This window comes from Pipistrellus kuhlii, unplaced genomic scaffold (genome assembly GCF_014108245.1).
Source record: "Pipistrellus kuhlii isolate mPipKuh1 unplaced genomic scaffold, mPipKuh1.p scaffold_m20_p_93, whole genome shotgun sequence".
Lineage (NCBI taxonomy): Eukaryota > Metazoa > Chordata > Mammalia > Chiroptera > Vespertilionidae > Pipistrellus > Pipistrellus kuhlii.
Genome location: NW_023425599.1, coordinates 383,423 through 526,647, shown reverse-complemented (window position 1 = coordinate 526,647; position 143,225 = coordinate 383,423). Strand labels below are relative to the sequence as shown.

At 44.7% G+C, this 143,225-nt stretch overlaps 3 protein-coding genes across 5 annotated transcripts in view; 1 reads left to right on the top strand and 2 right to left on the bottom strand.

The window, feature by feature from the left end:
- Positions 1 to 23,822, bottom strand: part of GXYLT2 (glucoside xylosyltransferase 2) — a 173,541-nt gene extending 149,719 nt beyond the window's left edge. Inside the window, exons 1-2 of one of the 2 annotated variants that reach the window (XM_036428845.2) lie at positions 23,319 to 23,822; positions 5,245 to 5,437 (exon numbers count right to left, since the gene is read on the bottom strand). In XM_036428845.2, coding sequence (XP_036284738.1) covers positions 5,245 to 5,437; positions 23,319 to 23,587 — 462 coding nt within the window. In that variant the 5' untranslated portion in view covers positions 23,588 to 23,822. The remainder of the gene's footprint in view (positions 1 to 5,244; positions 5,438 to 23,318) is intronic. The other variant, XM_045578262.1, reaches the window with a different exon arrangement.
- A 12,209-nt stretch (positions 23,823 to 36,031) lies between these two features.
- On the top strand, positions 36,032 to 121,302 carry SHQ1 (SHQ1, H/ACA ribonucleoprotein assembly factor). Of its 2 annotated transcripts, XM_036428843.2 has the most exons (11): positions 39,308 to 39,699; positions 52,736 to 52,800; positions 54,293 to 54,415; positions 55,354 to 55,505; positions 72,953 to 73,065; positions 78,371 to 78,498; positions 92,218 to 92,372; positions 96,863 to 96,916; positions 100,218 to 100,341; positions 108,867 to 108,987; positions 120,355 to 121,302. In XM_036428843.2, exons 1-11 carry the CDS (start codon positions 39,557 to 39,559, stop codon positions 120,914 to 120,916), a joined length of 1,740 nt encoding a protein of 579 aa, XP_036284736.2. In that variant the 5' UTR covers positions 39,308 to 39,556; the 3' UTR covers positions 120,917 to 121,302. The 2 variants fall into 2 exon arrangements, with proteins under 2 accessions (XP_045434219.1, XP_036284736.2); XM_045578263.1 differs by lacking the exons at positions 39,308 to 39,699; positions 52,736 to 52,800 and adding an exon at positions 36,032 to 36,064 and having other exon boundaries at positions 54,275 to 54,415.
- Positions 121,303 to 135,732: 14,430 nt separating this feature from the next.
- Positions 135,733 to 136,785, bottom strand: LOC118714003 (LYR motif-containing protein 9-like). The gene is made up of 2 exons (XM_036428842.2): positions 136,730 to 136,785; positions 135,733 to 136,425 (listed from the first exon to the last, which is right to left on the bottom strand). Exons 1-2 carry the CDS (start codon positions 136,783 to 136,785, stop codon positions 136,140 to 136,142), a joined length of 342 nt encoding a protein of 113 aa, XP_036284735.1. The 3' UTR covers positions 135,733 to 136,139.
- Positions 136,786 to 143,225: the final 6,440 nt, after the last annotated feature.

Sequence of the window (143,225 nt, the reverse complement as noted above, 5' to 3'; positions counted from 1 at the left end):
CTACTTAAATAAAGCTCACCCACAATGCAACTTCCAAAGGAATAATGATGGCGAGTAGTTTTTTTTTGTTGTTGTTGTTGTTTTTTACCCTGAGGTATGTGATTTTGCACTTCCCAGGAAGTTACTACAAGAGACTTTGGGTATTCGCACAATGCTGCTGTGTTGGCACTTACAGCTCTGAGCAGTGGCATAACCTGCCCTCCCCTTCCCTGTGGCTAAGGAAAACCGCTGCTGACCCTCGGCTAACACACTGCCCACGTCGGAGATGTTCCCAGAATCTTTGTGGAATGAGAGAATATATAGATGACCGGATCCACTTCACACTTCACTCTGCAATAAGCAGAGCACGCATCATGTGTCCCTTTGTATACCCATCTGCCATGGGTTTGGTTAACTCTTTGATACAAAGACATTGGAACTGAAAATTCAGTGACTTGTGTAAAAGCCAAGATTTTAAATCAAAACTGGCACTACAGTCCGAGTATGAAAAAAAACGGGATGACACCATTGGTCCTGCCCAACTTTTAACATTTAAGTATAATTTCCTTCATTAGTTGTGCTTCCCTGGTCTAACAAAGCCCTGAGGAAATGAACCATCAAATGGGTAAAGGCATCAGAAAATTCTAAATGTGGCACAACTTCACATGTGTGCAATGATTTCACCCATGTAAATTGCTGCTAATTCCCCCCAAACTTAGTAATTTTGTATCAATATTTATTATGCTCATGGGTCCCCTGGTCCAGGAGTGTGGACAAGGCCCAGAAGGGGCAGCTAGACCCTGATCCACAATATCTGGGCCCCTACTGGAGCCTGGAAGGAGGAGCTGGGATCACCCGGAGGCTCGCTTGCCCACATGTCTGTGGGAGAGAGGAGTTATTGGCTGGGACTTGGTCCCTCTGCATGGACCTCTGTGTGTCGTCTCTCATGCAGGCTAGCTGGGCTTCCTCACAGTGCAGTGCTAGGCTCTGTTGAGGCATCCCGAGAAGAACCAAGCAGAAGCCATCTCCTTTCTATGGCCAAGGCTCCAATGTCACATAGCATTACATGTCTCATACCCTATTTTATATGAACATACATATTACGTATATAGACGTGTATGTATTAGCTATTGCCTTATAATAGCCTAGCAGCTCAGCACCAAAAGCATGGATCTCAGAGGGTTCCTTAGGGCAGGAACCTGTGAGCTTCACTGTGCTGGCTCAAGGCTTCTTGTGAGGCTGCAGCCAGTGGCTGAGCTGCAGTCATCCTGACCCGCGTAGTCAGCTGGTTGTTAATAACAGGAAGGAGCAGAGCGAAGGCCAGACACCACAGGCCTATCACTGGGAGCTTCACCGGGAAGCTGCAGTTTCACTCTCCCTGGTGGCCAGCCAATGGGAGGCAGATGCATGCCCAGTGAAGTTGGGGGAACGAGGGAAGGTGCTGACAGCAGCTGGCTCCCCCAGAGAAAAGGATCAGGAGAGAAAGAGAATTCGTACAAGTTGGAAGGGGTCATACCTTTTCAACCTAGTTCTGAAGTGGAGTAGCATCGCTTCTTCCCTCTGCCACTGGCCACACAGGCCAGGCTGGCTCGGTGCAGGAGGGAAAACAGAGGGAAGGAGGAACAGAAGGTGGGACACGGGGGCCTCTGAGAAATATAACCTGCCCACATACGTGGTCACACAGCAACACCTTACTCCTCCTGACCTTGTGTGAAGTGGAAGCTTATATTTTGTTTGGCTCTGTCCTCTCCCTCAGCTTCCTGCATGAGGAGGGATCAGGAAGCACTTGTCCAGCAGGTGCTGTACAAGGCGTAACAAATGTTTGCTCCTGGCCTGTGTGCTCCTCCTGCATGTGGAGTACTTCTCAGCCCCCTCGCAACACTTCTAGACAAATGAATGGCGCAGAGAAGACTGCTGCTGTCAGGCAGAGGGACTAAAAAGCAGTCCTGATGCACCCTTCTCCAGAGTGAGACGGGCTTGGAGGCACAGGCTCCACAGGTGCACCAGAGCATAGCTGGTCTGCACGAGAGACAGCAGCCACGGGATTCTCCAGAGCGGCCACTGCAGCCTGGCCTGGCTGGTTCCGTCGCAGATCTGTCATCTCGGCCATCAGTCCCGCTGGCCCCAAGTTGCAGATGAGAAAACTGAAGCTCAGAAAGGCCATGAGATTTTGTCACTCAGTTTGTAAAATAGGAACATGATTGTTACCTTTACAAAGTGTTGTTATGAGGATTACGTAACAGTCAAACATAAACCCTTGACAAATGCTTATTATGACTTCCATCATTTCCAGACCACAGCTTCAGACCAGATACGAATGTTTCCATGATTCTTCTCCCTTCCCCTGACTCAGTTTTCAAAACATTTTGCAAACACATTCAAATCCCTAAGAATATCTGTTCCCCTGGCTTCTCTTGGAGAAGATGTCACAGGTTTCTGCTTGGGCGTGTCTCACCTCCTGGCAGGCGGCAGCACTGCTGGCTCAGGAAGCAAGTCCCTCACATCCTGAACTCATAGACTTTCAGGGAAAACAAAGCTCGCTCTGCAGGAGCACCGGGCAGGACAGTGGAGGGACGTTGCCCATGCGCTCCCACGTGCTGGCTAAAGAACCACTATTTGTTCCTCAGCACAGAAACAGTCACATAAATGATGGCTCACATCAACAAATCAACAAACGACAAGTGTTGGCGAGGTTGCTGAGAAAAAGGAACCCTGGTGCACTGCTGGTGGGAATGCAGACTGGTACAACCACTGTGGAGAACAGTGTGGAGTTTCCTCAAAAAACTGAAAATGGAACTCCCATTTGACCCAGTAATCCCACTTCTAGGAATATATCCCGAGAAACTAGAAACACCAATCAGAAAGGATATTTGCACCCCTATGTTCATAGCAGCACAATCTACAATAGCCAGAATTTGGAAACAGCCTAGGTGCCCGTCAGCAGATGATTGGATCCAAAAACGATGGTACATCTACACAATGGAATACTATGCTGCCATAAAAAAGAAGGAATTCTCATCATTTGCAGCAACCTGGATGGAATTGGAGAACATCATGCTGAGTGAAATAAGCCAATCAATGAAGGAGAAACACCACATGACCTCACTCATTGGTGGATGATAAAGATCATTATAAACTGATGAATCAAGAGACAGATATAGAGAAAGTAAAGCAACAGGCAGACTGTCAAATAACAGTGGGGAGGGGAGGAAGATCTGGAGGAGATAATAGATCAACCGAAGGACTTGTATACATGCATATAAGTACAACCAATGGACACAAAACTGTGGGGAGGGAGGGGATGTGTGGGAGGGAGGGAGGGGGGCAAAAAAATTAATAAAATATGTAAAAATAAACAAACAAACAAACAAATAAATAAATAATAATGAATTGTGTCCCCCCCCAAAAAAAATAAATAAATAAATGATGGCTCAGCCACATAGTTAACTACTAGGCAGTCACTGAAAAGGCTGATGCAGAAATGTAGGGATCCTGACCCGGAGAGGAAAAGCAAGTTCCAGGAGAACTCTGAGAGATAATCTGATTTTGTAAAATAAATATATGTTAAGTTAGGTACATAACTGTGCATGCATTATTATGTGCCTATATACTAGGCCAGTGGTCAGCAAACTCATTAGTCAACAAAGCCAAATATCAACAGCACAACGATTGAAATTTCGGTTGAAAGCCAAATTTTTTAAGCTTAAACAACTTCTTCTAATGCCACTTCTTCAAAATAGACTCGCCCAGGCTGTGGTATTTTGTGGAAGAGCCACACTCAAGGGACCAAAGAGCCACATGTGGCACACAAGCCGCAGTTTGCCGACCACAGTACTAGTACATGTATGTATACAGTATATACATATACACACTCACATGGATAAACACACATATACACACACCTGTATATGGAAAAACACATATAGAAGAATCACTCTAAATTGCTAATTCTAATACTTTCTTGGGTAGGACTCAAAGGTTGCAAAGATGCACATTTAGTTTATAACCCCTATACTGTTTGAATTTGCTTTAATTAACATATATTATTTATTTATAACACACTACAGAGTACATCAATGAACATAAACTATCCGTCTCCCAAGTGAGAACGATGTTCATAAATCCAAGAGGGATCAAGCTCTGGGACAAATGCTTTAAGTGCATCATCTCAATTAATCCTCACAATGCTTCTCTCTGCAGGTGTAATCACCCCTGTGTGGGAACCATGCCAATGAGAGCACAGAGGCCTTCTTATTCAAATACCAGGATGTTCAAAGCTCTTCCAGGATAAGTCTAATCGGGGTGCTCAAGGCCAAGATACCACGAGCGGGTGCAAGGACATACTGTGCCTTTCTGTAACCCAAATAATTGATGTCACTGTTGGCAGCTAGCCTGCTTTTTCTCTGCATTAATACACAGGCTTCTGACCAGTTAGCCTGCAAAAGAGCAGCTGGGCAGAGCAGAGGCGAGAGAGCTCAGAGGAGAGGCGGTAGCACAGAGGATGTACGGTACTAGCAGCTCCTATGTGTGCAGGAGAGAGGAGCGTTCGGACGGAGCTGAGAGCTGGTACTGCTATGAAGGAAGGCTAGGAGCTCCCAGAGAGCTCAGATACAGCTGCCATGTTACCCCACCAGTGTTCTGGGCAGGGAGGCAGGAGAAGCTGCTGAGCCAGAGAAGCCATGAGGCTGCAGCTCGAAGGGACAGCGCAGGTGCTATTGCTGTGTAAAGCTTTAGGTTTAGAGGCAGCGTGCGGCTGCTCAGATAACAGCTATGGGTACAGAGACTAATGCTGCTTTATGGGAAATACAAGTATTTACCAGCTGGTGTGCAGCTGCCTGCCTGTATGGGCTTTGCTGCAAAGAACTGTCTTGTCTGGTAGTTCTGTGGCCACTGGCTCCTGCAATAAAGACTCATCCTTATAAACCCGAACCACTCGTGGCTTCTCCACTGCCCCGCCTCAGAGAAAGAATTGACCTGCTGTCTAGTGAGCAGAGGATAAAGGGGGACTTGGCTTAAGTTCCCAACAGTGAGTGTAGTGGGCAGGGTTCGAGAAGGAACCAGCCCTGGCATAATCGAAGCAGTGCTGAGCCGAGTCCCTGTTGGCTGACACCCTGTGTTACAGATAATGACAGTGCAGCTCAGAGTCAAGGGTGCAGGGTCACACAATTGAATGTGCAGCAAAATATATCTGTGAACAAGATATGCTTTTCCCAAAATGCGCCCACTGACTCCGCACGTATTATGCTGTGCTTTATGCAAATTCACCTGCTTATCAAACTTGGGCTTCAGAGATTCTTCTGTGAAAATGTGGAAGTGCATCTTCCCGTGGCTGAAGAGCACGGCTGACTTCAGCATGACCAGCGTCTCCTCCAGCCGGTTGCCGCAGGCCACCACAGCCAGGTGCATCCAGAGCCTCGGGGGCAGCGCGGCATGGAAACTCCTGGGCTCTCCGGGTCTCCTGGAAGGGATACACGTTAAAGCTATTCCTCAACTTATAAAAACAGCCAGTAAGTGGTTGGAACATTTCAAAACATGTGCCTGCTCATTTACAAAGTGATAAGCAGACAACTCTTACTGTTCAGAGAACAAGACCATGTATCCAGCATTGACCCTGGCAGTGGCAGGATGTCACAGTTAGGGCTGTGGGAGGGGTCTGAGACTTCCATGCTAACACGCAGCTGTCTGGTGCCTGCCGGCACCACTGGCTCGCTGGGAAATAGCATCGTAACCTTGACAGCTGTAACAGGGGCTGGGAAGCTCCCCTCACAGAGGCCATGGAAATTAGATTTGAATGCAACTTGAGTAAGAGGGTGGGACATGGCTTTTCTCATGTGAAATGAGCAACTTGTGATCCCATCATCGGGGTGGTGTTAGGAGGTGGGGGTGCGTGACCACGGATCCAAAGGGAAAGCACCATGTCCGGGAGGGGAGCACAGGAGCCCACACAGTGCTCCGACACCTGCTGGAAGAGGCACGAAGAAACGGCGTAAATCTAGCCATCCACTCACGGTGGCAGAGGGTATGTGTGAAATTCAGCTTTCAGTATGAAACTGATATTAGTGAGAAACAGGCAGGAGAGGGGGCAAGTTAAACTGAAAATTACCAAGAAATCAAATACCCAGTTAACAGCTGAGCGGGACTAGGATCCAAGAGTCCTGCTATTTCATCATAACAAAGGATTTGTTCCAGAAGAGGGGGTGATGCCCGCACAAACACAGCACTGAGAAATAGTCCCGGCTAGAGGGGAAAGGGGCCGGAGCGGTCCTGAGACAAAGGGAACTAACGTACTCGAGCAAAAGATGCAGACAGGGAAGCCTGGACGTCGGAGACCCCTGCCTTCTGAGCCTTGAGCACAGCGAGAAGCGCAGCAAACTGCCCATGAGAGGAGGGCAATTTGCTCCTATTCCTTTCCCCAGAAGGAAAGTTAAAGACGGGGTGGAGCTTGCTGGGCAGCTTCCTAATTCGATCACTCCTGAGCATGCTCCGCGAGCCAGGATGCAGAAAGTCCCTCCGAGCCCACTAGTTTTGGTGAACACCGGAAAAGACAGCAGCGAGGTCCCAAGTCTCTCCCTAGATTATCCACTTCTGTTCACTCTCCCGGTGAAGACCACCGTCTTCCCTCCCCTTGATATCTGGGGCAGTTCCCCTGTGAGTGCAAAAGTGACTGCAGCGCAATAAGGTATTTTGAGAAAAAGACAGACTGAACTTTTATTACAGTACTAGAGGCTGGTGCATGAATGTGTGCACGGTGGGGTCGGTGCCCTCCCCAATCCCGGTGATCAGGGCAGGCCAGATGGGGGGATGGCCAGCCAGCCCCCTGGTCAAACTCCCAGTGGAGGGGACAATTTGCATATTAGCCTTTTATTATATAGGATATCTTTATAATTATTCTATTTGCTGTTAGTCTCTCACTGGGCTGAATTAATTTATTCATTTATTTATTTATTTTTAAATATATTTTATTGATTTATTCACAGAGAGGAAGAGAGAGGGATAGAGAGTTAGAAACATCGATGAGAGAGAATCATCCTTCAGCTGCCTCTTGCACACTCCCCACTGGGGATGTGCCCGCAACCAAGGTACATTGGGCTGAATTTATTAATTAAACTTTATCATGGGCTTGTATGTACAGGAAAGAACATGTATAAGTAGCCCCTCTCTGGGGCAGATATGCTCTGAGACCCCCGTGGATGCTGAAAACCATGAGGAGAATTGAACCCCATCCATATGTTCTAAGCACTTCACAACACCTCTTTGGCAGATCCAGATTGTCAGCATCACTACTCCTGCATTTGGAGGCATTATCATGTACAAGACTAATAATGTGGCAATCAGCTGCTAACATATCTGCTGCTAGTATTAATGGAGAGAAATGGTGCCCCTACATGAAACGGGCATAAGGAAAATGAATGCAACATGATTATAATAATCAGTCATTAGCAAATGTTGTTCATTATTAATAATCCTAATATATGAAAACCCAGGGTCCGTAATGACTGACGGAAGGCTTGACTGAACACCAGAAGTCAGTCTGCAGTCTGCGACCCAGTTCTGACTGCCGAGGGGGCTGGGGATCATGCTGGGAGAGAGCCCCAAAGAGAGAGGCAGGGTCTGATCCGCAGCCTCCATGGCAGCTGTTGACCAGCCATTGCCTCTTTCTTTCTCTCCAGGCTTCCCAGGTGCCACGTCTCTATTTCTCTCGGGGCCTCCAGGGCTGTTGCTGATCAGCCCCGCCTCTCCAATCAGGCCCAGAGATAGGGCTGGAGATGCTGACTTGCATAGAAAGCGAACAATCAGAACCAAATTGGCCACCAGGGGAGGGCCGTGGGGGGCGAGATCAGGCTGGCATTTTGTATTGATAAAAGAGAAAAAGAGAAAGTGATGCAGGTGGGCATCAACACATCACCTTCTAATGGACCTAAGTCACTCTTACTGGAACCAAATCATAGATCTCAAATAAGATATCAAGTTTAAGAAACTCCTCTTCCAGGGGCAGTTTTCAGAGTTTCATAATTTAAATAAATCAAGTACTGAGGATAATTTGGAGATGACTGTAAAATGAATTAAATCTTCAACAAAAGTCTTCTATTTTCTATTTAAAAACATTTAAATAATGGTAAAATATGTTACATAAAATTTTGTCTTATTTTTCCCCTATTTTTAATTTCTTCTATTACAGTTCAATAGTATTTTATATTAGTTTCAAGTGTTCAGCATATTGGTTAGACATTTACATAATTTACAGAGATCTGCACCATACATAATTATCACAATATTACTGATTATATTCCCTAGGCCAGTGGTCGGCAAACTCATTAGTCAACAGAGCCAAATAATAACGTTGAAATTTCTTTTGAGAGCCACATTTTTCTTAAACTTAAACTTCTTCTAACGCCACTTCTTCAAAATAGACTCGCCAAGGCCGTGGTATTTTGTGAAAGAGCCACACTCAAGGGTTCAAAGAGCCGCATGTGGCTCTCGAGCCACAGTTTGAAGACCACAGCCTTAGGCTGTACTTCACATCCAACTACCAATACAAACTTCCTAATCTTGTCTCCATTTTCACCTCGCCCTTCAATTCCCCTCCCATCTGGCAACTATCAGTTTGTTCTTTGTATCTAGGAGTCTGTTCCTGTTTGTTATTTATTTTGTTCTCTAGCTTCCACATTTAAGTGAAATCATATGGTATTTGCCTTTCTCTGTGTGCTCATTCCACTTAGTGTAATGCCCTCTGGGTCCATCATCTTATCACAAATGGTAAAATTTTCTTTTTATGGCTGAATAACACTCCATTGAAGTCTTTTGTTTGCATATGAACTTTTGGATTATTCTATTTCTGTAAAAAAAAAAAAAAAAATGCCGTTGGCATAGGGACTGCATTTAACACATAGAATGCTTTGGGTAGTATGGACTTTTTAATGATGTTAATTCTTCCTATTATGAACATACTAGTATAGTAGCAACCATACTCAGGTAAAAACTGCTGTTTGAATTTTAACCCCTCTAATCTGGCTCCTGCACCTGATTAAACACAGGATATTTACCTCTGTTCCAGGTGGAGACCTGGAGACTAAGGCAATTTTCCCTTGCCTGGGACCAGGACCACAGGAGATTGATTCCCACTGACTGAGTAAACTTCAGAGATAGAAACTGTAGATAACCTTCAGAGATAGAAATTGTAGATAACCTCTGAGCTCTGCTTCTGTGTTATTGGCCATTGCAAGATAGGGCCACATTCCAATGTTCCCAGCCTTTAGAATTTAGAACAAAGGAAAATTCCTTTGTTTTGAACCTTTAAAAGGGACTGCCTAGCCTTGAAATGGTGAGGTCGTGTGGAGTCCACCTGCGTGTGGTGCTCTTGAGGCCGTCCTGGCCAGTTTTTCAATAAATCCTTGCCTGCTTTTTTAAATCAATCATCAGCCTCTGGTGGTCTTATTTTGAACCCAGGGTTTAACCCCACAACACTAGTATACTTCCATTTAAGTTTATCTTCATCTTTCTTCAAGATTTTACAATTTTCTAAGTATAGGTATTTTATCTAAGTGGTTAAATTTATTCCTAGGTATTTCATTTTATTTTTTAAGTAGTTGTAATGGGGTTGTTTCCTTAGTTTTCCTTTCTGAAAATTCATTACTGGTATATAAAAATATAGCTGATTTCTGAATATTAATTTTGTGTCCTGCTACTGTATGGATTCTATGCTGTAGTGTATAGCCCTGTGACTGTTTTGTAACTACCAATTTGTACTTCTTAATCTTGTCCCATTTTCACCCCATCCTTCAACTCCCCTCCCATCTGGCAACTATCAGTTTGTTCTCTGTAAAGTTTATCAATTCTAGTCGTGTTTTGGTGGATCTTTTAGTGTTCTCTATAGACACTATTATGTAATCTGCAAATATTGACAGTTTTACTTCTTCCTCACCAATTAGGGTGCCTTTTATTTCTTCTTGTCTAGTTGTGGTAACTAGGACTTCCAGAACTATTGAATAAGAGTAGTGAAAGCAGATATCTCTGTCTTATTCCAGATCTTAAGGGAAATGCTTTTAGTTTTTCCCTGTTGAGTCTGATGTTGACTGTGGATTTGTTATATGTGTCCTTTAATTAGATTGAGGTATATTCCCTCCATTCCCACTTTGCTGAGAGTTTTTATCATAAATTGGGGCAGGATTTTGTCAAGTGCTTTTCCTACATCTATTAAAATGATCATATGATTTTTATTCTTCATTTTATTTATGTGGTATATCAATCATGTTAATTGATTTGTGGATATTGTACCAAACCTGCATCCCTTGAATAAATCCCACTTGGACATTTTTTTAATGTATTGCTGGGTCCCATTTGCTAATGTTTACCTCCTCCCCCACAGGAAAACAAATGCACTTTATTTATTTTCAGTAAGTTTAAATCCTACATTTCTTGTAGCACCACTTTGAATATTTTGAGGGGGACAGAGGTACACGGATTCTGTGTCCAACGGCCTTGGCAGGAAGGTTGCTTCGGAATTTAGCATGAACTGTTCCTTCCACTGTTGTTTGGGGACGAGTTACCTTTCCCCAGACGACTCGGTTTTGTTTGGTTCACCACCAGGAGTCGCTGTGTTGTTGTTTGCTTTGTGCACACAGCACATCTCTTGCTTAGAGGGAATTGTTTCATCTGGAGCATAAACACCTAAAATTTTAAGAAGAGCTGTCTGCTCCCTCTAGTTCCGGAGACGCTGCTTATACCAGCAAAAATGGCCTTGGGCCACAGCCTTCAGACATATTTGTCCTTACAGAAGTCCTGTTCCCAGCAGGCCTGGGAGCCTTTGTGCCCCAGCAGTGCCTCTTGGAGAGATGTGGTGGAACTCCACCCGTTATTTTTCTCAATTTGCTAATGTTTTGTTGAGAATTTTTACGCCTATGTTCATCGGAAATATCATCCAATAATTTTCTTTCTTTGTAATGCCTTTATCTGGTTTTGGAATTAGGATACGCTAACCTCATAAAATGAGCTTGGGAGTCTTTTCTTCTCTTTAATTTTTTGGAATAGTGAGAATGTTTGGTAAAATTAACATGCGAAGCCCTCCAGTCCAGGACTTTTTTTGCTGGGAGTTTTGTTTGTTTTATTACCATTTCTATTTTGTTATTCCAATCTGTTCAGATTTTCTGTTTCTTCTATATTCAGTTTTGGAAGATTGAATGTTTATAGGTATTCATTTCGTACAGATTATCTAATTTTTGACATATAGTTCATATTTTAAATTTTTTGTATTTTTATAGTCTCTTTTATTTCTGATTTTATTTATTTGTGTCCTCTGGTTATTTGAGTCTGGTTAAAGGTTTATCTTTTTGAGAAACCTGTTTCTAGTTTATTGATCTTTTATATTGTTTTGTTAGACTATTTTGGTTATTTCTGCTCTGGTCTTTATTATTTCTTTCCATTTGCTCACTTTGGTCTTTGTTGTTCTTTCCTAGCTCTTTTAGATGCAAAGTTAAGTTGTTTAGTGAAGGTTTTTCTTGCTTCTGGAGGTTAGCCTGGATGCTGTGAATTTCCTCTCAGGACTGCTTTCACTGTGTCCCCTGATCTGAGTTGTTGTGTGCTCATTTTCATTTGTCTCAGGTAATTTTTCATTTCTTTCTTGATCTCACCAGAAACCCATTCATTGTTAAGTAGCATGTTATTTGGCCTCATGTATTTGTTGTTATGTTTTAGTTTCTTTCTTGCTATTGATTTCTAGTTTCATTCCATTATGGGTGGAGAAAATGCATGACATAATTTCAATCTTCTTAAATTTACTGAGAATTGTTTTGTGTCCTAACATGTAGTCTATCCTAGAAAATGTTCTATGTGTACTTGGGGGGAAAAAAAGGTATATTTTGCTGCTTTGGGGTGAAATGCTCAGAAAATATCAATTCAACACATTTGAGTGTAGTGTAAGGCCACTGTTTCCTTGTTGATTTTCTGTCTGAAAGATCTATTCAGTGATGTCAATGGGGTATTCTATGACAGTATTGCTATCAATCCCTTCCTTTACGCCCATCAATATTTGTTTTATATATGTAGGTGGTCTTATGTGGGATGCATAAATGTTTGCAAGGGTTATATCCTCTTATTTAACAGATCCCTTTTTCATAATCTAATGTCCTTGTCTATTATTATAGCCTTTACTTCAAAACCTTTTTGTCTGATACAAGTATTGCCACCCAAGCTTTTGTCTCCATTTGCATGAAATCTCTTTCCATCCATTTACTGTATGTCTTTCTTTCTTTTTAACATATTTTATTGATTTTTTACAGAGAGGAAGGGAGAGGGATAGAAAGCCAGAAACATTGATGAGAGAGAAATATCAACCAGCTGCCTCCTGCACAGCCCCCACTGGGGATGTGCCCGCAACCAAAGTACATGCCCTTGACCGGAATCGAACCTGGGACCTACCAGTCCGCAGGCTGAAGCTCTATCCACTGAGCCAAACAGGTTCTGGCAGTCTTTGTGTCTTTCAATATGTTGTGTGTCCCTTGTAGACAGCATATACATGGCTCTTGTTACCCTATTCATTCAGCCACCCTGTATGTGTTTTTATTGGAGCATTTAATCCATCTACATTTAAAGTAAATATTGAGAGATACATAGCTATTGCCATTTTATTATTCATATCTATGTTTTCTCTTTTCCTTATTCTTCTTAAAGAAGTCCCTTTAACATTTCTTGTAATACCAGTTTGTTGGCAATAAACTCCTTTGGCTTTTTCTTGTCTGGGTGCTCTTTAATTCTTCAATATTAAATAATAGCATTGCTAGGTAGAATAGTATTGGTTTTAGGTCCTTGTATTTCATCACTTTGAATATTTTTTTCTAATCACTTTGGGCCTAAAAAATTCCTGTTGAGAAATCAGCTGACAGTTCCTTTGTACACAACTAACTGATATTCTATAGGTGCTTTTAAGATTCTCTCTTGGTCTTTGATTTTTGCCATTTTAATTAAGTCTTGGTTTGAACTTGTTTGGGATTCCACATTTCCTGAACTTATATTTCTATTTCATTTCCTAGGTTAGAAAAGTTTTCTCTAATTATTCTATCAAGATCCCTTGATTTTTCTCTTCTCCTCCTGGTATCACTATGATGCAAATGTTGTTATGCTTGATATTGTCCCAGAGGTCCCTAAAACTATTCTCATTTTTAAGTTTCTTTTTGCCATTTTAATTGGGTATTTTCTGCTATCTTGTCTTCCAAATTGCTCGTTTGTTCCTCTGCTTCATTTTATCTGCTGTTGATTCCTTCTAGTGTATTCTTCATTTCAGTCCTTTTCATTTCTGATTCTTCTTTATTGTATCTATGTCCTTTTTTATGCTTACTTTTTAGGGTTCTCACTAAATTCTTTGAGCATTCTTATAACCAGTGTTTTGAATTCTGCATCTGTCAGAATTGCCTCCATTTCATTTAGCTCTTTTTCTGAAATTTTCTCCTGGTCTTTCATTTGAGACCTGTTTCTTTGTCTCATTTTGGCTATCTCTCTGTGTTTGTTTCTATGTATTAAACATATATGCTATGTCCCCTAATCCTTACAGGATGGGCTTATTGTATAGGTGTGCTGTGGGGCCCAGTGGCACAGTCTCCCTGGCCACCTAAGCCAGGTACTCCAGAAGTGTGCTTTGTATGGGTTGTGTGTGCCCTCCTATTGTAGTTGAGCCTTGATTGCCATTGGCATGTCAGTAGGTGTGATTGACCTTAAGGCCTACTAGCTGTAAGAACTGGCCCCAACCATGGCATACAAGCTACTGTGCAGGGCCTGACCCAAAGGAGCAGGATTAACTGGCACCTGAGGCAGGAGCATCCTATGGGCTCTGCTACTGGCCAAGACTACCTCTTGGGTGTGCTTCTCGTGGAACTAAGTGGATGGTTTTCTTTTTGGGGTTGAAATCAGCCATTAGGTATATTTGTTCTGGAGACACTTGGTAGTGGCTCCACTATAGATGGAGGTCAGTCATTGTCTGTGACCAGCCCTGGGCCACTTTATAGTGGCTACAATGTAACGTAGAGTTGGTAGCTGCATTGTTGAACATGGAGGCAAGTCACAGAGGCCACACTGCAAATGACAGCCGGCTGCACCAGGCCTGGCTCCACTTAGTAAAAGGTGCAGGGCCCCGAGACCTGCCACTGCATACCAACTGCTGTAAGGCTCAGCCATTGAAAGAGTCTCAGGTGATTCTCAAGTTGTGTGAGGAGGGGTCTCAAGGAGTCCTCAAAGTGGGATGTGTGGTGTTAACTAGGCTAAGGCAGATTCAGATTGATCCCACTGCAGAGAGGGAACACCACAGGAAAGATGGCACCTGTCTGGCAGCTAGGTGGAAGAAGGGTTCAACACAACACAATGGTGGCTGTTCATCCAGCCCTTGCCTTGAAGCTACACAACTTGTTTCTCCCTGTATGTCTCTGGTGACTCCCAAGCCACTGTCCCTCTTCTGGAGACCAGAGTAAGTGCCCGTGAGAGAGTGAGTCTGTGCATAAGCCCTTCAAGAGGCAGCTTCCTATTTCACCCACTGATTTTCACAGCCACATGTTATGGGGTTCCTCTCTCCAGCTCTGGTGTTTCATGTGATGGCACCCAGTGTGAAACTGAGATGCCTCGCTCCTTGGGGGATCCCTGCAGCTGAGATATCCCTACAGATGCTCAACTGCCACGTGTGGGTGTGGGGCCAGCCCATTTCATATCCCCACCCCTCCAGCCAGTCTTGATGTGGCTTTCTTATGTCCTCAATTATACGATCTCATTCATCTAGCCTTCCAATGGATCCCCAGCTTGACTGTTCTCTAATTTAGTTGTGATTTTGATGTGCCAGCACAGCATTTACTTATTTTCCCATCTTGATGGGAGTCTTTCTTATTTTCTTACAGTGAATTATAAACAAATCTGTTTTTAAATTTTCTTCCAAAGAATCTCACCTGTGAGTTTGTATGTGGATAAGAGTCAGTAAGGCTACTATTTATTGAACTTAATAAAGGTGCTAAAATCAGGTGCTACATTTTGAATTTAGTCAAGACACTTTGGCAATGAGTGACAAAACTCAATTCCTGAAATCTAGGAGAAGGGTGAACTCGTTCAGCCAACAAATGTCAGGGCTGGTCTTGGGAGCTATGTTGGTTCCTTTCCTCCACTCAGCATTGCTTCTCATCTGCCCCATTACTTTGGCTCACGTACTTTTATGTAGAAACCTTCTCCACATGGCAGAGACATGGCTCCCAATTCCTGAGTTTCATACCTGATACTCTCAGCCACTAGATAGTCTGTCCTTATACTGTCTCTAAGCTTGGGTCTTGGCCTCAGCCCTACCTCAAGGTGTGGACTTTGCTTGGTTTAAATCAACTGGTCCTATCTGGCGCCTCCACTCCTTTCCATTCCTTCCACCATGCAACAGGCATTTAAACCAACCAAAGCAAATTGGTTGAGAGATAAGCAGGTAAAGGAAGCTAGAATGATCCATGTAAGTAATAGACACATTAGTATGATTCCATGTTTCACTTAACATAAAGATAGTTCCAAATGGAAATATTTATAAATACGTGTACATACATAGGTTAGTAAAAAGATACATGTTTTGCTCTGTTAGCCATGAGGAATTTTTTTTAAAATATATTTTATTGATTTTTTACAGAGAAGAAAGGAGAGGAATAAAGAGTTAGAAACATCGATGAGAGAGAATCATCGATCAGCTGCCTCCTGCACATCTCCTACTGGAGATGTGCCCGCAACCCAGGTACATGCCCCTGGCAGGAATCAAACCCGGGACCTTTCAGTCCGCAGGCTGACGCTCTATCCACTAAGCCAAACCGGTTTTGACAGGAATTTTTAAAAATGACTTCTCAATAGCAACAAGTATGCTAAGTGCCCAGATCTTGGTTTCTAATACTATTTTCCAACATGATGAATCAGGGTTCCTTGAAGAAATGGCTGTTTCTATGGCTGAGGCAGGAGCATCCTATGGTGCCAGACAGCAGGAAAATGCTCAAAAAACAAACAAACAAACAAAAAAAGCCCATTGTTGGGTGTATGTCGTAGATTGACACCAACTAAAAGAGCTAGTAATGACCAAAAATGAAAACTGTTCTATTCAGCAACAGAATAGAGTCATATTAGATTGTATCTCAAAGTATAAAATAAATATAACTAATACTGATACAGTGACTGAAAAAATTAATGAGGGAAAAGAATCAAACCTCCCATGCAGAAGAATTTCAAATAATGTATATAGACCTCCCAGCCTCAAGGAGACCTCCCTACTCCTCATGCGTGAGGCTGCACACAGTGGCTTCCTTCAAAGTGTGTAGCCTGGAGGTGGGGAGTAACCTCACAGCGGAGAATCACACACACACACACACACACACACACACACACACAGTGAGTAGGCCAATAATAGCAGTCGTAACTCATGCTGACAGCACATATAGTTGATATGAGGTGATGAAATGGTTCTTTGCCTCTATGACTTTCCTCCCCCAAATCCACAACCCCAGTATTATCATGAATAAAACATCAAATACATTCCACTGGTGGAGTATCCTACAAAATATCTGACAAGTCTCCTCAAAGCTCTCAAGGGCATGTAAAACAAGGAAACTCTGTGAAATGCCCACATTCAAGAGAAGCCCAAGGGAACGCTACAACTAATGTGATGTGGTATCCTAGTTGGAATCCTGGCACAGCAGAATAGCATTTGGTCAAAACGGAAGAAATCTGAATAAACTAAACATTAGCAATAATGTTTGTATTAATTAATTATAACAAATGTGTTGTGTTAGTGAAAGGTTAGCAACAAAGGAGATGTGTACAAGGCATAGAGAACTCTGTGCTTGCTCTCTCAATCTTTCCATAAATCCTGTTCTAAAAATGGAAATCCACTGAAAAGAAAAAATCCCTCTTCTAATGATATTATTACTAAAGCTCTCACTGTTTTCCTGAGCGGTGTGGCTGTTTTGCACAATATTAGCTAAGTGTGACATGACAGTGTGAGTGCAGAGTCAGCACTGGGCTGGCACCAGGCAGATGCTGCCGCTGTTCACTGGCTCATTCAACAAATTATGGATTTGAGAACCTGCTTTGAGATCATCTCTGTTCTAGGTGCCAGCAGCACATCAAGTGAACATGAAGGAGGTGGGAGAAGCAAATAAAATACAATGTTCAAATGATAATAAGTGCCTTAAAATATACTAAACAGGTAAAGGGGTAGAGAAGGATAGGGAAGGTTGTTTCTCTAGGACAGCTGGGAAGACCCCTCTGAAGAGAAAAGCTGAACACACAAACCTGAAAGAAACGAGGGAGTTAGTGATACAAGGATTTGAGCAAAGAACATTGCAGCACAGGAAACAAATAAAAATGCTGAGGCAGGAATGAGCTCAGTGTACGTGAGGCCCAGGTGGCTGAGCTGGGTGAGTAGGGAGACTCGGAGAACAGGTCAGAGAACTAAATGGGGTTGAGATCAGGCAGCAGCTTGAAGGCCACACTAAGAAATTAAATTTTATTCTTAATGTTATAGGATGTCTGTCACTGTATGGCTTAAATCAAGCAAGTGACTCCATGTGTAGCACTCATTTAAGATTATTCCAGCAGCCGAAACCGGTTTGGCTCAGTGGTAGAGCGTCGGTCTGCGGACTGAAAGGTCACAGGTTCGATTCCGGTCAGGGGCATGTATGTTGGTTGCGGGCACATCCCCGGTAGGGGGTGTGCAAGAGGCAGCTGGTCGATGTTTCTCTCTCATCGACGTTTCTAGCTCTCTATCTCTCTCCCTTCCTCTCTGTAAAAAATCAATAAAATATATTAAAAAAAAAAAAAAAAAAAAAAAAGATTATTCCAGCAGTGGCATGGAGAATGGACTGTAGGGGCACTACATTGAAAATATGCAAACCAGATGGCAGGCCATAGTAGATGTCCAGGTGAAATGACAGCGGTTAGGAGATTGGTGGTACCACGAAGTGATAGAAATGGTGGGAATGGTAATGTTTTGAGATAGAACCAATAGGGCTTACTGATTGAGTATATGTAGAGATGGGGGGGAGAGACTTATGGACTAACCAACAAAAGTGAATGTGAATAGAATCAACACTCATAAGACATCATATCATAGGACACAAAAGCTGGTACCCAAGCTCAAGAGATTTTTTTTTAATTGATTTCAGAGAGGAAGGGAGAAGGACAGAGAGATTGAAACATCAATGATGAGAGAATCATTGATAGGCTCCTCCTGCATACCCCCAACTGGGGATAGAGACCACAACCTGAGTATGTGCCCTTGACCGGAATCAAACCTGGGACACTACAGTCAGCAAGTCGATGCTCTATCTACTGAGCCAAACCACCTAGGGCTCAAGAGATCTTGAATGTGCTCTGGACCTACTGGGATGGCCACAAACAGCATTTTGCTATCTATATATTTAAAACCCTAAGCGATCTTTCGCCCATTCAACCAGTCGCTATTACACTCACAGACCACCAGTGGGCAGATGCTCAATGCAGGAGGTGCCCCTGGTGGTCAGTGTGCTCCCACAGCAGGAGCGCTGCTCACCTGACAGCGCCAGACACTGGGCTCATGGCTGGCAAGCACAGCTGCAGTGGCATGAGCCTCTCCTGCCTCAGCAGCAGCAGCAGCAGCAGCAGCAGCAGGCACAGCGGGCCGCGATTAGTGGGAGCACCCAGCCTGGGCTCAGGCTCCTCCCTATCCAGCTGCCGCTTTTATGCACTACATCCCTTGGCAAATGTCGAACTGCTGGTTTTGTCCTGATCTGGTCTGGCAGTCCAACATCCCCTGGGAGATCCCAGATTGCAAGAGGGACCAGGCCAGACTAAGGGACCCCACAGGTGCCTCTAGTCCTATATAATAAAAGCCTAATATGCTAAGTGTCTAGTCATCTGTTCAACCAATCAAAGCGTAATATGCTAATGATATGCTAAGGCTGCTCAATGCTTGCTATGACACGCACTGACCACCAGGGGGCAGATGCTCTGACCAGCAGGTTAGCTTGAGGCTGAGGTCCAACCAATTGAGACTGAGTGAGAGAGGCTGGACACACCCTGGAGCCCTCCCACTGTCCCTCCTCAGTTGGCAACCTCCTGTATCCTTCCCCAGCCCTGATCATGCACTGATGGGGTACCTCGGCCTGGCCTGCACCCTCTCGCAATTCAGGACCCCTCAGGGGATGTCAAAGCACCGGTTTTGGCCTGATCCTGCAGGCCAGGCAGAGGGACCACACTAGTGCACAAATTCGTGCACGGGGCCTCTAGAATAATATAATCCCTCTGTAGTGAGACCTTTATTCAGGCTATGAACCTCTGAGAAGACTTATCTCAGAGATCAAAGGGAAATGGTGCAGGAAATGGTGCTTCTTGATGAGCAAGGAGGTATGCTTCCTGTCTCTAGGGCAGAACTGTCTTCTCTCCTCAACTTTCACCCCAAAAAATTCTGGGAGGGCAGCAACTCATTCACTGTTGCAGACGGAGTGCCTTGCTCAGGAGACACTGCAGCAGACGCCACTGAAAGCTGTGGAGAAAGCAGCACCAGCACCAGCGACGGAGAGGGGCCTGGTCTCCCTCGGAAACCATATTCTAAGAGAAAACAGCACTCTCCAGGCCAACATAAAAGAAAAACAATGAGGTCAAATAATCGCTGAGTTCTAGGCTAGAGCCGACAAATGAGAAACAGTGATTTTGCTAGAGATGACAAAGGGCTGACAGCAGTCTGTTGGTGTTTTGCAGTTAAACTTGATGATCTCATCACAGAATCACCAAATACCGGAGCTGGGGGAGATTTTAGGGAATTTTGGACCATTTCGCTCCTTTGACAGATGAGGAAATGAAGATGAAATGCCGGGGCCGGGGCCAGCTGTTTCCACACGTCAGGGTCAGCAGGTGGGTTCACTGCCTTCCCCATATGTAGGCTCAAAAGAGTTTTCAGAAGCTGGAGAGATGTGCTTTTAAAGTCTGCAGTTTGTTCCCAAGTTAAAGTCCCCATTTAAAGCTCCCTGTGGAAAAACAAACCCTCCCTTGATGAGCTTGTCCTCTTCCTCTCTGTGAAGGGACACTGCCCTTTGCACCTGGCTGCCAGGAGCTCAGCTCCATCGAACACTTAGCCCTCGTAACAGTAACGGCCCCGTTTTTGACAAACATACTTATTTCCCCTCCTCTTTATGTCTTTTCATTATTTTACAACTATTTCAATGGCTTTGTTGTATATGCATTTTTTTTGTAAGTCACCTCAAATTCTGTTTTGGAAGACAGCTAGGCGTAAATCACCAATAAACCAAAATAGAAAAATTTTGCTTCTCTTGAGCACTGCAACTGCTGCCAGCTGTGTGTGTTTCAGATCCCACCCTTGACCTAAAACTCGGACACCTCCCGGCTTAACATTCACGGAGCGGAAAGGCCACGACAGGGCGACTGCACACACGTGACTAATTACAAACATCAGGGTCTGCCTGCTAACTAGACGAGGCCCCGGAAACTTCTCTGGAATTAAAACAAGATGTGGAGGAGATGAGCTTCCTGCGCGACGTGGCAGGCCTGGCAGGCCTTCACCAGCAGCCAGGCGGGCGGGGCAGCCCTGGCCGGTCCGCAGGTGGTGAGCCCTTTCTGACCAGCTCCAACCTCTGCTGGCTCCTCCCCCTTGGGAAGCCAGATCCCGCCGCAGCCTTCATCTCTCTGGATTCTAGCCATGTAGAGATTAAAGCACTCATCTTTCTGAAAACATGAGGCTTTTTTCCTCCCTAAAATAAAATTCCCCCTAAACCACAAAAACTTAACCCAGGCAGGATTAGAAATGCAACAAAGAAGTCTCTACCGAAATCCTTCCCCTGCTCCCTCCCAGCTGCAGTCTTCCGTCCCCATCTCTGTCGGGTAGTGAAGGAAGCGTTAATAAATCCCAGAAAATGTCAACTTCTCCAGAGGGCACTAGACTTTCATGTTTATGCATTTGACCTTGAGACTTCCTGTGGCTCTTTTATTTTTCACTCTTCCCTGAGTTGTACAATTTTGTTCTTTATTCCTAATGGTGTTGGCCATAATTTTCATGACAGTCTGAGAGAGAAGTTAAAAAAGATGGGTTCAGAGGTCCTCGCCTATGGAAATACTAGCAGTCCTTCCCTAACATCCATCTAGATTCTATTCATTGATCTTTTCCTAGCCAGAGCCAATTTGTCCAGATAGAGACAAAAATGCTGCTCCAACACCTTAAAGAATGAGACAGTTACAAAAACCCAAGTTTCTCTGGAAACATATCAGGGAAATTATGAAATGCAGAAAAGACTAGCATATGACATCAGCCTAACATGGCAGAGCTCACCTGGGCCCAGGCTGCCGCGGGACCTGTATACTGATCTATCGTGTAGTACCTGTGAGCTCCAGACAAGATGCCAGACTCTGCATCACTTTCCTCACCCAAACGGCAGTGATGCCAGTGTGTGCTGCACAGAGCAGGCTTGCAAACTTGGGTGCATCAGAAACTATGGAGGGCTTTTTAGAACACAGATCACGGAGCTCACCCCATGGCCTCTAATGCAGTGGGTCTATGCAGGTGCCTGAGAATATGAATTTCTACAAAGCCCTTTCCTTTCCCCCCCCCCCCCCCCCCACTGTGACACTGGTGCTGCTGGTTAAAGGCCATACTCTGAGAACCACTATATCAGGGTTATGGGGGAGACGACATAGTCAATATACATAAACTCAGTGTCAGCAATGGCTGTTTTTATGACTGTTGAGCACTGTGCCTGGTTAGTTATGTTAAATGGTGTCAGTTGTTATCTTACAAGTTAATATCTTACAATTTTAATATAATTTGTAAGTCCATCAACTTACAAATTATAGTAAACTTGTAGTTGAACTGTGATATAATCTATAGTAATAAAAGTGTGATATGCTAATTAGACCGGACACCCTTTCAGATGATCTTCTGGACCAAGCCAAGGTGACCGGGCCAAGACAGGTGGCAGAACCCCCGCTCCCCTACGGCCCCCGCCGCTTGCACAAATTTCGCACATTGGGCCTCTCAAGTCTGTTATAAGAAACCTCAGTATGAAAATACTGTTAAGCTCCTAACAGAAATACCCTTATTATAAAAAGCATATACACTCATGAGGGGTTGTAAGTGGTTTTAAATACCTAAAAGCAGCCGAAATCGGTTTGGCTCAGTGGTAGAGCATCGTCTGCGGCCTGAAAGGTCCCGGGTTTGATTCCGGTCAGGGGCATGTACGTTGGTTGCGGGCACATCCCCAGTAGGGGGTGTGCAAGAGGCAGCTGGTCAATGTTTCTCTCCCATCTACGTTTCTAGCTCTCTATCTCTCTCCCTTCCTCTTTGTAAAAAAAAAAAAAAAAAAAAAAAAAAAAAAAAAAAAAAAAACCAATAAAATATATTTAAAAAATAAATGAATACCTAAAAGCAATTATGTAGATCACTGACTCCCCCCAAAAAAATATTTTGTCAGAAACCACCTGTACATTTACTGAGGCAGAAGAGAAGTGGACACAGCCACTTCTTGGGGTTCCTTTTTTCTCTAAGTTACGGTAAAAGTGTCAAAACTCATTTAGTTATCATGGTAAAAAAAAAATCCAGCTCGCTTCCGGTAATTAAGGAGCCGGCAAATGCGGGCCTTGCAAAGGCAATTAGAACCGTCTTGGATCCTAAGGGGCCTGGGACACGCAACGGCTGCGAGACAAGAGGTCCTTAGGAAGCTCTCCACCACAAAGGACCTGTGGCGGCCAGCGCCCACAGAGGGTGCTCCCAGGCAGAGCTGTGGGTGCTCGGCTCTGCGCAGAGAACACCAAACTGATGTGGAGGAGCCAGAGGTTCTCTCTGGGGGCTCTGGCTTGAGTCTGCACTAGACCGAGGGACAGGGAAGCCCAGTGTCCTCTCTCTGCCACGCACCACTCCTCCCAAGGAGAAAATTTTTCAATAAACTTAGGTCCAGTGCTTCTTCCTTCTAAGAACAGTGATTCGAGATTCAGACAGGCAGCCAGTCTTGGTAAATACGTAACTTCTACAGTTCAATCAGATTTACACGTTTGTTTAAAAGTCTCCAATGAAACATGAGAATTAGGAGGCTCTTGAAAATTTACCCAAAGGGCACGTTTACCGGCATGCAAGGCGATGCCCTGCTTTGACGGTTTACATGTAAAACAGAACGTTGCCCAAGACTTCTCTGGAACGTGTGCGTGATCCTCGCGCCCTCGTGGGAGCCCTCGGTGGGCGCCCGAGGGTGGGTCTTCGCCGCCCGCAGGTTCGGGCCCAGCTGGCAGCTCCGTGCGCTCTGCCCGCCGCGCGGCACAGCCTCCGGCCGGGCGGGGGGCGCGCGCGGCGGGCGGGACTCGGAGATGCCACGACTCACCTCGCCAACTTCTCCGGGCGCGGCGCGCCCGGGCGGCGGCCGGCTCCGGGGCGCGGACGCGGGGGCCGGTGCCGCGGGGCGTCTGGGCCCGCCCAGGTGGGGGCGCCCCGGCCGGCGGGGCGCGCGGGGGCCGGCGCGGGAGGCTGCGGGGCGGACGCGGGGCGCGCGGGCGGCGGGGGAGGGGGTCCGGGACGCAGGGCCCGCAGCGCGAGCAGCAGCACCGACAGCGCGAGTAGCAGCAGCGCGGCCACCCGGCAGCGGGGCCTCATGGTGCGCGGCGCCCGGGGCGGCGGCGGGACAGGAGCTGGCGCCTCCCCGCCGTCCGCGGGGACTGGGGGCCCGCCAGCGGGGAGGAGGCTGCGGGCGCTGGCCGAAGGAGGAGCCCCCACGCCTACCGTACTGTGTGGAATAGCTGCCCCGCGCTCCGGGCGCAGGTAGCATCCTCGGAGTCTCCTCTTACTCCCCCACTAGGTCCAGCGCCATCCTCCTGCCATCCCCTCACCGCTCACTGGCGCCTCCACCCTGTACTTCCTAGTTCGCTCCCTCATCCTCTCACTGCCAGGCACTCTTCCATCTGACTACTTATTCCAGGCATTTCCCCTGTAATTTAGCTCCATCCGGCTAGCCAAGCGCTAATGTGCCTCTCCAAACGTCCACCAGGCAGGCCGGCCACTGATGGATAGCTGTTGGATAAAATAGACTCAGGTCCATATAATCTAAAGAATTTACAGAATTGATTTCAGAGTCTAGGTTTGAAATCTAACTCTGCTGCTTACTTGGTGAGGCTGAGCAAATTGCACGATTTTCCTGGATTCAACCTCCCTGCATGAAAATGGGGGAGCTGGCTGCTCTCCATGAGTGCTGTGTAGATTTACATTAAATAATGACGCAAAGAAACTGGACAGCGCCAGGTTACCAGTGCCCAATAAAAGTTCTGTGGTAGTTACCACAACATAATGTAGCTTGTTCAGCCTATATAATAAAGGACTAATATGCAAATTAACCAAACGGTGGAACAACTGGTCGCTATGATGCACACTGACCACCAGGGTGCAGAAGCTCAATGCTGGAGCTGCCCCCTGGTGATCAGTGTGCACCAAGGTGGCCAGAGAGGGCCTAAGCCAGTTGTCGGCAAACTCATTAGTCACCTGAGCCAAATATCAACAATACAATGATTGAAATTTATTTTGAGAGCCAAATTTTTTTTTAACTTAAACTTTTTGTAATGCCACTTCTTCAAAATAGACTCACCCAGGCCATGGCATTTTGTGGAAGAGCCACACTCAAGGGGCCAAAGAGCTGCATGTAGCTCGTGAGCTGCAGTTTGCCGACCATGGGCCTAAGCCATCAGTCAGACATCCCCAGAGGGCACTTGGACTTCAAGAGGGGTCAAGTCAGGCTGAGGGACCCCCTGAGTGCTCTAATTTCATGCACTGGGCCTCTATTCCTATCTAATAAAAGAGTAATATGCAAATTAACCATCACTCCACTACACCCACAAGCCACGCCCACTAGCCAATCAAATTAATCCCAACCAAGATGGCTGTGGCCACAGAGAGCAGGAGGGAGGCTTGGGTTTCCCTGGCAATGGAGAAAGCCAAACTTTCCATACATCCTGGCAGGCCCATGCCTCCACTCAAGGATACAAAGTTTTAATTATAAAAGGTAAATAAATTTCAACAGAAATGGAGGCAGCTATGGAGCTGGAAGAGCAGGAGGCTATAGTTGCACTGGGTGATGGAGGAAGCCAAGCTTCTGCAGCCCTGGCTGGCTCAGGCCTTCACTCCAGGCTACAAAATTTCAATTGCAGAAGATAAATAAATCCCAGATACCTTCACTTGGGATGCTGGGGGCGTGGCAGGCCTGCAAACCACCACAGGCTCCTCACCCATGCCACCTCATGGCCCAAAGGAACCCCCACTCTGATCCAGGACACATTTCAGGGCAAACCAGCTGGCCCCCACTCATGCACCAGGCCTCTATCCTATCTAATAAAAGAGTAATATGCAGATTGACCATCACTCCAACACACAAGATGGCTGCCCCCATGTGGTTAAAGATCCTGCCCCCTGTGGACACAAGATGGCCACCACAAGATGACCAACAGGGGAGGGCAGTTGTGAGGGACCAGGCCTGCAAAGGGCATTTGTGGGTGATCAGGCAAACAGGGGAGGGCAGTTGGGAGGCACCAGCCTGTAAGGGAGGGCAGTTGGGGGAAATCAACCATGTAGGGGAGGGCAGTTAGGGGTTACCAAGCCAGCAGAGGAGGGAAGTTGGGGGCAAATAGGCTGGCAGGGGAGCAGTTAAACATCAATCAGGATGGCATGGGAGTTGTTAGGGGGTGATCAGGCTGGCAGGCAGAAGTGGTTAGGAGCAATCAGGAAGGCAGGCAGGTGAGCAATTGGGAGCCAGTAGTCCTGAATTGTGAGAGGGATGTCCACCTGCCTGTTTAGGCCTGATCCCACCTTGCCCAGACAAGGTTATCAGTGCTGGTGCCAGTCCAGGCCTCTGGTTGAGGTCTCAAGGCCCCAGTACATATGGGCTCTTTAAGAACTTGCAAAAGGGGGCAGGAAACATTCCATATTTGGGAGACAAAGAAGGTAAAATCATATAAATAGGGAGAATTCCTACATGTTGGGGCCCAGAATTTGAGAGACATTTTCCTCTGGACCCTGTGTAATAAATGTAACTCCATCTCTCTGGTATTGCTTTGTTCTTTGGTTTTCTGTAACATTATTGGTTCCCTGACTGGGAATAACTTGCTTGGCCTTTATTGGCCTTTGGTGAATGGGCCAGATTTGGGACCCGGGGTAGCCGGATAGGCCTCCGGGAGGTACCGTTCTGCTGATTTAGTAGAATTGAACCAGGGGACTCCGGACACTCCTGGACCTCATCCCGGGACCCGGCCAGCATTTAGAGAGACTGGACAGACATTTCTGGACCTGTCGACAGAAACTGTAAGGTAGGTGCCCCTTCAGTTCAACCCATTCCAAGTCAGTGGAACGGGGAGCTTGATCACCTCCTCAGAGACCATAGAGCTTCCTCAGACAAATTAATCAGGAGTCAAGAATCAGGTGACTGTTTACACTCTGGGTAAACATCTGGTAGAAGTAAAAAACTCGGACTAGCTAGTTATAAATGTGGGACTCTGGAGGTGAATGAAGAAATTATGAGTTCACCCTGCTGTTTGTTTGTGTGGGACCAGCCAATTTGCTACCGAGAAAGGGGGACTGTACACAGTCTTAACTCCTCTGATAGTTTCTCACCAAGACATTGGTGGAGAATTCTGTTCTGGAGCATGGGTGCCTGGAGTGCCCCCAAGCCCGTCTGGGGAGTTGGGCATGGTTTCCTTTATTTGCTCAGCTCCAGTCTGGGCTGGTCTACTGAGAGAGAGTGAGTATGGATGTTTGTCTGTCTTAGCATAATTATCTGCTCATTAACTGGTCTGTGTGAAGCGAAAGCTACTTTGTGCCTTCTGGCTGTACTAATGAGAGTAAATGTCATCTTTTTCTGTTGTTTAAATTGTTTTAAAATAGGACTGACCTGTGGTGATGATCTACAAAGGTCTTAAGCAGCACTGTTGAGTTCTTTTTCTCAGAGATGTTTGCTCTCCATCACAGTGGAGGGAATCAGCCCATTTAGCTAATAAAAATTTCTCTCTAATTTTGTATAAGTAAGGGTTTCAGTTTGCTCTGATTTGTAAATTTGTTGTATTTAAATTGAAAATTTAAAGTTCTAGGGTTAATTTAAAGGTATAAATTTGTGACATTTCAAAGAACAAAGAATTTTTATTTATGGCTTTCTTATCTCTTTTGGTGGTCGGAGACTTCCAGGGACAGGGCTTACAGCTCCACGGGGTGGACAGATTTACAGGCCCTGTCCCTGCCTGTGACATCATAGTCCAACGTAGAACTAAGGTTGAAGTTGTTATTAACTATCTATGGACACCCGGTTCTAATAGCATCTGTAACTGAATTAAAGATCTTTTCTTTCAGGAGGCCATCCAGGCTTTTGGTTTCAAGAAATCTCCCTACACACTCTTATCCTCATCTGCTATCTTTCCAGGCTAATAGTCATTTTTCCCACAGGTCAGCAAACCTCAGCCTTCGAAAGGGAGGACTACTACAGCAGTAGTCTGTAGTTTGCTCTGAAACTCCCACTGTTTCTATTTCCACCTCTGTAGAAATTGTCTTCCTCTGACTCACAATCGGAAAGGGAGTCAAGCAACTGGACTGGGGGATGGGACAGGGTGAGGAGGGGTGGTCAGAGAAATCAAGAGTGGTAAAAGATGCTGAAACCGGTTTGGCTCAGTGGATAGAGCATCGGCCTGCAGACTGAAAGGTTCCAGGTTCGATTCTGGTCAAGGGCATGTACCTTGGTTGCACGCACATCCCCAGTAGGGAGTGTGCAAGAGGCAGCTGATGATGATTCTCTCTCATCGATCTTTCTAACTCTCTATTCCTCTCTCTTCCTCTCTGTAAAAAATCAATAAAATATGTGTTTTTTTTTTAAAAAGAGTGATAAAGGAGGAAGATTTAAGATCCTCTAGGAGACTATGGGCTTAGTTAAAATCTATGAGGGAAAACAATGGTTACAGGTTACAGATTTGAATAAGAAAAAAGTATCCTTAAATGTAAAAAGCCTGGTTATACAGGATCTCAGACCACTTGCTTTATTTCCCCTGCTAAGGACAGAGTAAATGGTTAATGCAGAGAAGGGGAGGGGGGTGTCAGCAGTTATTAATAATTATGAAGCTGGGAGAGATAGGTTTTTGTTTATTTTTACTGGCTGCAGATTGCTCCGCTGGCCTAGGTGTCTTATCAGAACTTCTGGCTGCCCTGGTGATTTAAAACTGCTTGCTAGGCAGACTCATCCCCCAGAGCCAGATGAAAGAAGGGGGTGAGGGGGCTGATGCCGGAGCTGCCTGCGGTGGCCCTGGAAGAAGCCATAGCAGCTAGCAGACATTTACCTGACACCAGAGCTGCCCTGCTGCTGCTTAGGCCTTTGGCTTGCTGGCGGTAGCAGTTAAACCAGAAGCCAGTGAGTGCTGCTAGTCTCCCTGCAGCCCCAGGAGTAGAGCAGCAGGCCCAGGATCAGTAAAAGCAGCAGACAGAGCTGGTGAAAGCTCTCTGCTTGCAAATGTGCTGAGAGGGTGCAGCACCTGCCGCTGCTGGGAGCAGAGGGCTGAGATCCCTTCCAGGGCACTCCCTTGGGACAGGCCTGGTCGCTGCTCTGCCACGAAGGGGACTGGCAGGAAGGCAAGGGGCCTAATACCCAAGCCACTGCCACAGGAGCGCTTTGCAATACGCAGAGCTGTTTCTAACTGCAACTCTGGCTGTTTGGGTCTGGCAGCTTAAAGTCAAAGAGCAAAGGAGCGGCTCTCCCTGGACCAGGGAGCCTTCAGGACTTTGAGATTCTCCAAGAGAGGAGGAGTCTGACTGAGAGATGGCAGAGACTCTGTTGGGTTAGAAAGACCTAAGATCACACGTTAAACTCATAAATTACGGCTTTCTAGGCAGATGTCCAAGCCCAGGTATGTAGGAATTAAGCTGACTGTTTACAGCAAAACAACTTTCTCCCGTGCCAGAATAAAAATTTAGGAAAATTAGACAAATGTGTTTGTGGCTAGAAAGAAGAACTGGCCACCTTGCACAGCCCTGACCTGCAGAAAACTGTATAATAGATTTAGAATTCAGGGGTCCTCAAACTTTTTAAAGTGGGGGCCAGATCACCGTCCCTCAGAGAGCTGGAGGGCCGGCCTATATGAACTACTAATTCCTACCCACACTGCACGTATCTTATTTCGCAAAAAGGTAACAAATACAATATAAATAAAATGAAGAACATTTATAAATAAACAGATCACTTACCAGTATTTCAATGGGAACTGTGGGCCTGCTTTTGGCTGGGGCGGCATGCTGTCAGTCTCAATTCTTCCACAAAGAGACTTGGTCCAAGTCCCCCCCCCCCCCCCCCCACCTGGCAGAATTTTGATTTCTCATATCAGCACCGAACACCTTCCCCCCAAAACTGGCAGAATTTTCCATATGGGCAATTCAGCACCGAACCCCTAACCTCCCCCCACCTCCCACCTGGCAGAATTTTGATTTCACATATCAGCACCGAACACCTTCCCCCCAAAACTGGCAGAATTTTCCATATGGGCAATTCAGCACCAAAGCCCTGACCTCCCAACCACCCCACACCCCCCACCCCCCAACTGGCAGAATTTTGATTTCAGCACCGAACGCCCCCCCACCCCCTCCCAAAGGGGAATTTTCATATGAGTCACCAACCCCCCACCCCCCAATCGGGCAGAAACCCCCCATCTGGCAAAAATTTCTTTCTATGGCACTTTCGACAGACCTTTGGTGAAGGCAGTGGAGGGAGAGGAGGAGAACCTCACTGACAGGCAGGCACAGCACACAGACACCACGTTGCCTGGGGGTGAAGCGGGCGCCTTTTTACATCATTGCCTTGAAGCACAGCACAGCACAGACGTGCCTGTGCGGGGGCACGTCGCACACTCTGAGCCCCAGCAGGCACTGTGCTCTTAAAGAGGCAGAGGGGTCAGAGCGGCCGTGCAGTGACAGTGTATATGCAGGTCCTGGCGGCCGAACTGTAACACCTCGGCTGCGCTCACTGCCCAAAAAACCTGGCGGGCCGGATCAGACTCCTCTGCGGGCCGCATGTGGCCCGCGGGCCGTAGTTTGAAGACCCCTGATTTAGATAATACCTGTGACTTCAAGGACATGACTCCAGAAAAAAAAGGACAATTTTGCTTTATGAAGGAGAGTCAAGAATAGACCTTAGTCACCTCCCTAAGATATTTGTATAGCCCTACCATGTGTCATATATGGTAGCAGAAGATTTAGTTAACTAAGGTGGCCACAGTGCTAATATTATACTTCATTGTGTTAGGAACCAGGTAAGGCCTGTTTGAAACAGAGGGAAGTGGCGAGTACCAGCCCTCTGTTACAGGAATTACAGACCACGTGAGGTCCTGTGACATGTGAGACGTGTAAAGCAATAAAGCTCCCTTAGTCTTTTCTCAGAGGGCATGTCACCCCTCCCAAAGACCATATAAAATTTTAAGGACAGATCAAGTAGGGGGAGCCCTACAACAAGGACAGCTATAATTGTCTACTTGAATATAGATACATTTTTAATTTCTCCTTGTCATTTGAAGACAGTTATATTACTCTGAAGAATCCATAGAAAGGACTGACAAGGAAAATCAGGTCAGTATATTTTTCTCCTTATATAATTCCTCTGAAATTTGGCAATGCTTAATAAATTATGGCAATATGTTTCTCTGCATAAATTCAATAAAACTGATTTCTAATGGTGGTTTTATTGACCAGAAACTTTTTTGTTGTTTTTTGTTTTGTTTTGTTTTTTTTTAAATAAATTTTTATTATTCATATTATTACAAATGTTCCTTCCCCCCCCTCCATTGCTCTCCTCCACTATGTTCCCACCCTACCCTCTGCCCTTTCCCCACTCCCCATTGTCCTCATCCATAGGTACAGAGTTTATGTTCAGTCTCTTCCTGCACCCCCCTCTCCCGTTTTCCCCAAGAACCGTCAGTTCACTCCCCTTCCATACCTCTGATTCTATTATATTCAACAGTTAATATTGTTCATCAGATTTTTAAAAAAAATTTCCTTGGTTTTTAGATTCACTTGTTGATAGTTATGTATTTGTTTTTCATAATTTTTATCTTTATTTACTTTCTCTTCTGAAAGAACCCCCTTCAGCAATTCATATAATTCTGGTTTGGTATTGATGAACTCCTTTAGCTTTTTTTTATTAGTGAAGCTCTTTATCTGGCCTTCGATTCTGAGTGATAGCTTTGCTGGATAGATTATCTTTGGCTGTAGGTTCTTACTATTCATCACCTTGAATATTTCTTGCCATTTCCATCTGGCCTGAATGGTTTCTGTTGAGAAATCAGCTGACAATCGTATAGGTGCTCCTTTATAGGTAACTACCTGCTTTTCTCTTGCTGCTTTTAATATTCTCTCTTTGTCTTTTGCTCTTGGAATTTTAAGTATGATGTGTCTTGGTGTGGTCCTCTTTGGATTCCTTTTGTTTGGAGTTCTGTGTGCTTCCTGGACTTGTAAGTCTAATTCTTTCACCAGGTGGGGGAAATTTTTTGTCACTATTTCTTTCAGTATGTTTTCGATATCTTGCTCTCTCTCATCTTCTGGGGTCCCCATAATTCTGATGTTGGTTCGCTTGAAGTTGTCCCAGAGGTTTCTTACATTATCTTCAATTTTCTGGATTCTCTTGCCTTCTAGCTTCTGTGGAGGAGTGTCTTCTGGCTCTTTATGTTCCAAATCTTTGACTTGATTCTTGTAATCTTACATTCTTTTTTTAGGACTCTGTATAATATTTTTTTATTTCAGACAATGTATTCTTTATTTCTTGTTGATCCCTTATCATTTCTTGTGATTCCTTATTAATTCTAGTTGATCTCTTTTCATATCCTCATAGGTCTTATCGATCTTTTCTAGGAAATTCTTGAAAAACCTTATAAGCGTAGATTTGAACTCTATATCCAGTCTCTTTTTGTCCTCCATTTCTTTCGTTTGTGATCTATTTCATTTCGGCATTTTCACAGCTTTCCTGATCTGACCGGAAACTTTGACTGGAGTATCATTTTTTAAAGAACCCTGTCTGGACTCTGAAGACTTAAAGCCAATAAGAGTGTCATGAGAAAGCCTGGTATCCTGCTTGGTAGCCCTGAAAATGGCTGGTGCTGGAGCATCAGGCCCATACCTTACCAACACTGGGGTTGGTCATAGTAGAAGGGGAGAAATAAGGGTACCTCTGTGTCCCTGCGGGACCCCCATGCACTCTAGGCTGTGACAAGTAGGAGGGCTACTGAGATGGGCCTTAAAACCTAGGGCATGGGCCCAGGTGGAGTCACTGCACGTGAAGGATTCACCTAAATCAGCAGATACTACAAGCAGGCCTGATGGCTGCTGGATGGCTTGGCTTCCTGGCCCTACGGGGCACAATAAGATTCAATCATGAAATTCCAACAGAGGTAGTCAGTTACCATTCTTGTTGTGTTTATGCAAACAATCAGGCTAAATTAAATACAATAGGTAAATTAGTCTTTATCTGGCTCTTTTGATAAACATAGAGGTAATTTTGAGGAGAAAAATTCTATTTCAATAGAGGTCATTAAAATTGAAATCTTTTCTTTCCCTTCTACTGGATCAGTTGTTACAGTTTGTCTCTGCCAGGTGACAAGCCTACCTCCTTCTGTGCCTAGGCCTCATCGACCCTGTGACAGATAGCAAGGATCTCTTGGCTCTGAGAGAAAAACTCTATCCCTCCTCAGCATGAAGCAGCTACAGAAGTAATTCAACATCCATTTCCCCTAAAAGAATTCAGAGCCAGGATCCTTGAGGTAATATATTAGGCAGTTAAACAGACATGAGCAGAGCAGGGATGATGGGCCAATTAGTGCTAACCAAGCCTCTCCACTTCTACGTATGTGAGACAAGGGGCGTAGCTAAAGAGGTATTCACCCAAAGTCTCAGCCCTTACAGAAGACCAGTAGGCTATTTGACCAAAAGACTTGACACCTTTGAATTTGGGTGACCTACTTGCCTCTGGGTGGTAGCAGCCACAGCTGTGCTTATTGAAAAAGCAAATAAGTTAACCCTAGGGCAGTAACTAATCCTAACTGCCCCACATGAAGTCGATGTTTTAATCCAGAATACACTAGAGCATTGGATATCAAACATTTGAGTCACCCAGTTTTAGGCACTCTAGTGGACAAAAGAAAAATCAGTAACAATTTATACTGATAGCAGGTACACATTTACAACAAGGTAAGGGTTCTCCACAGAAGCAAGAGGGAACTGGGCCACAGATGAAGCTTCCCGGGAGGCTGCCCTAAAACCATTGGGGCCTCTCCAGATTCTAGTGACGCTTCCAGATCCTAACCTATCCAATCTAGAAAAGCAAAAATTCATAACCAGCCTTTATTCAAGTTCTTACAGGCTTTACAGTCTACCCAGGAAGCATCTGAGATGCTATGCCTGTACCAACTTCTGATCGGGTTCATCCCTTCCACCCTGTTGACTGTTTGGGTAAAGGTATTTGCCATCCAAGGACTGACTCCTACCTGGAAAGGACCACCTCCATGGTAGTCAAGGTCAATGGAATCTCAACGTGGCTTCATCACACCCGGCTTAAGACAGGGAAAATTGAGAATCCAGGACTCTTTGGATTCTCTAAAGATTACTCCTGGCCCTCATTCCAGGCCCTTATTTAATAAGAAGGCCCACTAACTTTAATAGGCAGAAAATTAAGATTATAGTCCTCAGAGATAAATACCATATATTACGACTTGACTCATGTATATAAAACCAGTGGGGAATGAAGCATCCATCTTGTATGAAAACTGCTGTTTGAAATTTTAACCCTGCTATTTGGCTTCTGTAAATTAAACCTACCCCAGACAAGGTTATCAGTGCTGGTGCCAGGCCAGGCCTCTGGTTGAGGTCTCAAGGCCCCAGTACATATGGGCTCTTTAAGAACTTGCAAAAGGGGACAGGAAACACTCCATATTTGGGAGACAAAGAAGGTGAAATCATATAAATAGGGAGAATTACTGCATGTTGGGGCCCAGAATTTGAGAGACATTTTCCTCTGGACCCTTGTGTAATAAATGTAACTCCATCTCTCTGGTATTGCTTTGTTCTTCTTTGGTTTTCTGTAACATTATCTGTAAAGCTCAGTATGGCCTAAAGCAGGGAAGCTTGGGCTTATAATGTGAAACAAGTTGGGTGATATTAGAGAGTCAGTTCCATAGAATTTTAGAGCCTGGGCCCAGAAATCAGAATCACTGGGTTTCAATTCCCCTTTTACCACCCACTAGCTATGCAATCCTTTGCAAATAAGGGGACATATGCCTATTTTATAAACCTGTCAGGAGGGGGAAATAAGATCAGTATAAAGGACTGTGTATAGTGATGGCACATATTATCTGGTAAGCATTCAGTTAAGCTCTGTGTTACATATGACCTCTTATTTTGTCTTTATCAAAACTTCCAGATTTAAGCAGAGTGTTTTTTAATTTTGTTTCTGTTAATGTATTTTTTCTGAATCCTAGTTAGTTTCCACTCATGAAACTAATTACAATAGGTAAATTAGTCTTTATCTGTCTCTTTTGATAGGTGGAAAATTGGAAGTTGACAAAGCTTTGGAAGTTATCTGGTCCACTGTCTGAGAACAGAACTTTCCCCCCTCCTTCACTTATTCTTAAAACCAGTGATACTGAATTTTTGCTGGAACCCAGATTCTTTGTCCACCAGAATTGAAGAATGAATTCACCTTTGTCTAGCAAAGGTGGAGATTTATAAAAGAATGAGTATAAACTACCACTTGGGGAGAGGGAAGAGTCGTACAGAACGGACTCTCAAGTAGGGAGGGGGAAAGGGTCCCACTGATTCCTCTTCCCAAAGCCTTATAAAGGCTGCAGATCTTGGTGCCTTGATATCCCCTCAATAGTGATTGGTCACTATTCCCTTTGACTGGTTACCATAGTAACTCCTGGGCTCAAAGGTCGAAACTCATGTGGGACATGTGAGGTTCTTCCCCCTCCTTCCTTATTGTTTTCCTATTCCCTTTGGGTTTTCTTTCTCAAATTCTGAATGAAGGGCTTCCTTCTCTTTATTTTGTAAATGTGACCTTTCTTGGTCACTTCCAATTCCCTTGTCTTATGGAAATACTAGAGGCCCAGTACACGAAATTCATGTATGGGATAGGCGGGTGTCCCTCAGTCCAGCCTGCACCCTCTCCCCTCTTCAGGGATGTTAAACTGCCTGTTTAGACCTGATCCCACTGGGTCAGACATCCCTCTCACAATCCAGGACTTCTGGCTCCCAACTGCTCGCCTGCCTGCCTTCCTGATTGCTCCTAACCGCTTCTGCCTGCCAGCCTGATTACCCTCAAACCACTCTCATTCCCATGCCAGCCTGGTTGATGTCTAACTGCTCCCCTGCCAGCCTGTTTGCCTCCAACTTACCTCCACTGGCCACCCCTAACTGCCCTCCCCTGCAGGGTTGATCACCTCCAACTGCCCTCCCTTGCAGACCTGGTCCCTCTCAACTGCCCTCTCTAGCAGGACTGGTGCCTCCCAACTGTACCCCTGCTGGCCATCTTGTGTCCACATGGGGGCAGGATCTTTGACCACATGGGGGCAGCTATTGTGTGTTGGAGTGATGGTCAATCTGCATACTACTCTTTTATTAGATAGGACAGAGGCCTGGTGCATGGGTGGGGACCGGCTGGTTTGCCCTGAAGGGTATCTCGGATCAAGGTGGGGGTTTCCTTGGGGCGTGTGGCAGCCTGAGTGAGGGGCCTGTGGTGGTTTGCAGGCCGGCCATGCCCCCTGGAGACCCAAGTGGAGACCTTGGTATCTGTAATTTATTTACCTTCTACAATTGAAACTTTGCAGCCTGGAGTAGAGCCAACCGTGGTTGGCAGCCATTTCTTTTTTTTTCTTTTTATTATATTTTATTGATATTTTACAGAGAGGAAGAGAGAGGGATAGAGAGTTAGAAATATCGATGAGAGAGAAACATCGATCAGCTGCCTCTTGCGCACCCCCTACTGGGGATGTGCCTGCAACCAAGGTACATGCCCTTGAGCAGAATCAAACCTGGGACCTTTCAGTCTGCAGTCCAACGCTCTATCCACTGAGCCAAACCGGTTTCAGCTAGCAGCCATTTCTATCTATCTTCAATAATTTTATCTATCTTCAATAATTGAATTTTGTATCCTTGAATGGAGGCCTATGCCAGCCAGGGTGTGTGGAAAGCTTGGCTTTCTCTATTGAAATCCAAGCCTCTCAACTGCTCTCTGTGGCTGCAGCCATCTTGGTTGGGGTTAATTTGCATACTTGCTCTGATTGGCTGGTGGGCATGGCTGGTGGGCGTGGCTTGAGCAGAGTGATGGTTAATTTGCATATTACTCTTTTATTAGGTACAATACCTGTTGCTGCCTCCCTTGTCTTATGGAAATGTAACTGCACCTTGCTTCCTTGTGTTATGGAAATGTACCTTCTCCTAGTCCAGGTGTCTGCAGCCTACGGCTCCAGAGCCGCTTGTGGCTCTTTTGAAGCTTTACCGCGGCTCCGACAACTTGCAAGCCTGTGTGAAAATGAAGGTAACGTCTTACAGCCCTGATGTGCTGACACTGTGCACTGAGGTTCAGGAGCAAAAATCCCATTAACCAGGTAAATTAAATATTTTAATTAGCTATTATTGTAATTTGCAAAAACATTGTTAAGTGGAAAAGTCCTTTTTTTCTTCAGATTGACAGCTAACTGCACGATCCGGTATATAGCATTAAGGTAAGAAACAATATATGCAGTGTTATATTTGTTTTAAATGTCGCAATGGTTTTGCGGCTCCCGGGTTTTTTTTTTCCTTCGAAAATGGGTCCAAGTGGCTCTTTATGTCTTAAAGGTTGCAGACCCCTGTCCTAGTCTGTAGCCCCGCACTTTTCCATGACCCCCAATTCTAAAAAATCCCTGAGCCTGCCTATGCTCCCCTAAAATTCCTGCTTTAGGGAATTCCTATTTCCTGGATTATTATAAATATTCTTATTTCCTGGATTATTCTAGCTATTACTGGAATAACAGAAATAAAATGAGAGAATATATATATATATATATATATATATATATATATAGGCAAAGAGATTATTTGGAGAGGTCTGGGAGAGTATGAGGAGCTTAGACCAAAGGGAAAAGAAGAAAAAAATGAGTCAGGGAAGAGGACCTCAAACAAGTCTAAGAAGAAAATTCAAGTAAGGGGAAAGTATAGAGAGACTGTAATTTGTCAATACAGTCACTATCTGGGTTTAAGAGTCAGACGTTCTGGGTTCTGATAATTGTAAAATGCATGATTATTATAAGACTAAAGGCCTGGTGCATGAAATTTGTGCACAGTGGTATGTGTCCCTCAACCCAAACTGCACTCTCCGATCAGGGACCCCTCCACTCCCAACTGCTTCCTTCCAACTGCTCACCTGCCTGCCTTCCTGATTGCCCCTAACCACTTCACCTGCCAACCTGATTACCCCCTAACCACTCCCATGTCAGCCTGATTGATGCTTAACTGGTCACCTGCCAGCCTGGTCACCCCTAACAGTCCTACCCTGCAGGTCTGGTCACCTCCAATTTCCCTCCTCTGCTGGCCTGGTCACCCCTAACTACTCTCCCCTGCAGGCTTGATCGCCCCCAACTGCCCTCCCTAGCAGGTCTGGTCCCTCCCAACTGCCCTCCCCTGCTGGCCATCTTGTGGTGGTCATCTTGTATCCACATGGGGCAGCCATCTTGTGTGTTGGAGTGATGGTCAGTTTGCATATCACTCTTTTATTAGATAGGATGTATTGCTTAACTGCTCTGAGTCGTATTCTTCAGAGTTCATAGTGCAGATTAAAAGAGATTAATTGGGCCTGGCCTGCATAGCTTAGTGGTTGAGCCTTGACCTATGAGCCAAGGAGGTCACAATTGGATTTTGTGGACAAAAGGGGCCACCTGCTAACCTGACAAGCTCAGGGGAGGCCTGCATGACACTCTTGCAAACTCAGAGACCTAAAGTAACTGCAAAGGATGGTCTAAAATTAAACTCTAACTAAAAGCAATTATGGTGGGCAGTCACCTCCTAGGCTGATATCTTCACTGACAAGGTCAACCTTTACCTTAACTGAGCCCATCTGTCCTTTTGCATCTATGATAACACACCCTGGAAATGTCTGGGAAACTTGTAATTTCCCTTTTTCTGGACCCCTTGGGACACAACCTAATATGCTGGGTGCCAAGACAGAGACCACAAATTCCTTCCTTATCATGTTAATTGTTCCTGAACCCACCTAAATGTCCATCATTTTACCTTTTATCCAATCCCAGGGATTTCCCAACTTTGCTTTCTCCCACCTCTCTAGTCTATCACCAATGAATTTCATGTAACCCACCTACAACCATTTCCTTTGATTGCGATGTATAAATACAAATGTAACTCGCCATCCTCTGGAGCATTATCTCAATTTGCTGAGGTTCTGCTTCCTGCCATATGTCAAGTGTTTGGCTCAAATAAAGTCACAGAAATTCTTTACAGGTTTGAATGTTTTTTTTGTTTTTGTTTTTGTGTGTGTGTGTGTGTGTTTGTGTGTGTGTGTGTGTGTGTGTGTGTGTGTGTGTGTGTCTGTGTTGCTTTTTTTTACATGAACAATTCCCACCAGGGCCCATGCCCAAGTTTCCAGCTTGATTCCCAGTGTGCAGGCAGCAGCCCATCAATGATTCTCTCTCATCACTGATGTTTCTGCCTATCTCTCCCTCTCCCTTTCTGTCTGAACTATAAGAGAGAGGAAGAGGGAGAGAAATGTGGAGGGGGAGAGGCGTGGTGGGGAGAATTGTTAGCAAAACAGATGAGAACTAAGGAAAATGACAGTATGGGTGCTGCTTGGCTGCTGTTGGCTGCCGGGGTGACTGCTCTATTGACAACTGGCCAGGCACGTTCGTTCTTAGAGCTTACAGAACTCGATGTTATCCTCACAGTATTTCTATGAGGCTAGTGTTAGCCTCATTTTATAGAAGAGAATGCTGAAGCAGAGGTTTTGTAATTTTCCCAGTCTTACAGCAGGGAAGTGGCCGAGAGGTATTCAAATGCAGGCCTCTACCTGGGAAGCCTATGCTATTAAAATCATCTTGAGCCGAAACTGGTTTGGCTCAGTGGATAGAGCATTGGCCTACAGACTGAAAGGTCCCAGGTTTGATTCTGCTCAAGGGCATGTACCTTGGTTGCGGGCACATCCCCAGTAGGGGGTGTGCAAGAGGCAGCTGATGGATGACTCTCTCTCACCCAAGTTTCTAACTCTCTATCCCTCTCTCTTCCTCTCTGTAAAATATCAATAAAATATATTTTTAAAAAATCATCTCGAAGCAATGCGAAGGGTTGAGTGCGTCTGAGGCGGACACATGCTCGGGTTCTTCCAAATTGTGCCCGGAGCACATTGCCTAGGCACAAAGCCGGGCTCCAGACTCCCTCTCCACTGAACCAATAGCGTCCCGTCTCCATGGAGATGGCGGTGGGGCGGGACTTCCTCTCCCACAGAGGAGCACTTCCGCCTTGGTCCGGAAGCGCCAGGGTAACCAGAGCGGCGGGCGAGGCAAGATTTCTGGAGGGTCTGACGGGGCCGCGGCGATGCTCACACCGGCGTTCGACCTCAGCCAGGACGCCGACTTCCTGACCGTCGCCATCCGCGTGCCCCACGCCCGTGTCTCCGAGTTCGACGTCTACTTCCAGGGCGCCGACTTCAGGTTCTACGCCAAGCCGTACTTCCTCAGGCGAGTGGCGGCCGGGGCTGACCCTACGGTGGGCGGAGCCCGCGGCGCCCGCCGCTGCTCGGCGCGGGACCCGGGCCTTTCCCTCGCCGCGCCCGCCGCCCGGGGCCCAAGTCAGAGGCACCCTGGCCGCCGCGGAGCGTGGCTTGGCGACCGCGCCCCCTCCGGTTTCCGTCCCGGTTTCCGCTCCGCGCGTGCCCGTGCCTGACCCGCGGTCCCGGCCACTCCGAGCCGCGTCCTGAACCTGGACCTTTCCCCGAGCGCCCCTCGGCCCGCTCCTCTCCGGCCTCCCCCCGCCTCCCCCCTCCGCGCCCGGCCCGGCTGCGCCCGGCGGCGGCGCGGCTCGGGGCCATTTCCGAGGGCGCTGCGGCGCCGCATTCCCAGTACAAACCTTCCTCTCCAGGCCAGCACGTGCCTTCCTGGCCGAACCGGTTCTGCTCAGATCTCCACTGGCTTAACTGAGACCCCCTCCTTGATGGTACTGCCCTTCCCACTTCTTCACTCATCTGCTTACTTGTCAAGTCCATGGTCTAGACTAGGGGTGTCGAACTCAATCAGAGAAGGGGCCAAAATCTAAAATCCAGCCTAAATCGCGGGCCGAATGGTTTACTGAACAGTCATAAACTGTCATTGTGATGGAAACACAGCCGAGTGCAGTGATGACAGCGAGGTGCGGGCCACATTGCAAGGCCTGGCGGGACGGATTTGGCCCGCGGGCCTTGTGTTTGACACATGTGGTCTAGACCAGCTCTGTTCTCAGCAGGGGATGTGGCGGAGCCTCGCGCAGGTTTCAGGGCAGCGGGGAAGGGGAAGTAAGTAAACTTCTAGTCACACGTCGCAGCAAGTGCTCTGTAGGGAAACACATGGCGCTGGTGGAGGAGAAAGGGCGCCGTGTTTATCTGCGGTGACACTGAACTCAGGAAGGACCGGAAGATGATGGCGGTGCCGGCGAACCTTTACTGCATTTTTACTCCAGTTTGGTGCTTTGTGAATGACCTAATTGGAATTTAGGAAAGTCCGGCAAAATAGGTTCTATTATTTACCGCTGGTACAATGAGGGATCAGAGGCTCAGAGAAAAGCTTTTAAATGGGATAGAGTTATACTAGTAAACAATAAATAAAAATTTCCAAGTGAAAACCTCTCTGCTTACGCGGGGGGTGTTGATGAAGACAGAAGAGGACTTGTGAAGCAGTTTATGGAGGACTCACTTCGCACAAAGGGGTCCATTCCTTGCGTATTGGAGGCTTGGGAGTTGGGCTTGTCTGAGTCTCAGAACAGTTAGAGCCCTGTGACTTTTGACAAGTTATTCCGTCTCAGTTTCTTAATTTGTAAAGTGGGACTAATGTTAGTGATCTTAAAGAGCTGATAGAAGGACAGATAATGAATACATAGTCCTCATTATCATGCCTGGCATTTATCCATGTGTTCAATAATCAGTCGGCATTGTTGATTTCTGGGCTCTCTGTTCTGTTCCATTGGTCTATATGTCTGTCCTTATGCTAATACCATGCTGTTTTGAGAACAGTGGCTTTGTAATATAACTTGAGGTCTGGTATTGTGATCCCTCCAACTTGTTCTTTTATCTCAAGATTTCTGTGGCTATTTGGGGTCTTTTTTAAATTTTTAAATAAATCTTTATTGTTCATATTATTACAAATGTTCCTTTTTTTACCCCCACCATTGCTCTCCTCCACCAGGTTCCCTCCCCACCCTCTGCCCTTTCCCCACTCCCCATTGTCCTCATCCATAGGTACAGAGTTTATGTTCAGTCTCTTCCCACACCCCCCATGCCCCTTTTCCCCAAGAATCGTCAGTTCACTCCCTTTCCATACTTCTGATACTATTATATTCACCAGTTAATATTGTTCAGATTTTTTTTAATTCCCTCGGCTTTTAGTTTCATTTGTTGATAGTTACGTATTTGTTGATCAGAATTTTTATCTATATCTTCTTCCTCTTCCTAAAGAACCCCTTTCAGCAATTCATATATTGTAATTCTGGTTTGGTGGTGATGAACTTCTTTAGCTTTTTGTTATTTGTGAAGCTCTCTATCTGGCCTTCGATTCTGAGTGATAGCTTTGCTGGGTAGAGTATTTTTGGCTGTAGGTTCTTGCTATTCATTACCTTGAATATTTCTTGCCATTCCCATCTGGCCTGCATGGTTTCTGTTGAGAAATCAGCTGACAATCGTATAGGTGTTCCTTTATAGGTAACTACCTGCTTTTCTCTTGCTGCTTTTAATATTCTCTCTTTGTCTTTTGCTTTTGGAATTTTAATTATGATGTGTCCTGGTGTGGTCCAATTTTGATTCCTTTTGTTTGGAGTTCTGTGTGCTTCCTGGACTTGTAAGTCTAATTCCTTCCCCAGGGGGGGGAAGTTTTCTGTCACGATTTCTTTCATTATTCTTTAGGTATCTTGCTCTCTCTCTTCTTCTGGGACCTCCATAATTCTGATGTTGGTTCGCTTGAAGTTGTCCCAGAGGTTTCTTACACTATCTTCAACTTTCTGGATTCTCTTGCCTTCTAGCTTCTGCAGAGGAGTGTCTTCTGGCTCTTTATGTTCCAAATCTTTGACTTGATTCTTGCGATCTTCCATTCTGTTTTTAGGACTCTGTATAATATTTTTTATTTCAGACAATGTATTTTTTATTTTTAGTTGATCCATTTTTATATCCTCATAGGTCTCGTTTATTTTATTGACCTTTTCTAGGAAATTCTTGAAAAACCTTATAAGTGTGGTTTTAAACTCTATATCCAGTTGCTTCTTGTCCTTCATTTCTTTCCTTTGTGATCTGTTTCCTTGTCTCAGCATTTTCGCAGCTTCCCTGAGTTGGTAGGGTGGCTTTGTGTGCTAAGGTGTCCTATATGGTTCAGTGAGTCAGCCTCCCAGTTACCTGAGGTGGACAGTCTTGGTGTAGCCCTTTGTGGGCTGTGTGTGCAGTCTTGTTAAGCCTTACTTGTTGTTGGTATCACTGGGAAGTGTTGATCTCCAAGCCAGTTGGCTATGAGGATCAGAGATGTCTCAGCTAGGAGGGTTTCTGTATTCCACTTGGATGGGACAGAGTCTTGGGGTGGCACAGCCAAGCTTTGGTGAATCCCGTAAGATTGGTTGCAGGTGCGCGCACCTCTTTGGTATAGGTGCAGATAAGCTTTGGATTCCTGTCTGTCCCTCCCTAGGAGAGTCCTATTAGCGGCGAATGAGAAAGCTAGCCACTGGAAGGGCTTCTGTGCTCTGCTTGGATGGGGCCGAGTCTTGGGTGTTGCAGACAAGCTTTATTCAGCCCCTCCCTACGAGGGTCTGGTTTCTGAGTCTCGCAGTAATGGTCGCTGGCTTCACACACCTCCAAGAGATCTCTGCCCACTGCCTGACAGTCTGGCCTCTCCCTGTCTGGGGCCGTCTATCAGAGCAATAGGGTGGTTCTGTTTTCTTCCCGAACAAGAAAGCTAGCTGCCGCCATTAGCTGTCCTCCTTCTCTGCGCGCAAGGGGTAAGCCAGTAGCGAACTCGGCCTGGCCCGCCCTCTCCGTGTTCCACAAGCAAGCCTGCAGCCAAGTCAGGTGGCCGCCTTTTTGTGCGCGCAGTTCACCGCACCTTCACAGTTCCTGAGGTTCAGTGTGCCTTCTCTCTCCTTCCCAGGTGGTAGAACCTCCTCTCAGCCAGCCGTCCGGTGCTTCAGGGTGATGTTTCCCCTGTTTTCCAGTTCTAAATTCAAATTTGTTGTGGTAGGCTGCATTCAGGTGTCTACCCTATGCGGCCATCTTGGTTTCTCTCTGGGGTCATTTTTTATTCCATATAAATTTTTGGAGAGTTTGTTCTAGATCTGTGAACTATGCCATTGGTATATTAATGGGCATTGCATTGAATCTGTATATTGCTTTGGATAGTATGGACATTTTGATGAAGTTGATTCTACCAATCCATGAACGTGGTATATTCTTCCACTTGTTTTATCTTCCTTTTCTCTTCTTTCAACATCCTGTAGTTTTCCGAGTACAGGTCTTTTACCTCAATTTTTTTGTTGCAATGGTAAATGGGATTGTTTTTTTTAGTTTTTCTTGCTGACAATTCATTATTGGTGTATAAAAATACCATCAATTTCTGGTTGTTAATTTTGTATCCTGCTACATTGTCAAATTCATTTATTAAATCATTTAGTTTTTTGATGAAATCTTTAGGTTTTTCTATGTGCAATATCATGTCATCAGCAAATGACAGTTTTACTTCTTCTTTTCCGAACTAGTTCGGATGCCTTCATTTCTTCCTCTTGTCTGATCACTGTGGCTAGCACTTCCAGTACTATGTCAAACAGGAGTGGTGAAAGAGGGCATCCTTGTCTTGTTCTTGAGGAAAATTATTTTAATTTTTGCCCACTGAGTATGATGTTGGCTTTGGTTTGTCATATAGTAAGGCTTTTATTATGTTGAGGTATGATCCCTCTATTCCCACTTTGCTGAGAGTTTTTGTTTGTTCTGTTTTTGTTTCTTAATCCTCACCCAAGGATATTTTTTCCATTTATGTATATATGTATATATGTACAATATATATACATTTTCTTTTTTTTAGAGAAGAAAGTTGAAGAGAGGGAAAATTGAGAGAAACATTGATGTGAGAAAAACATATCTGTTAATTGTCTCCTGCACGAGCCATGACCAGGGCCAGTGCAGGGTGGAGTCTGCAACCAAAGTATGTGCCCTTGACTGGAAATGGAATCTGGGACCTTTTGGACAGCAGGCCAACTCTATCCCCTGGCTGGGGCTGCTGAGAGTTTTTATCAACAAAGGTGATGGATTTTGTCAAATGCTTTTCCTGCATCAATTGATATGATCATGTGATTTTTGTCTCTCTGTTTCTTTATGTGATGTATCATATTTATTGATTTGCAGATACTGTACCATCCCCAGAATATACTCCATTTGTAATGTAATGCTGGATCCGATTTGCTAGAATTTTTTTGAGGGTGTTAGCATCAATGTTCATCAGGGACATTAGTCTGAAAATCTCTTTCTTTATGGTGTCTTTATCTCGTTTTGGGTCAGAATAATTATGGCTTCATAGAAAGAGCTTAGAAGTGTTCTTTCTGAGCAGGAGCCCCTGCCGGACACCGGCCTTTTGGGCACCAGCAAGGAAACGGGCAACAGGGCCCCCAGGAGGGGGGTGCCCCTGAGCCTTCTACCGCTGAGCGCGGGCAACAGAGCCAAGGCCGGGGGCTGCTTCCTGGGTGGCGCTGACCCCAGCAACAGGCTGAAGCAGCGCAGGAGCCCGCGGAGAACAAAGGTGTGCCACAGGCCAACCTGCTGAGCTCCCAGGACAAGGAGGAAGAAACCAAAGAAGTTCTCAATGTGAAGAAATCAAGTGAGAGCAAAAGATAGTAAAATTACTTAAGAAAGAATACAAAGAAGATTTTGAGAAATCAAAGACTAAGTCAGAACTCAACTCACCAGCCAACATTGCAACATAAATGTGTTTAAAAAAAAAAAAAAAAAAAAAAGGACAGAATGTTGGGACAGCGGCGGCCAGGCCTAGAGTGGCCAGGCACAAGGCATTGGCAGCCGGGCCCGGAGCAGCAACAGCCAGGCCCCAGAGCAGCAGCAGCCAGAACCAGAGCATCAACAGCCAGCACTGGAGCAGCCTGACCTGGGGCAGTGGCAGCCAGGCCTGAGGCGGAGGCGGCCAAGCCCAGGGTGGCCAGTCCAGGAACACCCAGACCCGGAGTGGCCGGGCCCGGAGAAGCCGGGCCCAGAGCAGCTGGGTTGGGAGCATCCAGGCCCAGAACAGTAGTCGCCAAGCCCGGAGCATCCAGGCTGGGAGCGGCCAGGCTCGGAGCGGCCGGGCCTGGAGCAGCTGGGCCCAGAGCAGCTGGGTCGGGTGCGGCCAGGCCCGGAGCAGCAGCTGCCAGGCTGGGAGCGGCCAGGCCTGGAGCAGCGGCTGCCAGGCTGGGAGCGGCCAGGCCCGGAGCAGTGGCTGCCAGGCTGGGAGCGGCCAGGCCCGGAGCGGCCGGGTCTTGTGCGGCCAGGCCCGGAACAGCGGCTGCCAGGCTGGGAACGGCCAGGCCCGGAGCAGCCGGGTCTGGTGCGGCTAGGCCCGGAGCAGCAGCTACCAGGCTGGGAGTGGCCAGGCCCAGAGCAGCCGGGTCGGGTGCGGCCACGCCCGGAGCAGCCGGGTCTGCTGCGGCCAGGCCCGGAGCAGCAGCAGCCAAGTCCACAGCAACTAGGTCGGGAGCGGCAGTGACCAGACCCGGAGCAGCTGGTTGTGGAACGAACCAGAGCAACAGAGGCCAGTCCCGGAGCAGCCAGGCCCGGAACAGCCAGGCCCAGAACAGCTTCCTCCTCGCCTGCCCCTGCCCCACGGCTGCCTCTCAGACATGGCTGGAAACTTTTGCGGCAACTTGAGAGTCTGCTGAATCAAGTGATGAAGGCTTAGATCTGGATGTATTGAGTTAGTATAGCGCTGGGGTGTTGATCTGTGAGTGCCTTGGGTGGGGCCTGGATGAGGCTGGTTGACCTGTTTGGAAATGTCTTTTGTGTGAACTATTATCATTGGGCATGTGGAGGTATTATTGATATGAGAAAATGCTAAGTAACTGATTTACTATCTGAAAAGGGATTTACTATCGGGGAAAGGGAGGGAGGAAGAGATTGAACATAAACTGTGCACCTATAGATGAGGACAATGGGGGATAGGGAGGGGGCGGAGGGTGGGGTGGGAACCTGGTGGAGGGGGGAAGAAACGAGGAACCTTTGTAATAATATGAACAATAAAAATTGATTTAAAACTAAAAAAAAAAAAAAAAAAAAGAAGTGTTCCTTCTTTTTGAAATTTTTGGAATAATCTGAGGAGGATTGATGTTAGTTCTTTCAATGTTTGGTAAAATTCCCCTGTGAAGTTGTCTGGACCAGGGCTTTTATTTGCTGAAGTGTTTTGATTACTGCTTCAATTTCATTGGTAGTTAGCGGGCTATTGAGTTTTGGAAGATTGTATTTTTCTTAGAATGTCCATTTCATCTTGGTTGTCCAATTTGTTGCAATAGAGTTGTTCATAGTATCTTTTTTCCTAATCCTTTCTATTTCTGTGGGGTTGGTTGTTACTTCACCTTTTTCACTTCTGATTTTGTTTATTTGTGTCTCTCTTTGCTTCTTGGTGAGTCTGGCTAGATGATCATCAATCTTGTTTATCCTTTCAAAGAACCAGCTCTTGGTTTTATTCATCTTTTGTATTGTCTTTTTGGTCTCTATGTCATTTATTTCCGCTCTGATCTTTATTATTTCTTTCGTACTGCTTACACTGGGCTTTTTGTTTGGCTCTCTTTCTCATTTTCTAAGTTGTGGGGTTAGATAATTTATTACCAGTGTTTCTTCTTTTTTTTGGAGGTAAGCCTGTAATGCTGAAAATTTCCCTCTTAAGACTGCTTTTACTGTGTTTATAGATTTTGGATTGTTGTGTTTTCATTGTCATTTGTTTCCAGGATGCTTTTTATTTCTTTTTTGATCTCTTTGCTAATCCAATTATTGTTTAATAGCATGCTTTTTAGTTGATTTCTAATTTTATGCCATTGTGTTCTGAGAAGATGCTTGATATGATTTCAGTCTTCTTGAACTTGAAGAGACTTTGCCTATGTTCCAATATGTAGTTTATCTTTGAAAATGTCCTTTATACACTCAAGAAGAATGTATATTCTGTATCTTGGGGTTAAAATGTTCTGAAGATGTCAGCTAGTTCCATCTGATTTAGTGAGTTGTTTAATATTGCTGTTTCTTTGTTGATTTTTTTGTCTAGAAGATTTATCCAGTTATGTCAATGGGGTATTAAAGTCCCCTATTATGATAGTATTACTGTTGATCTCACCCTTGATATCTTCCAGGTGTTTTTTTTTTTTTTTTTTTTTTTTTTTTTTTTTTTTTTTTTATGTATTTGGATGCTCCTGTATTGGGTGCATATATGTTTACCAGAATTATATCCTCTTGTTGTATCGATCCCTGTAATATTATGAAGTAGCCTTCCTTATGTCTTGTTATGGCCTTCACTTTGAGGTCTATTTAGTTAGATATAAGTATTACTACACTAGTTTTTTGTTTGTTTGTTTTTTTATTTTCGTTTGCCTGAAAAAAATTGTTTTTGTCCCTTGACTTTCAGTCTGCTTGAGTCCCTTGTTCTGAGGTGGGTTTCTTGTATACAGCATATGTATGGGTCATGTTTTCTTATCCATTCAGCCACTTGGTATCTTTTGATTGGATAATTTAATCCATTTACGTTTAAGGTTATTGATAAATACTTGTTTGTAGCCATTTTTATTCTTTATGCCTGTGTTCCTTCTTCCCTTCCTACTTCTTCTTTTTAAACTTTCCTCTAACGCCGGGACCGGTTTGGCTCAGTGGATAGAGCGTCGGCCTGTGGACTGAAAGGTCCTGGGTTCGATTCCGGGCAAGGGCATGTACCTTGGTTGTGGGCACATCCCCAGTGGGGGGTGTGTAAGAGGCAGCTGATCGATGATTCTCTCTCATCGATGTTTCTAACTCTCTATCCCTCTCTCTTCCTCTCTGTGAAAAATCAATAAAATATATTTTAAAAAAATAAAAATAAACTTTCCTTTAACATTTCTTGCACTCCTGGCTTGGTAGTATCGATAATAAACTCCCTTAACCTTTTTCTTTTTCTTTTTTCTGTGAAGCTCTATTTCACCTTCAATTTTGAATGATAGCCTTGCTGGATAGAGTGTTCTTGGATTCAGTCCCTTGCTTTGTATACTTCATTCCATTCACTTCTGGTCTGCTGTGTTTCTGTTGAGAAATCATTTGATAATCTAATGGAAGATCCCTTGTATAATAGATAACTTTCTGTGTTTTTTTGCATTTCTTAAGATTCTCTCTTTGTCACTAATGTTTGCCATTTTAATTACATGTGGTGGTGTGGGTCTTTTTGAATTCATCTTGTTTGGGACACTGTGCTTTTGTGACTTTTCTTCCCCAAATCAGGGAAATTTTCTGTCATTATTTCTTCAGATAATTTTTATTGTGTCTAGTAATAAGTAATGTCGTTTTTTAACATTCGTTTAAAATCTTGCTTGGCGTTGACTTGTATTGACATAACCTTCAAACACGTGGTATCTATAGAACGTGTGAAGTGCAATTAACAAGTTTTGCTTGAAAAAGTTTGTGTTTGGTTTGGTTTTTGTTGCAAAACTAGGGCTAAGAAGATGGCGGATGAAGAGCATATTCGGCACTGCATGCTTTACGAGTTCCAATTAGGAAGAAAAGCAAGTGAGGCTGCAAAAAACATCTGTAGTGCTCTTGGTCAAGATGCAGTTAAGCGCCAGAAAATGCCAGCGTTGGTTTGAGAAATTTCGTGAGGGAAATTTTTCGTTAGATGACAAGAGTGGTCGAGGCCGTGTGTCCAATTTTGATCAAGAAGCTCTTCAAGCTCTTTTGGTGCAAAATCCTCAAATTACCCAACAAGAGCTTACGACAACTTTAAATTGTTCACAAAAAACAATTTCCAATCAATTGCGTGCACTTGGCAAAGTCCAAAAGTTTGGAAAATGGGTTCCTCATGAGTTGACCGACAACAACCGTAATCAAAGAGTCACAATTCGCAGTTCGCTCCTCTCTCGTCAAAACCGTTTGCCGTTTTTAGAGCAAATTGTTACCGGAGATGAAGAATGGGTGCTGTATGTTAATTTGAAAAGGCGGCCTCAATGGTTGGACAAAAATGAGGCTCCGCAGCCCACACCAAAACCTGACTTGCATGCCAAAAAAGTGATGTTGTGTGTTTGGTGGAATTTTAAAGGAATTCTTCATTATGAACTTTTTCCATCTAACCAAACCATTACAAGTGCAGTGTATAGTGCCCAATTGGAAAGGTTAGCCCAAGCTTTAAGAGAAAAAGAACCCGCGCTGATTAATCGGAAGGGCGTAATTCTTCACCACGATAACGCACGACCGCATACTGCAAGAATCACTGCTGAAAAACTGCGCCAGTTGGAATGGGAAGTTCTCCCTCAACCTGCATATTCTCCTGATATTGCCCTTTCCGTTTACCATTTGTTTCGTTCTTTGCAAAACTTTCTTCTTGGAAAAAAATTTAATAATGAAGAATGTCTCAAAAATGCATTGACCGAATTTTTTGCATCAAAATCACAAGAATTTTACAACAGAGAGATTAAAATGCTTCCTGAGCGTTGGGCACAAGTAGTAGAAAACAACGGCAACTATATTGTTGATTAAATTTTGTTGTATTGTTTAAATAAATTCGATTTAAAAAAGTATTAGAAAACGACATTAATTATTAGTAGACCTAATATAATCCTTGCTCCTCTTCTTGTCCTTCTGGCACCCCTATTATATGAATGTTGCTTCTTTTCATGTTGTTCCAAAGCTCCCTTAAGCTATCCTCCTGCTTTTGAATTTTTTTAAATTAAATTATTATCTGTGTACATATCTTACCATTGTGCTTTTGAATTTTTTTCTCCAGTTACTGCTCAGCTTCTAGTCTACTGTTGAAACCTTCCATTGTGTTCTTTATTGTAGCTATATAAATTCTTCATTTGGACTTAGTTCTTACATATGTTGTTGATTTTCTCATCCGGCCAGTTTTGGAACTTTATGGCCATTATGCAGAATTCTTTCTCTGATATATTGTTTACTTCCATTTCATTTAGTTCCTTTTCTGACTTTTCTTTCTTTTGGGGGTTGTTTCTCTGTCTCCCCATTTTTTCTGTCTATTTTTGGTCCTGGGCTCCCTGCTTAGGGTCTGAGGGGTTGAAGCCCCTAGCACAAACATGTCAAACTCGAAGGGCAAAATAAAGTTTAAGTTTGTTTGGGCCGCAAAAAAAACAAAAGCTTCAATTTTCATAGAAATGTAGATTTATTTTGATAGAGACGTGGTGAATATAAAAGGCTGAAATAAATGAGTAATCATTAACATAGAATAATAGGACATTTTATTAAAATTAGTATTTTCTTAAATATTATCTTACCAGACACTGAATAACTGCACAAATTAATAAGCATAATGCAAATAAACCTATTTTTCTTGTTCTCTGAAAGCGAAATATTTCCTGTTGTGCACACCAAACAAATGAATCCAAGACTAATGATATGGCAGTTGGCTGCTAAAATATTCACTATTAGTATTTGTGGAGAGAAATGGTGTGCCTGCATGCAAGGGAAATAAATGCAACACGATTATAGTGATTAGTCATTAGTGAACATTGTAGTTTGTTATTAATAATTATGTATGACAGGATATTGTAAAAATTAAGTTACAGAATTTTTATTAAAACTTTTTTTACCATTATATTGGCTGGACCACAAAAATATTTCTTGTGGGCTGCATGTGACCTGTAAGCCACAAGTTTGACATGCTTACCCTAGCTAGCCTGGGGACTGGGTCTGTCTTGAGTTTCACACCTTTATTGTCTCTCTTCTGAGTTCTAACTCCTCCCACGGTCTGGTACCTCCATCGTCCACTTTAGATTCTTGCAGTCGGCAGGGTGACTGCACAGTTCCTCTGGCGTGGGACTTTCTGACAGGGCCCAAAGCCCTCTGGCATGCACTGCACTGTGCAGCCCCAGCACCAAGGCAGGATGGTGCCCTAGATCTCTTTGGCAGCGCACTTGCAGTGTGGTCCTGTGACATGTGGCTGGGCACACTAGTTCATACCAGTAGCTCTGACCTGGGCCTGGGGTGGGATGCGTGCCAGGGTGACAGCTCTATACTGGGACCAGAGATGGAGCGGGGTGTGGGCTATCCCTGGCTTGCACTTGCCGTGTGGGACCTGAAATGCAGGATGGGCTCCTGTGAGGAGGTGCTCAGCAGGTCTTTCTGGCATGCACTCCGCAGAAGGTTGGGACCCATGGTGTGGTGCCTCGGCTGCTCACTGCCGGGCACTTAGCAGTGGTGGCTTCACACAGGTCATGGCTGGCAAGTGGCTCCCCCACAAGTCCAGGGATGGTATCTGAGGTCGGTGTGGATGTTGGCATGGCTGTACTCATAGCCTCTGTTGCTCCCCTCTACAAGATGGCGTGGGTTTGGTGCCAATGCTGCGCTGGCCTTGGAGTGCTCCTGGCGGTAGCCTGTCTAGGAGAGCCCAGTCTGTCAGTCCCTGGGATTCCTGAGATAGCTATCTGTCCCTCATTCACCCCACACATACCACCCTTGTCCACACACACCCCTTATCCTTTATTCTGTCCCTCTCTCCCTCCCTGCTGTCTTTTTGGCCATGTTCGAATTCCCTGTAGTCCTGACTTCTACTTTAGAAGAATTATTTTAGGGCCTCAATGGAAGATTGACAGAACCAGAGTAAAACTGGAAACAGGAATCAGTTCATTGTATGAAAGAAAAGAAAATCCCCATAGAGTAATTATAAGATTTTAGAAAAACATTTTTTTTCTCTTAGTAGTAATTTGCCCAATGCAAACAATTGGTTTTGTTGTTCCTTGTTGTCCCTCACCCCTCTTTTCTGGTAGCCGATTACTCTGCTTTTATTGGGTGCATGCTGTGGCAGGCCCCAGGCACATAAATAGCGCATTCATCAGGGAGTGGGAGTACTGTCACAATGGTGATAGCTACACTGTGGCTTTCCTCTAAGTATTTTATCGATGAGTAGTAGTATTTAGACAGAGAAGTCATCTCTAATTTTTTTAAAATCTTAGGAAAGAAATCTGTTATTTACTTTCTAAAATGTTAAATGCTGAGGTACTTCCTTTTATTTATTTATTTATTTATTTAAAAAAAATATATTTTATTGATTTTTTACAGAGAGGAAGGGAGAGAGACAGAGAGTCAGAAACATCAATGAGAGAGAAACATCTATCAGCTGCCTCCTGCACACCTCCCACTGGGGATGTCCCCGCAACCAAGGTACATGCCCTTGACCGGAATCAAACCTGGGACCCTTGAGTCTGCAGGCCGATGCTCTATCCACTAAGCCAAACCGGTTTCAGCTGAAGGATTTCCTTTTAAAATGGTTGACAGTTTTCAATGTATACTGATCACTTATATTTTGTAGTTTGAGGTCTTCATGAGCTCTTATATTAAATTTGCAGATTAACTCTTCCTGGGAGAATTGTAGAAAATGGAAGTGAAAAAGGGTCCTATGATGCAGATAAAGGTATTTACTTCGGAGATTTTGTTAGTTTTGTTCTTTGGATTCTTCATGTTAATGTTACTGTGTAAAAATCTTTTAAGACTAGAGGCCTGATGCACAAAATTCATGCAAGCGTATGCCCTCACAGCCCCGGCTTTGTGCAGAAGGTTGTCTGGATGGTCGTTCTGCTTTTCAGCTGTTCAGTCGATTTGCATGTTATGCTTTTATTATTAGAGATACTGTGAGGATCTCTAATAATAAAGAGATGCACTTGCAATTACATGTATTGCAAGTGCAGTCTGTCCCTATGACTAAAGTTTTTCAGTGTCAAATGCTGTTATTCATGGGTTTCTTAAAATTGACAATTTTTTTAGTCTTTGAAAGTATTTCACAGTATTCTTCATAGTAAACTTAACACTCTGCTTGTGTGAGGCAATAGATGACATAGATGATTTTAGCTGTGAATCAAATCTTTCTTGTACACTTTCAAACTTAAAATTTAGTTATGTGTAGATGAGAAAGAAGCTGTTCATAGGTGGCATTTAAAGGCTGACAGAATTTTCTTCTTGTGAATAAGTCATTCAGCTAGCCCTACAAACATTTTTTCTCTTTATGTAAGTAGTTTGTTATTAGGTAGGAATAAGAATACGCTGTGTGCTCTTATGTAATTTACCCAGGGAGTATTATCTATTGCCTTCATGAACTAGGGAAAGGGAGGAAAGATGGGATGACAGTGTTAAGTGACAATAGTGCAATATAATTAATGTGATAAAGAAGTATAATAAAACTGCCTTCCTAGGTTTAAATCTGCTTTTAATTGCACATAAGTTGTTATTACATTTTAAAAGGACATAGGACTTGAGGAAGGTTGCTATATGTGGAAATATTTTGGGTTAATTGCACTTGATATATTTAGATAAGGTTTAGTTCACTGAAAGAATAAAATGTTTTAAAATGTAATGAGTTCATAGCTGAGCTTAGTTGAAGTTTGATAAACCCAGTCAAGGAAAGAAAAGAAGTACATAGGTATAATTTATATCTGCCTTAGACTGACTTTAGGAATGTAGTTCCTAAGATAGTAAAGGATTTTATTAAGCTATAACTGCTTTTATGTATTTTTGAAATTGGTGCTATTCTGTATAGGATAATGTATCCTGATTTTTTTTTTTTTGCCTCCCTAGTCCAGAAATACATTTTATAAGAAGCTGCTGTTACCCTCTCAGGCTATTGAGTTTTGGAATTTTAATATTATCAATAGTTAGGGTGATATTGCAGTAAGACTAAAGTATTCAGCAGCTTTAACAAATTACTTTCTTATAGTGGTGACAGCTGAATTAGTGGTTCTGAAAAACCCAGTTGGAACTTTTCTGATTTTTAGTCACTAAACTTATGTAAGGCCATAGTTTTGGAGCTCTATAAAATAGAATTATATCTAAACATACATATTACATAGATATATTTGTGAAGTTTTTAAGTATTTTAATCTTGTTAACCATAAAACAAATTTATGTTTAAGGAATTTTTACCATTCAGTTACCCAAAGAAACTCCTGGTCAGCATTTTGAGGGGCTGAACATGTTAACTGCGCTTCTGGCACCAAGAAAATCCAGGACTGCAAAACCACTGGTGGAGGAAATAGGTATGTTTATTGCATTTGAAACAACAACAAAAAAGCAGAATATTTGGAATATTGTATATTTCCAGGGGAAAAGAATATAGCAAATAGGAGATTGGAGAAAATACTTCAAGTGACAAGGTACGTTATGTGAAAATAGCTTATTTGGCAATATATAATTTGTTTTAAAAAATATATTTTATTGATTTTTTTACAGAGAGGAGGAGAGAGGGATAGAGAGTTAGAAACATTGATCAGAGAGAAACATTAATCAGCTGCCTCCTGCACACCTCCTACTGGGGATGTGCCCACGACCAAGGTACATGCCTTTGACTAAAATCGAACCTGGTACCTTTCAGTCCATAGGCCGACGCTCTGTCCACTGAGCCAAACCGATCAGGACGGCAACATATAATTTAAAGACATAAAGAACTCCATTGAACCAGTAGGTCAGTCATATTTTTTAATATATTAAAATAGCATCTCGGTCTGGCAAAATATTGGCCACTTGAGCTAAAATTAGAAGTGTACAATTCAGTGAGTTACATAAAGTGAACACCAATATTAGAGTAGAAATGGAACATTTCCAGTAACCTGGAATCCTCCTTGGTCCCTCCTCCTCTCCAAGGTACCCACTGTCTTCAGTTTTGCCTGTTTTTGAATTGTATATAAATATAATTTCACAGTATGTGTTCATTTTTGACTGGCTTCTGTCACTTAACATTTTTGTGAGATTTATAAATATATGGCTGAGGTCTGTTTGTTTTTTCTGTATTATTCCTACATCCTATCATGAGTGGATTGTGTGTTTTTTTTTTCCATTTTTTTGCTAACTAGTATATGAATATTCTTTTACTGTGTTTTAGTACAACACAGGCAGTCATTTTCCTTCCATTTTTTTCTTCCCTGAGTGGTACCTAGGAAATCCAGTATTTTAAAAAGTTAATATTTAACACATTTAGGTGCTTCTGAGGAAGGAGTAGAAGATGATGATGAAGACTTTGACTGGGAAATTGAACAGTCCCCCTATGAAGAGGTGCCAGAAAGTGTTCTGTACCCGCATGGCCACTATGGATTTGGAGGCCTGCGATCAGGAGTATTTCAGCGGTTACAGGTAGGCTGTTTCCCAGAAGACCTGGGCATCTAGGTTTTACACGTAGATATTGTAGTCTCAGTTCTGCTCATCCTGGAAGTGAGTTTATGAATGTTATAAGAGGCGACCTGTTGAGAGCACAAAGCTCAGCTCCTGTCTGCACACATGATAGCTTCTCCTGCCTGTCCTCTGCACAGCTGCTCTGCCCAGGCTCCACGCCTCCAGGTAGATGATGCTCTCTACCTCTTTGTTCTGCGCTTGGTTCAGGGTTCTAGACATTAGGTTTTAAACACAAAGTGGAACCACCTCTCCTCATACTTCTGGAAAGCTTTGTGTTTTATATGAAAGTCATGTGCTTATGGCAGGTGTACCTCAGCCCAGTCTGCGCCCTCTTGTGTCCAGGGCTCTTGTAGTCTGGGATCTCTCGCTTCTTATTGCCCACCTGCAGCAGAGGCGGGAGCAGCTCCTGCCATTGCCGCTGTGCTCGCCACCCATGAGCCCAGCTTCTGGCTGAGCATTGCTCCTCTGTGGGAGCGGACTGACCATTGGGCAGCTCCTGTATAAGTGTCTTCCCCCTGGTGGTCAGTGCGTGTCATAGCGACCAATTTGCATATTAGGGTTTTATTAGCTAGGACTAGAGGCCCAGTGCACGAAATTCATGCACAGGGGCCGGGGAGGAGAGGAGGTGGTGGTATCCCTTAGCTCAGCCTGCACCCTCTCCAATCTGGGACCGCTTGAGGGATGTCCAACTGCCCGTTTAGGCCCGATCCAGGACTGTTGGCTCCCAACTGCTTGCCTGCCTGCCTTCCTGATTGCCCCTAACCACTTCTGCCTGCCAGCCTGATCACCCCCTACCCACTCCCATGCCAGCCTGATTGATGTCTAACTGCTCCCCTACCAGCTTGTTTGCACCCAACTTCCCTCCTCTGCTGGCCTGGTCACCCATAACTGCCCTCCCCTGCAAAGTTGATCACCCCCAACTGCTCTCCCTTGCAGGCCTGGTGCCTCCCAACTGACCTCCCTTGCTTGCCTGGTCACCCACAACTGCCCTCACTTGCAGGCCTTGTCCCTCTCAACTGCCCTCCCCTGCTGGCCACCTTGTGGTGGCCATCTTTATCCACATGGGGACAGGATCTTTGACCACATGGTGCAGCCATCTTGTGTGTTGGAGTGATGGTCAATCTGCATATTACTCTTCATTAGATAGGATAGAGGCCTGGTGCACAGGTGAGGGTCAGCTGGCTTGCCCTGAAGGGTGTCCCGGATCAGGGTGGGAGTTCCCTTGGGGCATGGGGAGGCCTGGGCGAGGTGCTTGTGGTGGTTTGCAGGCCAGCCATGCTCCCCGGTGACCCAAGTGGAGGCCCTGGTATCTGGAGTTTATTTATCTTTACAATTGAAACTTTATAGCCTGGAACAGAATCAAGCCTTCTGCTTGCTCCATGGCTGCCGCCATTTCTGTTTGGATTTATTTACCTTCTCTAATTGAAACTTTGTAGCCTTGAGTGGAGGCTTAGGCTGGCAAGGGCAGGCGGACAGCTTGGTTTCTTTCATTGCTTGGGAAACCCAAGCCTTCCTCCTGCTCTCTGTGGTGGCAGCCATGTTGGTTGGGGTTAATTTGCATACTTGCTCTGATTGGCTGGTGGACGTGGCTGGTGGGTATAGCAGAGGTGTGGTCAATTTGCATTTTGCTCTTTTATTAGATAAGAAGTTACTGGTGATAGTGAGTTTGTGTTGTTTGATCAGTTTGTTTAATTTTTGGTGTATAATAGGCACTTCTGTCTCTTTACTCTTGATGGGGATTGAATGTAATCTCTTGTTAAAACCTAACTATTTGTCAATTAGGCTAAACAAGAATGGCATCACTTTCTCTTCCTACAATAATGAAGGAAATTTGGCTTCGTTTTAGGTTATCTAGGAATATTGAAATGAATGAAATGGAGAGGAAATATTTTGGATTACTTTGTAATGCTGTTTTAAAGGAAATGTATTCCTAGAATGCCGTGTGATGAAAGTGTTAATGAACCACTCTCTTAGCTTCTTACCTTTTTTAAAATGAAAGAAACAGCAATGAGCAGTTTTGTTTGTTTTATTTCATTCCTGTCTGAGTAGAGAATGTTAAACCTGTTGTAATGTAGTTTATTATAGTAAGACATATTTGAGTTTAACAAGGAAAGGTAAATGACCTATGCTGTAAAGTCCCACTTCTTTTTTTAAATTTTATTTATTTTTAAAATTAAAAAATTTTTTTAAAAAAATATATATTTTATTGATTTTGTACAGAGAGGGAGAGAGATAGAGAGTTAGAAACATCGATGAGAGAGAGTCATCGATCAGCTGCCTGTTGCACACCCCCTACTGGGGATATGCCCGCAACCAAGGTACATGCCCATGACCGGAATCGAACCCGGGACCTTTCAGTCCCCAAGCCGACGCTCTATCCATTGAGCCAAACCGGTTTGCGCTGTAGTCCCACTTGTACCCATGTTTTAATTTGGGATGCCAGGTCACTTACTTGAGTACAAGAAAGTTTCATTTCCACTTTATAAAATAGAGATAACTTTGTTCACCTCTTTATAAGGTATAGTGTGCCCACGTAACTTATTTCTAGAAAATTTAAGGGGATGCTACAGTGTGTAAACTCTTTGAAAACAACTGTAAGATGCTAGAAAGACCTCTGCCCTTGAAAAATTTAAGATTCCTTAAAGGGAACAAAATTGGGATTTACTTAGGAACAAACAATGCTGATGAACTTTTCCCTTAAAAAACCTGTGACACTTTTCTGCTGAATTATGTTCTCTCTACTTCGTTACGAGAGATGTCTGAGATTTTGTTGCCTATAGTTTCTTCTAATATTTTTATGGTTTAATGACTTACATTTAAGTCTTTTTTTTTTTTTTATCCATTTTGAGTTTATTCTTGTATATGATATAAGGTGGTGTTATATTTTTCATTTTGTATCTTCAATTTTCCCAGCACTATTTATTGAAGAGACTGTCTTGATGTCACTGTGTATTCTTGCTGCCTTTTGTTAGATATTAATTGAGTGTAATGTCTTAAGTTGATTTCTGGGTTCTCTATTCTGTTCCATTGATCTATATGCCTGTTCTTGTGCCAGTACCAGGCTGTGTTGAGCACAGTGGCTTTAAAGTATAATTTGATTTCTGGTATTGGGATTCCTTCAACTTTATTCTTCTTTCTCAAGATTGCTGTGGCTATTCAAGGTCTTTTTTGGTTCCATATAAATTTTTGGAGTATTTGTTCTAGATCTGTGAAATAGTGCTGTTGGTATTTTAATAGGGATGTTAATCCTACAAGTCCATGAACATGATATATTCTTCTACTTGTTTATATCTTCCTTATTCTCTTTTTTTCAATATCCTGTAGTACAAGTCTTTTACAACTCCTTGGTTGAGTTATTCCTAAGTATCTTAATTTTTTTGTTGTAGTGGTAAATGAAAATAATTGTTTAGTTTCTTTTTTTGAGAATTCAATATTGGTGTGTAAAAATTCCATTGATTTCTGGGTGTTAATTTTGTATCTTGCTGCAATGCCAAATTCACTTATTAAATCTAGTAATTTTTTTATGGAGTCTTTAGGACTTTCTGTGTATAATATATGTCATCTTCAAATGACAGTTTTATCTCTTCCTTTCCAATTTGGATGCCTTTTATTTCTTCTTGGCTGATCCCTGTGGCTATGACTTCCAGGATATTTTGAATAAGAGTGGTGAAAGCAGACATCCTTATCTTGTTCCTGTTCTTAGGGGAAATGATCTTAGTTTTTTCCCATTGAGTGTGATGTTTGCTGTAGGTTTGTCATGCATGGCCTTTGTTATGTTGAGATATGATCCCTCTATTCCCACTTTGCTGAGAGTTTTTATCAACTGATTTTCTTAAAAATGAGTTTTTTTGTATCTATAGGATCATGTGATTTTTGTCTTTCAGTTTACTTACATGATATATCATGTTTATTGAGTTAAGAGTTTTGTAACAGCCTTGCATTCATGGAATAAGTCCCACTTGGTCATGATCTTTATAATATATTGCTGCATCCAAATTGCTAATATTTTGTTGGGGGTTTTATTATCCATGTTCATCAAGGATATTGACCTGCAGTTCTCTTTCCATATAGTGTTTTTTATTTGTTTATGGGATTAAGATAATGTTTGCCTCATAGAAAGAAGTTCAAACTGAAATTTTTGAAATAGTTTGAGGAGTATAGGTGTTACTTCTTTGAATGTTTAGTAAGACTCCCCTGTGAAACCATCTGGACCAGTACTTTGCTTTGCTGGGAATTTTCAAATTACTGACTCAATTTTTTCCATTGTTATTGGCCTATTCAGGTTTTTCTGATTCCGTTTTTAGAGGTGGTATTTTTCTAGGAATTTGTCCATTTCATTTATATAGTCAGCTTGTTGGCATATCGTTGTTCATAGTATTTTCTTTCAATTCTTAGTGTTGCTATTGTGTCAGTTGTTACTTTGCTGCTTTCATTTTTGATTTTACATATTTGGGTCTTTGTTTCTTGATGAGTCTGGCTAATGGTTCATCAATCTTATTTATCTTTTCAAAGAACCAGCTCTTGGCTTCATTGATCTTTTGTACTTTTTTTGGTCTCTATGTCATTTATTTTTGCTCTAATCTTTATTATTTCCTTCCTTCTACTTACCCTGGGCTTTTCTTGTTGTTCCCTTTCGAGTTCTATAAGTTATAGGGTTAAATAGTTTATTATTAATTTTTGTTGTTTTTTTGAGGTAGGCCTATAGTGCTATGTACTTCCTTGTCAGGACTGCTTTTGCTCTGTCTCAGATTTTTGGTTGTTGTGTGTGCATTTTCATTTGCTTCCAGGAAGTTGTTTTTTTTTTTTTTTTTTTTTTTTTTTTTTTTTTTTCCTCCCTTGATGTCAATGGTAACCCATTCATTGTTTAATAACATGCTATTTAGCCTCCATGTATTTGAATGTTTTTGGGTGTTTTTACTATAGTTGATTTTAATTTCATGCCACTGTGATCTGAGAAGATGTTGATATTATTTCAATCTTCTTGAACTTGTAAAGACTTGTTTTATGTCCTAACTTGTGGTCTGTCTTTGAGAATGACTCATGTGCACTTGAGAAGAATGTATATTCTGTCTCTTTGCGGTGAAATCTCTCTTTCTATATCAAAGGCTAATATGCTAAGTTTCTTGACTGTGTGATGTGCAATGACCACCAGGGGGCAGACTCTCAACTTGGGAGCTATGAGCTATAGCGACTTGGCAGCTGTAGTTCTTGGGCGACTCACTCTAAAACCAGAGAGGAGGGAGCCAGATTCCTTGCGTGGCTGCACATTTCCACCTTCAACCATGGGTTATGTTGTTGCTGGGGCACTGTCTTTCAGAATCTGGTTCACTGCACACTTGCATTTGCGTTCCACACCCAGTACAAAAACAACTATGCAGAGTGCCCTCTCATACCCGGGGACCCCTCAGGGGATGTTGGAGAGCTGGTTTCGGCCTGATCCTCACAGGCCAGGCCAAGGAACCCACCTGCTGGAGGGAATCCGCTCATTCTACAGGTGCCTGATAGGGACTGCAGGAGGTTGGGTCTGGCTCATCTTGCCCAGTCCCGCCCTGCTGGCCACCTTTTAATTAATTTCCTTTCAGTGTGCACGAATCCGAGCACTGTGATTTATAAATGTCAATTAAATCCAGCTGATCCAGTGTGTCATTTAGAGTTACTGTTTTTTTAAATTGATTGCCATTTTATTTTATTTTGTTTATTTTTAATATATTTTATTGATTTTTTTTTTTACAGAGAGGAAGGGAAAGAGATAGTTAGAAACATCGATGAGAGAGACAGTCATTGATCATGCATGCCCCTTATTGGGGATGTGCCCGCAACTAAGGTTTATGCCCTCGACCAGAATCGAACCCAGTCCGGAGGCTGACGCTTTATCCACTGAGTCAAACCGGTTTCTGCGAGTTATTGTTTTCTTGTTGATTTTTTAAAAATTAACTTATCTGTGTACATATCTTACCATTCCTTTGTATTTCAGCGGGGTCTGTTGTTATTTCACCTCTTTCGTTTCTGATTTTGTTTATTTGGGTCCTCTCTCTTTGTTTCTTGGTTAGCCTGGCTAGAGGTTTATAAATCTTATTTATTCCTTCAAATAACCAGCTCTTGGTTTTGTTGATCTTTTGTATTGTTTCTTTGGTCTCTATGTCGTTTATCTCCGCTCTGATTTTCATTATTTCCTTCTTTCTGCTTACACTGGGCTTTTCTTGTTGCTCTTTTTCTAACTTTTTCAGTTGTAGAGTTAGATAATTTATTACCATTTTTTCTTGTTTTTTGCAGTATGCTTGTAGAGCTATGAACTTCCCTTTCAAGGTTGCTTTTGTTGTGTTCCATAAATTTTGGATTGTTGTGTTTTCATTGTCATTTGTTGACAGGATGTTTTTTATTTTTTCCTTCATTTCTCTGGAAACCAAGTTCTTTTTTAATAGCATGCTGTTTAGTCTCCATGTGTTTGATTTCTTTGGATTATTTTTATTGTAGTTGATTTCCAGATTTATGCCATTATGAACTGAGAAGATGCTTGATATGATTACTTTTTATTTTTTTATTATTTTTTTAAAATAAATCTTTATTGTTCATATTATTACAAATGTTTCTCATTCCCCGCCCCATTGCTCCCCTCCACCAGGTTCCCACCCCACCCTCTGCCCTTTCCCCACCCCCCCATTGTCCTCATCCATAGGTGTACAGTTTCTGTTCAGTCTCTTCCCACACCCCCCACTCCCCTTTTCCCCGAAAATCGTTAGTTAACTCCTCTTCCATACCTCTGATTCTATTATATTCATCAGTTAATATTGTTCATCAGATTTTTTTTTTTAATTCCCTGGGTGTTTAGATTCACTTGTTGATAGTTATCTCCTTCCTGCTAGGGAACACCAGCCAGGCGCTCAGCTGCCCCCTCCTCTCCGGCTCTGTCCTTTCTGCGCAGCGTGTCTCCATACGTTAGGCTTTTACAGCTCCTCTGCTTTTCCTTCTGGTTTTCTCTTTCCTTCTTGTTGTAGAATTTCCAGTCGACTTTCCTGTAGTTCTGGGTAATGTCCATTTTGTATTTTAGTTGTATTTTATTGAAATTGTTGTGTGAGGCTGCGGTTAGGTGTTTACCTGTGCAGCCATCTTGGTTCCTCCTCTCTGTAATTTCCTTTTCGCTTGATATGATTTCTATCTTCTTGAATTTGAAGAGGCTTTGCCTATGTCCCAACATGTGGTATATTTTTAAAAATGACCCATGTGCACTTGAGAATAATGTATATTCTGTGGTTTTAGGGTGAAATGTTCTGAAGATGTCAACTAATTTCATCTGGTCTAGCGAGTCATTTAAGGATTGATTTTTTGTTTAGATGCTTTGTCCAAAGGTGATAGTGAGATATTAAAATCTCCTACTATGATTGTATTGCTATTAATCTCTCCCTTAATGTCCTCCAGCAGTTTTTTTTGTTTTTTTTAATGTATTTGGGTGCTCTTGTATTGGGTGCATATATGTTTACCAGGGTTATTTTTCTTGTTGGATTGCTCCCTTTAGTATTATGAAGTGGCCTTCGTTATCTCTTGTTAATGTCCATTACTTTGAGACCTAATTTGTCAGATATAAGTATTGCTACCCCAGCTTTTTTTTCATTTCCATTCGCCTGGAAAACCTTTTTCCATCCCTTCACCCTCAGTCTGTGTGCTTCTTTATTTCTGAAATGGGTTTCGTGTAGACAGCAGATATATGGATCTTGTTTTCTTCTCCAATCCGCTACCCTATGTGTTTTGATTGGTGCATTTAATCAATTTACATTTAAAGTTATTTTTGATAGACACTTACTTGTTGCCATTTTTATTCTATACCCATGTGTTCCTTCTTCCCTTCCTATTTCTTTATTTTTACAGCAGACCTTTTAGCATTTCTTGCATTGCTGGTTTGGTGGTGATAAATTCCCTTAGTCTGTTTTTGTCTGTGAAGCTCCTGATTTCACCTTCAATTTTGATTGATAGCCTTGCTGGGTACAGTATTCTTGGATTCAGCCATTCCTTTGCATGACTTTGTATATTTCATTCCATTCCCTTCTGGCCTGATGAGTTTCTGTTGAGAAATCATTTGCTAGTCTAATGGGGGTTCCTTTATATGTAACTTTCTGTCTCTCTCTGGCTGCTTTTAGGATTCTTACTTTGTCATTGGTGTTTGCCAATTTAATTTTAATGTGCCTTGGTGTCAGTCATTTGGCATTCATTTTGCTTGGAACTCTGCGAGCTTCTTGGATTTGTGTTTTTTCTCTTTCTCAGGAAAAAGAGCATTTTTCTTCAAACATTTTTTCTATGCCTTCCTCAGTTTCCTTTCCTTCTGGAACCCCTATTATTCTAATATTGTTTTGTTTTGTATTGTCCCAAAGTTCCCTTAGGCTCTCCTGCTTTTTAATTTTTTTCCCCCCAGAAGCTGCTCTAATTGGGCATTTTTTTCTATCTTGTCTTCTAGTTCACTGATGGGGTACTCTGCTACTTCTAGTTTACTCTTGATGCTTTCTATTGAGTTCTTTACAGTAGTGATGTAATTTTTTTCATTTCTTCTTCATTCTTCATTTCCTCTTGGTTCTTATCCATATTGTCAAATTTGTCTTCCATTCTTTTTAGCCATCTTATGATCATTACTGTGAATTCTTGCTCAGGTCGGTTGCTTGCCTCTAACTCGTTTACTTCCTTTTCTGGTGATGCCTGCTTTTCTTTCATGTGTGGGCTATTTCTTTGTCTCCCCATGGCCTCTCTTTTCAGGATGTCTGGTTATGTGGTTTTCTTTCTCCTGTTCATGGGTGATTGAAGAACTCCCTTGAATCTACGTGTTTGCGCCGATTGGGGCGTCACAGCTGTTCGGGGGTCTCCTCTGCTGTGGTTTTTTCAGGCCTCAGAGAAAATCCTCTTTTCTTGGTAAGATGGTGTAGTTTTCCCTCTGAGCCCGGAGCTCCAGGAGAGGTCTCCGCAGCTGCAGCGCTGGCTGCTTGGTTAGGAAATCCTGTCCAGCAGACCCTTACCTTCTTTTAGAGTTCTGCTACCCCTTAGCTTGCCAATTAATACTCCCTGAGCGACTCTCAGACACTCCTTCTATATGTTCTAGGACTAGGCTCAGAACAAGTCCGTCTGTTCGGCCGCCATCTTTTGATTTTTTTTTGTCTGGGAGATGTATCCAGTGAACTCAGAGGGGTATGAACAATAAATGACTACTGGAGGTCTGGTGCATGAAAATTAGTGAACTCTGGGGGGAAGGGTCCCTTAGCCAGGAATGTACCCTTCTTGCAGTCTAGGACCCCTCAGGGCATGTCCATTTGCTGGCTTAGGCCCTCTCCCCCGGGGATTGGGCCTTAGCTGGCTGTCAGACATCCTTCTGGCAGCAGAAGCAGGAGAGGCTCCCGCTACCACTGCTGTGGTAACCAGCCATGAGGTTGAGCGGCACTCCCCTGTGGAAGCAAACTGACCTCCAGGGAACAGCTCCTGTGTTAAGCATCTTCCCCCTGGTGGTCAGTGTGTGTCACAGTGACCAGTCGTTTTGTTGTTAGGATCAATTTGTTATATAGGATTTTTTTTATTATATAGGATGTTTCCTTAAAATCCTCCAGAAGTTCTTTTATGTATTTTACTAGGTGTAGTGGTTTATAATGTGGATTTTTTAAAAAATAGATGGAGTTACACATATGTTGATATATATGCGATTTGATATGTATGCTACTTTGTTGTATTGAAACAAATTTGAAAACTTCATATCTCAAATTTTCTGAAGGTGGTAATATTATAGATATTTTTACACTTAAAAATGTCAAATTTTGTGCCAAAAAAAGAGCATCTGCAGGAAGTTTTAATTCATTATTTTGAAGAAAATTGCTGCTGAAAGTTAATGTACACTTTGGGAAGCTTATGGTGAACATGCTCCATCTCAAGATACTTGTGAACTCTGGTTTAAACACTTTAAAAGTGATGATTTCAATGTGAAAGACGAATGTCCAGGTCAATTTGAGCCATGCTTTGTAAAACAACCAGAATGGGCCAGAAGACACAGCCAATTAATTTTGCTTCATGATAATGCACCATCACACACTTCAAAACCAGTTAAAGACACGTAAAAAGATTTTTCCTGGGAAGTATTTACCCATCTGCTGTATTTCACCAGACCTTGCTCCTTCAAATGACCACTTGTTCCAATCAATGGCACATGTACTTCCTGAGCAGTACTTCAAAACTTACGAAGAAGTGGAAAATTGAGTCTCTGAATGATTTGCCCCAAAACAAGAAAAGTTCTATTGGGATGGTATCCGCAAATTACCTGAAAGATGGGGAAATGTGTAGCTAGCAGTGGACATTACTCTGAATAAAGCACTTTTGATTTTTCTCTTGAAATTATTGTATTTTTCTTTTATTTCAAAATCTGCATTATTAACCAGTACACCTAGTAGGTGCTCCTATATTGGGTGCATATGTTACAGAAGATCTGAGAAAAACAAGCTACGCTTAGAGAAATGGAGTTATAATTTATTATTATTACGTTCAGGCCCAGAGAAAAATGTCTTTCAAATTCTGAGCAGCAAAACAGGAAGCTTTCCTTTTTATATCTTTCCCAGTCCTTTGTTTCCCAAATATGGGCTTTTTTCCCCTTTGCAAGTTCTTTTTGCTTTTTTAAAAAAATATATTTTATTGATTTTTACAGAGAGGAAGAGAGAGGAATAGAGAGTTAAGAAACTTCATCGATGAGAAAGAATCATTGATCAGCTGCCTCCTGCACACCCCCTACTGGGGATGTGCCCACAACCAAGGTACATGCCCTTGACCGGAATCGAACCTGGAACCCTTCATTTTGCAGGCAGATGCTCTATCTATTGAGCCAAACTGGTCAGGGCCCCTTTGCAAGTTCTTAAAGAGCCCTATGTGCTCTCAACCAAAGGCTTAACCTGGTGCCAGCACTGATAACTTCATCTGGGGATGGTTTATAACCTCTCTAAAATGAGAGTAAACAGGTCTTGCAGGACCAGTCAATTAAAGGGGCAGTGACTAGATTCAGATTGCTACCCTCCCAAAATGTCTTTCCCCCCATCACAAATATGTGTACCAGGGTTATGTCTTCTTGCTGGGTAAGTACCTTTAGTATTATGTAGTGACCTTAGTGTTCACTTGTGATGGCCTTCATTTTGAAGTCTTTTTTTTAAGATATGAGTATTGCTACCCTAGGTTTTTTTTGTTTGTTTTTTTTATTCCCATTTGACTGGAAATATTTTTCCCATCCTTTAACTCTCATCCTGTGAGTCTTCTGTTTTGAGAGGTAGGTCTCTTGAAGATAGCATATAATTGTTTTCTTTATCCGTTCAGCTACCCTATATCTTTTGATTGGAGCATTTAAGGTTATTATTGAAAGGTACTTATTTCTTACCATTTTAATTCCATATACTTATGTTTCTCTCTTCTTCTCATTACAGCAATCCCCTTAGCATTACTTGCAATGTTGCCTTGATGGTGATAAACTCCTTTAGACTTTTTTGTCTGGATAGCTCTTTTTTACAACATCTATTTTGAAAGATAACCTTGGTGGATATAGTAATCTTGGTTTCAGATCCTTGCTTTTTATTACCTTGAGTTTCATGCCATTCCCTTCTTGCCTATGGAGTTTCTGTTGAGAAATCAGCTGAGAGCCTTATGGGATCTCCTTTATAGATAACAAATTGCTTTTCTCTTGCTACCTTTAAGACTCTGTCTTTAACTTTTGGTGTTTTAAGTATGATGTGTCTGAGTATGGACATGTTTGGTTTCTTCTTGCTTGGGACTCTCTGTGCCTCCTGAACTTGTGTGACTTTTTCCTTAAGCAGGTAAGGGAAGTTTTCTGCCATTACTTCTACAGACATGTTCTCTATTGCTTGCTAGTTTTTTCTCCTTCTGGTATTCCACTTAGGTGAATATTGTTCTGTTTCATGTTGTCTTACAGTTCCCTTAAGCTGTCCTATTTTTAAATTGTTTTTGGTTTTGTTTTTTTTGAGGGGTCCCCCCCACCCCCCACTCTGTCTTCTAATTCACTGATCTGATCCTCAGCTTCTCCCAATCTGCTGTGTATTCCTTCCATTGTGTTCTTTATTAGTGCTATGTCATTCTTTATTTCTGACTGTTCTTTTTGTATAGTTACTATGTCTTTTCTCATGCTGTTGAGCATATTTGCCACCATTACTCTGAACTCTATATCAGATAAATTTCTTATCTCCGTTTCACTTATCTCTTCTTAGAATCCTCTTGTTCTTTTATTTGGGGCTTGTTTATCTTCCCATTTTGGCTGCCTTTTGTGTTTGTGTCTATGTAGTATGTAGATCTGCTAGGACAGTGGTTCTCAACCTTCCTAATGCCATGACCCTTTAATACAGTTCCTCAGGTTGTGGTGACCCCCAACCATAAAATTATTTTTGTTGCTACTCCATAACTGTAATTTTGCTACTGTAAATGAATTGTAATGTAAATATCTGTGTTTTCTGATGGTCTTAGGCTCTACAGTAGAGGTCGTGACCCACAGGCTGAGAACCGCTAGCAGGGTTCCCTGTGGAGCCCTGGGTGTGTGGCTGCATATGAGATTTTGTGCATTGGCCCTTTATGAGGCTGCCTGCATTTCTAGCCCTCTCTACTTGAAAAGCAGTCCTGTTGGTTTCACAGCCAGATGTTACTGGGTAGCCCCTCTGTGTTCTGGTGCTCTCTGCTGGCGCACCCAGCCTGGGGATTAGACCTCAGAGTTCTCAGTAGGAATAGCTGAGATATCCCTCTGGGACTTCAGTTGCTATCTATGGGAGCCCAGCCACCAGTTTCTTGTCTCCACACCTCCTACCAGTCTCTGAGGTCTCCACTTTCTGTCCTTGGTTATCAGGGTTCTCTCCAGCTAGTCCTCAATTGATTTGTCAGGGTTGTTTTTCTGCATTTCAGTTGTATTTCCAGTTTGGTCCTGGGAGAGTGTCAGTATAGCTTCCACTTACTCCACTGCCATTTTTAATCCTCTGTTTTTATTTTTAGATTCCACATATAAGAGAAACTATATGGTATTTGTTGTTCTCTGTCTGATTCATGTAGACAGATACCAAAGAGATGGTTATTAGAGAGGAAAGGGTAAGGAGATGGATGAAAAGGTGAGGGGTAACATAGTCAATAATACTGTTTAAGTTTGCTTGGTGACAGATGACTACTAGAAATAGTGGGATGATTAGATTGTAAGATACAAAAAATGTCAAATCACTGTATGGTACACCTGAAACTAATTTAACCTATAATACCGTGTTTCCCCGAAAATAAGACATCCTCCGAAAATAAGACCTAGCGCATGGAAAGATAAGACATCCCCTGAAAATAAGACCTAGCGCAACTTTGGGAGAAAAAATTAATATAAGACACTGTCTTATCTTTGGGGAAACAGGGTATTGACGTTGTATATGAACTATCTATAATAATAAAAGCGTGATACACTAATTAGACCAGCGTCCTCCCGGATGTCCTTCCTTCGGGACAAAGCTGCAGCGGACATCCTGGAGGAAGCTGGCACTGCGAGGGAAGCCTTGGTCCTAGGTGTCTGCCAGCAGTCATAAGGAAACCCGTTTCAACAGTGTCAAAGGGAAGACAGCAGCTGGGGGAAGGCCTAATATTGCACAGATTTTGTGCACAAGGCCTCTATTATATAATAATAAAAGTGTGATATGCTAATTAGATGGGATGACCTTCCAGATGAAGCTGTCACAGTGGGGGCCAAAGCAGAGGCAGCTGCTGTGGCGGCTGGAGCTGAGCCCCTTGTATGAATTTTGTGCATCAGGCCTCTAGTACTTAAATTAAAAAATGAAATAAATAAATACAGGTTTGTCTAACTTCAAAATCATGTTTTTCTATTTAATCATGTTGCTTTGAGAATGTGTGTGTGTGTGTGTGTGTGTGTGCGTGTGTGCACATGCGCGTACTCACACGTGAGCGTTTCAGGGAACTTCTCGGGGCTAGAAGGAAATAAAGCAGTGACTCCAGGGTGCTAGGGAGAGGGACTTGGGGTCCAGGGGCAGGAAATGACTCTTCATAATCATCTAGCTGAGGTAAGTCCTGTAGGTAAAGTATAACTTGTCTCCTTCAAGCCCTCCTGCAGCACCCTTTCCAGCTCTATGGCTGGAGGAGCTAATTTTCAATGGACGAGGAAGGTTGAGTCTAGTTGCATTACTGGGGAAGAGATGTTTCTGGTGGATTAAACTGGAACTTTGAAAGTATTTTCCCATGAAACATTGTTGAGTACTTATTAAACAACTAGAGGTCCGGTGAATGAAATTTGTGCATTGGGGGGGACCGGGTGTCCCTCAGCTCAGCTTGTATCCTCTCCAATCTGGGACCACTAGAGAGATGTCTGATAGGATTGGGCCTAAACTGGCAGTCGGACACCACTCTCACAATCCAGGACTGCTGGCTCCCAACTTCTTGCCTGCCTGCCTGCCTGATTGCTTTAACCGCTTCTGCCTGCCAGCCTGATCACCCCCGCCGGCTGATTGCCCCTAAGTGCCCTTCTCTGTAGGCCTGGTCACCCCTAACTGCTCCCTCCTGCAGGTCTGGGTTCCCCCCCAACTGCCCTTCCCTGCAAGCCTGATTGTCCCCAAATGCCTTCTTCTGCAGGCCTGATCCCTACCAACTGCCCTCTCCTCCTGGACATCTTGTGGCCATCTTGTGTCTACATGGGGGCAGCCATCTTGTGTGATGGAGTGATGGTCAATCTGCATATTACTCTTTTATTAGATAGGATACATGGTACATGGGTGGGGGCTGGCTGGTTTGCCCTGAAGGGTGTCCTGGATCAGGGTGGGGGTTCCCTTGGGGCATGGGGAGGCCTCGGCGAGGGGCCTGTGGTGATTTGCAGGTCAGCCACGCCCCCTGGCAATCCAAGCAGAGGCCCTGGTATTTGAGATTTATTTATCTTCTATAATTGAAACTTTGTAGCCTGGTAGCAGAGGCCTGGGCTGGCCAGGGTCTGCAGAAAGCTTGGTTTCCTCCATCGCTGGGGAAACACAAATCGCCTGCTCACTCTGTGGCCGCAGCCATCTTGGTTGTGTTAATTTGCATACTTGCTCTTGATTGGCTGGCGGGAGTGGCTTGTGTAGCAGGGTGGTAGTTAATTTGCATATTACTCTTTTATTAGGTAGGATTTGTTGTGAGTATTCTGTGTAGTTTATTAAGAGTTGAAGACATTTATGGGTTGCCCTTAGACTCTTATTATTTGTAATAGTATTTCTATAGGAAAATACATTCTAAGTTTCCAAAAAATAAATTGAAAAAGAACTTTAGAATCCCATTTCTATAATACAGTATAAGGTTGGGGATGGCCAGATATCTGGTTTTTGCTCTGAATGTTTCTTTAGAAGTATTAGGATATTGTGGCTGTAACTTCCAGAAAGGTCTTTGGCTCCTTATCATGTATTGTGCTTAGATTATATGTCACAACTGGGTCACTTCAGCTCAATGGATGGTGGTAGGAAGGAGCGAATTTTTTATTCAGAAATTTTGACTAGGTCGAGAGTGTGTACCCTAGTTTCTCCCTGGCTAATTTAGCATAGCTCATTTCATTGTAGGGAATTTTGCATTACCACAATGGACTTGAAGCCTGATTGATAGGCACTAACCTGTCATTCCACTTACAAAATCTGATTTAATAGTTTGCTGTACATCTCTCTATCAAATTATTTATCTTTATTTCTTTTCAGTTAATATTCTTTAAGCTTTTTCTAATTTCCATTACTTCTCACTTGGGGTTAGTAGTAGAAATGGGAGGTTGAAGAAAGAAAAAATGTATAGTTTTAGAAACATTTTGTGTGGTATAAGTTTCTTTACTTCATAATTCTGACTGGAATAAAAAAACATAAAGGCAGTTTTCCCAATATAACTTTTCTGTAGGATTTGCTTAAGGAAACATGTTACATATAAATATGTATACATCTAGGAGAAGATGGTTACAGTCAAGGTGAATATTATTTAGGTTATATTTTTAGCTTTTCAAATGGAAAGTCATATCCATTAAAATTGTTCTTAAAATTTTTTAAATATGCTAATAAAGTAGAATGTATAGTTCTGTGTGTTTTATATAGTGCTTCTTGAGACCAGCTGAGATAGACCAAAGGAAGAAATGAAAGGAAAGTCTGTGTATAAATGACTGATATTCAAATCATTCTGTCTGTTAAAAAATAAAGAAGATGTAGGTAATACAAACAATGTTAATGCTTCATGAGACGGACAATTTACTTGGAGAACTGCAAAATGAGATGGAAGACAAGGAGCTATTATAAAAGAAAGAATCAAGAACAAAGAAGGGAAAAATAAAATATATCCAATTGGCAGGGGCCCTATAGTCAACCTTTTTTTGGGCTAGAAAGAATAAAAAAGTAAGTAAAGTGCAGAGTGGGTTTGGTGTTTGGGGATTGGCTGGCTAAGGGAATATACTGCATTCTGGTCAAGCAGAGCACTTACAGGGACATGAAAGTTATCACCTAAGTTTTGATTAGTTTACATGACACCTAGGATAGGAGCACTTTCATCTTGAGTTAGAAATTTATTTCAACAGTAGAGACCCAGTTGTGCACATTGAAAGGAAATTAATTAGAAGGTAAGGTGGCTGGCAGGGCAGGACTGGGTGAGATATACCGGAAACCTCCTGCACTCCTTTCCCCGCTGGCTGCACTTGGGATGGTGTTGTGGCTTGAAGGACGACTGCAGAGTGAGCAGGGTCCCTTCAGTAGGTGGAGTTCCTTGGCCTGGCCTGTGGGGATCGGGTTGAAATTGGCTCTCTGACATCCCTCGAGAGGGATTCCAGAGTGTGAGAGGGCACTGTGCAAAGTGGGCAGTAAACCCACAGTGCCTGAGCAACAACATAACCCATAGCCAAAGGTGGAATTGCATGGCCCCGTGAGGAATCTGGCTCCCTCTTCTCTAGTTTCTGGGTGTGTCAACTGAGAACCACCACTGCCAAGTCACTGCAGCTTGCAGCTCCTGTGTTGAGCGTCTGCCCCCAGGTGATCAGTGTGCATCATAGCTACCCATCGGATGGACACTTAACATATGAGCCTTTTATATATGTAGACGAGTGGCATGGTGCACAGATTCGTGTACATTGAAAGGAAATGAATTAGAAGAAATATGTTAATATCACTATTCGCCACTATATGATAAAACTATCAACCAAATTCACAATCAACAATGACCGATTGAAACATACACACGTGATTGGCGTAAGGATTAAATCAGATACTTTTTGCTTGGCACATAGTAGATGTTTAACAAACATTTGCTGGATTTGAATCAAAATGTCACAGGTAGTTTCATGGCTTACTGATCAATTAGATTCTTCCTGTGTTTTGACAATTTCTGCAAAATTAGACTTGCCAGTGCTAAAATAAGAGATAGTAATTATTCTTTCTTGGTGTCCTTAGGATGAATTCAGTGATGTCATCGATATTAAGGATCCAGATTTTACTCCTGCAGCTGAACGCAGGCAGAAACGCGTGGCTGCTGAGCTGGCCAAATTTGATCCTGATCATTATCTGTGAGTATTGAGTTTTTTGAGGAGTAAATAATTTGCTTGACAATTATTTATAAATTTTGAGTGTCTTTTTAATTGTGTTAGGTATGTGCTTTTTGGATTCTGGAAATTAGTGAAGGCTTAAAGGCTTGACATATGAATTAACTTACCACTGTAAGTACCTTTGTGATGTTCGTAGAACGTTGCTTCTTAGAAGTTCATTCTAGCAGAGAACATGTTTAATGTGCTGCTTTGAGGTTTTTCTATCCAGGCTTAAAAATAGAACACCGAATCCAAACATAGTTGTACTTTTCAAAGCAGGCATTTTGTTATGATTAATGGTCTTTATGAATTTAAATCTACATTTACTGCATTTCTTGGCTGATCCAGGATTTTCATAACACTTTCATCTACTAGCACCAGTATCTAGTTTCAAATTAATAATAATAATTGTATATAGTAGGGTATAAATAAAATCTAGTTGTAAGTTTTGTTGCATTTATTCCCTACCTGCATTAATTGTGTCTTTAACCATAGTGCATCTGTATGAGGCTTAAATTTGCTCAAGAGCCTCATCTAAGCCTATCTAATAAAAGGGTAATATGTAAATTGACCATCACTCCAACACACAAGATCGCTGCCCTCAAGTGGACACAAGATGGCCAGTAGGGGAGGACAGTTGGGGGTGACCAAGCTTCCAGGTGGGGGGGGGAGTTAGGGGTGACCAGGCCGGCAGGGCACAGCAGTTAGGGTCAATCGGGCTGGCAGGGAAGCAATTAGGTATTTTTCAGGCTGCCAGGGGAGTGGTTAAGGGATGATCAGGCTGGCAGGCAGAAGCGGTTAGGGACAATCAGGCAGTCAAGCAGTGTGGAGCCAGCAGTTCTGGATTGTGAGAGGGATGTCCGACTGCCTGTTTAGGCCTGATCCCACCCGGGACTGCAAAACTGGCCAGACACACTCTGGAACCTTCCCTCCCCAGCTCTGATCGTGCACTGGTGGGATTCCTCAGCCTGGTCTATGACCATGCAGGTATTTATTCTATCTAATAAAAGAGTAACATGCAAATTAACCATCACTCCAATACACCCACAAGCCATGCCCACCAGCCAGTCAGGAGCAAGTATGCAAATTAACCCAACCTAGATGGCTTCTGCCACAAAACGAGCAGGCAACTTGGGTTTCCCCAGTGATGGAGGAAGCGAGACTTTCCGCCCTCTTGGCCCTGGCCTTTGCTCAAGGCTACAATTTCAATTATAGAAGATAAATAAATCCCAACAAAAATGGCTGCAGCCATGGAGCTAGCAGGAGGCTTGGGTTTCTCCGGCAATTGGAGGAAGCCAAACTTTCCACACACCCTGGTGGGCCCGGGCCTCCACTCAAGGGTACAAAGTTTCAATTATAGAAGGTAAATAAATTCCAACAAATGGCAGCAGCTACTGAGCTGGAAGAACAGGAGGCAATGGAGGAAGCCAAGCTTTTGTAGCCCTGGCCCTCTCAGGCCTTGACTTCAGGCTACAAAATTTCAATTATGGAAGATACATAAATTTCAACAGAAATGGCTACCGGCACAGAGCAAGCAGAAGGCTTAGCTCCGCTCCAGGCTACAAAGGTTTAATTATAGAAGATAAATAAATCCCAGATACTAGGGCCTCCACTTGGGTCGCTAGGGGGCATGGCTGGCTTGCAAACCACCACAGGCCCCTCACCCAGGCCACCCCATGCCCCAGGGAATCCCCACACTTATCCAGGACATCCTTCAGGGCAAACCAACCGGCCCCCACCCATGCACCACGCCTCTATCCTACCTAATAAAAGAGTAATATGCAGTTTGACCATCACTCCAATGCACAAGATGGCTGCCCCCATGTGGTCAAAGATTCTGCCCCCATGTGGACACAAGATGGCCACCACAAGATGGCCAGCAGGGGAGGGCAGTTGAGAGGGATTAGGCCTGCAAGGGAGGGCAGTTGAGGGAAATCAACCCTGTAGGGGAGAGTAGTTAGGGGTTACCAGGTCGGCAGAGGAGGGAAGTTGGGGGCAAATAGTGCAGGGGAACAGTTAGGCATCAATTAGGGGCAATCAGGAAGGCAGGCAGGTGAGTAGTTGGGAGCCAGCAGTCCTGGATTGTAAGAGGGATGTTTGACTACCTGGTCAGATTGGGCCTAAACGGGCAATTGGACATCCCTCGAGGGATCCCCTGAGGGGTCCCAGAATCGAGAGGCTGCAGTGTGGGCTGAGGGACACCACCGCCCCGCCCCCCGCACAAATTTCATGCACCAGGCCTTTAGTATATATATAAAAGTCTAAGTGACCGTTTGACTGACAGCTATGATGCACACTGGCCACCAGGGACCAGACGCTCAGAGCACAGGTATGGAAACGTGGAGCAGACTGATGGATCTCAGAGGGAAGGGAGAGGAGGGAGGATAGAAATATCTTTTCTTTTAATTTTTATAAATAACTTAAAAAAATTTTTTTAAAACATATATTTTATTGATTTTTAACAGAGGAAGAGAGAGGGATAGAGTTAGAAACATCAGTGAGAGAGAATCATCAAACAGCTGCCTCTTGCACACCCCCTACTGGGGATGTGCCCACAACCAAGGTACATGCCCTTGACTAGAATTGAACCTGGGACCTTTCAGTCTGCAGGTGACGCTCTACCCACTGAACCAAACCGGTTTTGGCAGGAGGATAGAAATAGATTAACCAAAGATCTTATATGCATATTAGAGGCCTGGTACACGGATTCCTGCACTAGTGGACTCCCTTGGTGTAGCCTGTGGGGATTGGGCTGAAACTGGCAGTTCTACACCACTTGCCTCTCCTGCTAAACCTGACCCCACTGCACCTGCTGCTGCCACCACTTGGTAGACTCCCTGCTGCCCTGCTGCAGTCTCTGGACTGCAGTGGCCAGCCGTGAGCCCTGTGTCTGGCACTCATTAGTCAATTGAGTGGCGCTCCCGCTGTGGTAGTACACTGACCACCCGGGGGCAGCTCCTGCGTTAAGTGTCTGTCCCCCGGTGGTCAGTGCACATCATAATGACCAGTTGACCAGTTGTTCGGTCACATAGACAGACACACACACACACACACACACATATATAGTAGAGACCCAGCGTCCCCTTGCCTGGCCTGCGATAATAGGGCCGAATACAGCCTGGTGCACAGATTCGTGCACTGGTGGGGTCCCTCGGCCTGGCCTGTGTGGATTGGGCCAAAACCGGCAGTCCAACATCCTCCGAGGGGTCCCGGATTGTGAGAGGAGGCAGGCGAGGCCGAGGAGCCCCACTGGTGCATGATCGGGGCTTGGGAGGAATGGGAGGGGGGGCGCATTGGCCACCTGGGCAGGGACTGCGGGAGGGCTCCAGGGCATGGCTGGCCCATCTCGCTAAGTTCGATCAGCCAGATCTCAGCAGCAAGCTCATCTACAGGTAGAATTCACTAGTAAATCCATCTGGTCCTGGACTTTTGCTTTCTGGGAGGTCTTTAGTGGTTATTTTAATTTTCTCACTGTGACTGATCTATTTAGATTTCCCAAGTCTTCATGAGTTAGACTAGGAAGATTATACATTTCTACAAAGTTGTCCATTTCTTTAGGTTAGGGGTGTCGAACTCAATCAGAGAAGGGGCCAAAATCTAAAATCCAGCCTAAATCGCGGGCCGAATGGTTTACTGAACAGTCATAAACTGTCATTGTGATGGAAACGCAGTGGAGTGCAGTGATGACAGCGCGGTGTGGGCCACATTGCAAGGCCTGGCGGGACGGATTTGGCCCGTGGGCCTTGTGTTTGACACATGTGCTTTAGGTTATTGAATTTGGCAGTGTTTAGCCTTTCATAGTATTCTTTTTCCCCCCTATAGTATTCTTGTATAGTCCTTTGTATTTCTGTGGTGTAAATTGTAACTTTGCCTCTTTCATTTCTGATATTGTTTGAGTCTATTCACTATTCTGATACTAGTGAGTCTAACACCTGGTGTCCAGGTGGGTACAGCTCCTAGCAGAGGAGGCCCTGACTTCCCACAGATGGCTAATAAGAGACTCTTCACAGGATTGGTTTATAAAGCAACTGCTTCATCCTGGCCCCAAATGCTTTGTGTGCCTGAAAATTGATATTGAGAATTATTGTTTCAACATCATTGCTATTCAGTTTTGTCCAGTATGTACTTTATTTTCTTAAGCATAAAGATAGAACACTTATTTTGATTGCTAACTTGGATTCTGGAGTAAAACTTAAGTGGGTCTAAATTCAGGGCCACACTTCTTACTGTGTGTGTGTTTTTTGTGTATGTGTTTTTTTTTTATCGTAGCCATGATGTACAACTTCAGTTTCCACCCATGTAAAATGGGCAGGGTGTATCCCCTCTCATTGGGACTGTGAAAATTCAAAAAAAAAAAAAAAAAATGAATGAGAAGTACTTAGTAAAGTGCTTGGCACATATGAAGAATTTGTTATCTGTGATATTTCTAATTTTAAAAAGATTTCAGTATCTCACTTGAAAGAAAAATATATTTAAGGTCATAAAACTATCAGCTAGAAAATCCAATTTATTAAAACCTCAATCGCTTGAGTTTCTAATTAACTAAAATATAAATGAATTTTTCACTATAATACTTTTTCTCTTTGTTACCCCAAGAATACCAGTTTCCAACTTTGAATGAGGGATAGCATATTTTCTGAACAAGTGTCCTCCAAGGTGTATTTCAAATATAGCATTTATTTTTCCAGCTAAAATTAAGAAAGTGAAGTGAAGGAAAATTAATTTTCTGTTCTCAACAAAGGTTATTTTTATCTTTTTCAGTAGTTTTAATTTAAGGACCTATTAAGATTGTGTTTTGGTAAGAAAATATGAGTGCAGAAACTAAACAGTGACATGTATGTAGCCTGCGTGTGGATATTCAGTATCCTAAATTTTCTACTCACATGTTTAGTTTTTTTTGTTGGTGGAGTTAAGAGATCCTTTTCTATGTTGTAATTTTACCAGAATCTGTGATATTTGCAAATCTAGGACAAAGGCTGGGCTTCAGTCCATTGTGTGTTCAGTTTCACATCATCCCACACCATTGTAGAGCAGGGGATAGGCTGTTAGGGTAAGACCAGTCTACCGTGTACTCCCATGTAAGAGATCATAAATGTCAGCTATCCTTTTAGTTAGTTGCTTACTTTCATTTTATGATGATTACTAAAGTAAATTAAACGTAGTGCTCATCTTTCTTTGAAATGTACTCTGAATTTCTAATGAAAATGTAATGAGTTATAAATCAGAAAGCATTAAACCCAGACAAAGCCTGTACAGAAGCCCACCTAACATTCATTGTTTTTCCCAGAGCCGACTTTTTTGAAGATGAGGCAGTTGAACAGGCTTTGCAGTATAACCCTTGGTGGACTGATATGTATTCAGAGATGATGGCCTTTATGGGAAAGAGTCAGGAGCAAGAAAATCATGCTGCTTTAGGTAAGATACTAAAAAAATAGGCTCTTTTTTTTTTTTTTTTTTTTTTACGTCCTCATAGAGTGAGTAGGTATTTTTTTGGTTTGCTACTTTTGGAAACAGGGTCCTCAACGTGGGTTGGAAAATGCTACTCAACACAACGTGGGTTGGAAAATGCTACTCAACATTAGATTATTTGTCTAAATTGTCCTGGAGTATGTTTTACTTCTGAATCATTGGAGTCCTTTTAAAATAATGTATTTAGTAAACTTAGGAGAATTAGCACATAGGATATTTGTAGTTGAGGAAGCAGCTTGAGAGATCTGAACATTCCTTTGTGGGAAGGTCATGTGAGTGTTAGAGTGGTGGGAGAAGACCCGGTTTTTATTCCCTTTGTCTGTTGTATGAATTTGATATGTCCTCCCAGTTTTTTTCTAAATGGATTTAAGTAGAAGTTGGAATAGTTATCCTTATACCTGCATCAGGTGAACCAGTTTTTACCAATGACAGCTGAACTGGGGTTGGGAGTTGGGTCATGAATCACAGGAGATGGCTATGCCATATGCCATATTTAACATTAAGCAAACATTATCCACAGTGTCCTTTCTTAGGTGTTCAATTTATTACTGCCTTCTTTAGTAGAGGTTGGTTTATTAAGTGTAAATTAGAATTATAACAGTTTTAGATAGATCAAGAGTATAAGGCCCATATTTCCTGTCATATTGATTTGGCTTTATTTGTATATTAAAAGTAAAATTTCAGTGTTTAAATTAAAGGAATACACACACACTCATATATCATGTATGTATACACATTAAGTAGAATATAGAATCTCCCACTTAAAATTCCTCTTTTTAAAGTATCACTGTTAATGTTTAATCGTCACCCAAGGATATTTTTTCCATTGATTTCTAGAGAGAGTGGAAGGGAGAGGGAGAGATACAGAGATAGAAACATCGATGTGAGAGAGAGACATCGATTGGTTGCCTCCTGCTCAGGCCCTGACCCAGGCCAGGGATTGAGCCTGCAATTGAGGTACGTGCCCTTGACCCATATAAAACCCTAGACCTTTCAGTCCACAGTCTCCAACACTGAGCCAGACCAGCTAGGGCTATATTTTTAATGGATATGCCCACATCTAAATAAATGCTTTAAGAAATTTATATACATAGACTCATATTCTCTTCTTACCTTGTCTTAAGTTTGTGGTATACATTGTATATCTTTTAAGTTAGCACAATTGTAGCTGGTACTTTTCATCTGTCTCCAGTATTCTGTTATATATTTGCATCATGATTGGTAGACATTTGTGCTGTTGACTACTGATGGAACTTTGGGTTGTTTCCAGGTTTCTGGAGTTGTCTTCTTTGATTACTAAAGTCAGAGTAGCTATAGGGTCTCTATTGCATGTCTTATTTTGATTTTCTACATAGAAAAGCAATAGCCCATTATATGTCCTATATTTAGAATCTAACTTTATGCATGTTACAAAATAGGTACTTAGTAAATAGTTATAGAAAAAGTAAATATTGCAGAAATTTTTTTTTTGTAGTTAGGTTTTGTTAGAGTTTAGGTGATTTCTACCAGATTGAAAAATTGCTACTCTAATCTTTTAGAATTGACTCTGCTGCCATAAAGAAACTCATTTTAGCCAAAACCAGTTTGGCTCAGTGGACTGCTTGCGGACTGAAAAGTCCCAGGTTCGATTCCAGTCAAGGGCATGTACCTTGGTTGTGGGCACATCCCCAGTGGGGGGTGTGCAGGAGGCAGCTGATCGATGTTTCTCTCTCATCGATGTTTCTAGCTCTTTATCCCTCTCCCTTCCTCTCTGTAAAAAATCAATAAAATATTTTTTTTTTAAAAAGAAGAAACTCATTTTTAAATAATGATTCTTGTTATATTGTTTTCAGTAAATTCTTGGATTTATATTTGAGTTTAAGCACAATATAGATAGTAACTGTATATGCCATGTAGCTCAAACTTAAGGATATCTACTGGTTTAAATCAGTTTTCTCAGTTCTAGCACAGTGTTTTAAAAAGGTGATTATGTTTTTCGTCCACAAGGGTGAGCTAGTTGCTCTATAAAAATCAAGAGAAGGCATTTGTGCCATTGATTTAAATTCTAATTTGCTCTACTTTGATCATTGGTGACTGTTCTGTTAGTTCTCTATGTGTAATTCTAACATGTTAAGCTGGGCTGTGTATTTAACCACTGCCCTCTTGACCCTTCATCTTCCTCTGACCCACAGCATATATCCAGTCTGATGCTTCAAGAAAAAGTACAATCTGCTAAGCTAGTGTTGTGATTCGTTCTAAACATCACTTTTAAAGACAGCAGGAGCTTCTGATCTAAGTTAGAACAACTTGAGTGCTATGTTGTATAGAAAATGCCTCTTGTAAATGTGTCAAGTATAGGATTAAGGATTGAACATAAGCTAAATACAGGCCTTAAGGTTTAACGCCTTGGTCCACGACAGCCTGGCAGCCTGGCAGTGTGATTTTGCTGTGGAAATCCTGTAGCTACCACTTAAGAGTTGTCATGAGGATTGAATAAGATGATGTACTTGCTAGATTGTAGTAGTTAGAAGTTGTTATTACTATTATTATTATTAAGTTAAATCTTTGTTGTTGAAGGATTACATATGTCCCATTTTTCCACCTACTGAACCCTTCTAGCCCACCCCTGCCCCAGGCCTTCACCACTCTATTGTCCGTGTCTGTGGGTTTTGCATATCCATATTAAATTCTTTGGTTGATCTCTTCCTTCACCACCTTTCCTCTGAGATTGCACAGTCTGTTCTATGCCTCTGGATCTACTTTGATCATCAGTTTATTTTGTTCTTTAGATTCCACATATGAGTGAGATCATGTCTTTCTCTGACTGGCTTATTCACTTAGCATAATACTCTCCAGGCCCCTCCATGCTGTCTTAGAGGGTAAGAGATCCTTCTTTTTTTACTGCTGCATAGTATTCCATAGTGTAAATGTACCACAGCTTTTTTTAATTCCCTCATCTACTGATGGGCACTTGGGCTGTTTTCAGATCTTAACTATTATAAATTGTGCTGCTATGAACATAGGGATGCATATATTATTTCTGATGGTTTTTCACATTTCTTAGGATATATTCGTAGAAGTGGAATCACTGGGTCAGATGGCAGTTTCATATTTAATTTTTGAGGGAACTCCACACTGTTCTCTATAATGGCTGCACCAGTCTGCATTCCCACCTGCTGTGCATGAGGGCTCCCTTTTCTCTACATCCTCGCCAGCACTGTCATTTGTTGATTTGTTGATGGTAGCTATTCTGAAAGGTGTGAAGTGATACCTCATTGCCGTTTTAATTTGCATCTCTCTGGTGATGAGTGAGTTTGAGCAGTTTTTCATGTCTCTTGGCCTTCTGTATGTATGCCTTGGAGAAGTATCTATTTAGGTCCTTGGCCCATTTTTTAATTGGATTGTTTGTCTTCCTTCTGTTAAGTTGTGTGAGTTCCTTATACATTTTGGATATTAGTCCTTTGTCATTGCTCCCTCACAGCGCGATCACCTACAGATGTATCATTCCCAAATATGTTCTCCCATGCAGTAGGCTCCCTTTCCATTTTAATGCTGGTTTCTTTTGCTGTGAAGAAGCTTTTTATTTTGATGTAGTTCCATTTGTTTATTTTCTCCTTAATTTCCTTTGCCCTAGGACCGTGGTCAGCAAACTGCAGCTCGCGAGCCACATTCGGCCCTTTGACCCCTTGTGTGGTTCTTCCACAAAATACCATGGCCTGGGTGAGTCTATTTTGAAGAAGTGGTGTTAGAAGAAGTTTAAGTTTAAAACATTTGGCTCTCCAAATAAATTTTAATCGTTGTATCGTTGATATTTGGCTCTGTGGACTGAGTTTGCCGACCACTGCCCTAGGAAATGTATCTGTAAACATCACTATGAGAGATGTCGGAGATTTTGCTGCCTATGGTTTCTTCTAGGATTTTTATGGTTTCACAATTTACATTAAAGTCTTTTATCCATTTAGAGTTTATTCTTGTGTATGGTGTAAGTTGGTGGTCTAGTTTCTTTTTTTTTTTTTTTTTTTTTTTTTTTTTTTGTATGTACTCTATTTTCCCAATACATTTTATTGAGGGGACTCTCTTGACTTCACTGTATGCTCTTGCCTCCTTGTCAAATATTAATTGAGTGTAATGTCTTAGGTCAATCTCAGGGGTCTTTGCTGTGTTCTATTGATCTATAAGCTTGTTCTTGTGCCAGTACCAAGCTGTTTTGGTTACAATGGCTTTGTACTATAACTTGAAATCTGGTGTTGTGAGCTTGGAGTGTTGCTTCTTCTTGGATTTTTTGGGAATAGATTTAGGAGTATCGGAGACAGTTGTTCTTTAAGTGTTTGTTAAAACTCTCTTGTGAAGCTGTCTGGACCTGGGTTTTTCTTTGCCAGGAGTATTTTTATTACTGCTTCTGTTTCATCTTTTGTTATTGGCCTATTCATTTCCTGATTCTTCCCAATTCAGTTTTGGGAGATTATATTTTTCTATGAATTTGTCCATTTCATCCACATTGCCTAGCTTATTGGCATACTAGGGGCCCAGGGTATGAATACGTGCACCTTCAAAGGAACTGTTGGCCATGATGCTGTAGTGGGCACAGGGGCAGGTCTCAGCCTGGCCCCTCCTACCATGGCCCCTGGTTCCCTGTCTGCCAGCAGCCCCACCACCACTGCTTCCATGTGCTGACGGCTCTGGCACTGCTCACACCTGCTGAGGGCGCGGAGCCACTGAGGCTGGCGCCAGCAGCGGGTGAGAGTGGCAGCTGCTCCTCGTACCCGTTAATGGTGTGGAGCAATTGGGACCGGCACCAGGTGCCGGCAGTGGGTGCGAGTGTGATCGGGGGCCAGAGACAGTAGCAGGTGTGAGCAGGGCTGTCGCCAGCAGCGGGTACGAGAGAGGACTGCCAGCCTCATTCACCCCTCAGGAGCAGGGGGAGGTAAAGAAGCTCTGAGGGGCAATTGGGGCTGGCAGCCGTCACTCGAACTCACTGCTGATGCCGAGTGATCAGGGCCTGCGCCGGGGGCTGGCAGTTGGTGCGAGTGGAGGCTCTGGCACCGGCAGCGGGTGTGAGTGAGCCATTGCCAGCAGCAGGTGTGAGCGCAGGAGCAAAGAATTTTCGGTAACTGCAGAGGCTCTCCCCTATGTCAGTAACCAGCGCTCTGCCTTTGTCTAGCACCCCCGCTCACCTGCTCCACTGTCTCGCTGTGGCCAATGTCCTTCCTATTCCCCGCTCTGCCGCCTGCTTCCAATGCCTGCCATGTTCTGTGCGCTCCACCTGGTGGTCAGCGCATGTCATGGTGACTGGTTGGTTGGTTTTTCCGCCTTTTGGTCTATTTGCATGTTAGGGTTTTATATATATATATATATATAGACTAGAGGCCCAGTGCATGAAAACTCATGCACTGGAGCTGTGGTCCCTCAGCATGTACTGCCCCCTTGCAGTCCAGGAGACCTCAGGGGCGATCAGGGGAAGGTGACGTCCCATCACACTTCTGCTGCTGCCACTGCCAACAGTGCAAGCCTCGGCCAGCCCTGGTTACCTGAGCCTCGGGCCGGCCCTGGGCAGCTGTGCAGCTGCCATCCGAGGCCTGCATGTGCTTCGGGTGTCAGCTGGGCAGCTGCCATCTGAGGCTTGCCTGGGCCTTGGGCTGGCCCTGGGCAGCTGGGGGGCTGAGTGGATTGGGGACTCCAGAGGCAGGTGTGCAGAGTCATACCTGCACGTGTCATGCCTGCCACCCCGGTGCAGTTGAGGGGACTGGGTACTGCTCTCTTGTGGCTTTGGGCGCCGCCACCTTTGTGAGGGCTCGATGGTCAATTAGCATATTCCTTCTTTCTTAGATTGGATAGTTGTTGATAGTATTTTCTTACAACTCTCTGTATTTCTGTGGTGTCAGTTGTTACCTCACTGCTTTTATTTTATTATTTGGCTCCTCTCTCTTTGTTTCTTATGAGTCTAGATCAGTGGTTGGCAAACTCATTAGTCAACAGAGCCAAATGTCAACAGTACAACAATTGAAATTTCTTTGGAGAGCCAAATGTTTTAAACTTAAACTTCTTCTAACGCCATTTCTTCAGAATAGACTCGTCCAGGCTATGGTATTTGTGGAAGAGCCACACTCAAGGGGTCAAAGGGCTGAATGTGGCTCGCGAGCTGCAGTTTGCCGACCACAGGTCTGGATTACAGTTCATCTATCTTGTTTATCTTTTCAAAGAATCAGCTGTTGGTTTTATTGATTTTGTTTTTGTATTTTTTAAATCTCTGTGTCATTTATTTCTGCTCTAATTTTTATTATTTTCTTCCTTCTTATTCTGGTCTTCTCTGGATTTAAAAAAATATATTTTTATTGATTTCAGAGAGGGAGAGAGATAGAAACATCCATGATGAAAGAGAATCATGGATTGGCTGCCTCCTGCACACCCCACTGGAGATTGACCCCACAACCTGGACATGTGCCTCTGACTGGAATTGAACCTGGGACTTTTCAATTTGCAGACTGACGCTCTATCCACTGAGCCAAACTAGCTAGGGCTTTTTGTCCTCTTTTTAATTCTTTTAAAGTGTAGGGTTAAATGTTTTATTACTGATTTTTGTTGTTTTTTGAGGTAGACTTGTAGTGCCATGAGCTTCTCTCTCAGGACTGCTTTTGCTGTGTCCCAGAGATACTGGTTGTTATTGTGCATTTATATTTGTTTCCAGGAAGTTTTTTTACCCGAGTCTCATTGATATCCCATTCTTTAATAATATGTATATAACCTGCATACGTTTTAATGTTTGAGTGTTTTTACTGTAGTTGATTTTTAATTTCTTGCTATTGCTATCTGAGAAGATGCTTGATATGATTTCAATCTTCTTGGACTTGTAGAGACTTGTTTTGTGTCCTTACATGTGGTCTATCTTTGAGAATGACCCATGTGCCCTGAGAAGATTGTATATTCTGCCTCTTTGAGGTGAAATGTTCTATAAATGTCAATGAAATCAATCTGATCCAGTGTGGTACTTAGAGTCTCTGTTTCCTTGATAATTTTTTGTCTGGAAGATCTATCCCGTGTCAGTAGAGTGTTAAAGTATTCTTCTATGACTACATTGTTGCCAATGTCTCCTTAAAGTCCTTCAAAAAATTTTCTTATATATTTAGGTGCTCCTATTTTGGGTGTTTATATGTTTACAAGAGTTATATCCTCTTTAAGGATTGATCACTTTAGTAGTTCTCTGTATTGTCTCTTGTGATGGCCTTTATTTGGAAATCTTGTGTCAGATATGAGTCTTGCCACCTCAGATTTTATTTCATTTCAATTTAAAAAATATATATATATTTTATTGATATTTTACAGAGAGGAAGGGAGAGAGATAGAGAGCTAGAAACGTCAATGAGAGAGAAACATCGACCAGCTGCCTCTTGCACACCTCCTACCAGGGATGTGCCCGCAACCAATGTACATGCCCTTGACCGGAATCGAACCTGGTACCTTTCAGTCTGCAGATTGATGCTCTACCACTGAGCCAAACCGGTTTTCGGCTCATTTCAATTTTTATGGGAAAAATTTTCCATTCCTTCAGTCTCATCCTTTGTGAGTCTTTTGTTCTGAGGTGGGTCTCCTGTAGACAGCATATAATTGGATTATGTGTTTGTATTCAATTCAGTTGCCCTGTGTCTTTTTGGGATATTTTATCAATGACATTTACTGTTATTATTGAAGGTACTTCTTTATTGCCATTTTAATTCTGTATACCTATGTTTTTCTCTTTTTATTTCTTTTCGTTACAGCAGTCCCTTTAGCATTTCTTACAGTACTAGTTTGGTGGTGATAAACTCCTTTAGCCCTTTTTGTCTGGGAAGCTCTTTATTTCACCATCTATTTAGATTGATAGCCTTGCTGGATATAATAATCTTGGGTTTCAGATCCTTGCTTTTCATTACCTTGAATACTTCAAGCCATTTCCTTCTGGCTTATAGAATTTCTGATAAGAAATCCTCTGACAGCTTTATGGGAGCTCCTTTGTAGATAACAAATTGTTTTTTTTTCTTGCTGCCTTTAAGATTCTTTGTTTTTATTTTTTGACATTTTAATTATGGAATGTCTGGGCATGAGCATATTTGGGTACTTCTTTCTTGGACTCTATGTCTTCTGAACTTGTGTGACTTTTTCCTTTACCAGGTTAGGGAAGTTGGCTGTCATTATTTTTTTCATACCCATTCTTTACTCCTTGCTCACTTTCTCCTCCTTCTGTCTCACCAATAATGTGAAAGTTGTTAAGTTTCATGGTTTCTCACAGCTCCCTTAAGCTGCCCTTCCATTTTTAAATTATTTTTTCTATTTGGGTTTCTGATTGAGTGAATTTTTTTCTACTCTTGTTTTCTAATTCACTAATCTTGGCTTTTTCCAATCTGCTGTGTGTTCCTTCCACTATGTTTTTTATAGTTATAATACTATAGTCAGTCTTCATAGTTACCGTGTCTTTTCTCATGCTGTTGGTTATCTTTGCCATCATTATTCTGAGCTCTATATCTGATAAGCTTCTTATCTCCATTTCATTTATCTCCTCTTTCAGATAATTCTCTGTTCTTTCATCTGGTGCTTGTCTTTTTGTCTCTCCATTTTGGCTGCCTGCTTGGATTTGTGTCTGTGTATTAAGTAGATCTACTAGGACTTCCAACCTCTAGTGCAGGACAATGTCAGATACTGTTTGTGACTGACCCTGAGTCCCTGTTTGGAGCTATCAGCAATCCACAGCCTGTGGCTCATCTGCTGGGGCTGGGTGCCTTTGGAAAGGACTAGGATGTGCACCAGGGTCTGCTTTTTCTGGCCCTGGGCTCAGAAGGAGATAAGGCAAAGACTCAAAACCTCCAGAGACCCTCCTCTGCCAGCAGTCTGATTGTTTTCAGTCTTGATTAGCCTTAAGCTACCGACCACTGGGTGGGGAATACGTCTTCCAACTGCTTGGGACCACTGCCTTTCCCCCAATCAAAAACCTCCTGGTCAGCAAAGATCCGCTGGTAAAAGATGTCCACATCGTGAAGGAAGGACTCAGCACAGGAAACGGGGGGGCTGCCCTCTGAGTTCCAATCCCAGGATCCCCACGCCGGGAATCTCCTCACAGGGCTGCGGTCTACTCTGCCCTCTCTCTGCTGGAACCCCAGGTGAGTGGCTACGCGAAATTTTGTACATTGGCCCTTTAAGAGGGTGCCTGCATTTTCAGCCATCTCTCCTGGCAGACAACAATCCTGCTGCTTTTCACAGCCATTTGTTTTGTGGGTACCTTTCTCAGTTTTAGTGCTCAGCTTGGGGTTTAGAACCCAGACTTTTCAGTGGAAACCCCCCCACACCTTCAGCCTCCATCTGTGAGAGCCCAGCTAACCATTTCTCATCTTCGCATTCCTTCTAGTTTCTATGTGATCTTACCTTTCCATCCTTGGTTGTCAGGGTACTCTCCAGCTAGTCCTCAGTTGATTTTCCAGATTGGTTTTTCTACATTTCAGTTTGGTCCTAGGAATGTTAGTGTAGCTTCCACTTACTCTGCTGCCATTTTGAATCAATCAGAAATATTATTATTATACAGTGAAATCACTGGCAGGAGAGCAAGGAATTGAATGGCTTTCTGTGAAATTACAATTTTTGTGCATTTACAAAGCTTTAAAAGGGAGTTCTTTGTTAGTGAGATTTTTCTTTCAGTTTTTTTCTGTGTTCAAATATTTGAGGCCTCTTGAATTGGAGTAATACATTGAAGTGTGCTAAGCCAGAATAAAATATGGGAGAAAAGAAGTAAACAGAGAAATAAACCTTCAAGTTCTCAAGGAGCATGCTGCTGCTCCAGTTTTCCCTCCTTTTCCTCTCTTTCCTTCGCCTCCAGGCCTCCTTCCTTTAGGCTCCCTGGTCAGGTGTTACCAGACAGATATAACAGTGCAAATGTGAGGGGCCTTTCACTCGTCCTCATCTTACAATATTGTGCTATAATTGTTTTCAGCTTCAGGTAAGCCTCTTGCCTCCATTATGGTTCTTGTCATTTTCTTCAGAGCCCTGAGTTACAATGCAGATACTTTCGTTAATCTCTTCAGTTTTGTCCTGGTCCTGATCTTTCTCCCCAAATGCTTGTAATTGCAAGTGTTAAATGCTATGCTTCTGCTGAGCTGCAGTTTCATGAGGATGGATTTTCCATGTTTCCCATGTTGTCTTTCACTGGTTAACTTCAGATCAAGAATCTGGTACATGCCGAAACCAGTTTGGCTCAGTGGATAGAGCGTCAGCCTGCGGACTGAAAGGTCCCTGGTTCGATTCCGGTCAAGGGCATGTACTTTGGTTGCGGGCACCTCCCCAATAGGGGGTGTGCAAGAGGCAGCTGATCGATGATTCTCTCTCATCGATGTTTCTAACTCTCTATCTCTCTCTCTTTCTCTCAGTAAAAAAATCAATAAAATATATATATTTTTAAAAAGTTATACCTAAGGGAGTAACTGTCTTAAACCTTGTTGAATACCAGGGGGTCTTAAAATGCTTTGTCAGGCATACTTTCTTCGTGCAATGTGTTCTTTACAATTTCCTTAAGTCAGATTAATTAGCTTCTGTTTAAATTAAGGGGTCTTGATATGAGCCCTTATTTTGTTTTAAATGTGTCCTAAAGAATGCTTTACCTGACACCTGCAGTATAAAGTTTAAAAATATGCATTTTTATGTTGCTTCCAGCAAGTTAAATAACTGCATTCTTAGTCATTTGTCATTTATGAAAGTAATGCTTGTGCAAATACATTTTTTTGTTTTATTTTTTAAACATTGTTGGAAAAATAATTATAAAATATATTGTAAAACCTTTTTTTGGTGCTGTGTATTTTAATGACTTCAGTAAGTGTACTTAAGATTGCTCCTGTGATTTGCAAACCTGCTGGAAGGAAGCCTTAAAACCAAAGGAGCCGGGCTGAACTTCAGGTTGGTCTGAGAGGACAGAGTGAGTTTGGAAAACCATGTGAACTGAACAGAGGCCGTGTGAGTGATCGGTCCTGCTTCTTCCTCTGGCTTTGCTCTGGCCTGGCGGGAGGAGCTGGTGAGTGCTGTGGCCTTGGAAGGGAGCTGCCAACCTTCGAGGAAGATGGAAAGGGATGAATGGTCGAGTCCAGGCAGAAACCGGAGGACAAGGGGCTCAGCCTCCCTGGGCCACCGAGTAGGGATTCGAGGAGAGCGGGTCAGGGCAGACACCGAAACGGTGGCGCAGAGCCCCCCAGAGCAGTGGCCAGACACTCCCTCCACCTCTGACCCGTGGGGAGCACGTCGCTGACCTGCCTCACAGCTGTATCAGGCCCGTTTCTGTTCCCATTGCTCAGATCGCAGGCGGGGCTGTGGGTGGGGAGATGGCCCAGGTGGCCAGTGGGCTCAGACCTGACCCGGTGCAGCAGCCTGGTCCCTGAGTCCTGGCTGAGAAGGAATTCGGAGCCAAGAGCCCCCTGCAGGAGCGTTCCCTGGGGAAGCCACGGGGTGGGAGTGAGCGGCAGGAGAAATGGCAGCGGGAACAAGAGCGGACGAGGAAGAAGGGCCCTGGCCGCTGAGGAGACGGGAGCAGGACACGCCCTGGGGGAGGGACGGGCAAGGCCAGGCTGCTCCCAGAGAGCAGCACTGGTCCTGTCCTGAGGGTGTCTCTGCGCCCTCCGAGGAGGGTCCCTGAGATGCATCAGCTCCAGGTGTGTCTTTCAGGCCCTCCCTGGGGCAGCTGGTCCGGGCAGCCATGGGTTTGCTTGTCTGCTTTGGCTGTTTCTGGGCCTGGATGTATCTGATGCGGTCAGAACCTCTGTCCTGGGGGCTTGATGCCGAAGGGCTATTCTCCAGCCCCTGTTCCTTCCCGCAGAGGGTCTTACAGGACTAGCAACATGCCAGGGGAGGGACGGGGAGGGGAGGATCCAAACCACAGGACCAGCCATGTGAAAGGTCAGGGGTCCAAACCGCAGGACCAGCCATGTGAAAGGTCAGGGGTCTCATTTATAGATATAAAGAACATTGTAAACTGTTGAACAAAAATAGACAGGCAAAGAAGCATCAAACAGACTGTCAAACTACAGCGGGAAGGTAGGGGAGGGTTGAGGGGAGTAAGAGATCAACCGAAGGACTTGTATACATGCGCATAAGCTCAACCAACAGACTCAAGACTCTGGAGGTAGGGGAACGAGGGCAAGTGCCAGGGGTAGGAGAGGCTGGGGGGGTTGGTAGGTCAGTGTCGGGGGGAAACATATGTACTAATACTTGTAATACCTTAAACTAGTGGTTGGCAAACTCATTAGTCAACAGAGCCAAATATCAACAGTACAACAATTGAAATTTCTTTTGAGAGCCACATTTTTTAAACTTAGCTTCTTCTAACACCACTTCTTCAAAATAGACTCGCCCAGGCCATGGTATTTTGTGGAAGAGCCACATTCAAGGGGCTAAAGAGCCGCATATGGCTCCCGAGCCACAGTTTGCCAACCACGCCTTAAACAATAAAATTAAAAATAAAAGAAAGAAAAATTAGTATATGCTATATGTAATAATTAGTATATATACTAAATTTTTAACTTGGGACTGTTGGTGAAGATGAAAAGAGGGTGCCAAGCAGAACAAGAAAAAGGAAAGGACTATTGAAAAGAAACATCCTCTTTCCATAAGTATGTGTGATATGGCCACACTTATGTATTTATGTATAATTTTGTTTCTTTTTATAGAGAATATTATAAAGAATTTATAGAGAATATTCTGCAGGGGGCTCTTGGCTCCGAATTCCTTCTTAAATGGACTAATATAAGAGAATATTCCTACTTTTTGTATGGAACTTTTAAAATGAATAGTGAATATTTAAAGAGTGCTTTACTTAGCTCTATTATACTAGAGGCCTGATGCACGAAATTCATGCAGGAGTAGGCCTTCCTTCCCCTGGCTGCCGGCACCTGGCAGAAACATTGATTAGCTGCCTCCTGCACACTCCCTACTGGGGATGTGCCTGCAACCAATGTACATGCCCTTGCCAGAATCGAACTTGGTCCTGGCTTTGTCCAGAAGGTCATCTGCTCTAATTAGCATATTAAGCTTTTATTATTAGAGATGCTTTCTGTTGTCAAAATATATTATGGTAATTTTAAAGTCAATAACTGACATTCAGATGCCTTGAATACAGAATACTTTAGCAAGAAGAGATGTAAGAGATCTGGTAATAGCAATAAGAATTGTGTAGACATTTTTGCTTTATTTAGCCCTCATAGGATTTGAGCAAATACAAAGCTATTAATAACATGGTGAAGTCTAGCTCTCGCTTGTTTGGCTCAGTGGATAGAATGTCAGCCTATGGACTGAAGCAAAAAGTGGTCTGTGGACACTGGTGGTCCATGAGGTCTGAAAGGTTGGCAACTACTGGACTGAAGGGTCCCGGGTTTGATTCTGGTCAAGGGCACATGCCTGGGTTGTGGGCTTGATGCCAAGTAGGGGGCGTGCAGCCAATCAATGATTCTCATCATTGATATTTATATCTCTATTTTCTTCTTCCTTCCTCTCTGAAATCAATAATTATATATTTTAAAGAATAAATAAAAAAAACAATGAAGTCTAATTTAAAAATTGTTTATGTATCTAGAATTAAATGTCTATTTCAGTTTCTATAATCAAAGTTCTAATTTTGACAGATCTCAGTATTGGGGGGCTCTACAAAACTGGATGGAACATCTAATTTTTAAATACATTTTCTTCTAGTATCTTTCTCTGAAGAAGAGAAATATCAGCTGCGAAAATTTGTCCATAAGTCTTATCTGCTGGACAAAAGAGCCCAACGTCAAGTGTACTACAGTCTGATTGATATCCTTCTGGCCTATTGCTATGACACTCGTGTCAATGAAGGAGAGAAGAACGTAAGTGCATGTGTGCCTGTGCTTGTTGGCCTAGACTCCTGCACTGAGTAAGCTGTATTAGTACTTCACGCTTCTCATGGAGGAAGATCTGTGGTGATCACTACTTAGGGGTGCTTGGGGCAGAGTTGCACGTGTTTGTTGATGGTGGGTATCAACATGGAAGCATAATGCTTACTTGGTGTCTTTCTTTTCTCTCTTGGCATCAGTGTCTACACATATAGCAAAGAGGAGAAGTAAAATTGAGGTTAAGAAAAAGGATCTTTAGGAGATAAATTGCTCAAATAAGACACTTGACATTGGAAAGGGGCAAACTAGCAACCCGTTTATATTCTTTCTCTAAGCTGTTAATTAGCAGGTGCAAGGTATAGGAATCTTAAAGAAATCCTATATATAAAAGGCTAATATTGCACATCGACTGAACGGCAGAATGACACTCAACGCAGGAGCTGCCCCTTGGTGATCAGTGCTCCCACAGGGGCAGTGCCGTTAGCCAGAAGCCAGACCTCACAGCTGGCAGGCGGGGGAACTCCTGTTGCCTCCGAGGAGTGCTAACAGTGTCCTACTAGAGCGGCCTAAGCCATCAGTTGGACATACCCAAGGGCTCCTGGACTGCGAGAGAGTGCAGGCTGGGTGAGGGACACCCCCCCACACACAAGTGGATGAATTTTGTGCGGAGGGCCTCTAGTCCTGTTCTAAAAGTAAATGCTTTGTGAAGCACATCAGTATTCTTAAATTATACTCTTTTAAATTACGTAGATTTTGTAGCTCTCCTCAAACCACATTTGTTTGTAAATGAAGAGCCAAACATTTTTCTCACCTCTACTTTTTTTTTTCCTTTTAATATATTTTAGTGATTTTTTACAGAGAGGAAGGGAGCAGGATAGAGAGTTAAAAACATCGATGATAGAGAAACATTGATTAGCTGCCTCCTGCACACTCCCTACTGGGGATGTGCCTGCAACCAATGTACATGCCCTTGCCAGAATCGAACTTGGTACCCTTCGGGCCTCAGGCCCATATTCTATCCACAGAACCAAACCGGTTAGGGCCTCATCTCTACTTTTAAAAAATCTGGGAAACAGGAGGAGAAACCAAGATGGCGGCATAGGTAAACACCTAACTGCAGCCTCACACAACAATTTCAAAAAACACAACTAAAATATAAATTGGACATTATCCAGAACTACAGGAAAGTTGACTGACTGGAAATTCTACAATTAGAAGGAAAGAAAAAACCAGAAGGAAAATCAGAGGATCTGTAAAAGCCTAAGGTATGGAGACACGATGCGCGCGGGGAGAGAAAGGAGCCAGAGAGGAGGGGCGGCTGAGTGCCTGGCTGGTGTTACCTAGTGGAAAGGAGATAAAAGCTCTGGACTGTGCTGAACCCCAGCTCCAACAGCGCTGAACCCCAGTTCTGGGTGAGACCCTGGGGACCCAGGCTAATATGGAGGGAGTCTGGGCTGTAAGGTGGAAACTCAGGGGAGCGGTGAAAGGCAGTTCCGGAGGCGCGCACATTACGCACAGAGAACAGAGTGTTGACTGTGTCGCGGGATTGCCCTAGTGGGAAGGAGACAAAAGCTCCAGATTGCTCTGAACCCCTCTTCCAACCGCACTGAACCCTAGTTCCAGACTCATTGAGGGAGAGCCTAGACTATTTGGTAGCAGGCAAAACTTGAGGGCACCTTTCTCTCAGAGATGCTTACAGCGAGTACCAAAGGATACTGAGGAACACTGAGACTCAGGAACCTCATAGGCCAGGGCTGATGAGAAGCCAAGGCTGTAGGTTCCACCCTGAAACTCCACCCCATCCAAGCTGAGAACAGAGGCTTTTACAATTTTCCAAATCTAGTAGAATAAGGTTGTCTCCTGGCAGACACAGCTGATCCTCACAGCCAATTGGCCTGGAGGTCAGTTCCTCCCAGTGATACCAACAACAATCAAGACTTAATTACAACAAGGCTGTATATACAGTCCATAAAGGGGGGCACACCAAGAGTGTCCACCTCAGGTAACTGGGAGACTGACCCACTGAACCATATAGGACACCTTAGCACATAAAGCCACCATACCTACTCAGGGAAGCAGCGAAAATGCCAAGACAAAGAAACAGATCACAAACGAAAGAAATGGAGGACAAAAAGCGACTGGATTTAGAGTTCAAAACCACGCTTATAAGGTTTTTCAAGAATTTCCTAGAAAAGGCCGATAAAATAAACGAGACCTATGAGGATATGATAAGGGATCAACTAGAAATATAAAGGGATCAACTAGAATTAAAAGGGATCAACTAGAAATAAAGAAAACATTGTCTGAAATAAAAAATATTATACACAGTCCTAAAAACCGAATGGAAAATTGCAAGAATGAATTATGGGGGTCCCAGAAGAAGAGAGAGAGCAAAACACCGAAAACATACTTGAAGAAATAGTGACAGAAAACTTCCCCCACGTGGTGAAAGAATTAGACTTACAAGCCCAGGAAGCACACAGAACCCCAAACAAAAGGAATCTAAAGAGGATCACACCAAGACACATCATAATTAAAATTCCAAGAGCAAAAGACAAAGAATATTAAAAGCAGGAAGAGAAAAGCAGATAGTTACCTATATAGGAGCACCCATACGACTGTCAGCTGATTTCTCAACAGAAACCATGCAGGCCAGACGGGAATGGCAAGAAATATTCAAGGTGATGAATAACAAGAACCTACAGCCAAAAATACTCTACTCAGCAAAGCTATCACTCAGAATCGAAGGCCAGATAAAGAGCTTCAGAAATAAAAAAGAAGCTAAAGGAGTTCATCACTGCCAAACCAGAATTATATGAATTGCTGAAGGAGGTTCTTTAGGAAGAGGAAGAAAATAAAGATAAAAATTATGAACAACAAATATGTAACTATTAACAAGTGAATCTAAAAACCAAGGGAATTAAAAAATCTGAACAATATTAACTGGTGAATATAATAGAATCAGAGGTATGGAAGGGGAGTAGACTGACAATTCTTTGGGAAAAGGGGAGTGGGGGGTGCGGGAAGATACTGAAGAAAAACTGCACCTATGGATGAGGACAATGGGGGGTGGGGAAAGGGCAGAGGGTGGGGTGGGAACCTGGTGGAGGGGAGCAATGGAGGGGGGGGAAAAATGAACATTTGTAATAATATGAACAATAAAGATTTATTTTTAAAAAATCTGGGAAACAATAAAAAGTCTTTCTGGTTAATGTGCCCTGCAGCTATTTTTGTTTATCCTTGCTCAAAGGGCTTTTCTTGAGCTGTGCACATGCTTTCTTAAAAATTTAAATACACAAATACTATGTATCATTGTAAAGGGAAAAAAATCATTAAAATTTCCTGTAATCTGAGCCCCAGGAAAAGCCACTGTAAAAAGGTGATGTATCTCTTTAACTCTTTCATTGTGCACATGTATGTTTGCATGTATGTGTATATTGGGCCGTGATGTATGCATTATTTAATCTGCTGGTCTCAGTTAACATCATAGTTTTAGGTTTATAATTTTATATGTGCCAAGATTATTTATATTGTCATGATTCTGAAAATTTCAAGAGACTCTTGAGATTTTCATTTCACTCCAAAATGAATATAAATGATTGTATCCAGGGCCTAATATAACTGAAAATGGTTTTTGTTTACACTCATCTTTTTAAGATACTACAATTGGAGAAAATGTTTTCTTTGGCAAAAAAAGTGATTTATATTTTTGCTTGAGATAAGTAAGTGTTTAACTTTACTCAATAAATTTATTCTTTATACTTTTTAAAATAATATATCTTTATTGGTTTTTTACAGAGAGGAAGGGAGAGGGGTAGAGAGTTAGAAACACTGATGCGAGACAAACATCTATCAGCTGCCTCCTGCACACCCCCACTGATGATGTGCCCGAAACCAAGGTACATGCCCTTAATCGGAATCAAACCTGGGACCTTTCAGTCCGTAGGCTGACGCTCTATCTACTGAGCCAAACAGGTTTTGGCTATTCTTTATTCTTGTATTTACATATTTGAAACGATGAGGTCTAGAACTTTAAACCCTCCTTTAGAATATACTGTCTCACAAGCATTTTCTGAAGGCCAGGTTCTTGAGCAGCTTTTCTTTGTGCCAGACACACATTCCTATTATCTTTACGTACATTGGTAGCAGGTCGGGAGGTGGTAACTTAGCTGAAAAGGACAGAACTTGAGCAAGCATCACTTTCCTTTAATTTTACTTTCAAAACTGTGCTCATTTGCTCTTGGGCCCTAGGACTCTTCTCAGTGGGAAAGCTTTGCTTTGTAAAGTCCAAATAGACAGAAACTTGGCTTTGATAGCACCTGCATTTAGTAAAGCAATTTTATTATTATTTTTTTGCAATCATAGACACTTAGTTTTTATATGTATGTCAACACTACTCACATGCTATTTGGATAAATGGATATTTGTTTTTATATTACTTTATCTCTCATGTGACAGTATTCTTTTCTCTAAAACAAATAAAGGTTGAATCTGCGTGGAATATCAGAAAACTGAGTCCAACACTGTGCTGGTTTGAGGTATGATTTTTAATTGCAATTATTTAGATTTGTTTGTCCAGAAATGTGTTGTTGTTTTTTTTGTTTTTTTATTGTTATTAATTCAGTTTGGGTAATTCAAGCAATTCCTTGACTTTTTAAAAACGGAAGCTTTATTGTACAAGTTTACTTTTCATCTTTTTAATAAAATTCTGATTCCATTTGTTACTCTTATCTAATTATAGTATACTAATGAATAGGTGGGGTATTTTGGAAGTCAGGAGAGGGAGAACACACTTTGGAGAAAGAATGCGTATGTGGTCTGTTGGGGGAGACTGTGGGTGGAGTTGAGGCATGTTTGTGAGTTGCAATATATTGGGGCTCAGAGCTCAAAGATGGGAATCACACCCAGTGGTCCTACCACTGGCTGTCACTGACCACCAGGAGCTGTGGAAGCGTAGTACATGCATTCCCTCACTAACTCCTTCCCATAGTCTGTGAGAAGTACTATATTTACATTTTACAGACCAGGAAACTTAGCACATGTAGCATAACTAACTTCTCTTAGGTTCTAGAATTAGTAGTTAGAACTGATAAGTCTTTTAATATAGTGATACTTGTTTTTACATATATTTTCTAGAAAATAGTTGTGTAGGTTTTATTGAAAATACCAATGGGTGATATCTTTAAATTTACCTGTTTTGGACAATCTGTAATTAAGAGTAGAAGCTTTAAAAAGTGTCCATTTAAATTTCCCCCAGTTAAAATCCCACATATAGTACATTTTAAGTTGTAAAATCAAAGTTGTTTCATGGCATCATTTGATTAAAGTAAAAGGTAAGTTGTAAACAGGAAGTGAAACATTTTATCACAGAATCTTGCTGCTCCCAGACTGGTCCATGGACCAACAGCTTGACCAGCATCCTTGGCTGGGAGCTTGCTAGCAGCACATAACATCAGTCCAGACACACTAAGTCAGAATCTGTAGCTAGATCTCCAGGATTTTATGCGTATACTAGAGGCCTGGTGCACAAATTTGTGTACCAGTGGGGTCCCTCAGCCTGGCCTGCAGGATTGAGCCAAAACCACCTCTCTGAGATCCCCCCAGGGGTCCCAGATTGTGAGAGGGCACAGGCCAGGCTTAGGGACCCCATCGGTGCATGATCGGGGCTGGGGAAGGACACGGGAGGTTGGCCAGCTAAGGAGGGACAGCGGGAGGACTCCACAGCATGTCTGGCCCACCTTGGTCAGTCCCAGTCAGCTGGACTCTAGCAGCAAGCTAACCTACCTGTTGGAGTGTCTTCCCCCTGGTGGTCATTGCACGTCAAAAGGAGTGGTTGAGTGGCCTTAGCATATCATTAGCATATTATACTTTGATTGGTTGATCGACCAACCAGTTGACTGGACACTTAGCATATTAGGCTTTTATTATATAGGATTAAATATAGAGAAGTGCTGTTCACTAGACTTCATTTAGGTTCTACATATTGCCATTAGCATATATTGGAGAAACTGGTTTTGTAATAATTGCATTCATTATGGAGTTGGTGATCAATTTTATAGTTTGGTTATTAAAGTCTACATGAATAACATCATCTATATGTGATTTTATTTTGAAATTTTTAGTTTTTGAGAAAACTTGAAATTGCCAGATGTGTTAATAACCGTCAAACTTTTATAAGTATTTCATTTTTTTTGCTAGAATTTTTAAAAAGTTCATAGCTCACCCTAACCAGTTTGGGTCAGTGGATAGAGCTTCAGCCTTCGAACTGAAGGGTCCCTGGTTCGATTCCAGTCAAGGGCATGCACCTTGGTTGTGGGCACATCCCCAGTGGTGAGTGTGTAGGAGGCAGCTGGTTGATCTTTTTCTCTCATCAATGTTTCTGGCTCTCTATCCCTTTCCTTTCCTCTCTGTAAAAAATCAAGAAAATATATATGTAAAAAAAAAGTTCATAGCTCTTTTTAGATACAAACTATTCTTTGTCAGATATTCAAAATTCTTAATCAGATCTCCCATTTATTAAAGTTAATATACATGGAAATTATGCTGCTCCCTTAGTGTTAATTTTATATTTTAAGTTTTATATATGGGTAACATTGTTTATCAAAACTCATTTTAAGTCCGGCCAGTATAGTTCAGTGGTTGAGCATCAGCCTATGAACAGGAGGTCGTGGTTTGATTTCCAGGTTGTGGCCTCAATCCTTGGTAGGAGCATGTAGGAGGCTGATCAGTGACTCTTTCTCATCATTGATATTTCTATCTCTCCCTCTCCCTTCCTCTCTGAAATCAATGAAAACAAAACAAACAAAAACACCTCAATTTGAAAACAGTTTGGTAAAAAATTACCTTTGTCTAGTAATTTCAGTAAGTTTTCAATTGCTAATGGTTATCAGTTTAATACTATTTACAAAACACTTTTTTCTCCAGGAATTATTAGTTTTCTCTTTGATGATTAAAAATAAATTGCTGAAGTAAATATAAATACTTTGTATTATTCATGCCCAAAGTGAAAAAGAGAGAGACTGAACACACACCACTAAAAAGTTCTAAACCTTTCATCTCTACTCTCTGGGATGGTCCTGAAAGACGAAAGCATAAAATATAGATTATTGAGAAAGGTCTTTTGTGTGCATGTGTGTTTGGTTTAGTCCCATATGTTTTAGATTCACATTTGTAATTCTTAAGAAACTTTTAAAAGCTTTCCTACTACATATGTGATTTTTAAAGAGCCTTTGTGATATGTTGATAAAATACGGAAATTACTAAGACTAATAAGATTAATTTATTATAAGGTGTACAATAAACTCACTTTATGGTTTTATATTTCTCTTCTACTTGGCTTCACAATAATCCAAACTAAAAAAAAAAAAATTTAAATCCTCACCTGTGGATATTTTTCCATTGCTTTTTTGTTTTTTTGGGGGGGGAGGAGCGCGAGTAGAAGAGAGAGGGAAAGACAGAGAGAAATATCAATGTGCGAGAAATACATAGATTGGTTGCCCCCTGTGTTTGCCCTGACCAGACCCCAGGCTGCAGAGGAGCCTGTAACCGAGGTCCATATTTAAAACAAGCTAAGTCCCACATTTAAATCACTTTGTAATCTTGTTTTTCATGGGTGCCTATAATTTCTAGGTACTATGCTAGAACTGTGGGGATAATAATAAATAATAAGGTCCCGAATTTGATGCCCTTGCCTGGAATTGAACCTGGGACCCGTTGGCACTCTATCCACTGAGCCAGATCAGCTAGGGCCATACTTTTAATTTTTAATGGACAGTATTTCATGATGTACTTTTGTTTGTGTAATATGGAATGTTTACTTATTTAACTGATACTTCATAGACTTGGACTAATGTTCATGACATCCTGGTGTCTTTTGGAAGAAGAGTTTTGTGCTACCCACTTTACCGCCATTTCAAGCTGGTGACAAAAGCCTGCAGAGACACTATAAAGATACTGCAACTAGGTGAGGTATTATTGTGCTTACAGAATGGAGAATGAAAAATTACAAGTTTTTAGTCTGAGGAAGTAATACTCTTTTTTTCTATATGTAAATAATGAAAATGATTCATTCAACCACTTTTCCTCCCAGGTATATGTAAAGTAATAGTGTTTTTATACAGATATATAATCACACAAATCAGATAAAAAGAGTGGGAAGGTAAATAAAGAAGGTACACATCATATTTCAAACCACTTTGTATTCTAGTAGATTTCAACATTCAGTTTTTCTTGGTGCTTACAATTTCTAGGTACTATGCTAGGACTGTAGGTATAAGCCTATCTAATAAACAGGGAATATGTTAATTGACCATCATGCCCTCACAAAGATGGCGGCACCCACAGCCACAGGATGGTAGTGCCCAGTCCCCTTAGTCCGGCTGGGGCGGCAGGCTCATGGCATGGCAGGGCCCACCCCCAGGTGGGTCCGCCCATCCCATGCACCTATTTCTGGAGTCCCCAAGTTTCTTTTTTTTTTTTCCACTTTCCTTTTTTTTTTAAATCTTTATTGTTCAGATTATTACAAATGTTCCTCTTTTTTTCCCCTATATTGCTCCCCTCCACCAGGTTCCCACCCCTCCCTCTGCCCTTTCCCCACCCCCCATTGTCCTCATCCATAGGTGCACAGTTTTTCTTCAGTCTCTTCCCAAACCCCCACTCCCCTTTTCCCCAAGAATCGTCAGTTCACTCCCCTTCCATACCTCTGATTCTATTATATTCACCAGTTAATATTGTTCAGATTTTTTAATTCCCTTGGGTTTTTAGATTCACTTGTTGATAGTTATGTATTCAATATTTGTTGTTCATAATTTTTATCTTTATTTTCTTTCTCTTCCAAAAGAACCCCCTTCAGCAATTCATATATTGGGTCGGCAACTAAGTAATTGCGGATTTTTAAAATTTTTTCAGGGAACTAAATAACTTTATTCTGTAATGTATTGCCCATTTTGATCAATGACCTTTTGCCATCTTTCAGGCAGCATCATAATCCCACGTTCAAAAAACTTCTGGTTTTTATTAGCAAAAAACTGAATCAGGTACGATTTGACATCATCATCATTATTGAAATTTTTACCATTCAAGGAGTTTTGTAAAGATCGAAACAAAAAGTAATCAGATGGTGCAAGGTCAGGACTATATGGTGGATGTGGCAAAACATCTCAACCAAGCTCCATTAATTTTTGCCGAGTGACCAAAGATGTGTGTGGCCTTGCATTGTCATGATGGAATACAACACCTTTTCGATTTGTCAATTCGGGCCGCTTTTCTTCAACTGCATTGTTTAATTTCGTTAGTTGTTCAATGTAGACATCAGAATTGATCGTTCGGTTGGGTGGTAAGAGTTCAAAGTAGACAATTCCTTTGTAATCCCACCAAACTGATAACAAAACCTTCTTTTGATGAATATCAGCTTTTGATGTTGTTTGAGTTGGTTCACCTGGCCTGCTCCACGATCTTTTCCGCTTGATATTGTTGTAAACAACCCATTTTTCATTGCCAGTTATCAGTCGTTTTAAAAATGGATCATTTTCATTACGTTTCTTTAGCAAATCGCAGCTGCTAATGCGTTGCGTTAACTGTGATTCTTTCAGTTCGTGAGGAACCCATGTATCGAGTTTTTGAACATAGCCAGTTGTTTTAAGTGATTTTCAATGCATGTATGTGATACATGAAGCTTCTCTGCAATCTCACGTGTTGTACTGTGACAGTCCGAATTGATTATTGCTTTGATTAGGGCGTCATCAACTTCAACTGGACGACCAGAGCGTTTTTCATCTTTGAGTGAAAAATCACCAGAACGAAATTTGGCAAACCAATTTTGACACTGCCGTTCTTTTAAGGCTTCGTCACCATAAACAGCACATAACTTTTTATGAGCTTGCGATGCATTTTTCCCTTTGCGGAAATAAAAAAGCAAAGTATGACAAAAATGTTCCTTTTGATTTTCCATTTTTCAACGAACGCCAAACGAAAACTACAAAACAGATCAAATAACTTTTTTAAATTATTAGTGAAGCTCTTTATCTGGCCCTCGATTCTGAGTGATAACTTTGCTGGGTAGATTATTTTTGGCTGTAGGTTCTTGCTATTCATCACCTTGAATATTTCTTGCCATTCCTGTCTGGCCTGCATGGTTTCTGTTGAGAAATAAGCTGACAATCGTATGGATGCTCCTTTATAGGTAACTACCTGCTTTTCTCTTGCTGCTTTTAATATTCTCTCTTTGTCTTTTGCTCTTGGAATTTTAATTATGATGTGTCTTGGTGTGGTCCTCTTTGGAATCCTTTTGTTTGGGGTTCTGTGTACTTCCTGGACTTGTAAGTCTTATTCTTTCACCAGGTGGGGGAAGTTTTCTGTCACTATTTCTTCCAATATGTTTTCGGTATCTTGCTCTCTCTTTCTTCTTTTGGGACCCCCATAATTCTGATGTTGGTTCTCTTGAAGTTGTCCCAGAGGTTTCTTACACTATCTTCAACTTTCTGGATTCTTTTTTCTTCTTGCTTCTGTGGAGGAGTGTCCTCTGGCTCTTTGTGTTCCAAATCTTTGACTTGATTCTTGCAATCTTCCATTCTGTTTTTAGGACTCTGTATAATATTTTTTATTTTAGACAATGTATTCTTTATTTTTAGTTGATACCTTTTCATATCCTCATAGGTCTCGTTTATTTAATCAGCCTTTTCTAGGAAATTCTTGAAAAACCTTCTCACTGTGATTTTGAACTCAATGTCCAATCTTTTCTCCATTTCCTTTCTTTGTGTCCTGCCTCTTCTCTGCATTTTAGCTGCTTCCCTGATTTGATGGAATAGTTTTGTGTACTAGGTGTCCTGGCAGAGCCCAGTACCACAGCCTTCCCTATTACCTGAGGTGGACAGTCTTGGTGCAGCCCTTTGTGGGCTTTGTGTGCAGTCTTGTTGTTAAGCCTTGCTTGTTGTTGGTATCACTGGGAAGTCTCGCAGTTATGGCTGCTGGATACACGCACCTCCGAGAGAGCTTTGCCCACTGCCTGACAGTCCGGCCTCTCCCTGACTGGGACTGTCTATCAGAGCAATAGGGCAGTTCTGTTTTCTTCCCGAACAAGAAAGCCAGCCGCATGTTAGCTGCCAGCCCTCTCCGCGCGCCGTGAGTAAGCCAGCAGCGAACTTGGTGGCTGCCTTTTCCGCGTGCACAGGCCTCCACACCTCCTCATTTCCTGAGGCTCACGTCCTTTTCTTCCCTTCCTAGATGGCAGAGCCAGCCGCTCAGCCAGCCGTCTGATGTTTCAGGGTGATATTTCCTCTGATTTCCAGTTGTAAATTTAAAATTGTTGTGGTAGTCTGCATTTAGGTGTCTACCCTATGCCGCCATCTTGGTTTCTTCCCCAGAGTCCCCAAGTTTAGGGTTAGGGACTCAGCTCCTCAGCCGCCCAGGCTGGTCTGAGATGCAAGCAAGCCTTGGATGGCAGCTGCCCAGCTGCTCAGGGCCACCCAAGGTTCAGGTAACCAGGGCCTGTTGAGGCTTGCGCTGCCAGCAGTGGCAGCAGCAGAGGTGTGATAAGGATGTTGCCTTCCCCGGATTGTCAGGTTACCACCCACCCCTGAGGGCTCTCAGACTGTGAGAAGGGGACAGGCCAGGCTGAGGGACCCCCATCTAGTGCATGAATTTTTATGCACCAGGCCTCTAGTAATAAATAAATTTCCTGTGCCTATGAAGTTTATAGTTTTACCTGGATGACAGATGATAAATAATAAACAATTTCAGAATAGAGTGAAATGCACTTTGTTTGGGGAAGTACAGTGATTCACTAGGAAAAAGCAGGGGACGTAGAATTGGGAGATCAGGAAAGGCTTCCAAAGAAAAGCACATCTACTCTGAGGACTGCTTTTTGTTGTTAACTTTTTCCCCCTATTGATCTTAGAATAAGGGAGAGAGGAACAAACAGAGAGAGAGAGAAAGAGAGGCGGGGGAGGAGGGGATAATTGATTGCCTCCCTTACAAGCCCCAACTGAGCAGGATCAAACCTGAAACCGAGGTACACATTCTGTGAAAATAGGATGAATAAGACTCAAAATGAAAGCAAGGCTTTTAAAGAGTATATAAATTTCCTTTTCAAAACTGTTTCATAATTTTTGTAAATTTTCTAAAACACCTGATCAAAATATTGCTTCTCAGTTGTTCAAAAATGCATATTAAAGAAAATGTTCAATTATGAATTTAAATGTTTAGCATTTTTTTAATCAGTATTTTAAGGCTTAGTTATATAGTCTGTTTTTTTGAACAAATAAATGTTCATTGTGGAGAATTTTGAAAATAGGAGAAATGCAAAGAAGAATAAACTACTGTATTCCTCATATATAAAGTAATGTCAAGCACACATTACATATTTGTTCAATGTCTGTATATGTATATGTATATATGTATGTATGTATGTATATATTGTCTATATACATATTTAAAACTTTTCCCCGTATGTATTTATCTTTTTAAAACAAAATAGGGATAAAAATATGAAAATACAATGTAACTTCTCTTTAAATTAAAAATATGGAATACTTTCGACATTTCTTTTACTATTCTTTTGTGATAATAAATTTGCCTGTTAGCCCTTAGCAAGGAGGCAACCTTACTTTTGTCATGACTGTTAAATGAAGCTATATAATTTCATTAGGTGATGTTGCTATGGATTTTCATTTATGGCCTTACTTCCATAACTTTCTTGTTAAAATCTCTGGAGTAGTGTTTTATTCCTACTGCAGACACCTCATTTAGACCTCTCACCACAGGACTGTTCAGTTGCATTAGTCTCCTTGTCACAGTCTGACTTCTACCAAACTCACCTATTTACTCCCCTATTTCCCTACTGGAGCTATCTGCTCTAAGTAAATAATTTTTTTCCTGTTATTCTCTGAATTACCCCATTTTAAGTCCACGTCTACTCCATTCTATGCCGCCCACCAGGCTGGCATACCTTCATGCACTGTATGATTTGCAGCTTCAGACCCTGCATTGTCTGCAGCCTGGCAGTGTCAGGGAGCTGTATGATCACGAGAGGCAGTATCCGGGGTGTCACACTGTGGAGGCACTTAGACAAGTTTCAGGTGAAGAGTTTTAGGGGTTTTTTGGTAAAGGCTTATTGTTGACTTTTAAAACGTTAAGTTGGTAGTTATAAAAATCAACGTCTTTCCCTGAACCTCACCCCCTAGAAGAGAGAGAGATTGGCATATGCTCTGCCTGTATTTTCTTCTTTATGACAATTAAAACTATTGAAAAAATTCTTCTAGTTTAGTTAGTTCTTCCGGGAATGTTTCTATCTGGATAATATGGCTAATTTGGTTTCCTTGCTTCTGTGACTTTTGATTGTTCTGTGAGTCCTCACTTAATGTAATCAGTAGGCTCTGTGACTTGAAGTGAAAAACAGAAGAAAACCAGTTTTACCACAGGTTACTTGATATGGACAAGTGTTCAGACCATACACAGTTGCAATGAAATGAAGTGGAACAAAAGTTATTTAAGAACCTGCTGTATTTCCTCCTCCTGTCATAAAATTTCTGCCTTCAACATTACCTCCTTTTAATTAAAATTGGCCTGTAGGGTGTATAGTGTAATCTACACTAATCCTATCCAGTAAAAGAGTAACATGCAAATTAACCATCACCCCGCTACACTCACAAGCCATGCCTACCAGCCAGTCAGGATTGAGTATGCAAATTAACCCAACCAAGAAGGTTGTGGACACAGAGAGAGCAGGATGGAGTCTTGGGTTTCCCTAGTGATGGAGGAAGCCAAGCTTTCCGCCTGCCCTAGCCAGCCCAGGCCTCCACTTAAGGCTACAAAGTTTCAATTGTAGAAGAAAGCATCCGTGGAGCTGGAGAGAGCAAGAGACTAGGGTTGCCCCCAGCAATGGAGGAAGCTAGTCTTCTGCAGCCCTGGCCTGTTTTGGCCTCTGCTTAAGGCTACAAGTTTCAGAAATGACTGCCACCATAGAGTGAGCAGAAGGCTTGGCTCCGGTTTAGGCTACAAAATTTCAATTGTCGAAGATAAATAAATCCCAGATATCAGGGCCTCCGATTGGGTCGCTGGGGTGCGTGGCCGGCCTGCAAACCGCCACAGGCCCCTTGCCCAGGCGGCTCCACGCCCCAAGGGAACTCCCACCCTGATCTGGGACTTCCTTCAGGGCAAATCAGCTGGCCCCCACTCATGCACCAAGCCTCTATCCTATCTAATAAAAGAGTAATATGCAGATTGACTCACTCCAACACACAATAGCTGCCCCCATGTGGTCAAAGATCCTGCCCCCATGTGGAAACAAGGTGGCTACCACTGGCAGAGGAAGTTGGGGGCAAACAGGCTGGCAGGGAAGCAGTTAGACATCAATCAGGCTGGTTAGAGGGTGATCAGGATGGCAGGCAGAAATGATTAGGGGTAATCAGGAAGCCAGGCAGGCGAGCAGTGGGAGCCAGCAGTCCTGGATTGTGAGAGGGATGTCCGATGGGCAGTTGGACACCCCTGGAGGGGTTCCAGATTGGAGAGGGTGCAGGCTGGGCTGAAGGACACACATATACCCTCCCCGCCATGCATGAGAGGAAGGGAGAGGGATAGAGAGTTAGAAACATTGATGAGAGAGAAACATCAATCAGCTGCCTCCTGCACACTTCCCACTGGAGATGTGCCCACAACCAAGGTACATGCCCTTAACCAGAATTGAACCTGGGACCCTCCAGTCCGAAGGCAAACGCTCTATCCACTGAGCCAAACCAGTTAAAGCTTTACCCATTTTTTTTTTAAACTGGATTGTTTTCCTTTTATTAAGTTGTATGAATTACTTATATATTTTGGAAATTAACCCCTTATTAGATTCATCATTGGAAAATGTTCTCCCATATAGTGGGCTCCCTTTTCATTTTGTTGATGGTTTCTTTTGCTGTGCAGAAGCTTTTTATTTTGCTACTAGAGGCCTGGTGCATGAAAATTCATGTACTGGAAGGGGTCCCTCAGGCAGGCCTGCCCTCTCTCACAGTCCAGGAGCCCCCAAGGTTGGGAGGCGACCCGGCGATCAGGGGAAGGCGACACCCCATCACACCTCTGCTGCTGCCACTGCTGGCAGCGCAAGCCTCGGCCAGCCCTGGGCAGCTGGGCAGCCACTATCCTAGGCTTGCCTGTGCCTTGGATTGGCCCTGGGAGGCTGGGGGTTGAGGAGAGTGGGAGACTCCTGAGGCAGGCATGTGAAGTGGCTGGGAACGCCTGCCACCTTAGCGGGATTGAGAGGATTGTGGGTGCCACCATCTTTGAAGGTGGGGCAGTCAATTAGCTTATTCCCCCCTTATTGGCTGTGGGGGCCGCCATCTTTGCAATGGCGTGAGGGTCATATAGCATATTCCCTCTTTATTAGATAAGATACTCTCATTTGTTTATTTTTCCCTTTGTTTTCCTTGGTATGTGTAAAAATACTGCTACAGGAGATTTCTGAGATTTTGCTGCCTATGGTTTCTTCTAGGGTTTTTATAGTTTAGACTTACATTTAAATCTTATCCATTTTGAGTTTATTCTTGTGTGTGATGTAAGTTGGTGGTCTAGTTTCATTTTTTTTTTCAGGTACTTATCCAGTTTTCAATGCTATTTATTGAAGAGACTGTCTATATTCCTTTGAATGCATTTGCCTCCTTTGTCAAATATTAATTGAATGTAATGTCTTGGACCAATATAAGAAAACTTGGGCAGTGGAGGGAAAAGGGGAAACAAGAGGACATCTGTAATATTCTCAATAATAAAGATTTTTAAAATAAAGATACTTTTACAACATAAAAAAAAAATGTAAGTTAGTACTAGGTAATTCCTTGACAAAAAATATTGACATAAATAAAGAAGTTGAAAACTGAAATATAATTCCCAATGGTGTTTTGAACGTTTGATTAAAAGAACATTATCTAATTAAAGTTATGGTGCATGTAAATATTCATTTAATCTAGGTTGCTTCTTTTTATTTAATGTACCTAGTTGTGTTCATAGTACTTTTTTTTTTTTTTTTTTTTTTTGTAACCACAGTAATTAGCTATAGCAATAACTTATGCAGCTTTCTCATCATTCTTAAAGAAAATATAATGAGCTTTGGACCTAATAGTATGATATAAATTTATGCAACAGCCAGGACCGGTTTGGCTCAGTGGATAGAGCGTCGGCCTGCGGACTGAAAGGTCCCGGGTTCGATTCCTGTCAAGGGCATGTACCTTGGTTGCAGGCACATCCCCAGTAGGGGGTGTGCAAGAGGCAACTAATCGATGATTCTCTCTCATCGATGTTTCTAACTCTCTATCCCTCTCTCTTCCTCTCTGTGAAAAATCAATAAAATATATATTTTTTTAAAAATTTATGCAACAAAGGAATATGAAAATATTTTGAAGAACAATCTAAAACTCTGAGCTGCTATATATTACCTCTTAGTGTCTGAAATTCTCAGTTTAAAAAAGTCAGATATATTTTCTTAAGGATGATTTTATTTTTTTAAATTTCTTTTAGGTAAAAGTGCAGTTTTAAAGTGTCTACTGGATATTCACAAAATTTTTCAGGAAAGTGACCCAGCTTACATTCTAAACGATCTCTATATCTCAGACTACTGTGTATGGATTCAGAAAGCCAAGTAAGTTTGAATTACATATGACTTTTGTATGTTCCCATTTCTGGAATACCCCAAGGAAGAAAATTAAATAACCTGGGAGATAAATTTTAATGAAAGAGAAGCCTCATTTACCAAACATTTTAAGAAGTGGATCAACACGGGTAGCTTGGTGAATTTGCTTAGGGAAGAAATGCAGATGTTGAAAAGCTAATTTACTTAAAAAAAATAAAAAATAAAAATGGCACTGCTTAGAAAATAAATGTTTAAAAAAAGACAGTTATAAATACACATTTGGTGCATTGTGCTTACAGTTCTTTTTAAAGCATTATATTTTGTCTTTTTCTTTAAATTAACATTGTTTAGAAAAGGAAAGTGAGGTTAAAGTGTTGGCAGCAGCATTAGTTACGGTAATTGTATTCTCGGAAAACTGCAGGGGAACCAGGAGAAAGTCCTGCCAGTGTCCTCTCCAGGTGCATGGAGTCCCACTGGTGTCTGCTTTGGTGGGTGGTCCATGCAGGGTCTGAGATGGGTCTGTAGGGTTGGGGCCTTGTCCTTGGCGGGCACTTGGGGTCCGGGGTGGTGCACTTGGGTGGGTTTGGACCTGGGCCAGGGGAGGTCTTCCTCAGCCTTCTCCCCAGTCTCCTGTGCGGGATTGGACTGCCCCTCACACAGTCACACCCATTTGTGTCTGTACACTTACCCTTTCACTCATTCTGGTCCTTTAGTGTTGTGTTGTGTTTTTTAAAAAGCTAATTTTTTCCTAGTTAGGAAAGAAGTGTATGCCCACGGAAGAAAACACTGTGCTGTTTTTTTTTGTTTGTTTGTTTGTTTGTTTGTTTGTTTTAATACATTTTATTGATTTTTTACAGAGAATAAGGGATAGAGATAGTTAGAAACATCAATCAGCTGCCTTCTGCACACCCCCACCAGGTATATGCCCGCAATCAAGTACATGCCTTTGACTGGAATCAAATCTGGGACCTTTCAGTACACAGGCTGACGCTCTATCCACTGAGCCAAACCGGTTTTGGCTGTGCTAAATGGTTTTTAATGCCTGGTGTATTTTGAAAGGACAAGAGATCATATAGGGTATTATTTGGTTTTTGCTACATGGAAAGTTTTTGTTTTGTTTTTTTTTGCTTTTTTTTCCCCTCTAAACAAAATTAAAATCTAAAATTTCAGCTGTCTTCAGTACACATCTGAGCTTGCGAAAGTTGTAGATCACTGTATTTTTCATTCCAGTATAGTTTTTTAAGGTAGTTATTGGGGTGGGGGTGGGGAGAAAAAAGTCTTTGCAATACTGAAGCTTTTTACATTGAATTTGGTTAATTCTCATGTTCCGTGTGTTTTCACTGCTTTTTAGCACACTCTCCCTCCAACAGTGAAATCTTGTTTTGTGACCATTTCACTAATGTGGGAACTTTGCAGACGGAAACCATTTCATCACCAGAGAGTTTTCTCTCCTGGTCAGCCCTGATCAGCTTCCTCAGTTGTAAACAACAATAAGCTGTTTCAGCACCGAAATCTTAAGCTTTTAGAAAACATGGGGCCTGTCTGCTCTCTGCTGCTTCCCCTGTGCACGTGCTTTAGTCGAGGAGAGGGCTGTGCCCTGAGCAAGCACGGTCTCCTCCATTCAGCTTGCTCTTATTTCTGGTTTACCTGCCAATGCCATGGGAGTAGTCGTGAATCACATTCGGAGGTAAAACATTGGTATTGAATATGAAAATGGAATTACTTACTTTTTCAACCACTAGTCATTGAGCCCTGCAGTGTGTCAGGCACTGAGTGACAAAGGTGATGGGGCTACTCTGGTGAGTAAGAGCTGATCTTGTGGGGGCTTGACAGTCACTGCAGTGGGGAAGTGTGGGTGCTGTGGGAGCACCATGGAAGCCACTCCCACTCTTAATATAGGAAACAGCCTCCAGAGGAAGAGTTGAAGCTGAGAACTTAGAGATCAGTAAGAGATGGTCAGATGCAGGTGGGAAGTCAAGTGAAGAATATTTCAGACAATAAGAACAGAAGAATATGCCCTTTTTAAAGAGCTTAAAAGCTCTAGCCAGTTTGGCTCAATAAATAGAACATTGGTCCGGGGACTGAAGGGTCTTAGGTTCAATTTTCAATTCTGGTCAACAGCATGTACTTTGGTTGCAGGCTCAATCCCTGGCCCTGGAGAGAGAGAGACGGGGGAGTTTGGGAGGTGGGGGTGGGGGTGGGGGTGGGGTAGGAACTCAGAAGCTTAGGATGGATGGATCATAGTACAGGAATGGGAGGAAAGAAATGAGGCCAGAATTTCATGTGAGTACTCTGTCCTGGGAGGGTATGAAGCAGCTGAAGAGTTTAAATTGCAGAGTATTTGTATGAGTCACATAATGAGATTAGGCCGCATTGGTATGGGCAGAGATCAGACTCAAGACTGGAAGGCTCGTTAGGAGACTGGTGATCCAGGCAATGGGCAGTTGTGATCTGAGGGAGGGTAGTGATAGTAGGAAAGGAGCCTAGTGGTCGGATTTGAGAGAGTGATGAGACAGGACTTGGTAATTGATTGGATGTAGGTGTGGGGGAAGTGAGAAGGACTCAAAGGTGAGATCCAGACATTTACTTGGCCAGTTAACGGGCTGTTGGAGGTGCATTTGCTAAAATTAAATAATATTGGAGACAGGTTGGAAGAGTAGTGAGAGGGAGGGAAGATGTGGAGATCAGGGTTAGAAATGTCAATTTGAGATCTCTAACGAATATTTATAAAGAAATAGGAACATTTGGATCATAGCTGGAAAAGATATATGGATGAGAGTTTGGACAAAGAAGGCATATGAATTAATAGAAAAACATGAGAAATGGTATCTGGCTGCATAGTTACACATTGAACATCATAATAACCTGGGTGTGCAGCATCCCTGGCTGAGGAAGTGGCATCATCAGAGGGGACGGCGAGTGGAAGGGAGGACACGGCGCCCAGACTTCCCGTGGCCGTGACTGTGGTGCTGGAGGCGGGCGGCGTCTCTGCACTTGGGTCAGTTTTCTCCCCCTGTGTTGTCCTGTATTGTGAGGTGGGAGAGTCCATGGTTAGCCTGGGTCACAGGCCAGCTAGGCAAGCCTTACCCCTGAATTCCATGTGCTGGGTGCTGTCCGTATTCTTGCCTTGGAAGTCAGTTGGCCACATGGGAGAAACTCACTCAGATTTTTTAGTAAAAATTAGGAGCTTATTAGGAGTCTGCAGGTCATCTTAAGTCAGGCCCCGGAAGCTCACATGAAGCGTGACAGTGCTTACCCTGTAATGTGGTCTCTCATGTGCCGCTTTCTGCAGAGTCTGCTGCTTGTGTCTCTGAGGCCTGGACACTGGCATTCCACAGCCCTCAGTTGACATGTCCTAGATTCAGGAGAGATGGACTCTACTCCCCTGTCCTTCATGCAGTGTCTTTTCCTGGCCCTGCTGCAGTGGTCTCAGTGAGCTTGAGGTTGGGGGGTCCCCAAAGTGGTATATACATGGCCCCGGGCCCACTTTGTCACTAGTGAGTGGCATTTCTCAGAGAAGGGTGCAGGTAGAGCATGCAGACACCCTAAGGAGTGTGTCTGGGCACTGTTTGGACCAGAGCTGAGGGTTTTTGTAAGACCTGGCACCGAGGTGACTCGGCTCTGCTATGTCAGGTGGCCAGGTGCCATCATTCTCTCCAGGTGGTTGTACTGTCCAATGGGAAACCCTCTGAGGAATGGTAAAATGTCAGGTTACATTGGCTGCTAATGCTTAGCATACAGAAATTTCAAGAAACAATTGTACATAATTTCAAGCAAGTTAAGCCTCCTGTGATTGAAGTCATTCTTGGTAAAATGCTTGTTCTGACATGTTGGGCTACTCTTTATTTTTACTGTTTTAATTTAATCCACAAATTCATTCTGGATGGAAGGGGGTTTATCACTGTAAGAAAAAGTTAGCACATGCCAATACCCACTCACGTGATCCCTTCCGTGTGGTTCCATGTACAAGTACTTCATGCTTTACCGACCCCCGGGAGCCCAGCACGCCTGTTGGGACTGCAGCTCTTCATTAGACTTTTCTCTCAAGAAAGTGCCCGCAACTCTAAGGGCTATGAGGGTTCCCTTAGATTTCAGATGGAAATAACCCTTTGTGAAGATAGGAGTGCTGCCTGGAACTGCATATAAAGAAACTAGCCAAAGTTTATATATCTGAATGTTAAAGTTTGTGTTCTTTTTTTATTGGTCTTTTTGTTAGTTTTTTTTTTTTTTTAATTTGTAATTTCAATCCTACTTTTTCTTAAACTTTGTATTTTAGAATAGTTTTAGATTTTTAAAAAAATCTGAAGATGGTAGAGTTCCCAGATACCCCCACACCCAGTCTCCCTTATTCTCAACATCTTATTTGTATGGTATGTTTGTCACATTCATTATTGCTAATACATTATTGATTGAAGGTCATAGTTTCTTTAGGTTGTCCTAGTTCTTACCTAATGTTCTTTCCTAATCCATGATATCATGTTTAGTGCTGCTTTTACTAAGAACTGAAACTCAAATGCCTCAAATGCACATTTTTTATTACCCAGGAATGTGAATGCTATTGGGAGGTAGTGAAATAATATGGGATATTAAGATACCTGAAAGGCTTATTAATACACTAGAGGCCCGGTGCACAAAATTTGTGCACGGGGGCGGTGGGGAGGGGGGTTGTTCTTCAGCCCAGCTTGCACCCTCTCCAATCTGGGATCCCTCTTACAATCCAGGACTGCTGGCTCCCAACTGCTTGCCTGCCTGCCTTCCTAATTTCCCCTAATCACTTCTGCCTGCCAGCCTGATCACTCCCTAACCACTCCCATGCCAGCCTGATTGATGTCTAACTGCTTCTCTGTTAGCCTGTTTGCCCCCAACTTCCCTCCTCTGCTGGCCTGGTTCCACCTAACTGCCCTCCTCTGCAGGGTTGATCACCTCCAACTGCCCTCCCTTGTAGGCCTGGTCCCTCTCAACTGCCCTCCCTTGCAGGCCTGGTCCCTCCCTCCCCTGCTGGCCATCTTGTGGTGGCCATCTTGTGTCCACATGGGGGCAGGATCTTTGACCACATAGGGACAGATATCTTGATCTTGTGTGTTGGAATGATGGTCAATCTGCATATTACTCTTTTATTAGGTAGGATAGAGGCCTGGTGCGTGGGTGGAGGCCAGCTGGTTTTCCCTGAAGGGTATCCTGGATCAGGGTGGAGGTTTCCCTTGGGGTGTGAGGTGTCCTGGGCGAGGGGCCTGTGGTGGTTTTTAGGCCAGCCACAACCCCTGGTGACCCAAGCAGGAGGCCCTGGTATCTGGAATTTATTTACCTTCTACAATTAAAACTTTGTAGCCTGGAGCCGAGCCAAGCCTCCTGCTCACTCCATGGCTGCAGCCATTTCTGTTTGGATTTGTTTACCTTCTATAATTGAAACTTTGTATCCTTGAGTGGAGGTCTGGACCTGCCAGAGTGTGTGGAAAGCTTGGCTTTCTCTGTTGCTGTGGAAACCCAAGCCTCCCTTCTGGTAGCCATCTTGGTTTGGTTTACTTGCATACTCGCTCTGATTGGCTGGTAGGTGTAGTGAAGTGGTTAATTTGCATATTACTCTTTTATTAGGTAGGATACATCCTAATCATTGTGAATCCAAACTTTGGTGAAAAAATAGGTTTGGTTAGTTTGAGAATTTTTAGAAATTTGGAAACATAATTTATGTTTACTTCTGTATGTACTTTGGGCATCATAATTACATTTATATTAATAAATATAGGCCCAATACACGAAATTCATGCAAGGGGCTCGGCCCCTGCTGCCACAGTTTTGTCCAGAAGGATGTCCACTCTAACTAGCATATTATGCTTTTATCATAGACCAGTGGCCCGGTGCAAGGAATTTGTGCACGTTAAAAGGAAATTAATTCGAGGAAATACTTTAATATTGCTATTTGCCCTTTATCTATAATAGAAGTGTCAGAGATGAAAGAAAATAAGTAAAATGTATATGAAAATCTTCTTCCTGTCCGAGTCTGGGGCACGCCGCAGGACCCAGAGTCAAGTCTTCGTCCACCCGCAGCACCTCAAAATCCCATGAGACCCAGACCCAGCCAGCCTCATCCCCATTGGAATGAGGCCCCACTGCCATCAAGTCCTGCCCGGTCGGGTGTGCAACCTCAGGGCCTCTGTCAAGCCCCTCAGGGTGGGGGATGCAGCCTGATGTCCACTGGTCGAGTGCCGGGGTGGGGAACACGCACGGCCTGAGGTCCCCTGGCCCAGTGCTGGGCGGGGCTGGGAGTGCCTTGAGGTCCCCTGTCAAGCCCCACCTGGCGGGGAGCACAGACTCAGGTCCTCCATCAAGACCTGACGGGTGGGGGGCGCAGCCATGGGCCCTGCCAAGCCCCGCTGAGCGAGGGGTGCAGCCTCAGGTCCCCTGGCCAGGTGCTGGACAAGGGGCACAGCTTCAGGTTCCCCGGTGCTGGGGGGGGGTGAGCATAGCCTCAGGTCCGCCAGCCCAGTGCCAGGTGAGAACCCACCTTGAGGTTCCCTGTCAAGTTCCACTGGATGGGGGGCACGGCCTCAGGTCCCCCATCGGGAGGGGGAGGGGGCCACACCTTGAAGTCCACCATCAGGCCCTGCCTGGAGGGTTGGGGGGGCACAGCCTGAGGTCCCCTGTCAAGCTGCAGCCTAAGCTATCATTACCCAGCAAAGCTATCATTCAGAATTGAAGGTCAAATAAAGAGCATCACAGACAAGAAAAAGTTAATGGAGTTCATCAACACCAAACCAGAATTACATGAAATGCTGAAGGGTATTCTTTAAGGAGAGGAAGAAGAAGAAAAAAGTAAAGGTAAAAATTATGAACAACAAAAAGACATAATATGCATACCTACCAACAAGCAAACCTAAAAATCAAGTGAATAAAAAATCTGAAGAACAAAATGGACTAGTGAATATAATACAATCAGGGACATAGAAAGGGATTGGACTAACAATTCTCAGGGGGTGAGGGAAGAGATTGGACAAGAATCTTACATCTATGGATGAAGACAGTGGCGGGGGGTAAAGACATGGGGTGGAGTTAGGGATCAGGTGGAGGGGAGCTATGGGGGAAGAGGAGGGAAAGAGGAACACCTGTAATAATTTGAACAATAAAGATTAAAAAAAAAAAAAAAGACAAATTGTGTGCCGAGCAAAAGGCTGGCTCCCTGCTTCAGAGCCATGCTGCTGGCCTGGGAGACCACTGACTCATGTATGCCAGCCTTTGTCCTCACAGCACATGTTTCCTGAGCACAAACCATTTGGCCTTAGTCTTCATTTTGGGATTCCTAGTGTTTAATTTAAATACTAAAGAAAAGCCGAAACCAGTTTGGCTCAGTGGTAGAGTGTCTATCTGCAGACTGAAAGGTCCCAGGTTCAATTCTGGTCAAGGGCATGTACATTGGTTGTGGGCACATCCCTGGTAGGGGGTGTGCAAGAGGCAGCTGGTCTCTCATCGATGTTTCTAGCTCTCTATCCCTCTCTCCTCCTCTCTGAAAAAATCAATAAAATATCTTTAAAAATAAATAAATAAATACTAAAGAAAAGCCAACTATCATTTTAAGAAAAAAAGAAATTTGAAATGGATGATCATGTCCATGGTTAGGAGTGACATAGGTTTAATATCAAGATGTATGATTCCTTGAGGAATGATTTTTGTGATTTCACTGTTAATTAGTGATCCGAGGAAAAGGAATTCAAAGAAATTTAGACTGTGGCCAAAACCTGTTTGGCTCAGTGAATAGAGCGTCGGCCTGCGGACTGAAGGGTCCCGGGTTCAATTCCGGTCAGGGGCATGTACATTGGTTGCGGGCACATCCCCAATAGGGGGTGTGCAAGAGGCAGCTGGTCGATGTTTCTCTCTCATCGATGTTTCTAGCTCTCTATTCCTCTCCCTTCCTTTCTGTAAAAAATCAGTAAAATATATTTTATTAATAAATAGCCGAAACCAGTTTGGCTCAGTGGTAGAGCGTCGGTCTGCGGACTGAAAGGTCCCAGGTTCGATTCCGGTCAGGGGCATGTACGTTGGTTGCGGGCACATCCCCAGTAGGGGGCATGCAGGAGGCAGCTAGTCGATGTTTCTCTCTTCATTGACGTTCTAGCTCTCTATCTCTCTCCCTTCCTCTTTGTAAAAAATCAATAAAATATATTTTAAAACACACACACACACACACACACAAAAACTAAGCTTTCAAAACTCAAGAAGTTGTGAAACTAGCGTTCTGAACACAGCAGTACTACTCATTGGTATTACTATAATTATGATTTCAGATGGAAATTGAAAATCTAAAATTTTCATATGGCAAATAATAGGCTTGCCTAACCTGTTTGTCAGAAAAAGTTAGATAAGGCTCGGTTTGTGTGAGAGCAGTTTTGCTTTTGTTTTTTAAACAAAAGCCACAAAGATCCTCTCATCATCTGTGTTGGACAGTACAACATTTCCGTTGGTCAGACTTGGAAAACATTGTCTGCCAGCGTAGATGGGCATGAGAGGTGATGCTGGGTATCTCCTTCGTTTCACACCTTTTGGTTCCTCTCCTTCTAAGTTGTAACTGCTTCAGGCTTGAATATTTGTTTTCCATCCATCCAATCATTCAACAAATAGTCGTGAGTTCCTATGGTGTGCAACACTCTGTGCGAAGGTTCTTAGACTGATGGCTAACAACAGCCAGACATGCCCTGTCCTCATGGAACTTGTGATCTGATGGGAGAGATTAATCAAATACACAGAGAGTGAAATTAAAATCTTTGAAGGTACTGCAAACGAAAGATTCATGCTGCTATAACAGCATGTGCTGGCTGACCTAGTGAGGGGATGGGGTTGGGGAGGGTGTCAGGGCTGCTCTGGAAGCTGCTGGCTCTGAGGACTGAAGTACATGTGGACTTAACGTGGGAGAGCTGGGGGTCAGGACTGTGGGCAGGCCCACCATGTGCAGAGCTCTGGCAGGAGGGATTGGAAAGAAGGCCAGGGTGACGAGGCATGAGGAAAAGGGGTTGAAGAGAGGTCAAGATTTGGCTGGTGATTTAGGCTATGGTGCCTTCTAAGAACCATGAGTTTTGGACTTTTCTTAAAGAGCAATGGGAAGCCAGTGGAGAGTGTTAAGCATAAGATGGGCGAACAGCCCCGGTGTTGTCGTGTGCAAACTTATGAGCCAGTTAGAAAGGTTCTCTTGCTCATGATGGTGAGTAGCCTGCCCAGGGGACTACAATGGATTTGAAGAGAAAGGAGGGAGCAATATGGAGCATGAGGCCTGGTTTGTGGCTGGATGAATGAAGAGACTCATTTGGGAAAAATGGTTCTTGGGCTCTTGGCTTTTGTAAAAGAAATTCTTCTGTCTACATAATTTATCTCTTTTGGATCGTTTTTACTTTAGCTCATAATTCTGGGTTAGTTTTCTTTCTGTTCCTCTGTTATTGCTTTCTTTATTATTTAAATGAAATATTGGGCTCAGTTATCTATTGAAGATTGCCTTTTTTGTATGTTTATTGAGTTCCGTTATTTCATTATAAAATACAGAATATATAAAATAGATGTACAGTTCAAGGAATATTAATAAACTGGACATGCATGTACCTACAACCAATCTTAAGAAAAACAACATTGCCAGTTTCCTAGAGCAGTCCTAATTGTGCCTGCCCCTTCCCTGCCCCATAGCAACAACTCTGAGTTTTGTGTTAATCATTACTTTGCTTTTCCTTATCGTTTTGCCATCTACCCTGTTTCCCTGAAAATAAGACAGTGTCTTTTGCTCCCAAAGATGCACTAGGTCTTATTTTCAGGGGATGTCTTATTTTTCCATGAAGAAGAATATGGTACACATTTATTGTTAAATGAAAATAAAGGAAATTTATTACCTGTATACGGTACGGTAGTACGGTAGTTGTCAACACAAACCAGACAAACTGGTTGGGAGGGCCAGGCCTGCATGGGAGGGCAGTTGTGGAGGACCAGGCCTGCATGGGAGGGCAGTTGTGGGGGACCAGGCCAGCAGGGAAGGCTGTTGGGGGGACCAGGCCTGCAGGGGAGGGCAGTTGTGGGGGGACCAGGCCTGCAGGGGAGGGCAGTTGTGGGGGGACCAGGCCTGCAGGGGAGGGCAGTTGTGAGGGACCAGGCCTGCAGGGGAGGGCAGTTGGGGAGGACCAGGCCTGCAGGGGAGGGCAGTTGTGGAGGACCAGGCCTGCATGGGAGGGCAGTTGTGGGGGACCAGGCCAGCAGGGAAGGCTGTTGGGGGGACCAGGCCTGCAGGGGAGGGCAGTTGGGGAGGACCAGGCCTGCAGGGGAGGGCAGTTGGGGAGGACCAGGCCTGCAGGGGAGGGCAGTTGTGGAGGACCAGGCCTGCATGGGAGGGCAGTTGTGGGGGATCAGGCCAGCAGGAAAGGCTGTTGGGGGGACCAGGCCTGCAGGGGAGGGCAGTTGTGGGGGGACCAGGCCTGCAGGGGAGGGCAGTTGTGGGGGGACCAGGCCTGCAGGGGAGGGCAGTTGTGGGGGGACCAGGCCTGCAGGGGAGGGCAGTTGTGGGGGACCAGGCCTGCAGGGGAGGGCAGTTAGGGGGGACCAGGCCTTCAGGGGAGGGCAGTTGTGTGTGATTAGGCAAGCAGGGAGGGCAGTTAGGTATGACTGGGCTGGTAGAGGAGGGCAGTTGGGGGGGACTGGGCCAGCAGGGGAGGGCAGTGGCTCCCCCTGGAGCACAAAATGCCCGGCCTGTGTGTGTGGCACGTGTTAATTTCCAGAACGGTTCTGCTGGTCAGGGCCGTGAAAGCCGTGGCCAGGTGCGCCTTCGTGGAGCTGTGCCTCTTCCTCTTACACCAGCGAGTGGAGGCCCTTCCCACAGCTGGGCAGGTGAGCAAATGCTTGGATCTCCTCCAGTTTGTTAAGTGAAAATATCTCAGTGTGACTTCAGTTTGTATTTCGCTCATTTGGCTGAAGTTAGATACCTTTTTATATATTCCTTCTGGTCCGCTTGTATCTCTCATCCGCGCTCCGGGTGGAGCTGGGCGCCAGGCTGTGCTGTGCTGAGCGGCGGCTGTTTCTGTTTCACATCAGCCTCGGCTTCAGGGATGGCGGCGCTGGTGTTTGCCTACAGGCACTGTTGTTCTCTGTAGGTGAAGTTAGCCATCTTTGCTTTTCTTTTGTGGCTTCTGGGTTTTGAGTTCTGGCTAGAAGCCCCTTCCTCATCCTGGGAGCATAAAGGAAAGCTCCTGGCCTCGGGTCATGCGTGACCGCTCCAGTCAGTGGCTGCGGAGCGTGTCCGGGGTGTCATGTGAAGGGAGCATCCCGCTGAAAGCACTGCCTCTCTGTCCACAGGCCGGATAGTGAACACCTTCCTCTTCTTTCTTAACTGGTTCCCATTGCCTTCCTTTCTTCTTACAGGTCCGCCAGGCTGGCAGCCCTGGCAGAAGCCTTGAAGGAAGCGCCCCTGACCAAAGCGCAGCTGGGCCTGGAAGTGAATGAGCTGGAGGCGGCCGCCCTTCTGGTCCGCGAGGAAGAGGCCGCCCGCCCCGCCTCGCCGGCCCCCAGCTCCGAGGCCTCCGACGGCTCCGAGGCCTCCGATGGCAGTGCCTCTTCAGCCCGGACCACAGACCCAGACTCCGAGCCAGAGGGGCTGGCAGGCAAGGGAGCCGCTGGAGGAGGGTCCTTACAAGGCCCGGTTCTGGACAAAAGCAGCGCCCTGCGTGCTGATGGCCACGGGCTGTGCGGCCGCTCTCCCATCCCCGGAGCTGCTGTCCGCCAGGGGGCGCTGCCAGCCTTCGCGCCGGCCCCAGGGAGAGCGGGGCCTCTGATCCAGGAGCTGGGAGAACAGCTGGAGGCCGTGGTTCGACTCTCGGAGCCCCAAGGCTCCCCTGGGCCCCGCAGGGCACAGGCCAGCAGCGCCCTTCCAGGACGGGTGGGGAGGGCTTCACTGGCGGACGGGCACACGTCAGGCTTGGGTTAGCTACTGACTGAGGATTCTTTTCGCTTTTATAATACTTGTACTCTTCCTCATTGTATACAGCATGTCTCCAATGAGCATCCTTCCTGCTCCTTGAAAGTTCTGGAGTACTTTTACCAAAGCATAATTAACATCCGAAGAGGAAAGCAATGGTTCTGCGAGAACCCCGAGGGTGGGGAGCCCATTGATATTCTAATAGCTTTACCCAGACCCACTGGGCACGCAGGAAGCTGCACACGCTTCACATGTATGATGCCATCCATGTTGATGACACACACCACACCAGTCCTCTTTGCGATCAAGAGACTGTACTTACATCATCTCCCAGTGTCTTCCTGGCGCCCTCCCCACTGCCTCCCAATAAAGCTGTGGTGAATGTTTCTGTGCAAGCCTTTGTGTGGGCATGTGCTTCTCCTGGGAGCGGAATGACGGAGCGGTCAGGGTCAGTGTGTGTTTAACAAAGTAAACAACTGCTAAACTGCTTTTCTAAGTGGCTGTTCCATCTTACGTTCCCCCAGCTGTGTATGAGAGTTATAGTTCTTCCACATTCTTGTCATTACTTGGTATGGTCAGCTTTTTAAATATTTACCATTTTAGTAGGTGTGAAGCTGTATCCCATGGTGGTTTTAATTTGCCTATTTTAAGACTCATAATATTGAGCATTTTTTCATTTGTGTACTTGTCATTCACATGTCTTTGGTGAAATTTTCTATTAGAATACAGACATGAATTTTATCTCATTAGGTACTGAGTATGTATTACAAATATTCTGTACTTTTGTTTGGGGATGCAGTTAAGTTACTTGGAAACAGTTTGATCTTTATGGGTCTTGCTTTTGTAATTTTTTAGGCAGGCCTGGAAGAGGGCTCAGCATGGGACAAACTATGTCACAGGACTAAGGAAAGCGTTTCCCGTGCCCAATGAATTACGAGTTTTCCAGTCTAGCTGGTGGGAGCAGGTGCCTGTGTGAGTGCTGAGTGCTGCTCCAGCCTCACTGCGTGCTTATCAGCAGGTGTTCTCTCCATGTCCAGGGCCCTCTCCCAACTCCAGGCCAGTGTCCGGAGAATTCCCTCTGCAGTGCTCTGCACTGTCTCCTCTCGGTGCTCAGACCTGCCAGTTCCCGCTGCCTTGCTCTCCCTGAGCTCTCACCTCTGACCCCTGCACCCGAGCCACTGCTTCTGTCTGGTTGCCCCTCTCTGTGCAGCCTGGACAGCCCCCAGGGCAGTGGGTGAGCCTCACCGAGTTTGTTTTCCACCCCACAGGATCACTGCCTTTTGTTGCCTGATGTCCATTGGTTTGTGTTTTATTTCTGTTTTTGTGTTTTGGTTATTTAGGTGGGAGAGTAAATCTGGTCCCTGTTACTCCATCCTGATTGGAAGCGTAAATGTCCATTAATATTTTCTCATTTGAGTGTCAGCTCATAGGGAGTGGGGACTGGGTCAAAAATTAGTAGTTCGAATTATGTTGTAGTCTTCATGTGGCATGTGTTTGTGTATTATGTGTGGTAATGGTTTGTTACCGCTAAATCATCAATGCCCATGTGCTTGGTATTCATTCTGTGGAATGAATTAAATAAACCAATTTGCTTTGGGGGTGAGGGGGAAGTGATATGCATTAATCTCAGTAGCATTTTTATTTCAAGAAAGGCTCTGATACTTTACTTTGGGTTATGCAGGTTGAGAGTATTTGTATTCCCAATATAAATTCCAGTTGTCTTAACAGGCTGGTTGGGGTGACTGCCATTTGGCATGCGTGTAAACTCCTGAACACCAGCGGCATGATCAGAACGTGGCCAAGACTCTTCTCGGGCTCCCCACCACCCTGCCCCGATCATAGAGCCACCCTGATCGTTAGCCAGGCACAGGGACCCTTCCCGTGCATGAATTTTGTACACTGGGCCTCTAGTAATGATAATAATTTTAATATCTAGGTATTTTGAAATAACAGGATACTAAAACATTAATCTGAGTTTGCCTCATATGGAGAATCTACAGGATAGATTTGAATCTTATTAATTGAATATGTCTTGTATTTTACAATATTTGAAATATATTGTTAAAAATGTGAATGTATTACTAATCTGAGAAACATTAAGTAACACTTGCCACCTAAAATTTGAGGCATCTAAAAGTTACAAGTTCAAATTAAGTTGGGATAAATTATACAGTATGGTTATGTTAATAATAGAATGCATAAAGTATGGAAATTAATTTTTGAGGAAAATACTGCTTTTTCGCTGGAAAAATTAGTAGTTCAAATTATGTTGTGGTCTTGTGGTATGTGTTTGTGTATTATGTGTGGTAAATTTTCAGCTTTCGAATGGCATTACTAGGATATAATATTTTATTGGCCAGATTAAAAAATATTAAATACTTATAAATTAAGCAGAATTCTGTGGTCTGAACAAAATTTTTAATATTAAAACTGATTTAAGTTTGATTAATGTCTTTTACAGTTATTACCATAAAGTATGTTTTTTCCTAGATTTACAAAGAGTTTATTATGTAATCGTTTGGTTAAGTATATTTGACAATTTTTCCAAAAGTTAAAATGTTAAGACTTGAGCGAGGAGATGACTTTGAGTCATTTCAATGGGCCCTGGAATTACTCAAGAATTTATTCTCTCTTCTTAAAAGAAATATTTTTGAACTAATTTAATATACTTTAACATGGGAAGCTTTGTCAAATAAAAATTAATTACTTTTCTTTATATACATATATTTTGTTAAAATGAATGTTATAGAAATTATTGCTTCAGAAAGGAACTTGTAAAGATTCAGATCCAAGTTCAAAGAGGAAACTTTCAGGGGGAACATGTGTCAGGGCAGGGACACCAGGCAAGCCAAGAGTGATGATCCTCAGTGGGGCATCTGCCAGTGATGCTCTGGGTATTTGCATATTGGGTGCTTATGAATTATTTTCAGTGCTCAATAAACACCTGCCCCATTTTATAGTGAATCTAAAAGTATACAAATTTTATATTATTCTCTGTCATTTTACAGTAATTATTATTTACCAAGAAATAGTTGTCTTAGAACGTTATATTTTACAGATAAAGTTTTGTGTTTTTTTTTTTTATCAAATCTATAACCTTGCCACTTTTGAATTTAGTTATTCATGGGCGGCTGTTGCTTTACTCTGATGAATTTGCAGGTAGATTATGTCTTTAGAAAAATCCATGAAAAGGACTCTGACCTACTCTAACTTGCAGTGAAGATTTATAGAACTTCAAGGAATAACTGAATTAAAAAAAACAACTGGAGAATAACCAGGATAAACAAAAATAACCATGGGACTAAATGAATTGAGAATAATTATTCTTATGACTATGTTTAAAATATTGTTGATGTTTTAAATCTTTTGTTTTCCAAATATAAGGAAGACTCAACAGCATTGTAGGGACTAACAAATTAGTAACATTCATTTCACAGGAGACAAAGACTCAAAGACTACGACTACCCAATACGTTCATGAAAGAAGCTCTCCAACAGTGTTAAGGGCCTCCCCTTAGCAGGTGCCTAACCGTGAATGGACATTTGGCCATGGCTCTGACACTCACCTTGTGTGAAAACAGCATCTGTCTCCCTAGATTCCTTTATCTATCTGACGTGAAAAATTTAACTTGGGCATCTGATTAAAACTTTTCAACTAAAAGCAGGTGCTGGTGGGTAGTCACGTCCTAGGCAGGCACCTTCCCTGACCAAGGTCAGCCTTTTCCATCACTGAGCCTGTCCATTCCTTTTGCATCCACAGTAACATGTCCTTGTAAGTCAGAGTCATGTTCTCTTTCCCGACCCCAAAGCCAGGCGCCCTACGGAAGACCACAGCCCCTCCTTGTCGTGAGGAGCTGCTGAGTGCTGGCTGCCCCGCACTCACCTGTAAAAGAGGCTTGTGTCTATCATTTTACTTCGTATCCAGTCCCAGAAGCTTCCCCGCTGCTTTCTCCTGCCTCCCTAATCTGTCACCAGGGGTTTCCTGGGACCCATGCGTCTCCTCTTTTGATTTAATGTATAAAACAAGGTGCAAACTGCCTTCTCCAGAGCATTACCTCACCCATTGAGAGCCTGCTTCCTGGTGTCGATGAGTTAAGGAGCCTTTTCTATACAAGTTGAAGTTTAGATATCAACTCCCGGCATCTCCTGGCAGGCAGCAGACACTCCAAGGCAGCCAGGCCCGCAGCATCCAGAGGGGTGGCAGTCCCCTCCCCGGCAGCCGGCCAGTCTCCTCCTGATTGGCTGCTTTTCTCAGAGTCTTTGCGCCAGACAGCGGCCCCTCAGCCCATCGGGGCGGCGGGAGGGGGGCGATGGGAGGATGGGAGCAGGGAGCCCTCCGTGTGCGCTTGCCCGCCCTGCTGCTGGGCGTCGCACTCCCGCGGGGCAGTGTTCTGCCTCGCGATCCCCTCGAGTGCTTGTCTCATTCCTGCGACACCGTGGAAGGGCGTTTCTAACACCAGCAATTGTCAACTTCTTGGCTCAAATAAATTAAAAAATAAGCTCTTCACAGTGAGAAGGCTAAAAAGGGCTAATTCCAATGCAACCCTGATATTCGGGGCTAGTGATCTGAATCCACGCAGCAAGCTCAGTGCACATTCCTGATAGCCTGTAATTAAGTCCCTCTCTCCTTCCCAGACACTGGTCCTGCAGAGCCTGTCACTGTGGACAGTGCCTGCCCCGGAGGGGGGTTATTAACGCGGGCACCAGGCCAGACCCTCAGATATGGCCTGGAGACCCCCAACACCTGGGGCCTTCTTGCAAGGCCCTCGAAAAGGACCGAAAGCATAATCCATGTTTGCAGGACAGACCACAGGGAGGGAGAGATAAGGGAAGGCCCATCCTTGGCTCAGATTTGGAGGCTGTTCCCCAAGTCCGGCAGCGTACTGCACAGTGTCCCTCCTCTTCTTTGAAGCGTCCTTGGTTTTCTTGGGTCTCCTGCAACAACAGGAGGGTGGCTTGTTTGTTCTCACACCCAGCCCAGCTCCAGGGACACAGCGTCCACACCCACGGCATCTGCCCCGCTGTCACCGCCACCCGCCTCCTTGCACTGGTGCCAGGTCTGAAAGGCCCTTCCTGCCATGCCCTGTAGCTCATCAGACGCGACGGAGGGCAGGGCTGCCAGGCGCAGGACCATCCCTCTGCTCCCTTCGTCCTGTTCTTCTGCCCACACCAGGAGCCCGAGCTCTGTGCAGAGCGGCTTGGGCAGGCTCCAGGCTCCAGGAGACAAGGCTTCCGGTGCCGCCTCCTTCCTTGGCTGCCCAGGTGCGATTCCCAGCAAGAAAGCTCACAGCCCGGGTTCGCACCATAACTTACTGCAGTGTGGGAAGGAGGGCGCGTTCCTTTTGTTGGCTGCTCCCCTCTGGGCTGCACGGGACAGACTTGCTGCCCGGCTTCATCTTGCAGCCTGGACCCTCGGAGGGGGATCAGAGGGGGTGCCTCGGCATAGGACTGGGTGCAGAGGGTCATGGAGGGGCGGGGCGAGGGAGACAGGAGCCACCGGGCTTCCCAATGCACCAGAGGGTTCCTTGCTGGTGAAGCAGGAATTTTGGGGGAACATAGGTGTTGTGGGGTCAAACCTTGGGTTCAAAATAAGACCACCAGAGGCTGATTAATTAATTTTAAAAAGCAGGCAAGGGTTTATTGAACTGGCCAGGGCAGCCGCGAGAGCACCACACGCAGGTGGTCTCACAGGACTGCACCGTTTCAGGGGTAGGCAATTCCTTTTAAAGGTTTAAACCGCAAGAATTTTCCTTTGTTCCTAAATCCTAAAGACTCAATTCTAAAGACTGGGGACAGCCCGCAGGGTTTGTTTCCAGTCACATCCTGCTGGACACTGGAATGTGGTCCTATCTTGCGATAGCGATAACAGAGAAGCAGAGCTCATCGGTTAGTCTTTAAAGGTTATCTACGGTTTCTGTCCCTGAAGCTACTGAGTCAGTGGGAATCAATCTCCTATGGTCCTGGTCCCAGGCAAGGGAAAATTGCCTTAGCCTCCAGGTCTCCACCTGGAAGCTGAGGTAAGTATTCCATGTTTAATCAGGCAGGAGCCAGACTTAGCAGGGTTAAAATTCAAACAGCAGTTTTTACCAAAGTATGGTTGCCACTATATTTCAATAGGCAGGCTTAGGGATCTTTTAGAATTGGGGTCCTTGGAGAAGCATGTGGCAGAAGATCAGGAGAGAAGGTACATCTCCATAACACAAGGAAGCTAGGTGCAGTTACATCTCCATAAGACAGGAGGCAGCACAGTATATTTATATTAGACGGGGAACTGGAAGTAGCCAGGAAAGGCCTGTTTATAAGATAAAGAGAAGGAAGCCCTTCGTTCAGAAGGAGAGGAAGAATAGGGAATAGGGAAACAATGAGGAGCGGGGGATGTTATATATGCCATGTGAGGTTCAACCTTTGAGCCCAGGAGTTACTATAGTAACCAACTTGAAGGGGATTATTGACCAATCAGAGGGGATATCAAGGCACCAGGATCTTCAACCTATATAAGCCATGGGGGGAAAGAACTCTGTGGGACTTGTAAGGTTCGAGGTGCAGAAGATGAGAGTTTGAGCCGAAACCGGTTTGGCTCAGTGGAAGGAGCTTTGGCCTGAGGACTGGAAGGTCCCGTTCGATTCCGGTCAAGGGCATGTACCTTGGTTACAGGCACATCCCCAGTAGAGGGTGTGCAGGAGGCTGCTGATCGATGATTCTCTCTCACGGATGTTTCTAACTCTCTATCCCATTCTCTTCCTCTCTGTGAAAAATCAATAAAATATATTTTTTAAAAAGCAACTGTGAGTTGTGTCCCAAGTCCCTGTCTGCAGCTGCAGGACACACAGAAGGGAGATTTCAACAAAAGTCTGGAAGAGTAAACGATGCCAGAGGGAGAAACTACTTGTCAACAGGAAATGGTTCCCTCTAGGATGGAGTGTCAGCGGGTCAGAAGCTCTGAGCAGAACCCTCGGGTCACTTTCCCTGGGATATGTGAGAATAAACAAGTCATCTTTTCTGTCAAAAAACAGTTCATACAGCGCCATTTTGGACTGTGTGACTTGACAGCCGCCATGTTGGCCACATGGCTTGCAGCTCTCCTGGAGGCCACCATCTTGAAATTGCAAAGGCCAACCCCTCCCTTTGAATTAGCCAATCGCAAAAGACTGCACCTGAGCTCCAATCAAGAGCAAAGGACAGGTCATGTGAGTAAGGGATTATAAACCCAGGCAGCCCACCTGCTTGGTTGGTGTGCACGCACTTCCAGACCATGTGTGTGCATTCTTCTATGTAGAAGTAAATATGTTTGCCTTGCTGCCTGGCTCCCAAATGTTTTGTATTCTACCAGAACCCCTGATTTGGGGGGCTCACCTTAATTCTAACAGATGGGAATGAAGTCCCTGTCCTCCCAAATTGTCAGCTCTACTCAGAGCCAAGGTCAGGGCTACATTCTGATGTCACCTGTTCAAAATTCGTGTTGCCAACTGCTTCAAAAAGCCAATATTCAAAATGTCAAATTTTGGAACAAGGAAAGGTTTATTGATTGAAAAGGTGCCCGTTTGAGAAGATGGGAGCCTTAGAGGTTCCTCAAATCCATCTTAAGGGAATCCAGAACTTAGGCATCACTTATGTCAAGGGAAGGGAGAGTGGGAGCAAGAGGTAACTGACAAGGGCTTCCATCTGGGAGACAAGGGGTCCAGGGATGTGCCTAAATCTCGACCTCTTTCTGTTGACCCTGCTGATCTGAGTTTGGTCTTAGGGCTCCTATAATTCTTTGATAAATAGTCATTATTTTATACAAATTTCCCCACTTCTTAGGGAGAAGCACCCTGGCAAATTGTTCTTCCAAAAACTCAAGCCTCAGGGAAAGGAGGGGAAGGGGAAGGGAGGGGAGCATTGGGGAGGGGAGGGGAGGAGGGGAGAGAAGAAAGTTTTTAAATTAGCTTGTAAAAAGAATGAAGGAGTGAGGGAGGAGGGTTAGGATAAGAAAGGAGGAGGGAAGAACTTTATAAAGGAGTGGGAAGAGACAGTTAAAGAAGGAAAAGGATGTGTGAGTGAACTGTAGGAGCTGTAATGAAAATCAAGTATAGTTGTGTACTGGGGACAGATTTTGAAAGAAGGAGTCAGAAAACAAAAAAGATAAATGATAGTGAATAATTAGGCAGAGAGATGGATAGATATTAAAACAGTGGAAGTAAGTAGAAAAGATTTTATGGGAAAGGAAGGATGAGAGAGAAAAAGGGAGAGAAGAAAAGTTTAGCCCTAGCTGGTTTGGCTCAGTGGATAGAACATTGGCCTGTGAACTGAAGGGTCCCAGGTTCGATTCCGACCAAGGGCACATGCCTGGGTTGCAGGTTTGATCCCCTGTAAGGGTCTTGCTGGAGGCAGCCGATCAATGATTCTTATCATTGACCTCTTTCTCTCTCTCTCTCTCTCTCTCTCTCTCTCTCTCTCTCTCTCTCTCTCTCTTCCCCCCCCTCCCTTCCTCTCTGAAATCAATAAAGAAATATATATATATTAAAAAATAATAAAAAAAGAGAAACGTTTAAAGGGGAGTCGGTAGAGCTTAAAAGGAGAATGGGAAGAAGGATGAAATGGGGGAGGGAACAAAGCAGGTCCGAGGGAGGAAGTGAAGAAAAAAATTAAGGTGGGAAGGAAGAAAAAGAGGGAGGAGAGGGTTAAAGATAAAGGAAAGAAGGAATGTGGGGAAGGAGGGATGGAGAGTAGGAGAAAGATGGGAAGAAGATTGATGGAACAGAAGTAGGAAATAAGGAAGAAAGAAAAGTTTATAAATGATGAGTCAGTAGGAAAAAGTGTTACATAGAGAGAAAAATTGTGTGAGAGGGAGAAGTCAATATGGAAGTCAAATACAATTGTGTGTGAAGGGGATAAGGTTTTTTTTAAAGTTAATAAAAAAAATATAAGAAAGATAGCTAGGTAGGCATATGGATGAATAGATAGATACATGCACAGGTAGATAGAACTGATTTGAAAAAGGAGAAACCTTAAATAGTAAAAGTAGAGAACTTGAAAAGAAAAGAGAAGAAATGAAAAATGTTAAAATTGGTCAGTAAATAGAGGGTAAAAGAAGGGATGGGCCAAAACCAGTTTGGCTCAGTGGATAGAGTGTTGGTCTGAGGACTGAAAGGTCCCCAGTTCGATTCTGGTCAAGGGCATGTACCTCAGTTGTGGACACATCCCCAGTGGGGTGTGTGCAGGGGGCAGCTGGTTGATGTTACTCTCTCATCGATGTTTCTAGCTCTCTGTCCCTCTCCCTTCCTCTATGTAAAAAAATCAATCAAATATTTTAAAAAAAGAAGGGAAGGGATGGAATAGAGTGGAGAAGGGAAGGAGAGGGAAGAGTAACAAGAGTGAGGGAAAAGGGATAGAGAAAAAGAAGTTTAAAAAGAGAGCAGAAAAGAAAATACTTTTTTTTTTTTTAAATGAGAGAATGTGTGCAAGAGAAATTTAAAAAAGGCCGAGCCAGGACAAAGAGACAGCAGAGGAAGAAATGAGAAGCTTAAGAAGAGGAGTCCGAAAGAAAAGGGTTCAGTTCAATGGGATGATGGGATGATGGACTATAACCTCCCGCCTCGGATAATGAGTCTCTTTAGCAGCTATCTTGCTCCCTCTACCTGCAAACTTTAACATCTACTTCCAGTGGAAAGTTTCAAGTAGGCACCTCGAACAGTGGCCACCTCAAATGCTTTTTGAAAAAAAAAATAGAAAAGAAATTATTGTGAAATAATTTTGTATCGTATATAATAAAAGGGTAATACTCAAATCGACCGAATGGGGAACGACCATTCACTATGATGCGCACTGACCACCAGAGGGCAAGCACAGAGGCCCGCCTCCGTGGCTGCAGAAGGACATCCCCTGAGGGCTCCCGGACTGTGAAAGGGCACAGGCTGGCTGAGGCTTCCCCTACTCTGTGCATGAATTCCATGCACCGGGCCTCTAGTGACTATATATGCTTCCAGGTAGGTACTAGACTTCTCAGGGTGATCATTTTGTAAAGTATATAAGTGTCTAACCAGGACCTTGTACACCTGAAACTATTACAAAATTATATGTCAACTCTACATGAAAAATAATTTTAAAAAACCAAATTAAATTTGTTTTTAAAAAAGGGAGATGGTGACCCACCTTGCAAGCCCACCCAGCTGTTTCCAGTGGTTTTCATGCAAACAGCCAGTCTTGGCCCAGGCTTCACACTTTCCTAAATACTCTGAAACAAGCAGCATCTGGCCTTGGCTGCCCCATACCTCTCAGTAAGGGGCCCAAGACCTAGCACTAGTGGCAGCTGGCCTTGGTTTGCAGCTTGGCCTTACCTAGACACCTCCAAGTCCAACACAAGTAGCAGCCATCTGCAAATGGCTCTGTAGCTCATGCCAGTGCCCTGGGCAGAGCAGTCAGTGTCTGACCTAGGCCTGCACCTCCCAGGAGGCCCCAGAGCCAGCACACCTGTGGACGGCTTCAGACCACATCCAAGTACCTCCCATCACCTCCACAAGGTCACACTCAAGTGGAAGACTCAGCAGACCCCAGAGCTCTGCTGAAGAAAGTCCTGCTTTGTGGGTGGGCCCTCCAGTCCTTGGTGGTCACAGCCAGTCCTTGCAAGTGATTGGCTTTGGGGAAAACCCTCCCATTGATTGCCAAAAGCAATCAATGCTCAACTACAACAAGAGGGTGAACAGGACATATACGGGGAGTCTGGTGGGGGAGGGGTACACCGGAAATATACTGCTCGGGTGAGTGAGGAGGACTCTACAGGAGTTTACTATGTAAGGCCTTTCTACCAAGCCCGGGAGATGTAACAGCTCTGTCCAATGCATAGAAATAAACATAGGGAAGTGGCCAAAATGAGGAGACAAAGAGCCACGTCCCAAATGAAAGGCCAGAAAAAAACTCCAGAGAAAGAACTAAGCAAAATGGAGACAAGCAATCTATCAGATACAGAGTTCTAAACACTGGTTATAAGGATGCTCGGAAACAAACTCATAGAAACAGGACTTTTTGACGATTGCCAGACAGCAGGGGTGTTGGAGAGATAGGCAGAAAAGATGAAGGGATCAGGCAGTACAAAATGATAGTTACAGAAGAGTCACAGAGATGTAGGTTATTGTGTAGAAAGTAGTCACTAACACTGGGATAACTATGATCGAGATTTACTGGGATGATCACTGATAAGTCATGTCAGACCTAGTCACAGGGTGTGCACCTGAAGCTAATATAACATTACATGTCAATTTTAATAGAAAAGCAAAACATTAAAATCAAACAAAATAAACAAGTGAAAGGGTGGTGGTGAGGAGACCAGTAACCTGAACGTGTCAGATTCCGGTTCTCAGGCCCCACTCCCCTGCTGGCCAGAAGCTGGTTGTGGCAGCCCGGACCCATGACCTGGGCGGACTGACCCTCAGTGTGGTGCAGGGGCAGGCCCCTCCGGGAAAGGCTCTTGCCAGGTGGCTGGTGAAGAAGACGGCCCACATGCGCTAAAGGTCGTAAGGAGCTACCTATGGGACAGGAGAGGAGCAGGGAGGCCATGCACATGGGCATGTTCCCTGCTAAGCACTGGGGAGGGGCGACATCGGGGAGGCACTTTTCAATCGCACCTGCGGACAGAGTAGGTGGTCGGGATGGCCGTGGCCCCGGCAGGTGCACGGACTTGGGTGTATGATTCCGGAACACAGACGTTTTCTGTCTCGGCTCCTGTTGGCTTGTCGTTCATGCTTGGCTTCTTGGCAATCTCCTGTGTGGCTGTGGCCACGTGGGCCCACACACTGCACTGAGGGGCTGCAGCCAGCAGCTGCCGCTGCCCCTGGCCCAGCCGCTAGCGTGGCTCTCCCTTCTGAACCCAGCTACACCTCTGCGACTGGCCCGAGGGGACCGGGGCTTTGGAAACCAGGGGTTTAATTCTACGGGAGTGAAAATCATTTCTTCTCCAGGCGAGTCCCAGGAAATCTTTTTTCTCGGGATACTGCAAGGAGCCCACCCCTCCAGCACCCACAGGTGCGTGCCACTGCACCCCCAGTCACAGCTTGTAGCACCGGGTCGCCAGACTGAGTGCTGAAAATAGCCTCATATTAACCAAATTATTACCTTTAGCCACGTGATCTTGGGCCAGTCACATGCTCTTTTTCTAGGGTCCAGCTAAGGGCACTATTTACTAAGCCTGTGCACTACATTCTTGCTTTGTCATAACCACCATTCTTGGCTTAGAGATGGCTGTGAGGCTGCACAAGGTGCTTCTTCGGAAAAGCCTTTGGGATGGCTCCCTCCAGCTTCTAGGGAAGCCTGCTGTCCACCGAGGAGGCCCGTGTGCAGGAACTACCTGCGACGCCCCAGCCAAGGACCACAGCTGAATTCTGAATGCTCTGTCCGGGAGTCACCACCATAACAAACCACAGCCCTTTGCTCTGACACCTGCTTGGTGCCAGACGCCAGACTCAAAGGCGTACAAAGGAAGCATCTTATCCAGCCTGCACAGCCATCTCTCCGCTTGGAAGGCGAGGAGCCCAGCTCTCAGTGAGCTCACGTGCCCCTGAGAGCAGGCACACCGGGTGTTCCCAGGAGCCCTCCCCTCTGCTCCGGTGCTTCCTGCCTGGTGTGACACAGCGTGTTCATTTTGTCACTGCCCTGTGAGCTGTACGGATGTGTTCACACACACACTGCACACATCAGATATCGTGCAGCCACGCCTTAAACACAAACAGAAAGTGGTAACAAAGGGGAATTCTGTGGGTGTTTGACCAGAACACGGAGAGGTCTCAGGGCAGGAAGCAGGGAGCCGGGACTTGACGTAAGAGCAGGGGAAGCCCCAGGGTTTGACCAGAGCCCACGGTCAGCGTCTGACTCCGCACCAGCAGGTTCGAACCCAGCAGGACCGAGGGCCAGAGGGGGTGGGGAAACAGCGAAGTTTCTAAAGCCGGCCTGAGGAAAACCACTGTCTTTTGTCTCACAAACCCCGGGCCAGGGCAGTGAGGTGGCTTATCCTTTTCTGGTTTCCCAGGACCTCCGAGGGCACCGTGGTGATACCTGACCGTGGGAATCCGGGAAGCGTCCAGAAGTCCAACAATAGGGACGAAGGTAATGTTCCGTGCCTTTATGTGAGAGACGGCCCCGGGCAGCCATTTAGAAACCAGGACGCGGCGGTCCTAACAAGGACGCCGACCACAGCGGTGCCTGTGCCCCTCCTGTGCTGCACCGCGCCCGCCTGCTCTGCTCTGCGGGGAGCCCGGCGGGAGCGGCACTGGCGGGTCCGTGGCTGTCAGCAGAGCTCATGGGGAGACGCAGCTCACGCGGTGGACACGGAATCCCAGTTCTTACCCAAGGCCACACCGGGGCTGCTGCACAAACCACTCGTGTGTGAGCCGACTGGCACACCGCTCTCCACCCCCTGCAAACTCTAGCACGTGCACATGGGGAGAGCTCATGACATATTAACTTAAAAAAAGAAGTATGTGCAATATGATTCCATTCCACAAATTGTGTGTCTGTGTCTGCGTGTACAGTCATTTGAACGGAGAGGTTCTGCCCGCAGGACACTGGCAGCGTCTGCAGTCACATCTGGTTGTCGCAAGTGTGGAAGCCGGTGCTGCCCAACCTCAGTGCAGGGGACACGCCACCCCAGAATCACTCCACCCCGACGTCAACAGTTACGTGTACACACACACACAAATACACACATACACAGAGGGGGGAGAGAATATTTCAGAATGCTAACAGTCATCTTAGGTGCAGGCTTATTCTCTGACTTTTTAAAAATTTATTTATTTATTTATTTTCACAGTTTTATGTATTTACTTCATTGTCTAATGATCAGTTGAATGCACATAGATGTAGCTCTGTCACTTAAGCCATATAATTGCCAGGACATAAACACATGCTAGCTCACCCCTCTGGCTGAGCCCTCGGGGGTACTCAAGTCCCAGTGTAGCCTCTGGTGGTTACACCTGCTCTGGCCAGTTCCTCCTGATCCTTCCCTGTTGCTCTCCTCCTTCCTTATCCTTCCTCCCTCCCTCCCTCCCGTTCTCCTTCCTTCCCTCTTTCCCTGATGCTGTCCTTTCCCTCCCAAATATGTGCTGTTTGGTAGATTCAGACAGACCTGGCTTAGCGGCTTTGTGACCCTGAAAAGAGGCTCAACCTCTCTGAGCTTCCATCTCCCACTTGCAAAGCAGGGCTCCCTAATAGTTGTAGCTGATAACTACAGGCTGGCCAGGCAGCCAGCTCCCCATGCCAGGCTCTGGGTAGGCACTTGGGATGCATTAGACCTCATTATTCCTCACTACAGCTCTCAAGGTGGGTACGGCCATTGCCCCATTGGACAGATGGGCAAAGTGAGGCTGAAAGAGGCGAGGTAAGTTATCCAGCACAATTTGAGCAGAACTGGGATGTGATCTGGGCCTGTCTTTCTCCACCAATTTCAGGCTCATGAAAATCCACATGACTGCCAGCTTCCCTCCTCCCCTCCTTCTGAGATGGTGGCAAAGGAGGGATGGGACAGTCGAGACAGATGACAGGTTTACAGAAGCCTAAACACGTGGGCACTACTGGAGGTGCTTGGCATTCCTGTTCGATGCAGGCTGTATTTCACCACCAGGACTCCAAAGATCAGGGCATCTGCTTCTCGGCGTGGGAAGCTCCGTGCTTGGCAGACTGCTGGGCTCAGTGCAACTGTGAAGGCTCAGGGGTCTGGGGGAAGGGGCAGTGGTGACAAGCAAGGACAGGACTAGCAAACGGACCAAGGTGCTGTGGGCTAGAGATTCGCGGAGGGTCATCAACTGGCACCACCATGTAGCACGTCCTGTGTCAGGCTCTGTCACTTCATTTTATTTTGTTCTCACAAGAGAGGAACCAAGCTCAAAATCAATGCCCTTGAAAAGCCGCTGAGCTGGGATTCAAATCCAGATCTGTCAGGTTCTGACACCCATGCCCTGCCTTCCATACAGGCCGCCCTCTGAGGGGACGCCCACTTGGGTCTCAAAGAAGGACATCCAGGATAAACGAATCACTTTCAGAACAAAGTGACAAAACACATTCTCCCCAAATTTCCCATCAGAACTGCCTGGAAAAGCAAACGTAAAGGTCACCGGGGTCACAAACAGCCTAAGAGCCATTTGAGCAAATGCCAGCTGCTCCCACACCTGGCGTCCTGCTCTCTCGACCAGCAGGACAGTGGAGAGTCCCGAACTGCTGCTGCTGCTCCCTTCCAGGAGGCCTCTCATCTCAGGGCCTTCAGCGTGGCTTCACTCTGAGTCTCGGTTTTGCTTTTTATATTTGTTCATGATCCAGTCAGCATCTTCAATGGCTCTTTTAATAATCTGCTGGATTCTCTCAGGACTGTCTTCATCTGAATGAACCTGGAAACTCTGCCTGACAGCGTGTCTGTAATGCTCCTGCATGCCCTTGGTGGGCAGCTGTCGGCAACAGCGCAGCAGGTATCGGTAGAGCTGCAGGAGCGTGTGGACCAGCTCTGCCCCTGGGAGCCGGGCCGTCGGCAAGGTCGGCCCGGGCGGACGCGGGGCCACGAGTCTGATTATTTATTTTTTTAACAAGGAGCGTGATTAAGTATGGGAGGGAAGAAAAGAAAAAATCCTGCAGTTGCAATGATCCTAGAGATGATTGGTGCAGAGGAGCCGCAGAGGGGAAGGTGGGAGAGGGTCCCTCGTGAGGTATGGCTTTCTGATTCTGAAAGCTGGCGCATGGAAAGCACAGACAGATGTGGGGAGAGGGTCTGAGCCCAGGGTCAGTGCCCCCTCCACTGCCGCCCTCCCCTCCCGGGGGCAGACCTGGGGCTGTGCAGGTGCCTGCGGCGAGGTGTGTCTGGGCGGCTCACACAGTTACTAGTGTTGCTCCTGGCACCCTCGTCTGCTCCTGGCTGTACAGCCCCATTGCCTTCCACGGCCCAACAACACCGGCAGCTCCTTAAGGTCACGGTCCTCAGGGAAGTGAAGAGGGAGGCAGCATGACCCAGCTCAAAGCGACGGACGCCAGCAGCCACTCAGCAGCCCTGCGTGGGGTCCCTCCAGGGCCTGAGGCAGACATAAGCTGCCCCCCCCCCCCCCCCGGAAAAAGGCCCAGAGAGGCCCAGACGTGGCTGGGAACGCAGCTCCTGGCAAGTTCCTGAGCGCTGGGAGAGACGCACACTGCACCAATGGGCCTCTCAGGCCCTGCTCCCCTCTGGGGACACGTCCTCCGCCAGCTCCTCACCCCGGGGCTGTGTTTGAGTCGGACCTGATTCCCAGGCTGCGTGTGGGCAAGGCTTTCCCGCCCGCCAAGGTGCCCTTTCACCCCGTCAGCTGTGGGAGAAATACTGGTGATGTTCAGCTCCCCTCAGTGCATGCAAGGATGTTCCAAACCAGTGTCTGACCGAACCCAGCAGATTCCTGGACCAGTGGCCTTAGAGCAGGATGGCAAACTGTCTTAAGCCTCACGCCAGCTCTGAGGGAGGTGGCTGTCTGCAAGGTGGGGCTCTGGCCAGAAGAGAGAGCTGCTGGGCCGAGCTGCTGTGGGGCCTCTGTCTGCACAGAGGGCGTATGTGACCAGGCTCCTCCCGTCCGTCAGCCCTGGGCAGGCTGTCCACCACTGACCAGCGGTGTCCGCGCTCCGGACTGCCCGTTCCCACGCCAGCAGGTTCTCAGATCGCCGGCCAGAATGACGCTGGGACTTTTAAATGCAGATTCCTGAGCCCAGCCGCCTGCAGGACTTGATGGGGCTGGGGCTGGGGCGGGGGTGGGGGGTGGGGGTGGGGGTGCTGAGCTGCGACAGGGCGGAGGGCTGTGCTCCAGAGCTCCTATGGTACACAGCACAGAGGTGGTGCGGAATCTCCCGTCTCTGTGGTTGTTAATCCTCCCTGAGCACACGTTCCCACTGCTTTTCAGAGAGAGTGGGGGGCGGGAGGGAGGCGGGAGAGAGACATCGATGTGAAACACATGGCTTGGTTGCCTCCCACCTGAGCCCAAGGGGCCAGGGGTTGAACCTGCAAGCCAGGTACGTACCCTTGACTGGGATCGAACCCACAATGCTTTGGTGCATGGGCCAATGCTCTAACCACTGACTCGCTGTCCAGGACAGGAAACTTTAGTCTTTACCCAGAGCACTCATATGCACACCGAAATCTGCGAACATTAACTTAGAACTGTTATCCCCACCTGGGCTGTCACACTTAAGAACACTTTTCAAGTCCCTGCTCCAGCTGGGGTCCGGGTGGGTCAACGTGCCCCTCACTCCTGCCCCTGCCCCTGCCCCAGGCGGTGCCTATGCCTCTCCCTCACATGGGAGCTGGACCAGAGCTCACTGATAACCAACAGATGTGGAGGGTGTGATGTGGGGGACACCCAAGATTAGTGCATAGAAGGAATTTTGGCCTCCTCCTCCCTCTCCCTTGAATCACCTGCTCTGAGGGGCCCTCTCAGCGGTGAGGACATGGCACCCCACCGGAGGCCTTGTGGGAGGGAAGGCAGGCCCCCTGCATCCAGGCAGGAGCCGTCAGGAGGCCTGGTGCTGACTGCAACGCCACGCGACCCTGGGCCAGAGCCACTGGCCACGCAGCAGCCACGCTCCTGACCGGAGAGACGGAGACAGCGATGCCGCGAGGGGAGCCTGAGGCTCCCAGCTGTGCATCACCAGTAAGACGTGCACGGGAGCGCTCCCCGGTTCTCACAGCAGCTCTGACCCACAAGCCCTCCTGACAGCGAGGTCAGCTGTAGCGCGAGGTCACCTGTTCCTGTGTGTTCTCTCCATGTCCCCAGAGACCCGCCAGGCCGCCCACAGGCTGAGGCCCAGCTGCTGTCCCAGGGCCCCTGAGGGCCCAGCTGTGTGCATCCCCTTCCCCCTCCTCCCTGCAGCCCAAGGTGGGGAGGCTCACCTCCACCTCAGCTGCAGTTCACCTCCCAGCCTGTTGCCTCTCTGCACACAGCACTTCCAAAGGGACTCACCAATGGGCCCATCCTGGTAAGCAGGCCTCCGCCCTCTCCCAGCTCAGGCACTCCCCACCCCATCAAATCTCTCCCTGGCTCAGGAGCCCCTGCATCAGGGCTTTGTTCTTTCCTCAAGTCCAGCTGAGTGCTCCCCAGCCCGTGTGCCTGAGCCCCCACACAGGATAAAAGTGCAACCCAAATGCACAGACATAGTGAACTTGACACACAGCTGAAGAGCTCGGAGTGACTGACCTCCTGACCTGCACCTGAGACAGGGACTCCTGGGGGACGCCTCTGGCACCACAGCTGCCATGCTGGAAAGAACCTTCCACACAGACAGGCCTGGGTTCTGTGATGCCCTTCGGGAATAAAATAAACAACTAAACATTTACCCTCAGGGGAAAATGTTGGCCCGGCAATTCCTGCAGGAACACAGGCTCCAGATCCCTAACGCCAGGCGCAGAGTGAGGGACCTGGTCCAGACCTCCGCCTGCAGTGGAGACGCTGAGCCCCAAGCCAGGTCCCTTTGAGAACCCGACATGGACCAGGGGCTTCCCGGTCTGGTCTCCCGAACCCGAAGCAGGAGCTGCCTAGACCACAGGCTGAAGCAAAGTGTGGGACAGTTACCACACGGACTCGGAAGCCCTGCCAGGGGAGGGATCCCAAAAGCAAGCTGTCCGGTAAAGCCAGGGTATGTATTTGCTTCCTGCTCCTTGTCCACCCTTGTCATCACCTGATTGAGTTCCCAGAAATGAACCTGAATGCTCCCTGTTTCTGTGTGTTCTCTCCATGTCCCTGTGCTGGGCTCTCCCTGTTTCTGTGTTCTCTCCATGTCCCTGTGCTGGGCTCTCCCTGTTTCTATGTGTTCTCTCCATGTCCCTGTGCTGAACACTCCTGTTTCTGTGTGTTCTCCCCATGTCCCTGTGCCGAGCTCTCCCTGTTCCTGTGTGTTCTCTCCATGTCCCTGTGCCAACACTCCTGTTTCTGTGTGTTCTCTCCATGTCCCTGTGCTGACCGCTCCCTGTTTCTGTGTGTTCTCTCCATGTCCCTTTGCTGGACACTCCTGTTCCTGTGTGTTCTCTCCATGTCCCTGTGCCGGGCTCTCCCTGTTCCTGTGTGTTCTCTCCATGTCCCTGTGCTTGGCTCTCCCTGTTTCTGTGTGTTCTCTCCATGTCCCTTTGCTGGAAACTCCTGTTCCTGTGTGTTCTCTCCATGTCCCTGTGCCGGGCTCTCCCTGTTCCTGTGTGTTCTCTCCATGTCCCTGTGCCGGGCTCTCCCTGTTTCTGTGTGTTCTCTCCATGTCGCTTTGCTGGACAATCCTGTTCCTGTGTGTTCTCTCCATGTCCCTGTCCCGGGCTCTCCCTGTTTCTGTGTGTTCTCTCCATGTCCCTTTGCTGGACATTCCTGTTCCTGTGTGTTCTCTCCATGTCCCTGTGCCGGGCTCTCCCTGTTCCTGTGTGTTCTCTCCATGTCCCTGTGCCGGGCTCTCCCTGTTCCTGTGTGTTCTCTCCATGTTCCTGTGCCGAGCTCTCCCTGTTCCTGTGTGTTCTCTCCATGTTCCTGTGCCGAGCTCTCCCTGTTTCTGTGTGTTCTCTCCATGCCCCTGTGCCGGGCTCTCCCTCTTTCTGTGTTCTCTCCATGTCCCTGTGCTGAGCTCTTCCTGTTTCTGTGTGTTCATACCTCTAGTTTACTGCAGGTCCTCCCTGTTTTGCATTCTTTCCACTTTGAGTCCAGAACATTATATCATTTCTCCTTGCTGGTTCCTGAGGTCCAGCTGCTCAAACTGCCTTTGTTTTCCACTGGCCCCTGCCTGTCTGCCTGCCTTTCAAGCTAACTCCCCTCACATTCTCGTTCCCCTCAGGGGCTCTCTCCGTGTGTGGCTGTGTCTCCCAGCTCTGGGCCTGCCAGCTGCCCCTGCCTACTGATGTCCAGGGCGGCGGCCGGCTCCTGGCCCCTGGCTACATGTTCCTTCCCCCAGGATGCAGTGGAGCAGCGCTCTCTCCCTGCCATTTCACCGCTCAGAGGGTCCATAGTGGCAGGGCTGGCCATTCCCGTTCTGCTCTGAGAGTCGCCGGGCCCAGAGGTGCTGATCACCAGTGTGTGGGTCCAGGCAGAGACCTCAAGTGGAGCTGAGACTGGTGGGTCAGAGGAGCCAAATTTGTGATAAAGGAACTCAAGACCAAAAGAATATCAGTGGAAGAGCAGGAAGTGAAGAAATACGTGCTCATGTAGGAAACCATCTCTAAAATGAGCTGACTAGGTGCAAACCAAGTGATAAAGACACAGGAGCTGGGCTGACGCCAGGAAAGGCGACAGATATGAGGAGAGAGGACCAGAGCCACAGGGTCCTCCGGGAAGTCATCACAGGGGAGGTGTTAGGCCGCTTAGAGGTCACTGTTGGTGTCTGTTAGGATAGTTTTGACCTAAAGCATGCAAAAATAAGAAAACACCCAGTACCTTAGCCCAGAAGGTGTTAAACTTCAAGTCCAGAGGCAGGTCAGCCTGGAGGAGAACACAGCCAAGGCCTGGCCGGCTCTTCTGCTATGCCCTCCGCTCTGCCTCAGCTCTGCCCTCAGCCTCTCTGTCCACAGCCTGTCTACCCTCGACTCTGCCCTCCCCTCTGCCCTCCCCTCTGCCCTCCCCTCTGCCCTCCGCTCTGCCCTCCGCTCTGCCCTCCGCTCTGCCCTCCCCTCTGCCCTCCGCTCTGCCCTCCCCTCTGCCCTCCCCTCTGCCCTCCCCTCTGCCCTCCCCTCTGCCCTCCGCTCTGCCCTCCGCTCTGCCCTCCCCTCTGCCCTCCCCTCTGCCCTCCGCTCTGCCCTCCGCTCTGCCCTCCCCTCTGCCCTCCCCTCTGCCCTCCGCTCTGCCCTCCGCTCTGCCCTCCGCTCTGCCCTCCCCTCTGCCTCCCCTCTGCCCTCCCCTCTGCCCTCCGCTCTGCCCTCCGCTCTGCCCTCCCTCTGCCCTCCGCTCTGCCCTCCCCTCTGCCCTCCGCTCTGCCCTCTCCTCTGCCTCCACTCTGCCCCCTTGTGGCAGCTTCATCCACGCTGGCCTCCTTCTGCAGTGCTGAGTCCATAGGGGCCTCAAGCCTGTGCCCTGCTCTCTAGAGCAGGAGGGGCTTTTCCTTCAGTCTCTGAGCCAAGGTCCTGGCTATGGTGAGGGTCTGCCTGGTGGCTGTGGCAGATGAGATTACAGCCAGCGCTGGGCGGGGTGAAGCCTGAGCTGCCGCCCAAAGGCTGGCCGGGCGCCCAGGCACCTGCCTGCTCGCTCATGGGTGTCAGGGTCTGCGCACCATCTGCTGGGATTTCGACAGCCTCCTGTCTCTCAGAAGACCAGTGTGACGTGGCCCACACTGCATTTCCAGGGCTTTCTTCGACTCCACCTCTAGGCACGATGGAGCCTGGCACTGAATGTGCCAGTTCAACTGTTACACTCACAGGAAACAGAAGAGGAGGGGGCATTTGAAGCCATCGGGTCCAACTCTTCCTTTCCGTTCCCTGTAGGGGTGCTTCCTGTCTGGACTCCATGCCCAGTGCTCCCCTCCTGTCCCCTGGAGGCGCTGCTCCCAGCAAGGCGCTGCTGACACAGGAGCCCAAACCACCAGAAAGGAAAAGGCTTCTGGGCGGAGGCGCCGATGAGATGTCCCTGCCCTGGTCTGAGCTGAGGGCGGGAGGGCAGGGGCGGAGCGGGCAGAGAGCTTTTGATCGGAGGGTTTGCAGCTTGGCCTGTGAGGTGTTGAGTGAAGGCGAGAGCCCGCACAGGAATCTCAGCTCAGCGCTCTGCTGGCTGCACTCCGGCATGCCTTCCTGCTGAGGGAACTCCTTCAGGTGAGTTCCAGGGCAGCTGTCCCTGTAAAGTACCTCACGGGCTGTTTGTTTTGTAAATCCTCACCAGAGGATCTTTTTTATTGCTTTTTAGAGAGAGTGCAAGGGAGCGAGGAAGGGAGGGAGGGAGAGAGACATCTCTGTAAGAGAGGCACATTGATTGGTTGCCTCCCACATGAACCTGGATCAGGACCCGAGATTGAACCTGCAACCCAGGTGTGTGCCCTGGACCAGTAATGGAACTGCGACCCTTTGGCGCAGGCTGACACACTAACCACTGAGCCACGCTGGCCAGGGCCTCCTTTCTCTCGCTGATCCTCTGGCCTCACTATTTTAAGGCCTTTGGAATTACTTGGACTCACCAGATAGTCCAGGATAGTTTCTCCAGTTTAGATCCTGAGCTCAATCACATCGTCAAAGCTCCTTCGCATGTAAAACAGCATTGCACCGGCTCTGGGGGGAGGATGTAGACATTCTGGTGGGAGGGCATGGGGTGTAGAGTGGGGTTGGAAACATTATTCTGTTCATCACAAATACTATAATCCACATAAAAGCATGCAGATTAGTGTCAGGTACATACTAAGCCCCCTGGAGC

Coding starts and splice junctions, on each gene's coding strand:
- SHQ1 (XM_036428843.2), top strand. CDS start 39,557: ATGCTCACACCGGCGTTCGACCTCAGCCAGGACGCCGACTTCCTGACC. Junction 78,499..92,217: donor AGAAAATCATGCTGCTTTAG/GTAAGATACTAA, acceptor ATTTTCTTCTAG/TATCTTTCTCTGAAGAAGAG. Junction 100,342..108,866: donor TATAAAGATACTGCAACTAG/GTGAGGTATTAT, acceptor AATTTCTTTTAG/GTAAAAGTGCAGTTTTAAAG.
- LOC118714003 (XM_036428842.2), bottom strand. CDS start 136,785: ATGGGGCTGTACAGCCAGGAGCAGACGAGGGTGCCAGGAGCAACACTA. Junction 136,426..136,729: donor GGAGCAACACTAGTAACTGT/GTGAGCCGCCCA, acceptor ATAAATAATCAG/ACTCGTGGCCCCGCGTCCGC.